This window comes from Dendropsophus ebraccatus, chromosome 1, assembly GCF_027789765.1.
Source record: "Dendropsophus ebraccatus isolate aDenEbr1 chromosome 1, aDenEbr1.pat, whole genome shotgun sequence".
NCBI classification, from domain to species: domain Eukaryota; kingdom Metazoa; phylum Chordata; class Amphibia; order Anura; family Hylidae; genus Dendropsophus; species Dendropsophus ebraccatus.
The window spans coordinates 189,735,463-189,879,641 of NC_091454.1; the positions used below are offsets into that span (position 1 = coordinate 189,735,463).

Below are 144,179 nucleotides of genomic sequence, written 5' to 3' on the forward strand. Positions count from 1 at the left end.
GTGGCATTTTTTCAATGTTATATACAGTATATTGCAGTGTTTCTATGTTAAAAATCAGCTGCCTTTTTGTCAAAGTTATCCTCTATCCTCTGATTGACATCTCTTGCTTTGTCCAGCTTCCTTTGGTGGAGGCTGCCGCCCATAACACAGGACACAATAGGGATAGAAGATTACCCAGTGGACAATTAATTATACATCAGTATACGGCATGAGAATAAAATGTATTTTTTCCCTCCTCAGGTATGCTTGGATTACCTATGGGGATGTTTGGACTTGTTTGCCTAGCACCTATTTAGTAGTATTAGCAATTTATTGGGATGGAATTTGCTGACAGGTTGATTATAATATGTACTGTAGAACATATAAGTTTTACCTTTATGCAAGCAGTGAAAACCTGTAAATGTAAACCCTTTAAGGCCTGGGCTCTCTCTGATGTGTACCCTAAGGGGGCACAGGTTACATCTCCAGGTCTTGGTGCCATGCTTTTGGTAGATGCAGCACAGCCTACAATCAGAGCCTTGATGGAACTTGATGTGAATTAAGAGAGAGACGATTTACCGATTTAAAGGCCACCTATCATTACTTTCATGCTTACTGGTCCATGAGTCATGGAGGTGATCGATACTGGAACCCAACTGATGGAAGAAATATATTACAGGGATAACAGATCATTCCCATCATTGCAAATATTTTTCAATGTATGTCCTGTGCCCATATGGGGAAAAACATCAGAGGACTGGCTGGATGGAGGGAAATATTTCTCTGAACACAAAGGGGGATTTATGAAGACTAGAGATGATCGAACAGCGCTGATGTTCAGGTTCGTACGAACTCGAACCATCGGTATTTGACTCTCGCAGTTTTCCCGTTCCGTGGGGCAGCCTGAGTCCCGCCTGGAAAACAGGAATACAACCTATGGCCCAGATTGTATTCCTGTTTTCCAGATGGGATAGGGGTTGTCTCCACCTTCCCCACGGAACAGGAAGACTGCAGGAGTCAAATACCAATGGTTCGAGTTCGTACGAACCTGATCATCTCTAATGAAAACCAGCATACTCGTACACTGGTCTTAAATTAGGCCCCACCCATCCCCACGTCCAGATTCACAAAGGGTCCTATTCCACGGGCCAAGGAGGGCCCGATCAACGATGTAAACGAGCACCGATCTGCTAGATCGCCGCTCGTTTACTGGGCCTAATCCACGGCCCGATGATCGTTGAGCGAGGGCTGCAGGGACATCGTTACCAATGTCCTTGCAGCCCTTGCAGCCCTTGCAGCATACATTACCTGTCAGGTCTTCTGCTCCGCTCTGTCTTCCTCCCCGGGTCCCGCGTGCTCTAGCTTCAGAATGGCCTGTCAGCTGACAGGCCACTCAGCCAATCACAGGCCACGGCCTGAGCGCTCCGTCAGCTGACAGGCCATTCTGAAGCTAGAGCGTGTGGGACCCGGGGAGGAAGACAGAGCGGAGGAGAAGCCCTGCAGGTAATGTATGCTGCGCTTCTCAAATCGTCGGTCGCCCGCCACGCACCGCTATTCCACCGCAGAGATGCGCGGTGGGGGAATGATGATTTTAGGTCTGACCCTTAATGAACGATCAGCCGATGACACGATCATCGGCTGATCGTTCTCTCTATTCCACCGAGCGATAATCGGGCCGAATGGGGCCGATTCGGCCAATTATCATTCCTGTGGAATAGGGCCCTAAGAGGCGCTCACCTCTTAGTGAATCCAGCTCGCCGGGCACCTGAACCAGCTTCCAGCAGGTGTAGATTTGGTTCATGATTTATGTGTGCAAGCAGGCATAAATCATGATAAGTGAGGCGCGGGAGGAGGCCATGCCCCCTCCCCGTCTTGCTGTGCTCCTTAGAGGCCTCCCTGCCCACCCATTGGGAGAACGGGGGATAAAGCAGGCGTACGCCAGAGAGAAGAAGAAAATCTGCGTCTTAACCCTGGAATACTCCTTGGGCACACCGTTCATAAATGTCCCGTAAAAAGAGTGTATATATATATATATATATATATATATATATTTATATATATATATATATATATATATATATCTACATACTATCTCATACTATCACAAAATAAAACACATTACAATCAAGAGGAGGAGGAAGGAGGCCAGAAAGGAGGACATGATTCCATACAGAGAAAAAGTGCTGTAAGTGATTGTAAATAATACAACATGACATATCGGCATCAACGCATGTATAAAGTGCAGTAATTCATGCTACAGTACACTGAGAGCATAGGTAAACCAAATGAAGGTACAACTATGCACAATGTATATACCACAAGTGCTGACCGCCCCAGCCTGTCGGCCTCCACCTCAGACTCCAACGCCATTTCGCTCCTGTTTCCTCAGGGGACATTCCCGTGTGTAGTTCAGTGATGTGGTTTCCAATTCATGGGCATGCTGACTGATGCAAAACTACAACTCCCAGCATTCCCACACAGCTTCACACTGTCTTATGTCGTGTAAAGATGACTGCTTGTTGTGTAAAGAAGACTTCCGTGTATAAAGGATTACCAGAAAGTCAAGGTCCGTCTGTCAGTCCTTGTAATAAACAGAATTCGCAGGGGATCACCTGAAGTCATCACTAGTCTTTATTGCTCTGTATCATGAGGACATGGATTTTAAATGCCAGTACTCTCTTGCTACACCTCAAGACTTTTGAGGTATGGTCTACCATATTGCTGTGTTGGGAGCAGATGTATATTTCTTGCATGTTCTAGAGCAGTGTGGTCCGACCTGTGACTCCCCATCTTCTCCTGCCAAGCTGGGAATTGTAAGTTTGTAACAGGGGAAGAACTAGAGGTCAGGAAACAGCGTTTTGGAAGAATCTACCTATAAAAAGGTGATGCCATTTATACACTGTAGCTGGGTTTCTCTACTGTGTTTATATACGGCTAGGTAGACACGTAACATCCTCACCTCTCACTGTAGGCTATATCGAAATATGGTCTCTGGGTTTGCAGTGCATGTTTGTATAGAGCAGCTGTGGTAACCTGTGGCTCTCCAGCTGGGGTAAAACAATGCTGCCCAGCACGCATGCCTATCCTTCGGCTGTCTGGGCACCCTAGGAGTTATAGTTTTGCAGCAAGTTGGGCAACAATGTGATAGATGCTGATTTTTCATGTTTCCCCATTTTAGTCTGCTAAATAATTTTTCTATTCATATATTACATCAGGTTCACATAGTGCCACAAAGGGCCTGGTGCTTTTTGTGACTTATATTACATTACTATTTGCATGGAACTGCTGGCAGTATTTGGGCACCTTATGCTGCGTTTGCGCAGAGTGATAATTCGCCCAATCAATCGTTTAACGATTTTGAAACAACGATTTTGTTTTTATAACGATCAGCGTTTAGATGAATAAATGGTTAGAAAAATCGTTAGAAAATTCATAAGAAAAATCGTTATTGTGATCGTTTTTAAGATCGCTTAAGCCCATCTTTCACATAGGGTGAATCTATGAAAGACTGTTTACACGAAGCGATCTGCGAATCTTTAGCAACGATGATTTGAGAACATGTTGAAAGATCAAAATGAACGATTTCTCGCTCGATCGTGCGCTGAGTTTACACGGAACGAATATCGCTCAAATGCGAAAATTTGAACGATAATCGTTCCGTGTAAACGCAGCATTATGGTAGTAGTTATTTGTAGTCATCTTTAAATGACCAATATAAAGAAGCCATCTGACATTAGAAAATGCATTGTATTTTTCTCCCCCCAGCGCCACTGCTGCCCTTGGGATGTTTGATTAGCCTCACTTACTTGCCTGGGAATTTGGGTCCAATTATATAGGGCAATTATCAGCCAAATAGGCCAATAGAACCCTATGTAATAGGACAAATGCTCGTTCATTGGCTGATTGGGCCATTCCTTGTAATAGGGGGTTTGCTGATGATGGTGAATTGCAGGAAGGGGCCAAGCAAATGATCCAGTGATTTTATTTTATTTTTTTCCCACCAAAATCAACACTGCGATTCAAGAGGTCATACAGCTTTTAGGCATGCCACATGACAACTGAAAACACGTCAGGGACACAACATGTTTGATGTCTATATGTCAGGGCTTGTGAACCTTGGCTCTCCAGCTGTTGTACAACTACAACTCCCATCATGCCTGGACAGCCAAAGCTTTAGCTTTACCTCCTTTTAAACTTGGATTTTAAAAGTCCTGTAAACAAAGCTGGAAGTTTGAATCAACTGTGGGATCTACCTGCTTGTTTATACTCGTAAATGAAATGTGACGCTGCCTGGTGTCTGGCCCAGATAAGCTTTTACACTGTGTTACCTAGCCAAGCGATGGGCGTCACCCAAATAATGGTTCGCAACGATAAACCCCAGGTCTCCCACGTGTTGTTTTTAAAGGGATAGAATGGACAAACTTTTTTTTCTTTTTTCCTTTAAACACTCATGCTTCCAAGGTGCTATACATACTATAAGAGGTTTACAATACATATCCTAACATAAAATCAACTACAATAGACTTGGACACAGTAAATAACACCGATACAGAGGGATTAGAATATACAACAGCCTTGATTGTCCTAGGAGATGCCAGGACGCTATTACCTGTCAGCAAAAATTCTGTTAACAATAAATATGAACTTTATACTTCATTTCTTTGCAAATTGTATAATTTTGCTATATGTATTTATACACATTATATGTATTCTCCAAGATGGACAAGGACTCCCAATATGTTGACCACCCATCTAAGAAAAGGTGAGCACAATAATGTGGACATTAATGGTCACTGCTAATGTAACCCACATCAATGCATTAGTGTCACATATTATATATCATATGTCATTTTTCTCATTGACACAATCCCTTGAAAGGTCACAAACTTTCCCAGCATGCATGAGGTCAAGAGGTGCCCTGTTCTACTACCCCTGACCATACCTCTGTGTCCCCTTGCCACCATGATCAGTGTATATACATCTAGATAGATATTACAGTAGGGATGTCTTCCTGTGCTGTCACCAATCTCTAGGTTTCCCTGTGTTGTGGTAGAAATCAGTTCTGTTTTCCCCCATTCTGTCCCTGTCTGTGTAGCCAGCACCTGCTCCCTCCCTCCCTCCCTGCCTGTGACCCCCCACCCTCCTCCTCCTCTTCTCCTCTCTCTGCTCCTGATCCTCTCCTGCTCCACTTCGTATCTTTGTGTTTCTCAGTCACTTCCCTTTTGTTTGCTCCACATCTGTGCCCCTGAGCTTCTCCCATCCCCCTCCTCTTCTCCTCCTCCTCCTCCTCCCGGCTTGCTGAAGGCTCAGAGAGAGGCACATACAAGGTGAGTGTGGGCTCCCAAGCACCGGCTTTGGATGTCATGTGTGGACTGGGATCTAGGACCTGATCAGTGTGTATGCCTCTGTTGTTACTCTTGTCTTCATGTCTTGCTACATAGTTGCAGAATCACAAGTGATCTGATGTGTGCAGCACTTGGTTCCATGGCAATAGTTGCATTGGTGCACACACATACTGCAATGCAATGATCAGCTGCTGCATGTGCATGCTGTGCTTAGTGCAAGGACCCTGGAGAATTTAGTGGAGACTTGTGCCCCTTTCATTAGTGTGCCCAGCACGTGGGTTTCCCACCTTGTCACTTGGGCAGTGCATCCTCCTGCGTTATTGGGGGGCACTCACCTTCCTGTATATAGGATGGGGTCCCCTAGTAGGCACTGCATCTAGGAAGAAGAGGGGGGAATCTAGGGGGTGTCCCTTTTCCCTGCACACAGTGGGAGGGGGTCTCTTTGTTGCAGGGGGTGGGGGAGGGCCGACCTGCCGGTACAGTCCCAGCTCCAGGCTCAGAACAAAGAATCGCAGGGAGCTGTGTCCTGTCACTGATAATGAGCCATTAGCACTCCCTGTGTGTGTCTGTGTGCTGGGGCCCTTGGTGTGTATTGCTGGATGTGGGTATGTTTATACACCAGAGAATGTATATGCTTTGTGTTTATATGTAGACAAAGTTTGTGTAGTGTGCCTGGAAACTTTGTTTATGCTAAATGTTTATTCCATCTATCATGTGTGCTTATAGTTATACACACTGACTACAATGAGGCAATGTTGTGGTGACAATGTAGTAGGGGCTGTTAAAGGTACAGTAACACAACTAGTCATGGCGTGCACTCTCGTACGTAACAAGTGCAAAATTACTTCACGTTGATAAAGTTGTGCCTTGTTTTTGGTATCTTTTTTTTTTTTTTTTTTTTTTGTGTTTCGGTTATATGACATATCGCTCTTTTTGTAGGAAAAGTTTCAGGAAGTCCTGGTACAACTTCTTCGTCCCGGCGGATCAGTAGAGCGTAGTGTTTCCAACTGCTTGAGTCACGATGAGCTGTCAGGGGGGAAAGGGGAATCACCAGAAGACACGCTTGCGCTTACATTTAATATGTCTGCTGGGCTGGGAAAAGAAGAATTTGGGATTTTAACAAGGTATTTTCCATGAAGATACCATCTAAACCGAGGTTCACATCCAAATGAAGGGACATAAACTGTGGATCACTTTTAGAAGTTGGTTAACTTTGGTTCACAGGACTAGATAACGTTTACCGCAGACCCTACACAATATTAGCCCCATGTTTTTAGCCAAGCTGGTGTCTTGAAAGTTCTGAGGCTTTTTTTGGGGGGTAACATTTGGCTGCGTGATGATGGAGACCGAGCATGCCCCATTGCCTCACATGGGGGCTCAAGATGTTTATGACTTCTGTGACGACGGGGAATCCCTCGGGAGGCTAAAGCCGGTGGAGTTGCCGGTGGAGACAGCGGTTGTTAGCGGCTCTGTCGTAAGTGGCGGCAGTAGTATGGAAGCTGCGGAACAGCCCCTCAAGAAGAGGAAGCGCTGCGGGGTCTGTGTGCCGTGCCTGAGAAAAGAACCTTGCGGAGCCTGCACCAACTGTGTAAACCGGAGTACCAGTCACCAGATATGTAAGATGAGAAAATGCGAACAACTCAAGAAGAAGCGAACGGTACCGCTAAAAGTGGTAGAGGTGAGCAGCTTTAACGTCTGTCTTATTGCTTGTTATGTAGTGGTGCGTTAGTATGGGTAATACAGTCCTTGATCCCGCGGAGTGTAAGACATCCGTAGAGCTGACCCAGATTTGCAGAAGGTTTCTTGACAATGATTCTTAAGCAGTAATATTAATAATAATAATTATAAAAGTCTTTTGTAAGATTGCCTGCAAAAACAGTTGTTCCCATACCGGGAGTCGAACCCGGGCCGCCTGGGTGAAAACCAGGAATCCTAACCGCTAGACCATATGGGAAAACCTTGGCTGTTCTGTGCTGCTTCAGCCTGAAATAGACATTGCTGTGTGCTATCCCCCGGAGCTTGTCCTGCGTTATATTCTGGTGCACCACTGGAGCGGGGTTAAGTGTCACTGTTACAGAAGAACGGGAGATATTCTGTCACGCTCGATACTGATACACGGTTTTCAGCTGATGGCGCTCGCTTCTCATTGGTCTATCGGGCTTAGTGGGAGGGGTTTACATCACTGGGGTTCATGTTAAAAGTTCAACGAAGTTCCTCTTGACACCTACCGTTTTCATTGATTCCGCCTGAGTTTTCTGTATACTCTGGGTGCTGTATAGAGGTTTGGCCTTCTGCATATGTGCAGTGCTGTGCATTTTCGAGACACTAGCATTGTTGTTGCGTTTTTTTATATGCTGACATCCGTATTTCCATGATGTATATTCATGTGCGGGGATACATTCCCATGGTTATGATGGAACTGATTGCGGACTTGGTTTACGCAGCGACCCCCACCCCAGTCAGACGGATGTGTGGATGATTAGTTATTGCAATGTCTGAGCTCTAAAATGTACGCAGGGATTTTTCTAGGATGGAAACAGGAAATATTTTCTATCCTGGCAAAATAAAGCCCCACTGGTTTTCCCGGCAGATTGATCCGTAATTTTGGGACTGTGATGGTGGCAGTAACATATTGAACATGTATCTATAGGTTTTGCCTATCCTAGTAGTATATAATGGTTGCTCATTGTGTACAGTGCTGTTGAATACGTTGGTGTTTTTGTACTAGATAATATACATTATCCAGGTTTTACGAAACTCTCACAATACATCTGAGGAGCCCAGTTCCTGTGTAATTGATAGTTTATATCACCCTGACATGGCCGTACTTGCTACTGATCTGCTTCCTCCTGTTATTTGCGCTTATCTCCCAGCAGGGTCATAAATTGTCTCACATGGGTGGTATATGGGTGTGTAAAATAGGCTTCCCCCCCCCCTCTCCTAGGGTGACACTCACTCAGCCGTTTTAATACGTTTATGGTACCTATTAGTACCTGTTCTTGCCCCTTCTGTGGCAACCTGAATACTGGCAAACACCCTTCCAAGGAATTACATGCCAGGCCTCCCTTTTGTGTTTGGGGTTGTAAGAGAGTGTGCGTCACCCTCCCCCGCTCCTTCCTCCTCCTTCACCATCTCCTCCTCCTTCTTCCCCCGCCTTGCAGGGAATGTTTCTTGACGTGTGGTATAGGCAAACGTATCCTATGGCTGCCAGCTGGGTTTTTAAACTCCCCACCCCCACTGCAAGCCACATACTGCTCCTATTGTGTAGCCTGTTTAGACTTCTTTTCTTCTGCAGCATTATGCTCAGGATCTGGCTGGATCACTAAATACACTGAAACCACCCCAGTCTGCACAAGGTTCTGGTTTTCTCTGATGGCTGACTGCAGCTGCTTGCCCTTTTGCCCCCAGACCGTGTAGATTGCTACTAATGTATACCTGTGCCAGCCAGCAAGGTGGTAGAATTTGGATCAACACATCGCTCCGATCTTCTTCATTAATAAATTCATAATAATTCCTATATAGCCTTGTTTCCAGGGCCGTACAGTCTCCGCCGTCTTTGTTCTTGTGGTGGTAAATGCTTACTTGAGCCTTCCACGTAAGGGGTATGACCGTGACCCCGATATCAAGGCTGTTTTCTTCTCTTTGTGCATCGATATGTTTCCTTATGTTCCATTACTGAATGCAAAAAAGAAAAAAGGTGCGATCATTATCCGTATTCCTGTTCCAGATCCATGGCAGAGTTCACGCCGCTGCCCTGCATGGTCTCGAAACCGTAGCTTCCTTGTATTTCGTTAGCGATCGTACTTCCACCTCTGCACAGATATCAGCGTCTTTGAGTCCTTTTCGATGTTTCCCATGAATGGAGTATGTTTTTTAACTGTGACGTTCAGCGCTTTCCCATCATCCGACCCTTCGCTGCTGCATAACTGAACCAGCAGCTATGACTCATAAGCCTTCTAGTAGCAATGTCCTCGAGTTACCTTCCAGGGCAGTTTTCTGCCTCGGCCCACTAGGTTACGCTGTGGGAAACACGCTACGTTGTGAATAAGGAAGTAGTTTTCTCTTCCGTCTGCATTGTGCCACCGATCTGCCCCTTCTGTTTCGTCGCGTCTTTTGAGACGGTTTACGGAACGTTTAAAACCCCAACAAAGCAATATCTCCCTTTCTACGGCTCCGTGGCAGCATATTTGGCGTTAATACAACTTTATCTTCCTCTTCCAGCTTAGCATGAGATGGGTCACTGTTATATTTCATGGCAGGGATACAATAGAACACAAGCTTGGGTTAGTGCGTCAGGGGCATAGCTATAGGGGATGCATAGGTAACTACTGCACTTAGGCCTTAGGGCCCATCTGCCCTATAAGACACTAGGGGGGAGGTTTATAAAACATGGTGTAAAGTGAAACTGGCTCAGTTGCCCCTAGCAACCAATCAGATTTCACCTTTCATTTTCCAAAGAGTCTATGAGGAATGAAAGGTGGAATCTGATTGGTTGCTAGGGGCAACTGAGCCAGTTTCACTTTACACCATGTTTTGATAGGTAGCTGCTTCAATTAAAAGGTTCCCATACACGCGAACCTCCATCTGTTGCGAAACTAGAATTCCCATCATGCCTGGACGTCCGAAGCTTTAACTGTCCGGGCATGATTGGATTTGTAGTTCAGTTGTAATTCAGTTTGACACTGTGCCATAAACCCTTTCCTATTTGTCAGCTGTACCCATGGTATAAGGTGTATGGGGCTTTCCCGACGGCCACCGACAGATGTTGGTGGTGATAGGGGTCAGGCGTGATGGAAAATCATTGCCCAAGCCCTTTGTTCTGCGAGAGATAAGCCGTAGCTAGAACACTTTGGCTGCGTCTTAACCCTCCTTATAAAGAACACAGGATCGCTTGGCCACACCTAACGTTCCTGTGTATGGGGAGGTCGGGAGAGAGATATCTGACAGCTGAGCGATGGTTATTAGAGGTGTATGGCCATCTTAAACCTCTGTTAAAAACTTGCAAACGTTATAGCATACTAAGTTGATCCAAATCTAGTTTTGGAGGAAAAAAGCCAGCGTCACAGTTGTCTTACCTCCCGTCATAGAAAACAAGTGACTGTTTGGCTGCTCTAAACATTCAAGTGAATGGGAAGGCTGAAGGGCGAATGTTTGGCCAACTATTATTGAAGGTGTATGGCAGCTCTCAGGAGACGTGTTGGCTGAACCTGCCAATTTTGGTGGGATCAGCCAACCATCTAATGTTTAACAGATGTCCCACCTGTCCTGCAGCAAATGATGATCAGGCATGCTGGATTTCAACTGCCCTATCATTTTGATGTCAGGGGGACATGTTGCCACCAGATGTGTCTGGTAGTGGTTTCTCATCTCTTTCCATGCAGAACCCATGCAATCCTAAGAATTGGGAGATGCTTATTTGAGAGAGTCCTTTCTGTCAACAGGTTATGTCTAAGTCCAGTTTTTAGACACTAGTGGCAGTTGTTAGAGGCAAACCTACCAGCAGTATTAGGGTATATGCATAATGAGTAATTCCCATGGATACCTTGCCATCAGTTCTGCCAATCCCGCTTGACTCACTGACCATGCCATAGACATGTCCATTCTTTGGATGGACAGCTGAATCTGCCCGAGCATACAATGGAGTCTATGAGATGGGCGGAGAGTGAAGCGGGAGCACACGGGGGCGAGTGACGGAATCTGTGGCAAGTTATCCACAAAAATTACTCAGTGTGCATATACCCTAAAAGGGTTTGTCCATTTGTTTTAACAGTAAACTTTATGGAGCAATGGCTGGAAAGTAATGTCCATTCCAGTCAATGGCGCACCAAATGTCAAGATAACAAATGTGGTATACTTTTTTTTTCCCCACTATGTACCTCTACATTGGAAAGTATGGTAGACTATGCTTTCATTTACAGTGTGGATAAAATGATATACCAGTGTATGCAAGAAGAATATTCTTTTGGCATGTGCTGAATTCATGGGGCTTATTGATATGCCAGAGCTATATGTGTGTGGGGGGAATAGTTCTAATGTATACTAAAAGGAGATGTGAACATAGCCTAACAGATGTCAATAGGTCAGAGAATCCCTATTTTCACTAGCTGCTTTGTATGTGCACTCCTTGGTTTCCCTCCGAAATGCTTAGTTAAAGAACGAATAGGCTCTTGTTTTTCACCTTTAATGATGGAAATGAAGTAAGTATTTGGTCTCCTTACAGACTCTAGGACACTACTTGTGCTGCATAGCGTTACCTACAGAGTACTTTAACAATCGGGACAATGGCCACATTGTGTGCTCTGCTGGTGGAGGGGCAAGCAGATGACTAGCTGTGTGATGCACGTGGTGGGCTTGAGAAGAAGACGCTGCAGAAGGGAAGGTTCCACTAATCTCCTTCTCTTTCTGTGAGCAATGTCATTGTCTGTTTACTCGGTATACAAAGAGAAAATTGAATACTATTAGCTGTGTAGTGCACATGCTGGGAGCACAGCTCATGTTATATCTCAGGGCTTACCTGGATTGAAATGTAACCAGTTGGCAAACAGACCTTAGCCAACCATACATCGGTACCATATTGCATACCCTATTGGTTTATTCCATCATGTTGATAAAAGTATTATCTGTATGGATACTTGAGTCAATGTGAAATATTTCCTCATACATTTGAATAGGATCTCCTGTCCATAGGATATGTAGACATTATGGAAAGGGTTTCCCCCTCACCGGACCTCTGTCAGTGAACCAAATCCAGCCTCTTGTACTACATGGATGGTTATTTATTTGAATGACTGCCATGTAGTGCTACACTTTCCGTGCACTTCCATGCACACTACGGAATATGCACAGAAATTTTAAGCAGTGTCTGCGCGTCGGAATCTGCTTGAAGTTCCGCCTGTCCCATTGACATTGGATATTCTGACGCTCAATCTGCCACCTGCCCAAAGAATTGGTGGTATAAGAAAGGCAATGCTTTTCCTTGGCACAAATGAAAGGCTTTGCCTAATTCATGGTGTGTGTTTTTCCCAGCTTAACTGGGCATAAAGATTTCCAGTTGCCCTTTTAGTGCCCCATTACTGGTTACATAACATTAGACATGTAAAAATGCAGCTAGGCAAGTTTGTTATTAAATCATGACCATAAAATTCATTTTATCCTCCATTGATAGGCTACATCAGATATGCTTGGAAAGGAAAACACTGATATACCAATAGTATTTCTTTTAAGGATTAAATCGTGTCCTTTCAACATAGTCACACTAAGGGCCCTATTACACGGAGCGATAATCGGGTGAATTGGCCTGATTCCGCCGATTATCACTCTGTTATAGAGACAACCTAAAATCATCAGGTGCCGACTGCGGATCGATACGTCTAAAACGATGCATTGCCGGCAGCTAAAAACAGTATACATTACCCATCCACTCTCCAGGGCTACTCCTACTCTCTGCTTCCTCCCCGGTCCAGTGCGCTGTTTTCTCAAAGTGGCCTGTCTGAACTGACAGGCCACTCAGCCAATCAATGGCCTTAGCGGTTCTGTCCAGTGATTGGCTGAGTGGCCTGTCCGTTCAGACAGACTGCTCTGAAGCTGCAGCGTGCAGGACCAGGGAGGAAGTAGGAGCCCTGGAGCGTGGATGAGCAATGTATACTGTTTACGCAAGGGCTGTAAGGACATCGGTAACAATGTCCATGCAGCCCTTACTAAACTAATATTGGGCTGTGTAATAGCCCCAGTAAACGGGTGCCAATCTAGAAGATCGGCGCTCATTTACAGTATTCATTGGGTCCCCATCGGCCTGTGTAATAAGACCCTAAAAGCCCTTTTATACTGATGGAAGGAAGCAAACGAGCACTGATCAGCAGGATCAACGCTCAGTTGCGATCCCTTTACAGGGCTCGATAAATCGTGTGGCTGGTCTACATGAATAACTGCTGGATTGTTTGTGCAGCCATGTCACAAAGGTATACTGATACTTCAAAATACCTTTGTGACAAGCTGCCAACATATACCTGTGATGTGAATGGGCCCCTAGATCTTAGTATTGCCTATTTTATATATGCTACTAATTTTTTTTTTTTTTTAACAATGGAAGATAGTGGTAAGTGTAAACCGATGCATGCCATACATAAATTGTGTATGAAGTCTTACTTAGGTCTGTTTGCAGCCTACATAGACTACTGTAAATGGTTGTTAATAGCCTACAGATGGGATCCCAAGCTAACCAAAGTGAATTTAAAGATCCTTGCTTTTTTTTAAATTTCTTTTTATTAAATTAATATGCCCATTGTTTAATGTGATGACAGATCGGTGGTTTCTGACATCTGGAACTGCCACTGATGCTGAGAATGAAAGGATCTCATTGCCGATGTAGCGCTGCACCCCTTCACTATTTTCCCACCGCACAGCCGTGTCCAAGTGAATGGGGCCGGCGGCAGTTCCCTGCACGGCCTGGTTGCTGGGAGCTCCACTGTGCGACTTAGAAGGGCAAGTGAGGCTAAACCAACGCTGCATCCCCTTATTCTTAAGCTCTGTTGGGATCGGAGAGCTCAGACCACCACTGATGATAAAATGTTGGCATATCCTAACAATATGCTCTAAGTTTAAAAGATAAGAATTTAATGCCAATTAGAAAACTACCCTTGAATCCTTTTCAAGCTTACTATATTTTCTGACTTTTACCTCCGAAGATCAGAAGGGATTGCGAACATCCCAAACATGAACATCTGTTTCCTTTTACGTAATATAAACTTTCTGCCACAGGCTCTGTGTTTTGGAAGTGGCTCAGTAATGTTTGGACTTGGGTGTAGTCGAGAGTGAAGGTACTGAATTATCTCCTATAGTTGAGAAGTGATATTTGGCAAACGTTCATCTAATTCCTTTGTTTGGCCTCTTAGTTATCCCCGTACGCACGTAGTAAGCATTTTAGAAATACAACACACAAATTATTTTGGACTTGGATTCCTGGTAATGGTGTAGAAGGTGATGTAAAAAATAATAAATTCAATAATATCATCTGTGAAAAAGATCTTATTCTTAGGCTGCACATTGCCTTGTGTTATCGGGGTGTATGGCCAACGAATGTTGGAAGTAAAGGGCTGCAGGAATGACCCAGTGAACATTGGTGCACCTCTGTCCTCACATTGACCTAACTCTGTAATAGGCGTGTTAAACGAGTGCCGATCTATCTGATCAGCCCATATCCCCTCATTACTGTTTTGTTGACTTGTTGACTATGGCGATTAATGAAAGTAGGGTTGAGGGGTGGAAAGAGTGGTAGTAGTTGAAGAGTAGTTGTAATAGAAGTAGTCGTTAAAAACCTAGAAGGAAAATGATCACGTCATGGTCATGTTCAGATGAAGTGAAGTGGAGCACCATTCTGTGTTTGCTATGAGGCTGTGTGGTTTGTGTATCTGCTACATCCCCCACACGTGCTGTTTAAAACTTTTGCATTCAGTGTATATTGAAAGAGTAGATTTGGATTGGGACTAATTCTCCGATGGGAAGATTCTAAACAACATAGCGTAGAGTATTCTTCAAAGTTAGAATTGATTTTTTGCTGTGTGATCTTCACCTTTGCAGTCTCCGTCAGTAATAACGTCACTATGCTGCTCCATGCTCGTGTCAGAGTGGCATGCAACGGGAAGTGTTCCAGTAGAGGATGGCCGACAAAGATTTTGAGCACATGGCTAATTAGCGTAGAGAATAAAGCAGCCGCTGCTCCTTGTGGATTCCACGGGGGAAAGTTTGTCCTCTGACATCGACACAAATGAAGCACGCAGCAGGCTTTTGGGAATGCAAGAGTTAATCAACCTCTCCAGTAGGCCGAGCGCATGGCTTGCGACATTTCTATCTAATCTCGAAGATATATTTTTAAGCAACTTTAGCTTTACTTTCGGTAGGTGACCAACACCGAGCTCATGTAAAAGGAGGGATAAGTGCTACAACGAGAGATAACTTTCACCTAGAGCCATTTTTCCAGTTCCTGACAGCTCTAAGAAAACAGCCATGTAACATAAAATTAGATATTTAGCTTCATTGTATAATGGAAGCTTATGCCCTTGGGGGTTCACTAACAATGAAACCATTTATCAATGTGTCATTGTCTCGTGTTACTTGGAAAGGAGGTAACGAGTCTTTTTAAGAAATGTTAACAATTGCGGCCAAGTTAAGCAGTGGAACCAACGAAGAACGTTTGCAAATGTCTTTGTAGGAAAACTATAGTAGACGCTCGTTGGGCTGACGTATGAAATGTTTGCCAAAATTGTGTTGCCTAAATTTGTATGAAGGAATAACTTTTCAATACTTGAGGAACACTACTGTGAATCCTATAGTAGACTATATGAAATAATACAGTGGGCATTTTCTCATGGCGAATGGACATCGAAGATCGATAATCTTGTTAAACTCTTTGTATAAGGCCAAGACCTATTGATCCTTGGCCATTTTTCTTTTTTGTCATTTTTCTTTGGAGACCTAGAAACTCTTTAACTTTCTGAGACTTTTTACGAGCATATGTGTATGGAAGAAGCATGACGTGGTTGACTTTATTATATCCAAAAATCATATAGTGTGGCCATTTGTGAAGTTAAAGTAATTCGAAATCGCCTATTTATTCTCTAGTGCAAAGGCCCTTTTACAGAGACCGATTATGGGACAATTGTTCTTTCCTAGGAATGCTTATTCCTGATGATCGCCCTGTTTAAATGGGACAGCAATTGGCCAACAAATTCTTGGCCTCTTCGGGCCATCTAAAAAGGCTCTTTAACCATGTGAAGACTTAGTGTCGCTGTCATTTCAGAAAACTTTTAACATGTCATAGAGACGTGTCAAAAGTTTTAAACAGTCTGTGCAGTCGGTAAGCACGGTCCTCTCCTGCCTCTGTGTCGCATGATCAGTCGGGATTATAATGGAGCCCGACTGATCACACAGACACAGAACGGGGAGAGGACACGCTGCAGCGCAGTCTTCTCCTGGTTCGTTCTCCCAATGAGTACGGATTTGAACACACACAGACCCGGACTGATCAAAACTTTTCACATGTCTCAATGACATGTCAAAAGTTTTCTGAAATGAGGCTGAATTTTTACCTGCCAGGTAACCATGCATGTTGCAATACACACCGACAGCCAATACAAGTGTATTCATCAAAGGAAAGGGGTTGACGTTACAGCCGATAGGCAGTGTGGGCCAACACACAGTTGGGATTTTCACCAGATTAAAAGCACACACTGTATTTAAAAAGAATACCATGTATCCTACTAGTGGTTTCAAATGTGACAAATTCACTTTAAGAACACTTAAAAGAGAGCCTGTCATCACTTTCATGCTGCCCGAACCACGAGTAACTGCTTTTTCCCACCCCGACAGCCTTGATTGGTAGATCTATCCCTACACCCAACCGGATTAGATGTATCAAGGCCATCAGGGACTTCCCTGATAAAAGGGGATTTCATGCTGCCTGAACCATGATCTAAGTTTCTGATCATCACTGTTTTATATGTCTTCTGGGGAACACAGCTAAACCTTTACAAGGTGTTATTGTATTTCGAGGTGTTTTTCAGGTTTTTATTTAGCTGCTTGTTGCTTTGATCTTTCGTCTCTTTCCAACGCTGTTATTATCATAAAATTCCAAAGGAATGTTTGTTTTTCTGGGTGGGGAAGGGCTATGTGCACAGCCAGCACTTTTGTGGTCACAGTCTGACTTTTTAGGATGTCATTTATCCGGCTTCTTCTGTATCCTCCAATAACTTCAGATCTTTTTATTTATCATAGGGAAGAATTTTTCTATAAAGGTTTGTGTAGTGTTGTGTTTTACAAGTGCCCATGGTGCACCGCTCCGTATTTGCTGCTTGTCAACAACAATTTATTGCACCTAAATTATAGTCTACCGGACTTTGAACTGAACTGGTTGCCTGTTTGTGTTGCTAGTCTGCTAGTCTTTTCTCTGTTCCCTGCTGTGTTATCGCCCATTAATTTTCACTGCTATGCAAAATTATTGTAGAATCAATGGGTTTTATGCTTGCTTGGCTATTAAAACCAATGTTTTAGACTTAAGACTTTTTTAAATACGGGATTAATAAGGAAAGGGTTAGATATTTATTACAGGTGTAATTCTCCTTTAAGGGAGAGGATGTGGAGGACGGGGATCCTCTGTTTCATGGGGGTTGGACAGTTCCATATTTTAGGTCTACAAGCTAGCAGTCATTATGCAAAAGTTGGATTGGCATAAATAAAATAGACATTAACATCAATGGGGTTTCCATGTGTCTTGCATTGGCTTGCCTCTGTCTCTCATCATTGAACCTGCATTGTATTGGACAGTTGGGAGGAATAGCTGTCGGCTGAATTGGCTTTCTCCCTATGGCTAGAAAGCGCAGAAGACGTTACCTTTCCTTGCAACTTTATGCGCCTCTTCCACCTCCCTGTCACTAGAGATGAGCGGAACTTTCGGACTTTCAGTCCGAAAGCCGCTCACTCCAGTGCGATGCCTGCGATCTGCCGGCAGAATCTTCCAGGGAATTCAAGATAATCCAGGGAATGTATCTTGAATTCCCTGGAAGATCCTGCCCGCAGATTCCCGGGAGCGCAACTATGCACCCGGGATCGCAGGCATTTGTAAATAAGCGAAGATACAGTCTGACCAAAAGTCCGACGGTTCGCTCATCTCTACCTGTCACCTGAGGAGTCTAACTTTTGAGACTGGTTGGGGACTGTAAAGTGATAATCTCAGGTGGGCAAAACCAGACTCATGACGCATCATGTTTTGGCCAGTGGCCACACAATGTTGCCACAACATCAAGCAGCCATTGGTTTGGATCAGTACCATCCCCCTGCCCACATACACACATTTCCTGCTCCTGGATTACACCTTTAAGAGGTCTTGTCAGCTGAATGAGCTGTCTTGTACATGGCTGGCTTTAGGCAAGTGCACACCTATTGAGGCTTTATCTGAAACTGCAAAGACCTATACGGGGCATGTGTTAACAAGTAATGTACAGGCCATGGATTGCTCATCTCTAGACAAAGGAAACTTTCTTAAAATTTTTGCACATCTGCTTTTGCAGTTTATGCTCCATACAGTCATAAGGGCGTATTACATGGCACGATATTGAGGAGGAAGCGAGCGACAACCCTCTCAGGTCAGACAGCGAGTGGGGAGCAGCGCGAAGGGAGGACGATCCTCATATCGACCGGGTGGCCCATTGAAGTCGGCAACAGTCTGCTGCTACAACTCCTAGTATACAGAACGACGAGCAGCGGACCATCACTGTCATGATCGGGCTGTTTCAACATGTTGAAAGACCACAACAATGTCGGGTGATCGTGGTCTTTTAACATGCGCTATTACATCGAACCATTATTGGCCGGAACTGCTGGTAATCGGCCTAGTATGGCCGATAATAGTTTAGGCAGTATAGGCCCTATTACACCAAAGTATCACTCTATTCCATCTTCACCATTACATTTGTTATAAGGGAATCTCAACCAGGTAGCTTACCATGGGCCAGTGTTCGGGGAAGTAGTCAAGAGGAGAACCCCACTTTATCAAGAGTGTTGCTTTAACTATTAGTAATATCTGGTTGGGAAGTCAATGAGCTCCCATAGGTTAACTGGGCGCTTGAGAGGGTAAAGACCACTGACCCCATGTCTGTTTAAAGACCCCTTTCTCAAGTTTATTATGTAGAGTTGTTCACGTGTTTGCCGCTACACACTACTTATTCATTGACTGAGGTCATACAAGGCGAAGGTTTTCCAAGGCAAATCCGTACGCCAAAAGGGAAAAAAAACGTCTTGCACTTCATTTTTTTTTTTTACAGTAGTAGCATTGTATTGAAATAATCCCATTGCTTCACCATGATCTCTTACTACCGAATAAAATCTTAAAGCAGTAGTTCTCTTACGTATATCGAGACGAGCAAGTGTGCCTGCCAAGATTTTGCATTGCTCCTTTAAGAAACCGGCGCGCACAGTTCAGACGCATGAAACGCTACGAGCAGTTTCCATTTTAGAGTTAGTTCATTTTAGGTCATACCGACTTATTCAGTTTCATAGCTGTTAAAGTCTTATGTATACATAGCCGATCTAAGGAATATTCATTTAGAACGCAGAAAGCCTGCCGGCGAACCCATCACCACAAGTCTATATGTTGGTTTCCTGGAGAAGATAGTGCTTCTTGTCTAACACACCCAGAACATCCTTTGCAGAAAGGTTTCCTGTTATTTTTTTTTTCTTCTCAATGTATGGCTTAACCCTGCCAATGCCATGCCGTCAGCATTGGTAGTTCACAGGTTACATACTTCCGTAGTTTAAAGAGCTCGCTCTGGCTGAGAGTTTAAGGTTTGGTCGCGCCACCCACTAGAAGTTAACCCTTCTAGTAGCGAATTGGCATCTCCTACTGCAGTGTAAAAGGATAACCTCAATTCTGCAATGTGATCCAATCTATTAACTCTATTTTTCTTTATTTCTAAGGAAAATTACCCTTTTTTTTTAAATCTAATTTCTTTGAATCTTATTGGGGCGTAAATGGTATTGTAGGAAACAGTACATGAGTAGAGCAGGAATCTTGTAAGATTACAGTCTGTTAGGTAGCAGAAGTAGTGGCCGCCTATGGCTAATATCGTCGCTTGCTCATTGTCGTATATAGCGTTTTATCTATGTCTGTGTACTGTCAGACTTTGCACAAACGCCATCATGAAATAGATTGCATGGAAATGATATAACCTTGTGTGGCAAATGCAAAACCACTAAACCGAAGCCCTCGCCGTTGAAGTCATTGCATGTCTTAGTTACACATACAGCACGTACACACAGAGTCATAATTGATTTCTGGAGCTAAAAACACCATTTGACAGCTCCGTCGTTCATTCCTCTTAGTCCAGTCCGCAGATTCCAGCAGCCTTGAATTGCTGGGAGAGAAACCACATGGTCTGCTCTCCCTGTTAAGATCTGAAAAAAAAAAAAAATCCGGCATTACAGCACCCAGCCCCCACCCCCTCCCCACCCTCTCTGTGCCTCGTCTCCTACTACTGCAAGTGAGAAGGGGAGGGGGCATGTCACATATCATGTGTTGGGGGTAGGAGAGGTACTAAGAACTCTGTCTTATGATAATGATCCCAGCGTCTGGCAGAAGAGAGCGAGAGGGAGGGAGTTCATAAAAAAAAAAAAAAAAAGGCAATGCACCAGTGTCTTTATAGGAGCAGACCTAAAATGGCTGCTGGTAATCAACTGTGTTTTCAATTTTGACGCCAGATCCTTTTACACAAAAGGTTATTGTTTTGTCCGTGTTCACGTTAGCCGGGGACACCTAGGGATTGTGGTCTGGGGGGGCAAGTTAAACATAGCATTTAGATTACAATGCGGTCGGAATCCGTCCAAGAATCCCTTCTGCCAGGCACAGTGTATGAAGGATAGGACATCTCACCTACAAGACCACCTTGACTTATATGGTTAATTATTTTTTTTTTATTTTCCTCCTCCAGGTTGTAAATAAGGACTGCTCCAAAATTCTGCCGAATGGGCAAGTGCCGACGGTGACGGTAAGTGTAAATTAACCCCTTGCATTCTTCGCTATGCTATAATGTGTCTAATAAAATTATCCAAATACTATATATTCTAAAATAATAGCTAAGTACAGTTACTTACCAGGGCAGGGGGAGGTGGGGGCATATTCTTTTCTCTTAGTATCTAATATGTTTACATATATGGGGTTTATTTAGTCTCTCGCTGAAGAAAAGGAAGTGTGTGTTGTGTTTGTGCCAAGTAGAATGGAATGCGTCCCTTTAACTGTGACGTGAAGTTTAGTGCCGATCGAGAACACGTGTTGGGAGTGTGGTCCGTATCCGCTTATGCGAAATTTTAAATAAAAAGTGGCGGCTCTAGGGGATTTCCTGTTGGAGGATCCGCCTTTTATATGTCATTTGACACGTGGGTGGGTATAGGGGGGTCCTCTATATCTTCTGCAATAGAATATCACCTGTTTTACGTAATAAAATATATGATGATGATTCAGCATTGTGCTTATTGTCGCTGATCCTGCCAGTATGGTGTTTGCAGAACTCTTAATTTCTGCTTCTGTGTTGGCATGAAATTTGGAGCTCCGCTCTGTAGAAATAGCGCAACGTAGAATTTTGGTCATCTCTATTACGCTAATGTTTACTCACACATGCAGTTTATTGCTTCATCACACGGTTGCATTGCGGGACCTTTCACGCAAACTACTTTCCTGCACTATTGTAACTCATTACCTGGTATATGACCAGTGGGTGCGGCAGTAACTCGGCACATGAAATGTATATGTTACAAAGCCGGGTCCTTTTACAGCACTATAAATCTATATGGTTTGTAACAGTGCATGTCGCTGACACAGGGGAGTCTGTTTTCTCCCACGACCGTGAATGTTTGTGGTTTATATATAGTATATATGTTCCAGGAAGAGCAAGGCGTAAAAAAAGTGTCGCAAGCATGAATCGTACACCGAGGCAGACCTTAGACTAGATCTTCAGTGAGATGTCGGGACTCGGGGACTATTTGCGTACATGGCTTGGTTTTTGGAACACATATTCAACTCATCGCTGCCGGGGGCCCGTGGATGAGATTAAATACGCAGCTTGCCGGTTAGGTTGTGTGTGTAAGGGGTTAATGTATTCAACAGGTTGCACCAGAAAAAGACTGAGCGTTTAAAAATAGCTTTTGCGCGTACCTGTTTGCTGCTTTTTCCGTTCCATGCGAAAACCACAGGGCCTCATCTTCTTTCTAGGAAACCTCTCCTCACCGCCCCTCTCCTGGCAGGCAGATCTTGCTTTCCTCGTCTCTGGCGGAGTCACAGATCCCTAAGTCACGTGTCTCTTTAGTTTACAAACATTGCATCCCTCACACGTCACATCAGAGGAGAACACGCAGTTCCCGCTTGCACACACTTACAGGAGAGGCAAAACTACGACAGCCTGTAGACTGGGTTCCATCGCTTACCGAAAGAGAATCAGCTGTGAAAAAGTTCTGTGCTGCCGCACATACACTCCGTGATGCAATGTGACGGAGTATAATCAATAGTACTCGCGGCAGCTCAGGGAAGCGACACGCCAACTTACCAGCTCCGTCCTTTGTACCGTACAGGATGGAAAATATTTAATGGTAACTAAATAGTAAAAATGTTAATACCAATTTTTTTTTTTCTTACGTGGCTCTAAACTTTGCCTTGGTTTCACTTATACGCATGCTCCCAACTTTAACCATTTAAGTTCAGAAATTGCAGGATGGTGCAAGTACCTCAGTTTATCCTAAGCACCAAATCTAAAGACTTGTTGTTTCATGTCTATAATATATGATGTCTCCTTTGCATAAAATAATGGTACACTCCTGCAGTGATTCCCGCATTCACCTTTCTAAATGAAATAATATGAACTGGTGCCGTCTTGTGTGGGCCCACCATTTATTTATACAGACCATGTGCACATGGACTCCTAATCGTATAGTAAATTTCCCCATGGCATACACAGGACACGTCACCTATAAGGTCCAATTCAGTTTTGTAAATCAATCCATAAGAAAACGATTCTAGCTCGTCTCCAAACTGCTCCACGTGGGGTTGTCTTCTGTTTTTCCTAAATGACTTCCTCCTCACACCCTCCACTAGCAAGGTGCAGCATTTGTTGTGTCTCTAGGGCTGGGAAAACATGGCAACATTCACGCTGTGTGTAACACAGGACTAGTCTGAACAGCACTGGGGTGTCTACAACTTTATGCAGATGGTCCTAATAGCAAATAGATCAGCCATTTGACCCCACCTTTTTGAGCCTTAGCGATATACGCAACATTAGACAAGTCATCTAATTGTTCTCAGTCTTCTGCCACGGAGTACTGATCTGCGAAGGTGAGTGCTATAGTATATACGTGTATATATAGAATTCACTAAATGATATACAAACATTTATGTTTCTTAGTATACTGATGGGAGATTCTTTTCCCCCTGGGGTGTTGTGTTTTGCAGCTGAGATGCAGTATACAAGCTATTTTTGTGCCCTCATCTTCCACACAGAACATCTGTCCAGATGGCGCATGGGCTTACTCGCATATCTTTTAACTCATCCTTCGGCCCAACCCACCTTAGAGTCATTGTCGTATTTGTTTTTTTTTATTTTTTTTTTTTTTTTTTTGCAGAAATCAATAGTCCAGGCGGTTTTAAGAAACTTTGTAATTTGGTTTATTAGCCAAATATGCCATTATCTGCATTCAAAAAGCCTTTTCCACTCCCTCCTCTTTTTCCATTCACTGCAAAAAATCAGGAAATTGTGACCTGTTGCATCAGACGTACCAGTCTGGTCTATAGAGAGGGGAGTGGGGAGGAGGGAGTTAGCCGACAGCAGAAAGCAGATAACAGAGGATTACACAACATGGAGGTTGGTGACAGCTGTAATCAGAGCTCAGAGAGGTCAGTGCTGACTGTCAGAGGAGATAAAGGGTGAGGTATTTGTAGATTTAACTCTTTGTTGTCCTGTTTTGGTCTTTTATTTAGCTCTCCCCATAGGAGAACAATGAAGACGGGGGAGAGCTTTAAACTGCTTTTTCATAATAAAAATGCATTTTTCGGCTAATAAACACAATTACAATGTTTCTTAAAATCACCTGGACTATTGATTTCTGCAAAAAAAAGTTTCACGACAGTGACACTTTAAAAATTGGGCCAGCTTTTGCCATCTCCATTGGGAGTGTTCCCTCTGTTGCACTACCTGGAACATTTTTCTTTTGCTACTTTCTCCAAGAATTGGATTGCCATATATTTAGGTGCCATGGTCAATGACCTGAAGTGGTGGCACTTAATAAGATCATTAGCTGTAGGTCTTTAAAGGGAACCTGTCACATTAAAATGCAGTTCAAGCTGTGAAGATGCCACAAGCTCATTTGGCTACCAAGGTTTTAGGAAAGCAGGTCTACTTTTTTTTTTTTTTCTTCAAAAAACTGTGCCTCGTGTGACCACAGGTTGTTTGTGGTATTGCAGCTCAGCCCTATAAACTTGAATTGATTTGATTTTCAATATAGCACATAACTTGTGTACAGGTGTGGCATGGTCTTTGGAAGAAAGCAGCTATGCTGCACAAATCCACTATAAGCCCTTTAAATATTCTTCTAAATCAGCTGGCTTTTAAAGGGAAGACACAGAGCAGATCGTGCAGGTGCTTGCAGGACGGGTAGACCTGCCCAACCGGTCTATATGAACAGGTGTGGTCCTGGAGGAGGAGAGCAAGTTCATTTAAAGAGACAAAGAGGATTTATAGGCTCACACACCTTCAGCTTCAGTGTTCTCTGAGGCAAAATAAAGCATGAGCAAAGCTGTGTCAAGATGACATGGACTAGCAGTACAACCAGGTATGGGGTTTTCTGCGAAGGTGAAGGACTCTTTGCAGGGCTGAAGGCTGACATATGAACTATATACAGGAGCTGCACCCTCAAAGGCATTGGCTGACTAGCCATATCTCTAGTAGAGCAAAGGTTGCTGGTTTCTGTTCTCGTGTTCTAACCTTCATTGTTGTTGACTGGTGGCTTTGTGCATGTGTCCATGGATTTTTGTGTTTCTCCAGTTTTATTTTGTCTTGGTGTAATTTTCACAGCTACAGTAAATGACAGTAATCTATCACTGTCATTTTACAGCATTTATGAAGAATGAGGCCTTTACATCTTGGTGTACTGAGATGAGCGATAAATCTATATATACACCGCTCAACTGTAACATTATAATCACCTAATCATGTAGGTTCTCCTTATGCTGCAAAACAGCTCTGATCCATCTGTACTTGCACTCCACAAGACCTCCGAAGGTGACCTCTCTTCCTTATATCTAGTGCCAGTTACCACAGGGGAAGACCTTTTCATATTCAACCATTGCGAAACAGTGTTTGCACGTTGCATTATCCCATTGCCATGAAGGAAGGCACTTGGTCTGCAACATTGTTAATGGGGGTGGTATATGTCAAAGCAATATCCACCCAAGGTGTCCCATCTAGTCATTGCCAAAGCATCACACTGCCTCTGCCGTGTTTATTCCTATAGTGCATCCAGGTGTCATCTGTTCCCCTGATAAATGATGCCCGTTCATCCACATGATGTAAAAAGAAGCCGTTTCTTCTGTTGCTTCATGCTTAAGTTCTGATGCTCACATGCCCATTAGAGATGAGTGCAACTCAAGTGTGCTCGAGTCCGATTATTCAGTGTTTCTATACCGGTGGTTTAAGAAGTTGGATGCGGCCCTAGGGCATCCTGGCTGAATTGTTTTCCTGGACTCCCTAGGGCTGCAGCCAATTTCTTCAGCCACCGGTATTCAAATATCGAATGATCAGACCCAAGCGTGCTCAACTTACACTCATCTGTAGTGCCATTGGTAGGTGCTTTTGGCAGAGGTAAGCATAACTCGTGCTGTAGTATATCGTCAGTGGCAAGCTGGTCGTTCCCTGGGAGGCCTCCAAAGAGCAGATCCCTAGGAAATGCCTAGATTTAACATTGACACCTTAAAGGGAACCTGTCACCCCCTGTGCCGGGATGACAGGCTCCCGACCCCCCGTTAGAGCCCCATATACTCACCTAATCCCGCCGTGTCCCGCTTCTGGAGATGGTCGGGTGACTGAGATAACAGCCGCTGCAGCCCGGCGCGCGCGCGCTGAGAGATGAGTCCAACGCTCATAGAGAATGACGGAGCGCTGGACTCTCCTGTCATTCTCTATGGGTGTTGGACTCATCTCTCAGCGCGCGCGCCGGGCTGCAGCGGCTGAGATCTCCGTCACCCGACCACCTCCAGAAGCGGGACCCGGCGGGATTAGGTGAGTATATGGGGCTCTAACGGGGGGTCGGGAGCCTGTCACCCCGGCACGGGGGGTGACAGGTTCCCTTCAAATACCCTACACCACCAGGGAACATAAAATGAACTCCTTTACTGTCATAAGGTCCTATTAAATCAACCATTATTGACCATACTTGGCTGATTACCAGCCGTTCCGGACGATAATCCTTTGGTGTAATAGCTCCTGTTAAAAGGCATCGATCAGCCGACATGCACAATGTCAGCTGATCGTTGTCATTTAACATGTTGAATCAAAATGATCACAACAGCGATGGTCTGCTGCCCACTGCCCCATGCAACAGGAGCTGCGTCCCCAGAGCGCCACTCTCTTCAATGTGCAGCCCAGATGATCTAAGAATCATTCAGGCACCTGGTCCCTGATAGCTGTCAGTGTTTAATAGGACAGACACCGAGCGGGGGACGAGAAGGAAGTGAGCGCAGATCTGACGGGTCAGTGCTCGCTTCCTCCTCCAATATCAGGCCGTGTAATAGGGGCTTTATACTGCTGGGGAATTCTAAGATGGCTCCTTTCACTATTATTGGACACAAGGACTTTTAACATGTCTATAAATGTAAAGTGGGGTCTCTACTGGATGCTCGTGGTCCTATTTTTTATTTATTTTTTGGTCAGTGACTGTCACTCAGTCATCTAGCCATCACAATTTGGCCCTTGTCAGTTCACTGTTCGTTTGCTCCTTAGTAACTCCCACCCCTGATGGGTGTCATTGGGACAAGATAATCCACCTTATACACCTCACTTTCGTGGTTTTTATATTCTGGCCGATGAATATTTGTGTGCACAAAGGAACGTCAGCCCATTTTGGTGTCCAGAGCTTTGCCTCAGCATTTAGCTTTCCTCCAGTACTGTCGCTGTGTCACCAGTTTCCGCACCACTGAGCCTGTCTTGACTACTATTATGTTCCAAATAATTGGGATAACGGCCGCTAAGACAGCAGCTAGACTGATAGACTTGTACTGTTCACGTGCTTATATGAACAATGATTTAGTGTTTAGGAGTCCCCGCTGTGTATGGTAGAACAAATATTCATAAAATGTAGCGCATAGTGCTTCAGTTAGTGACCCGTGATAACACAGAAGAATATGCAGCAGATATGCACTTTATAGTCATGGAAAGTTTTGGTTGCCATGGGATACAGTTGACACCTAGTTGTCAAACACATGATGAGTTCCCATGATGTAGTTGGACTTGCCTGGCATAAAGATGATACCTCCGAGATGGCAAATCACCAGAGCGAGCAGTATGCAGATGTTGAGCCAGCCATGAAAGCTTCAGTATTTCAGCTCTGCAGCTAGAAGAATTGTGAATACAGCTCTGGGCTTATACAGGCTGAAACTCAATAATACAAAGCATTTAAAGAGTTAAGCAAACATTATGTATGCATTTGGCTTGCTCCTGTTCTGCAAAAAGCAGAAGTCTGGGTTCTGCAGTGGAGCCACTAGTTGCCTTGATACTGAGGTCTAAAGCCTCTTACATGGGGTGATCAGCGAGAGCAAGCGAGCACCAACCTGCTAGGTCAGTGCTCTCTTGCTCTTCATTCCCTGCTCGCTGCTGATGCTATTACATGTGACGGCAGATAGCGGGTAAATGCGGAGGGGCCACGGAGAGCTGCAGGGGGGCCCATAAGAGATAGCGGTGGTCTGCTGTCGCTGCTCCTATTACACGGGGCGATGCAGGAGATTGTTGCTATCAAGGTCGTTTGTCTTTCAACATGTTGAAAGACAACGATCAGCCGACGTTGTGCATGTTGGATGATCGTTGCCTTTTATTACCCAAATCGTTTCATTGGCCGATAATTGCTTTGTGTAAAAGGCCTTGAGGCCTCATTCACATGTGCCAACCCAGATACACAATAGACATGTGTCCGCTGTCAAGGTGATAAGTTACCACCAAGAGATGTCTGGCAGTGGCCTTCTTCCAATCAGAACATGCACTTTACGCCACGCTTGCATGTGTATAGGGGAATTTGTTAGAGATGGCTGCTGTCCGAATAAGCGGTCTGCTGACAGGCCATTGTTGCCCCGTGTATCATGCCCAGCATACACTGGCGGATTCTTGTTCATCAGCTGCACATCTCCGTGTATAATTATGGATGTACAACAAAAAAAATTATGGAAGTAAAGGGGCCCACAATTTAACAGTTGTTGGCAAGTAATTGGCTCCTTAAATGAGCACTGATCTACTTGATCGGTTCTTACATCAGGCAGCAGTTTTACCTCATGATAGGCTAGGCTTGTACAAAGTCAATAAAGTCCATATCATGAAGCATTTTGAAATATAAGGCATCCAGAAACACATGGACCCATGGGCCCATAACAGTCTATTAGTACTATGTTACAATCGTGTACTCAGTGTCGGACTGGGGTATCTGGGACCCACCAGAAGAAATGATCCTGGGGGCCCACCAAAGAAGGACCAGTGAAAAACAACATGTCATTCAGTGTTTGTGCAGGTTCTAAAGCTGCGGGCCCACCGGAGGATCCTCTGGTGCTCTGGTGGGCCAGTCCGACACTGTGTGTACTCTTTAAATTTAACAAGGGAACAGATATAGTTTTTCTTCCCACGATTATCATGAAGACATTGCTATGTGTCTGTTTTATCAGATACAGATTTCTATCAACCTATTGGACCAATAAAACTTTACCAGTTGACCTCATTATTTCCACATTGTTTTTGAACTTCAGACCTAGAGATGGAGAATGTGATGGTTACCACACGTGACATCCTGCTAGAAAATAAATTTCTTCAAGTCTAAGCAACTTTCTACTTTCAGTCTGACGCAATGTAAGAACACATGAGTGTAGGGCTTCAAGCTTTAGTCTATCTATACACCGGTTAAAGATTTTCCAATCATTACCTATTACGTTACTTGAAACCTGCACATAATGAAAGGGTGCGGGTCGTGGAGAAGAAGGGTAAATGATTGACCAGGCGTGTATTACCATCTAAAGGTTGCTGCAGGGGAGCTGATACAAAATAAACTTTGGAGGTTACTGTTTGACTCTTGGAATGCTGAGGCTGTTAAAATGTAACCCATAGAAATCACAATCCAGGCCGTCAATGTTGATTTAAATTAGGACTGAAATTTTCTTAAAGGGAAAAAAAAAAATTCTGAACCTGAATCTGTTACAAGGAACTAATATCCCATACACTTGCTTGTTCCTAGTAGTATCTTTATTATCTGATACAGCTTAAAGTCTTAATCTACACCGACATGCCTTGTGTGTTTTTTTTTTTCGTTTTCACTTCCATTTCAATGCTGAAGTGTCTCCTCTATAGACATTGGTTGAATCTAGTAGTCTTCCTTTTATTCAGGGCCGATGTGTAGTACCGGAGCACGTGTAGTTGTATGACAACACATTTGTCCCCGCCCCCATCGGAACCTCCCCACCATCCGAAGTGCATAGACCTAACGGTGTGACTGGCGTCAGGTCACGTTTCTAGCATGTGGGAAGCCTCTGGTCTTAGAAGCAGGACACTTAAAAGTCTCCGCCTAAATTGGTTAACTCTTCTATGGTTTTATACTCTTAATGTTAAATATATTTCACTGTTGTGGGCAGAGCATGATTCATATGAATTATATCAAACAGAAATGGGATGAGATCATTTGTCTTGGATAGGACCAAATATTTCACCCACTGTGATTGATTTCATATTGGTGTCATCAGCCAAGGGTAAGATTTTTCCGAAGGGATACAAAAATCCCCATTGACACGTGCACGTTGTATAAATAACATTTAATAAGTCTGTTGCATGAAATTAGTCTGGAGATAAATGGCTACGCAATCCTAGCTATACACTGGTTATACCGTGAGAAGAGAGGGTCTAAAGGCTAGGGAGTATTTTCTGCTCGATGCTATGGAGCACTGGAATGTCACATTTCTAGCACATGTTGACGTTATTCCGAGCTGTTCTGTTAAAAAAAACAGGAAAGACTCGTCCAGCCAATCTTCCATTTAAAGATACAGTGAGTTAATTTGACGAGTGAAAATGTTCATAAGTTTTTAAAGATTTTTTATATTTATGCCGAAAACTGATACAACTAAGAAATTGAGCCTTACCTCCCCCTTACTTTCATGTATAGGAAATGTAGCATTACATTATGACCATTTGTGGTAACCCAGGGGCTGCAGGTGATGATACAGGAGCTACAGATGTTATGCATCACTTGTCACGGGGCTTGGACTGGTAGTTCGCTCTCCCTAGGACCCAACACATGCTTGTTTAAGTGTTCCTATTACCGCTCGTGCGGGGCGATAGTACAGAACTTAAACGAGTAGAGTCCAAGGTAGTTGCAGAACAGTTAACTTTTACTAAACAGTCTCTTAAAGGCACAGTACAATCAACACAAGGACCTTCTTCACAAGGTGCATTTTTCAGCTTCAAGGCAAGTAGGATCACTGCGGTAGCAGTTAGACTGAGATTTAGAAAGTCTCTATGGAGGATACTTTTGATTCCATCCTGGGTGACAGGATGGACTACCTATAGGGGACCGGTTCAATTAGCACAGCACTCCGCTTAACTAGCAACTTGGGAATTGGTTTCGTATACTCGACAATAACCTGTACACACAGGGAAGTCCATCAATGCTGGGTGAGTACATGGACTAGCATGTCCAATAGCACAGGCCTTAGGAGGAGCATTCAGAAAGCTAGCCATCAGTGTAATCCTTAGGTCCTGGTGAATTGTAGTGGGGCACATCGTTGAAAAGCTCTTCTCCAACCGCTGTCTGGTGACTAAAGCTTTCTGCGGATTGCAGGGCTCTGAAGACTTGAAAGACCCCCATCAGCATGGACAGGCCTTGGTCCCTCATCAGTGGTATTTGCACCCAGGTGTTTTTAGCCAGCCATAGTTGGGTAGAAAGAAACACCAGAATCTAGGAAAGTTGGCATACACTCCGGCTTGCTAGGCCTCATGTAGAACACACTCTTTGGGAATAGCTGGATACACTAGCAGGAACCTGGAACATACTGAAGACTCTTCATTCTCTGAGCAAAACCCCACTCTATACTGTTCTGAGCACATGGCCCTCTCCGTCCTAGGCTGGGTAATTAGGAACGTAACTTTGCTGGGTAACCTCTACAGGGAGTTGGCATTTCTTAGCGGGTGGCAGAAAGAAAATGCTTAGTCACATACACAGTGAACCCTTACAATACTCTTTCAGCATGTGCTTGCTGTCACTGAATAGAGAATAGTAAAAAATGCAATTTCTATACGTCATCGACAGATTAAACCATGTAATAAAGACAACAGTGGTGCCACCCTACATACACAGCAGCCGTGGACACAAGGGTTCTGGGAATCTGCACGGTCACATATATGGATAGGCAAGGTTTTCTAGTGTGGGAGCCCTTTTTACAGAAATGGGGGGTCGCAAATGGGTTTCACCCGTTTGTCACTTTGCCCTAGTAACTAATCTGTATGAGGGTTGCCTTCATGTGACTAACTCTTTAATTTTACACTTCTTATTATGGACTGACTTCTTTGAAGCACATGTAGAATGCTGCTTCAGTATAACCTTTCTTCTGTTTTGACTTGCAATGGTATGTTCATCAGTTGTAGGTTGGCTCTACTCCTAAGGTCTTCCAAGTACTGGTTTTGTGTTTTGAGTCTTCAACAGCAAAAGACAACAATACTTTACTGTAGAGGTCTGCACATGTATAATTTTTACTAGGCCTCAGGTTTTATGGTTGAACCTTATGGGCATAGGTGTTGCATGTTAGGATACTTTATTTTACTGTTTACTGTACTTTTTGCATTTTCAGATTTGGGCATAATCTGTCCTCTGTGCACACAACCCATTGGTGCACCATGAACCCAACTTTCTAAGACTTAAATAAGATTCTGTTGATTTCCAGCCCCTGGCAGCATTATAGAATTGGCACTATATTTTTGGTTGAGGTTGGCTTTTTTTAACCCTGATGAAGAACATGAGTTCTCACTAAAAGTTGTAGATGCATTTGGTTGGAACTTAAAGAAGCAGTCCAGATTTTTTTTTAAATTCTTTTCCACTGTAAGCTGGTACATGTACTTACCAACAATGATCCGATACTTCTGGCGCCACGTGACCCCTTCAGCTTTGCTGGTCAGGAGGCCGGAAGTCAGGGTCTCCCAATGCATCTCTATGAGAGTGCGCACATAGAGATGCATCGGAGACCCTGACTTTCGGTCTTCAATAGACCTGTAGAAAGAAAACGGTCAGAAGAGCCGTGATGTCACCGCCAGATGTGTTCTGCGGTGCTGTAGGACTTGAATGAAGCCGTGCCACAGAACAACGATCATCGTTGGTAAGTATATTCACCAGCCTGCAGCAGGAGGAAGAATAAAAAAAAACCTGGACTGCTACTTTAAATTCTGAAATGGTTATAGGTTTCATATTGTCTATACAAAATAGACCGATATATGTAGGGTAGTCAGTTGTGTTACATCCACAGCACAGACATTGGTTGTGCCCCCCAAACTAATTTTTCACTAAGTGTGTGTTTATGTACTCTCTTGGATCTGTTTATAAAGTGTTGAACTCTCCGTTCCGAGCAGGTATGCTTACTTCGTAGTAGTTAGTATTTCTAAACAGGCAGCCCATGAAAAGAGCGCGGCATAAGAGTGCGACATTCTACCGCTGTAGAGAAGCCATCTAATTATGGCAGTATTATTGTAGTAAGTATGGCACTTTGCGCTACATAAGCTGTGCCCAGCTTCTGATTGGCAGACAGTCTTACGCAGCCGTGGAAAGGGTGGACTCCGCTTTATCTGTCAGTGCTTTCCAGATGACATCATACGGGGAGATTGGGACTAAGAGCAAGAAAAGAATGGAAGCTCTCTCTGCCTTTCCGCGTGCCCTATGCCAGGGAGAAGTGAAACTCAATACCAAAAGCCAACAGTTTTCGAAGAGCGGAGAAAGACAGCTTTTCTTTTCCCGCTAGCAAGCATAGTCTTAAAGGGGAAAAAAAAGAGACAGCTAAAGTAATAGCAGCCTTACTCTGTTCCTATAAATGAGCAGAATCAGGCGACAAGGCCACCGGGGCGACACAGAATGCGGCATTTGATTCTGTTGCCATATAGCTGTTGTCCATGGAGAGAAGAACCGCCTGTCTCTCTTTTAGCGACCATTCTCTCTGTAGTTTGCAGCAGAGCGAGCCTGTGTGCTGTATGCAGAATGTACGTGTGCTGTTTGACAGGGCTAATGGCCCCTACAGCTGTTAGGAGGGGGGAGGGTGAGGTGTGTGTAGGCTGAATCTCTAAGCCGCTTCCTGCTCACCACTTCTACTCTCACGTCCTTTAAAGCCCCAGGACTTCTCTTCCTCCTTTATGCTTCCTCATTTTTAGCGATTCTGTTTTTCTTTTTCTTTTTTCTACGGGATCCTTCCAACGTAAGTGTCTCTCATTGTTCTTTCTTTTATAGTTCTCATTAGAATGGCATTCTTCAGGCCTTGTATCGATTTTTTTATTTTTTTTTGCTTATATTTTCTCTGTTCGGATTAGCACGTTGAGGTTATTCTGCGAAAGGGTTAAAAGGTTTGATGACGCCAGCGATCATGTGCTTTGAAAATGTGAGATTATGGTAAATTTAATTGCAGTGGATCATGAGGATCGTCGGCTCCTTTTGTCAAGGTTTTAAATGGCCGGTCATAGCACAGGCTTCTAATGTTATAGATAGTGTTGTGTTTGAAACAAGTCTGTAATCTCATATGCTATGAAAAATGTCATCTACATATCCCCATGGGTTACGGCTCAGTGCTTATGGTGTTACAGTGTGATTGCATTTCATTTTCTCTTTACACCCCCCCCCCTTTTTTTTCCCTCCCTTTGCACGGGAGGTTTTCTGCAAATATTATTTTATACCTATGTTTTATGTCTAAGGTACTTATATGCGGTGCCTTTAAGAAAGGGTACATTAAAGGATAGGATGTTTAAAGGATATGTAGTATGCACACTGTATTGTGATGAGCTATATTTCTGATAAGCTATATTTGTATAGTAAGAGACTGATTGTTGGGACACAATGCAAGATGGTGTGTGTGTGTGTGTATGTGCTGTATCAGAGAAGGTTGCTTGGAGGATGTTTAAGGAGATTCTGCGTTAGTACAAGCCTGGATTTCAGTGTGTCCCTCTGCAGCAGACAAAGAGGCAGCAAATGATGGAGTGTGATGGCTGGTGTGGGATTTTATTGGTTCACAAAGCCAGGCTCTCTAGCTGGAAAAAAAAGACGTCCTACTTAACCCTGTGCAGTTTCAGAAATGGACAACCCTCTAATTCTGTTACCGTGTTTAATGTGGTTCCAGTAATAGGTATAAGAATATTTTAGTAATCTTTGTGTAGCAAGGTCATGTAGCATGCTGTGTATAAAATGCCTTTCAAAAATGTAATCGAATAAAAAAAAAATTGTGTAACTCCTCGATTTCTTGCTTGTAGCACAGTTTTGGGGTAGAGTTGTTTTTTTTGTTTTTTTTTAGTGTTTCCCAATTAATTGTATACCTTCAGTAAGAAAGAGATGCATCTCAGCATCTTTCCAGTGTCCCATCAGCAAGGTCACAGTGGAACATGCATTAAGAGGGTAATAACATCTATGGGATACTTGGCCTAGACATTGACCTACCTTGGCCTAGACATTGACCTACCATGTATGTGTATGGCCAAAGTTGACAGACCTTCACCTTGGCTTTAGTGACCTAAACATGGAGGTCATGGGGACAGGATTTGGGTCCTTATTTTTAAACAAGTATAAACAAAAAAAATTCTGTACCTACACTAGAGATGAGCGCATCTCAACCATGCTCGAGTCTGATCATTCTGATTCAGCATTTGAAAAAGTTGGATGCAGCTCTAGAGATTCCTGGAAAACATGGATACAGCTATAGGCTATATCCATGCTTTCCAGGACTCCCTAGGGCTGCATCCAACTTCAGCCACCGATATTCAAGTGCTGAACAATCGAACTCAAGCATGCTAGTGTTACGTTTATCTCTAACCTATGTATATATACAGTAGTAGACACTTTTCAATACAATAGGGGAGATTTATCAAATATGGTGTAAAGTGAAACTGGCTCAGTTGCCCCTAGCAACCAATCAGATTCCACCTTTAATTTTCCAAAGAGTCTGTGAGGAATGAAAGGTGAAATCTGATTGGTTGCTAGGGGCAACTGAGCCAATCAGATTCCACCCTTCATTCCTCACAGACTCTTTGGAAAATTAAAGGTGGAATCTGATTGGTTGCTAGGGGCAACTGAGCCAGTTTCACTTTACACCATGTGTATATATAGTGTATACTTGCTGTACTGCTACATAAGTCTAGGGTGTAGATTTGTTGGGCGGTCTGTGACTGTGACACTGAATGTAACATATGATCACAGTTTATATATAACCCAAGATAAGGATGTCAGATTTTCAATGGCCCACCAGCAAGCTTACATCTGTCATTTACAGACAATCCTGTGCTTGTCGCGATCACAATGGATTGATACAGATATCTTATATCCATATAGGCAGCTGTCCGTAGGCCTAAAATCCCCCAGAGATTTGGCCATAAGGTCTAGTTATGAAAGAGGGTTGTGCTTTGACTATAGACACACCACACATTGAATTACATGTCTATATGATCTATTAATACATTGGACTGCCTTGCTGTTTAACCGATATGTTTTAGGGTCTGTTCAGTTGTGCTGTGGTTCTAAAGTTTACCACCACCAAATCGGTGAATATGTACTGACCCTGGTTATAAAAGGAATCTGAAGTGCATGTGTCATTCTAACCATTAAGCCATATGTGTACCTGTGGTAGGTACGGCCTTTTGGCCCAAGGAGTAGAGTCTGTGTGGTTGGCACAGAGCTGCACAGCGTCCAAGTGCTCCACTAGATAATATGCATATGAGGATCTTCTCTCCATGAAGGCAATCCCACACACTTCTCTATTACAGCTTCATGCAAATTAAGCCATAAAGGGGTATCCCAGCCCCTGTGTATAAAAAAAAATAAATAAATTATAAATTGCTTACCTAGCCTTGGTCACCCACCGGTGTGCTGCCCATCATAGGCCGAGACAGCACAATACCCTGGCCAGTGATTGACTGACTGGCAGCAGGTCCTGTTCCCAAGCACTTGCAGGAAGAAGAGAGATGATCAGGGGGCTAGATGCTCCCGGTCAGGGGCTAGGAAAGTAAACGTGTAATATAAATAAATAATTATCGGTTCCTAAATGCAGTCAGGTGACTTTGTACAACCCTGAAAGGCTAATTCTGACCAATGTAATATGGACAAAAGTATTACACTCGGTGCAAGCTCAACTGTGGGTATAGAGACCCATAATAATAGGGTCATACGTCTTTGATGTTACGGTGAAAACATATCAGCTGTTAGCCACGTGCAGCCAATCACAGCATTAGTTTGCTGTCAAACGATTGGCTGACGCATTTCAGCTGAAAGCTTTAAACCCTTAGGTTATGTTCACACTGAGTAAATAAGGCGGAATTCCACAGCAGAACTTTCCACCGCGGAATCCCGCCTGCCTCAGTGTGCCATAGCCTGTCTATATGAGAGCGCGCGCTCCTCCGCTACCGCCGCTCTCCACTCAAAGAAGTGACATATCGCTTCTTTGAGCGGAGGAGCACGCGCTCTCCCATAGAGAAGCTGTGGCACACCGAGGCAGGCGGGATTCCGCGGCGGAAAGTTCCGCTGTGGAATTCTGCCTGATTTACTTAGTGTGAACATACCCTTAGTATGGGTCCATAGACCTGAAAGCAGGCCAGAACTTATGCCTATAATATGGAGGCTAAATTATGGCCACGTTATGGTTGTTCAGATTAGGGCTTGGACATATATAGTGTGGATTTACGTAATGTGCATGAAAAAGGTACTTAAATAAAATACAGACCTTGTGTGACTAATATTCGTTGGTAACTATAAATTTACATTTTGGAATCGCCCACCTGTGTGTAGGTGTAAGGCTGACGCTAATTTGTAGTCATTGCCAGACTACAAACTCATAGATATTAGCTGATGCCCTTGTGTTATTAACCAGCATCTGTTATAGACATCTCTAATAGTAGTAGTTTTTTTTCCCCATCACTTTGTACAGTGTAGATTTTGCGTCTATGCGTAGGCTGTGGGAACAGATGAGCTGAATAAAGAGTAGCATTACCGAAAGGCCCACAAGCTGAATAGTTTGATGGTTTTCACATCAACATTTTCCTTCGAGATCATGAATTCTATGACTGAGCAACTTCTGCCCTGTGACTAATAACCTAACTGAATATTTGCATCATCCAACTGTAACGCATCAGCCTCCCAATTACTTTCATTGTGTCACATGAAACGTAGTCTTTATATTTAAAGGGAATGTGAGATCAGAAAATGTATTTTCCTTTTAACAGTTTTCCGTTTAACAATTTGGTTAAAGTGTACCTGTCATGCCGGCCTGCGGCCATATTAATGGCGAGTTCCTCTGTTAAACCGGAAGATCCAATGGGGGTTGTGCTCATTGTGATCTCATTGCGTGTTGGTATTCAAAGAGAACTGAACTTCTGGTTTAAGGGTATTTTCACACTGAGTAAATCAGGCGAAATTCCACAGTGGATCTTTTTGATGCAGAATCCCGCCTGTCTCAGTGTGGCACGCGCAGAGTGGCAGCAGCGGAAGAGCATGCGCTCTCCCATAGACAGGCTATGGCACACTGAGGCAGACGGAACTTTCCGCTGCAGAATTCCGCCTGATGTACGCAGTGTGAACATACAGTACCCTAAGGGTAAGTTTACACTACGGAATCCGCGCGGATAAGTTCCGGCGGATTCAGTCGCCCCTTCCTGTTCATGGCGGCACGCATATCCGCCAGCTCCATAGACACCTTTCTATGGCCGGGCGGATTCCGCATTTTGCCGAAAGAACTGACATGTCTATTCTTTTGGCGCACAGCGGAGTCTATGGAGCCGGCGGATATGCGTGCCGCCTTGAACGGGTACGAGCGACAGAAGTTCTCTGCGCGGATTCCGTAGTGTGAACTTACCCTCAAAGAGAAACTTTTATCTGTATTGAAAACGTCCTGAAATGTATTTATTTTTTTACCCTGGAAGAGGAGAGTCTGATTTACGCGAGTAAAATTTTACTATAAAGGGGCCAACCCCTTTAAAACAGCCCAGGTAAGGTGGCTGTGCCCATGATCATGTACAGAAAAGAGAATTGATAAAAAGTCTACAATCAGGAAATACACCAAATATGTCTTAAGTAATTTGATTTGAATAAATAAAAAAGGTTATAGGTTAGGCGAAAGAGATGGTAACGTACATAGTAGGCTATACATTTTGTGTTTTGCTAGTATTAAAATATAAATGATTGATTTTGTCTTTTTCACTTCTGTCTTTCCCCAGAATTGTTCAGAAGGTATTTTAGTTGATGGACCCAAAACAGACCAAATGGAAACGGGGCCAGTCAATCCTGTTGAAGAAGGAAGGGTGACGCAGGCATGTGACCAAGTCCTGCTGAATAAGGGAAGTGAAGATTTGGGAAACAGGTTATTAATGGAAGCGAACACTTGGTTAAGCAATACCCCTATTCCACAGGATCCTGGCGAAAAAATCAATTGGGATAATGCTCACATGCGCAATCATGCTGCTGCTAACAATTCACATTTAGAAGATGCCAAAAACCTAGTAGCATTCTCTGCTGTGGCTGAGGCTATGTCCTATGGGTTACCAGCATCAGGGACTCCTTCTATGGTGTCAATGCAGCTATATGAAAAGTTCCATTATGAGATGAATAGAGAAGGCTCTAACCTTCCAGAAAATAAACCTCCATCTTGCCCAGAAGATCTTAATACTCTAAAAACAGCTCTGGAACTTGCAAAACATGGCATGAAACCTCCTAACTGTAACTGTGATGGACCAGAATGTCCAGATTACTTGGAATGGCTTGAGAACAAAATAAAATCTGCTGTTAAGGACCATCAAGGTGGCTCACACAACCCCCTGAGTCAGGTCAGCAGGGAGCTAGTGGAAAAGAACTACTCTAAAGAACAGGTGCTAGCACTAGAAAATAAGATGGCAAAATGCCCTTCAGGCCCCCTTCCTTTTTCTCAGGATGCATGGAGCATTGCAAAAGAGAAAAATATAAGTCTGCAAACTGCAATTGCCATTGAAGCGCTTACACAATTATCTTCTGCACTTCCACAAACAAACAAGGATTGCCCCAATGGCCCTCCACAAACTCCTTTACCTTCCCATGAACGGCTGACGCATTTTCCACCTGCAAAGGGTGACCAGGGTCAGTTATTACCAATGTCATGCAATGAAATGTTCCAGAATCAGCAATCCCAAATATACACTGGTAATAATGCACTTCCTATGTCTCAACCCTCCAGACAAACGTCTTGGGATCAAAGCAAAGCATCTAGTTATCAAAAAGGACAATACATTCCAGAAAAACTATCTCATGGCACTCCTATGCTGCAAAATGACGTATCCACTCCACAAAAATCTGAGTTTATGCAGCACTGGGCTCAAGGTCAAGAGCAACCAAAAACACCCTCCGACCCCATGTCTGGGTTGAAGCAGTTGCTTGGGAATGCAGATGATTACATTAAGTCTGTGTTCAAGGGACCCGAGTCCATAACCCCCAAAGTAAAAAAGCCAAAGCAAGGCTCTGTGAAGAAAGAAACCCCAACATCCGATTTTTACAAAATGTCACCAGATCAGCAGTTGTCTCAGCTGCTACAAGAATCTGATTTCCATCGGAGTGCACAGGCTGCATTACAACAACATCTCCACCATAAACGCAACCTCTTCTTAGACTCGCAGGCTGCGCAGCAAGGGTCACAAGAACAACAAAGCTGGTGGGTGCCAAACTCACAAAAGGTCCCAAAGACCACAGATAAGCCAGTAAAGGAAAGGAAAAAGAGAGGGCAGTCCCCATCACAGAAACAAACTGAGCCGAAGATAAAAGTCCCTCGTAAACAAGTACAGATTAAAAAGCCTAAGCAAAAAGATGGCCAGGCTCTCTTCTTGCCAGTGAGCCAAATTAAAATAGAAGAATTTCACCCATCTCTGCATGAAGCTAGCCATCCCAATGAAAAGGTTGACCAGTCTCTTCCCAATGACAAATCAATGGTGCTTACATCACAGCCTGCGCTACAGGCTAATCTTGACAACAGATTTACATTAAACACTCAGGAAATGTGCTCTGTAAATCAGCCAAATAATGGGCAGGGCAATAGCTTATCTCTCGGTAATCCTCAAACCAACAGTTTTGGTCCAAAAAGTACCAATACCACCTCGTCTATTGATGACACCAGCTCTAGCTCTGGACAAAGCGACTCTGCCAGTCAGCAGGCCAATGCGGGTCAAGTTTCTGTTCAAAATGATCTAATTGATGACAAATTTGAAGATTTGATCAGGCAGTTTGAGGCAGAGTTTGGTGACGACTTCCCACTCCCAAATACAGAGATGGCCTCTCAAAATGGTGCAAGTCCTGCAAAACCAGCAATGTCTTTAGAGCCACAGGCCAGACCTCCATTCCCTCCCCAACCACCGCCAGCTCAAAACCCTACCGCGCCCGTAGGGCAAGAAATGTCTCAGAATTTTGATAGTCTGTTCTCATCCAAATCTCCAAAACAGGTCAAAATTGAGTCTTCTGGTGCTATTACAGTGGTGTCTACCACATGCTTCTACTCAGAGGAAAATCAGCAACTTGATGGAACTCCTACAAAAAGCGAACTGCCTTTTAATCCTACTCTAAGTGGGTTTTTGGAATCACCATTAAACTATTTAACTTCTCCAACCAAGAGTTTACTGGACACTCCAGCTAAAAGGGCTCAAGCTGAATTCCCAACATGTGACTGTGTGGGTAAGTACAAAAATGTATTTATGTATAAAACTGTCTATTGGGCAAGATATTGACTTTTCCACACAGCCGATGTGTCCAGTGAATTCTCCAGAACATCCAAAAAGTAACCTTACAAGGTGGGGCATATAGCGTAACCATCAACACAAACTGAAATTACTGGTAGTCGGAGTAATAGGGATTGCAGATGTTGGCAAGGAATATAATAATAATAATTTTATTTATATAGCGCCAACAGATTGCGCAGTGCAGTTATTTTGGTAAAGCTTCTTGACACTGTTGACATAGGTGAGCTCAGATCGAGCCAAAACAGTTGCTCTGGCAGCAACACCACCTGCAATGCCATACGACTTGCCAGCAATTGCATCACTCTGTAATCTTACTGCGCTGGCTCAGTGTCTCCACAGGGCTGCTTGTAGACATCTGAATTTTCAGATGAGTTCTCATTACACAAGGCACTGTAAGAAACACTAACACTGGTGCTACTTGGAGACTTCTTGTAGTTTTAATTATCAAGTTATATTTACCACACTGAGTTACCTTGAGTTGCATGCACCAAAATGGGTTGTTCAGTGTGATCTCTTATTTAAGAAGAGAAAAATTCTTTGCCTCCATGACCCACCAACATTATTCCAAGGCTAACCAGGTGCACACTGGTCATAACTTCCTGGACCAATCTCGACACTAAAGAAATGCCCATGCCCTATTATTGGCTGCAGTAGTGACCCATCTCAGTCAGTGATTGGCTCAACAGGCATTTCCTTGGAGTCAAGATGGCACCAAAAAGTGGAGAGCAGTGACAACAAGGTAAGTGCCCAAAAAGCCAGTCTGACAACCTCTTTAAATACTACAATGTTTTGTGTAGCTCAAGCCTTTCAGGTAGCCATACACCTTAAATAATAGTAGGTTGATGGCTGTACAAACCTCTTACTAATGATTCTTATTCAGATATAGCCATACACATTTTAGTACGTATTGGCCACTAATTATGATTTAACTGGCCATACATGATCAGTGACTGTGGGAATGTTCCGAAGGTGTCTTTAGCATATGATCATTTGGTGAGTTATCTCTGGTCTCCCCATATACATAAACTGGACGGCTGGACATTCGAGTGTTCTCTATGGGAGGGGTGAGCCACAACCAGACAGCTCTGTTGTCTGCTTATCCTCCAAGGTTGCCCAGTGACAATCCATCACACGTGACTGGTGGAGATTGGGGTGGTCTCCATAGACCTTACACCAGCTTGGCTTGACTTTAATGTAAAGTTTATGGGCACCTTTATTATCCATAACCAAGTCATCCATGCTCAACCAAGCCAATTATGCATGTGTTTAGGTAGTAAAGGAGGAATATTTGTTGGCAAATATGACCACTTTTAGAGGTCTTTTATAACAAGACTACAAACCCTTTCTATATTCACCCAGAATGGCCCCATACTAGTTAGATTGGCTGCTGTATCCACAACGAGCATCAAAAAATGAAGGTCCTCATAAACCTTAAAGCGAATGAACCATCAGATACATTCGCTTTAATTTTTGCCCATGGATAGAGTGTTGGTGCTGTGGTCTTTTTTTTTATTTTTTTTTATCGTGGCACGCTTCTTGTGTACAGTGGTGTTCTATTCACAGGCAGTGGCGCAGGGGGAACAGCACTGGAGGCTGGCCAGCCCGTCCCCAGTGGAAAGAAACCACCGCCCCTCTATGACGCGGCTCCATCAGAATCAATGGAGCCGCATCATAGAGGGGCGGGTTTTTCCTCCCACTGGGGGTGGGCCAGCCCGCCTCCAATGCTTCACCCCCGGCTGGTGCCCGTGAATAGAACGGCGCCGTACACGGGAACCGTGATGCTGTTTAAAAAAGAGACCGCGGCATCGGCTTCCCCACGCTGGCTCCGTTCTATCCATGGGCAATGTGTACACTTCACTGGGGAAACCTACAGTTACATAACATTTTCTAAAACTAATTTATGTACATCTGTTAGTAGTGTGACCGCCATTCCAAGCAAGATCCATTTGATAATAGGATATTAAAATACAATGAGTAGCGCAAAAAATAAGAAACATTGCAGAAACCAAAGAAAAAGAGCAACTACAATACACAGGTTATTCTTCTGTCCTATTTAAGGAACACTTAAGGGATTTTGTAGCGTCTGATATCCCCCTCTCGAATTGTCTTAAAGCAGAGGAAATCCCCACCCATACTTTTCTGCACAATATTTCACAACAATACGGATATTCTGGAATGTCAGCCATGACCATAACTGTGGGAGAAAATCTACAGCTGTGGGGTTATTTTGCTGTGATAACTTAATATGTAGATGGGAAGGGTGTGGAGTGATCCAGTAAAAGTATAGTCTTCACAAAGGGTTAAAATACCACATTCCTGAATTGTAAGATAAACCATTCCTGCCGTCCCCGTGTGTAACCGTAGCCAGGAAACCATCCAAGGGGTTAATCACTCGCTAGCTACTTTAACGTATCAGTAGTGGCGTCCTGGTTGCTTAGTAACGTCCACCGCCTCTTTACCACATGTATTTGTCAACCATTCTCCAAGGTTGAACAGCTGGGCGGCAACTCGGCACCACAAGCCGCCTGTAATACTCGGAATATTTTCCCCGCTTACTTTACTCCGCACAAATTAGACATCAAGGTCCCTTCAGAATTATCGGCATGTTCCTCGAAATCATCAGGAATGAAGCGGTGGTGTTCGTGGCAGGGTTTTCGAGCTGCCCGAAATGAATCTCCTCAGTTTTAGGTCGAATCGACCATTTACTGCTTCCGATTAGTAGTATTTCCAAAGTGCAACCATCTCTCTTCTTCCGATTGTTAATGAGATTACTGAAGCCTACTGCATTTCAAGACTTTTTTGTTTTTTCAGATTGACGATAAATGCATTCTTTACATTGCTTACATTCCAAGAGTTCCACTTATAACTTACATAGAGCTTTGCCTGGTTGATGGGTCCTTTTGATATCTCTTCTATCACGAATCCTCAAAACAAGGGGCTGCTCACTGATTTTATGCTACAGGGTGGGGCAATGCAAGTCAGTATCTTAAATCTCTCTTGCGTCTATGAAATCTCTAGAATCACTGGCGTAGCAAGATATAAAGTCATGACCTGCAAACTTCAGAGATGTTCAGCCTTTCTGTTTTAGACTGGATTCAAATAGTATATTACTCAGTATTTGGTCCTTATTTCAGTTAATATTTTAGTCAAAACCAGGGGTGGAACAGACAGAAAAACTATAATGGAAGAATTATTCCTTTTGCCTAACAATACAGACAAAATACTGACCAAAATGCTACGTGTGAACCCAGTTTAAGACTAAATTTGCATGTGGGAAACACAAAGTGCCTGGGCGTTTGAAGAAGGAAGTCATTAAGTCCTCCCCTGAAGAGCTGTGAAACGTCACCTACTTCAAACCACCATTCTCACCATCTTTACAAAACAAGGGGTTTATTTCTCTTGTTAGATGATTATGGAGACAACAACCACTTGATATTCCTACAAGGTTGTAGGTTTCCATTTGAAACCACCACTTCCCTTACTGATAATTGGCCAATTGATGTAACCAGTAAGTAGTTGGCTGTGCTCTTTGTAGTCTGCTCCCGCCATTCAGGAAACTGGCCGAATGCACACGTGCATAGGCAATCGGGCTGAATTATTGTAGGGCCAGCTTTCCATCTCAGTAAAGGTCCATTTACACAGAAAGATTACCTGGCAGATTATATGCCAAAGATTTGAAGCCGAAGCCAGAAACAGACTATAAACAAGGAACAGGTCATAAAGGAAAGCCTGAGATTTCTCCTCTTTACAAATCCATTCCTGGCTTTGGCTTCAAATCTTTGGCAGATAATCTTGCTGTGTAAATGGGCCCTAAATTATAACAAGCAAATTGGTTCAGTCCTGACCACTGAAGACTTCAGCAGATCTTGAACATAATTGTCTGTGGAACAAAGGGTAAGAACTGCTCTTGCACAGCCACTGCTCCATTTGTTGTGTATGGTGCCGCCAAACGTTTGCGAGCACTAAACATGGCAGCATTTGACATCTTAATAGGCAGTGAATGTGGATAGGGGATACCTTACTGAGATGGGAATGCCTCTGTAAAGTGAATGTCATTTGCAATTAATGCTCCAAACACTGACACTGACCAAACAGCTATCCAACTAGATCAGCAGTTTGAAACCTGATTTGCGGCTTCCAAATTCACTCTGAGCCTATGCTCCCACATAGCCTTACGGGTGGTGTCACAATTGTCGGGTGCCAACAGCGCATTGTTACGTGTAATAGTGATGCGTGGCCGGCGGCTGGCGATTTGCAAAGTGTATACATTACCCATCCATGGTCCAGGGCTTCCCTTGCAGTCCGCTTCTCCCCGGATCCCACGCGCTGCAGCTTCAGAGCGGCCTGTCTGAGCTGACAGGCTGCTCAGCCAATCACTGTCCGAGACCGGCGCAGACAGTGATTGGCTGAGCGGCCTGTCAGCTGACACAGGCCGCCCTGAAGATGCACCGAGCGGGGAGAAGCAGACCACAAGGGGAGTCCTGGACCATGGACAGGTAATGTATGCAGTTTAAGCAAGGGCTGCAGGGACATCGGTAACGATGTCCATGCAGCCCTTGTTAAACGATTATCGTGCCGTGTAATAGGCCCAGTAAACGAGCGCCAATCTAGCAGGCGCTCGTTTACAGTTATTATCGGGCTGTGTACCCTTACTTTCTTTTCAGTTCTCTTGCTTAAAAAGGATTCTTAACGCCCATGCCTTGTTTGACTTTTTTTTTAAAAAAGATATTTCCTTCAAAAAACAAAGGTATTGTTACTTTTCTTATCTAGATATCTGTAGCGGTATCCGTACTGGTGTGCGGTGCCTCATAGTAGCCGGCCGGAGGTCGGGATACAAATAATGAGCAATAAGGAAGTTGTCACTCCTGGAGGAGTTTAGAGTTTTATTACCAGCCAGGACAAGGGCCATGCTATCCGTCAAGGACTGATAAGGATTTGTCAGCAGGACTGAAATGGGGTGAATGCACCAACACACTCCAGGTGGCAATTACTCCTAGGTCAGATGGTTCAGGGAGGAGCCTTCTATGTGCCAGCATTAAATCTCACAGGTCTGCCTTCTGGTCTAGTAGTAGGTTGAGAGGTCAGGTTAGTCCAAGGTGGCCGCCAGATGACATTTTCACGACAAGTATTGGTTGGGCCACAAGCACTGTTATATTTCCATACTTTTAAGAACATTAGCGGACATCTGTTCATCTATATTCGGTGATCTGGAAAATGTTATAAATAAAGGTTCTCCCACAAGCAAACAAAAATGTGCGATGATGCGTCATATGAATATTTAATCTATATCTGTCGTGTAGTGGTACATGTGGGCAAGTCACCCTAGTTTTATGTCTCCACGTTATGCCCACACATTACCAGTGACTGCGTAGATGACAGTGCCTTCATTTCTATACATGTAAGGCAGGGATGGGGAACCTTCGGCCCTCCAGCTGTTGCAAAACCACAATTCCCATCATGCCTGGGTGATGAGAGCTAAAGCTTTGGCTGTCCAGGCATGATGGAAATTGTAGTTTTGCAACAGCTGGAGGGCCGAAGGTTCCCCATCCCTGATGTAAGGAGTGACTGAGTGTTAGTGACCAGGTGGACATTTGTGTTTACTGTTTTAGTGAACTTATAGAAATTACAGTAGCCTGAATTGGTTCTAACAAGGGTCCTATTACATGGAGCGATAAACGACCAAATCAGGTTGATTTGGTCAATTTAGGGCTCCGTGTAATAGAGGCAACGATCAGCTGATCAAATGATCGACTGATGGTTTCTTTGGGTCCAGACCTAAAATTGTCAGGTGCACATTGCTATGTGTAATAGTGATGCACGGCTAACAGCTGATAATTGTAGCCTAAAATAATAAAGCATTAACTTACCTTACCATGTTCCCTGGTCTCCTCGGGGGCCTTTCCTGTTTTCTGCTGATCTGCCTACTGCTCTCTTCTGTTCCAGCTTCTGCACTGACAGGCCGCGGGTGTTCAGCCAACCATTGGCCGAGACAGGCCATGGCCAGTGATTGGCTGAGGGACTGTCAATGTAGAGACTGGAACAGAAGGCAGAGCTGCAAAGACCAGGGAAGGCCCCGAGAACACCAGAGAATGTGGTAAGGTAAGTTAATACAGTGATGCCTTGGATTACGTGCACAATTTGTTCCGGAACTGTGCTTTTAATCCAAATCCACTCTTAAACCAAAGCAAATTTTCCCATTAGAAATCATAGAAATGCAGACAATTGATTACACACCCTAAAAATAATGATTTTTTTTATTTTGAATAACATGTAAAACAGAAGAAACATTCAGAAACAGCTGAATATGTGATATTATAAGTTACTGTATAGGAATGGAGAGGATGGGAAACACAAGGGCTGACAGAGACTGCAGGGAGCATGAAGAAATGAGCAGGGCAGATGTGGGCACATACATGCAGCACTGTCTGTCCAGGGAGAGAGGAGTTACAGCTATGGAGAGATTACCCCCCACAGTCCTGTCCTCTGATGTAAGCCCCAGCCTGAAGTGGATCTGCTATGATTTGGAAGGTGAGGGAGACTTACTGGGTCAGAGTACAGTGCTGTAGACCCCGCTATGCAGACCATGCCCCTCCCCCACTTCCCCTCCCACCCAGTACAGGGAGCTCTTAAACCAAAGCAATGCTCTTAAACCAAGTCACAATTTTTAAAAACTGTGAGCTCTTAAACGAAAACGCTCTTAAACCAAGGTACCACTGTCCTTTATTATTTTACACTAAAGGCAAGGGCTGCACTGACGACGCTAACAATGTCCGTGCAGCCATTGCTGCCCGATAGTTGACCCGTGTAATTGCTCAGTAAATGAGTGTCCATCTAACAGATCGGCACTCATTTACAGTTTGTAATCGGGCCATGTAAAAGCACCCTAAGGGCTCGTTCACATCATGTGTGTCTTTAAGGGCACGGATATGTTGTTGAAATGGAATGGTGATTTATTTGTGCACAGTTCTCTTTTAATTGGCTAAAAATGCCCTACTACCATGCTCGGGTCATTTTCTAAACATACACAGGTTTTCCTCAGATTCAAAAGCACCGACTGCAGCAATTTTGAGTCCAAGTAAAAACATGACTACCTTCTGGCCATAGAAATCTATGGTGCCCATGTACGTATATATTGGGTTCCCAGTTTAACGTTTTGCTGATGTATCAATGTCTTGGAAGGCACATATGTGATGTAAAATCTGCCTAAGAAAAAACTTGAACAGGGTAGTCAGCAGTCTCCAGCAAGACATTTATCAGTTTTCATGTGTTTCATGCTCACAGTTTATACACATGTGACTCCAGATGTCTTTGCTAGCCAAGCACTTAAAGGCGAACTATGAGCAGGTTAGACAAAGTTAACTCACCTGGGGCCCGTTCCTGGCCTCCGCGCGTCTCCTGGCCCGTTCCCGGCGCAGGCAGTGTGAGGTACACTGCCTGCGCCGGGGATCCCCCAAAGCTCTCGCGAGCAGCAGAGCGTCTCATTGGAGACGCTCAGCTGTTGGGAGAACTGTGGGAGAATTATGGAGGCTCCGGAAGTACCGCAAGCCTCTGTCATTCTCCCAAAGCTCTCCTGGCACCCGAGCGTCTCCATTGAGACGCTCGGCTGCTCGGGAGAGCTTCTGAGGATCTCCGGCGCAGGCAGTGTACATCACGCTGCCTGCTCCGGGAACGGGCCAGGAGACGCGCGGAGGCCAGGAACGGGCCCCAGGTGTGAACTGTGTTTTTTTATTTTTTATTTATTTATTTTTATTTAGCTGCAGTTAACACCTGCCTGACTGCAGCAGGGCTTAACTTTTTCCAGCGTATACGCCGGAAAATACGGTAGTCCTCTGTCCAGTAAGGCCATTTGGAGCACAGCTATTTCCCCAGAGTGACGCCCTGCTTCTTCTAATGATTATTAGTTGAGCGGGCCTGACAGGAGTGGACCAGATTGAGGACTGCACAGGAATAGCATAGGGGATGAAGGTAAGGGCATACCTTCATTCTCAGCGCCCCATGCACAATAGAGCTATCAGCAGGTTAGATTTGTTTTTTAAGATGTCTTATGCAGCTTGTCCTAAAGGGACTCGCACCTTGTTTGGGTGAGGGTTGGGGAATTCCACATGAGCCATGGATGCAACACAACAAAAGTTTCGACAATCTTGAATAGTGCAGAGGAGGATGTGTATGATGGGTACATGGCAACATCCCATTGGTGGCAGCAGGTTATTTTTGGATTGTCACAGACACAACATAGCAGTGGACACTACCTGACTGACCCTTGGTCTGCCATTCTGTTCTGTCCAGGCTTGGGTTCCATAAGGCCTCTGAAGGTGCCTTGTAGGATCATTGGTGGAGATAACATTACATTATCTCCACCCGCTGCTATGTCTACACCATGTACATGATTCAGACATACACAACTGTCCACATGATTTCAAAAACATTTTTTTTTCCTATCACCCCATTACGGCTTTATATAAAGATATATTAAGAAATTATGTTTAGAATAAAAACTTAAAATGGTTTGCAAAAAAAGTAGACATTCACTTTAAGGCCGGGTTCACATTATGTGAGACACTGGCCGTTCTGTAACTCGGCCATGTGACAGAACGGCCGGTGTTAGTGAAGATCATCCTGACCAGTACTGCAGTGTCAGTTGGATAAACTTTTATTGAATTAGGATGCTGGCGCATGCGTGTGCGCCCACATCCCAATTCACTATAGCACACAATGAAGCGTGCGGCCAGAGCTCCACTTTCCATTGTGTGAACTGACAGTTCTGTGCAGCCGCTATTCAATGTTTACACTCCGTCCGGGATTCCTTCTGACTATAGTGCAACGTGAAGTTTCTATTAATCACGGCTATTGTAACAACGTTGTAATAGAAATTTTACGTTGTGTGAACATAGCCTTAAGGTGGTCATAACCCTTCAATAGCTTTCCGTTCTGTTCCTCCATACACTTAAAGCATGCCAAGGTTTAAGCTCCCACATGCAGATAAAGCTGATGCCGGAAGTTTGGGTTGCCATGGAAGCCTCCCAGAACTCGGCGAATTCTGAGCACGAGCAATATTCTTACTTAATAGTAGAGATGAGTGCAACTTGAGCATGCTTGAGTCTCATCGTCTGGCATTTGAATAGCGGTGGCTGGAGAAGTTGGATGCAGCCTTAGAGAGTCCATGTCTACTTAATAGAGCTCACGCTTGAAACTTAAACCAAAAGTTCAAGTGTTTACAACGGAGAGAAGGGGTGAGCTGCTGTATTATTCCTCTTTTCTCTTGGAGAACAGTAGAATTTTCCAGTTAAAATCCAACATGCCTGATCCCTTTCTCCCCTGACATTATCTGTTGGGATAGCGCCCGGAGGCCGTTCCCACCGATGTCTGCAGGTTCAGTCCACTTCTAACTCATGTGTATGGGCATCTTAAACGGCATAAAGTAAAGCTACATACATATGAAGCAGTGCAACAAACCTAGTGATTCCTCATACAACAGAGATCAGTAAACAGTCCAGGATACTAGCTCCCCTACTGTTCTGCCCCCATATATTTTAACCTTGAACTTGAGCCTATCTTGCTATAAATGTCTGCATGAAGGGTGTGACTGTGAGTGTAAAACCATCCGTGACCAGATTTCTTCCCAGGAATTCTGCAGCAAAGACATCTGCTGGATGTGTAAGACATTCTTCCAGCAGCCGAGGGGGGCCAGCACGTAATATATCTGCATTGCTGCTTTCTGCTCTACAGTACCATTTATCACTGTTATTAGCCCTGTCAAGGGAAAACACAGAATCCCTTCTAGCTGATGTGATGATGTGCTGCATGGTATCCCAGCCTTATTTATCTCTTGCACCTTATATAACACGGCTACATAGAGGTTTTGGTTTTTTTTACTTTTTTTTTTTACATTTGAATTATTGTACGTTTTTAGTTGTGCAAATACGCATAGAAAATATTACGCACCATATAATCATCCATAAAAGAAGGTCTATAATAAGTGGCAATAGACTCTCACTATTGTAAATGAATGTACATTCCAATATAGGTGCTGTTCACAACCCCTTCACATTGTGTACTGGACATGTTAAGTAGCAAAAGATTGTAAAGTGGTATGGGGCAAATGTTGGTAGGTAGGCTTTTCAGATCACCCTGACGGAATGAAACTCAATAGAGAGGAGTGCGAGTCCCTTTCATCTCTTATTACTCAAGAGTAGCATGACTGAAAATCATCATTTTGCACTATATTGACCATTAGAGGTAAGGTTGGTGAATGGGGTCACGTTGCTGACGTGTCACAAGAAATCTACGTGTCCACAGTCAATTTTGGGCCGCAGTGTGACTAAATGTACCTACCTTAGCTTATCCATGCAGTGAAACTTGGTCGTGTGACCATTCTAGCCCTAGGTTTAAAGGGTTATCCAGGATTAGGAAATATAACTGCTTTGATCAGGGAACATCACCGTACCTGTCCTCGGGGCGTATTGGTATTACAACTCGCCTCAATGAAAACTAACTGCAATACCATACCCAACCTGACAACAGGAGTGGCACTGTTTCTAAAGTAAGCTATTATTTTCTAATCCAGGATAACCCACTTTAAGACACTAATTTGAATGATCTTAGTTAACCTGTGTGTATAAAGCTGCCCTACATGCCTATGAGGCTAATGGCTGTATCACCCTAAGCATATTCAACCTGTAGGCTGTATTTATATTTTTCAGGACTCCCTAGGGCTGCATCCAACTTCTTCAGCCACCGGTATTCAAATGCTGCACAATCAGACTTGAGCATGCTCTAGTTGCACTCATCTCTATCGGTTTCCTCTTGGGTTGTTTGTATAGAAAGTCATACAGCATATACAGATGGAAATAAGGAGAATTTATTACTCTTGAGAGGGCAGAAGAACAAATGGCTAGATTTGTATGCAGAGTTGGATGGATCAACACTAGACATAAGCAAATTTACAGTAGGAACGAAGTGAAGCGATTCGTTTCTATCTGTATTCCGCTCATTGGGCTGCGGGGCTTTGAAGTCTGCTCCACTCCTCCCCAGGTGCTGGAAAAAAGATGGATCCAGTCCTGGGGAACTGAGAAAAGTTTCCTTAGCAGGGATCCATCTTTTCCCAGCACTTGGGGAGGAGCGGCATGGAGCGGAGCACACTTCAAAGCCCCGACCACCTGCTATACCCAATACATGTCGGCTGATCGTTGTCTTTCAACGTGTTGAAACAACAACGATCCCAATAGCAGCGATATGCTGCCATTGCTCTGTGTAACAGGAATGGCGGCAGCAGACCGCCACTATCTTCTATGGGCTGCCCCCCACTTTGCGCCAAACGAGGAGCAAGCGATCGCTGGCCTGATGGGTCAGTGTTTGTTTGCCCCTCGGAATCGCCGTGTGTAATAGGGGCTCAAGTATTTCACAGGTATATTATACTCACCAGGTGTTCTTTGTATGGGATATCCTCGAAACATCATCTGTTGGTGGCCATGAAGACTGGAATTAAGAAGCACTGATTTATCTGATGGTCAGACAAGATTGCTGCAGACAGTCCCCCTGGTTGCCCCTCTATATTGTATAAACTGGCATTGCTAGGCAGAGCTATTTGACTAACACCACCAATATATATAAAAGAGGTTTGGTTTGTGCAGTGGCCCAATGGCCAACGTTGCGGTAGCTCATATCAATTTATTTGTGCATTGAAAAACATAGTAAACTGTGTTGGTAAAGTAAGCGGAGATCAGTTCGTGTAACTAATCCCAGGTACTTCTGTAAGACATCAGTGCTGCAGTGAAGCGGCCACCTTGGAAGATAAGGTAAAGTGTAATGTGATCTAAAGAGTCCATCTGACTACACCAAGGAGATCCAACGCCTGCAGTGTTTGCCATAGGATTATTACAAGGACAACATGCTCGGTAAACCTGCGATCAATAACTCATTAAGAAAGTTCAGCAGATTCCGCAGAAAGTAATCGATTCTGCATGTGAGCATCCATGACCTTGGGAGCAGCCAACATACCAGGACAGCAGCTTTATATGTAATAGACAGTCCAGGCCTAATATACTGTATACTATAAGGAGGACAGAAGGTTCAGAAAGTGAATTTAAAGGGGTGGTCTATCATCTAAGGCTTTCGGGTAACTTGCTGAATGGAGACAATTAGGTTGTTCTAGACTATATCCTGAAACATTACATACTGTATGTACCTGCATAGGAGGAATACAGTACTGCATAGGTAAACCCTTCCTTATTACTACATAGTCCTCATGAGGGGATGTGTGTAACTGTATACTACAATGGGCCACCAAGTAGTGCATCTTGGTAGTAGAAGTTGTTAAATGTGTGTCATGTATAGTGCTCTTCTCATCCGTTTCTATATATGTACTGATACAGTAACAGCGCAATTGACCCTCTTAAAGGACTTCATCATGATCAGTGTACTATTTTTTTTTTTGCAGAACAAATTAACGAGAAGGACGAAGGACCATATTACACTCATCTTGGATCTGGACCAACTGTAGCGTCGATTAGAGAATTAATGGAGGAAAGGTGAGTAGGATGGACATGTGTCTGTTAAATATGATATTCAATGTATGTATCTCTGAAATAACAACCATTGCCATTTACACAGTGTAAAGAATTATAAAAAGTTAGGACATTTACTTAGTATGGTGCCACCTGGTGTCCAGAGTGTATAGTAATGTGCACGTCCTTAGTACTAGAGGACGCACATGCTCAGTCACTGTCCCTATAGCCTGTTCTCTGCATTGAAAGACTCCTTTTTTTTTTACCCTGCTTGTCAAATAAGGAGCAGGTCCTCTTCAGTAGCATAGCATGGAAGAATAAATTATATGGACAGCTGCCAGAGTAGGAAGGAGACTGACTCCATACCTTACTTCAAGCAGTTCAAATGAACAACAGCAGGACTAAGGGGGAACATGGAAACCTAAAATAATCAATGTTAAGGTGTTAATAATAATAATAATATGTTTATTTGTATAGCGCCAACAGATTCCGCAGCGCTTTTATTTTTCTATGCATACAGTACAGAGGTACATAATACACAGTTAAATAATTAGAATAAATAAAAATAACAAAAATACAAAGTATAAACAAGAAATACAGGATGAGCCAGTAAAAATATCTGATTGCAAGTAAACATAAAGTGCAGGAACCGTCAGAGATATAGAGCGAGGGAAACAACAGATGGGGGAACAAGTTTAGGGAGTGTTATAAGCGAGCCTGAAGAGTCTTCAGGGCACGCTTGAAACTGTGAGTGTTTGGTATGAGTCTGAGCTCTTTGGGTAGTGCGTTCCAGAGAACTGGTGCAGCACAAGAGAAGTCTTGGAGGCGGGAATGAGAGGTTCATTATGGAAGATGTTAGGGTTAGATCATTAGCAGAACGCAAAGCAAATGAGAAGTAAAGGAGAAGTATGGAGGGGCAGAGTTGTGGAGAGCTTTATGGGTGAAGGTTAGGGGCTTGAAGTTAAGGCTGTTATTAACAGCCTTTCAATATTTTACATATGAAAATGATAACCCAATTAACAATATGTACCTGTTGACTTGCATAGCAAGGGCCATAGTACAGACAAGAGCAAGATCTACATAGTGTTCCATATTTTTACTAATGTTTCCTCGAGTTTCCTTTCACACTTGCATGACTTGATTGGCTCAACGATAATAATTTATATCCATTTTTTGTTTATTGATCCAGTAATTGTTATTTGCAGGTATGGAGAGAAAGGGAATGCAATCCGTATTGAGAAAGTCATTTACACGGGAAAAGAAGGGAAGAGCTCCAGGGGCTGCCCCATTGCTAAATGGGTAGGTGATAGCAAAAATCCATATTTATACTTTTCTAAAAGTCTGTCATTTATTTAAAAAAAAAGTTTGACATGTCAAATGTTTTAATCGGTCCGGGACTAAGTGTTGAGACCCATATCTGTTGTAAAAATGAGCCAGGAGACTAAGCTAAGCGCAGCCCTCTCCTGGCTCTGTGTCACGTGATGAGGCGGGCTCCTAATGTAAGTCTATGGAGCCCGACTCTTTCTTTCTGACACAGATCGGGGAGCGGACGTACTGCAGCGTGGTCCTCTCCCTGCTTATTCTCACAATCGGTCCGGGTCTTAGTGTTCAGACCTGTACCGATTGTGAGAACAAGCAGGGAGAACACTAAGACCCGGACCAATCAAAATTTTTGACATGTCTCCATTACATGACAAAAGTTTTTTTTTTTTATAATGATAGTGACACTTTAGTTAAGTGACAGTCAAGGTTCAGGTTTTGATATATTTGGTAGGAACCTGGTTAATAAACTAAGAAGGTAGTAACAACCATATCGTTTTTTAGGCTTTTTATTGCAGTATTTTTGTTCTCGTTTTGGACTTTCTGTGCTCTATCTGTATTGGCAATAAAACAGAGTTTAGTAAGATAGTCAGATATTGGATACCAATGATAGACTTATAGAGGTCCTCCTATCTGAGATATGTATGGCTTATCCAGAGGATAGATACAGGTGGCCAGGCAGCGGAGAACAGCTGAGCACGCTTTTGTATGCAGTTTGTGTAATTTCAATTGACGGTAAGTTGCGGGAGTTGCGTAAACAGTACAGCACCATGAGTTGTTTGCAGGACTTCCATGTTACAGAAACAATGTAGTGTGGTGTTACATTGTTTACGCAGATCCCAATAACCTCTACGAGAGTACGACACTTGTAAAAGAGCCAATTCAGCTGTTTTCAGTTTCGGTGGTTGGAATCAGGGGAAGCACCCGAGAAGTCCCTCAACCCTGAGATGCAGGTCCCCTCTGGGACCCATTATTTATATATATATATATATATATATATATATATATATATATATATATATATATATATATATATATATATATATATATATTATATATTATATATTTTATATATATATATATATATATATATATATATATATATTACACACACACCATAGCCATAACTAGCCATTTCTTCACCTACGGCAAAGCTTCAGTTCATAGCCTCTTACTCTTCTTTCTGACATCAACCATGTAGATATAAATTTTCTTTCTTTAAAGTGTCACTGTTGTATTTGTCGTACTTTTTAATTGGGTTTATTAGGCAAATATGCCATTATCTGTATTCAAAAATACTTTCCCCAGGTCCCCCTTCCCTCCTCTCTCTCATCCACTGCTCATTATCAGGAAATCTCGACTAGTTTACATCAGTTGGGCCCTGTGTAACCTATGGTTAGGAGAGGGGGGAAGGAGGAGAAGGGAGATTAGTCAGCAGCAGAGAGCAGACAACAAAGGATTACACAGTGGGAGCTGTGAGAGAGCCTGTATTCAGAGGTCAGTGCTGACTTTAGAGGAGATAGCCGGTGATGTAGCTGTAAATTAACTCTTTGTTGTCCTGTTTTGGTGCCTCATCTTCCTCAACCCCTCCCCTCTCCATAGAGAACAATGAAGACAGGGAAGAGAGCTTCAAACAACCTTTTCATGATAAAAATGCATTTTTCAGCTAATACACCTGTTTCTTACAATCGTCCTTACTATTGATTTCTGCTAAAAAAAAAAAATGTAAACGACAGTGACACTTTAAAGTGTCGTGAATTTTTTTTTTGCATAAATCAATAGTCCAGGCAATTTTAACCCCTTCACGTCAGCCATCTGTATATATACGTTCCTATTGCACATGCCCCGTGCAGTAAGAATGTACATATACGTTCCTGCTTTGACGGGGGTTTGTGATGAGAACGGGATCGCTGCAGGGACAGCGATCCCGATCTCATCTGAGTGAGGCACCGGAGATAATGAGAATCAGCTGCGATCCCGCAGCTGACCCCCCATTAACCCCTTAGTGACCGCCGAAACGGCGGTCACTAATGGGCCGGTGCCGCCGCTATATATTAGTTAAAATCAGACCCCAGACCAGCCCCCCTAGTGGCCAAGATGGCCGCCGCGATCACTGTGATCACTGTTCACAGTGATCTCTTTGTAAAAATGAATGAAAACCCCATGCTCTTCGCCACCGGAGGTAGCGGAGAGCATGGGGCAGTCATCGGGGACCCCCCCTGTGGGGTCCCGGTACAAGCGATCAGCGGTATATACTAAATATCGCTGATCGCTTGTGCCATGTGCCGCCGAACATTTTATCCCCTGTCACCATGAATGATTGGTGACAGGGGATAAAAAGTGATGTCCCCCCACCCCCCCCAGTCGCCCCCCACCCCCCAGTCACCCCCATCCCCGAGTCACCCTCCCCTTCCCCATATACTCACCTGATCCTGGAGCTCCGTCCTCCTCGACGTCCTGGCTGGTTATGAAGTGCGCATGCGCTCCACAACCAGCCAGCTCTGAAAATTTTAAGTGACAGAGACCAATTTGGTCTCTGTCACTAAACTATGATTACTGTGATAGAAAATATCACAGTAATCATAGTAATACAGTGAAAAAGAATGTGAAAAGTACAAAAAGTGACAAACATACAAAAAAATAAAACACACACTTTCTATTATAGTAATAATTGCAGTTTACTCCCAAATTACCCCTAACCCCCCCAGATTACCCGTAACTACCGCAGCTAGCCCGTAACCACCCCAGGTTGTCCGTAATCACGTCAGATTGCATGTAACCCCCCAGATTGACCGCAACCACCGCACGTTGCCCGTAACCACCGCACGTTGCCCGTAACCACCGCACGTTGCCCGTAACCACCGCACGTTGCCCGTAACCACCGCACGTTGCCCGTAACCACCGCACGTTGCCAGTGACCCCCTCCAGATTGTCCGTAATCACCCCAGATTGCCTGTAACCACCCCAAATTACATGTACCCACCCCATATTACCTATAAGCACTTCAGTCTATCCGTAACAATTCTAGATTGTCTGTAACCCCTCCAGGTTGCCTGTAACCACCGCAGGTTGCACATAACCACCCCAGGTTGCCCGTAATCATGCCAGATTACATGTAACCCCCCAGATTGCACGCAACCACCGCAGGTCGCGTCTGACCACAGCACGTCGCATCTGACCACCGCACCTTGCCTCTGACCACCGCACCTTGCCTCTGACCACCGCACCTTGCCTCTGACCACCGCACGTCGCCTCTGACCACCGCACGTCGCCTCTGACCACCGCACGTCGCCTCTGACCACCGCACGTCGCCTCTGACCACCGCACGTCGCCACTGACCACCGCACGTCGCCACTGACCACCGCACGTCGCCACTGACCACCGCACGTCGCCACTGACCACCGCACGTCGCCACTGACCACCGCACCTTGCCTCTGACCACCGCACCCCGCCTCTGACCACCGCACCTTGCCTCTAACCACCCCAAATTGCCAGTGACCGCCTTCAGATTGCCCGCAACCACGCCAGATTACAGGTACCCACCTCAGATTACCTATTAGCACTTCAGTTTATCCGTAACCACAGCAGGTTGCCTGTAACCACCCCAGATTGTCTGTAACCACCCCAGATTGTCTGTAACCACCCCAGATTGTCTGTAACCACCCCAGATTGTCTGTAACCACCCCAGATTGTCTGTAACCACCCCAGATTGTCTGTAACCACCCCAGATTGTCTGTAACCACCCCAGACTGTCTGTAACCACCCCACGTTGCCCGTAACCACAGCAGGTTGCCTGTAACCACCCCAGATTGTCTGTAACCACCCCAGATTGTCTGTAACCACCCCAGATTGTCTGTAACCACCCCAGATTGTCTGTAACCACCCCAGATTGTCTGTAACCACCCCAGATTGTCTGTAACCACCCCAGATTGTCTGTAACCACCCCAGATTGTCTGTAACCACCCCAGATTGTCTGTAACCACCCCAGATTGTCTGTAACCACCCCAGATTGTCTGTAACCACCCCAGATTGTCTGTAACCACCCCAGATTGTCTGTAACCACCCCAGATTGTCTGTAACCACCCCAGACTGTCTGTAACCACCCCACATTGCCCGTAACCACAGCAGGTTGCCTGTAACCACCCTAGATTGTCTGTAACCACAGCAGGTTGTCCGTATTCACCCCAGGTTGCCTGTAACCACCCCAGGTTGCCCGTAACCACCCCAGATTACCCGTAACCACCTCAGACTGCCCGTAACCACCCCAAACTGCCCGTAACCACCTCCAAATTACCCGGAACCACCCCACATTACCTGTAATCTAATTTTTTTTATTTTATTTTAGTAACTGCGCTATTCTAATAACTATTACTAGCTACTGTTTTGCTCCAGCAAATTGGCACTCCTTCCCTTCTGAGCCCTGCTGTGTGCCCATACAGTGGTTTATGCCCACATATGGGGTACCGTTGTACTCGGGAGAACCTGCGTTACAGATTTTGGGGTACGTTTTCTCTCATGTTCCTTGTGAAATTTAGAAATTTCACAACTAAACCAACATATTATTGGAAAAATTCAAGTTTTTCATTTTTACTGGCCAATTTTGAATACTTTCCTCTAATACCTGTGGGGCCAAAATGCTCATCCTACCCCAAGATGAATTCTTTGAGGGGTGTACTTTCCAAAATGGGGTGACTTTTGGGGGGCGGGTCTATTCTGTAGACATTACAGGGGCGCTGCAAATGCACCTGGTGCTCAGAAACTTCTTCAGAAAAATCTGCACGGAAAATGCTAATTGGCGCTCCTTCCCTTCTGAGCCCGGCTGTGTGCCCATACAGTGGTTTATACCCACATATGCGGTACCTTTCTACTCAGGAGAACCTGCGTTACAGATTTTGGGGTGAATTTTCTCTCCTGTTCCTTGTGAAATTGAGAAATTTCAAACTAAAGGAACAAATTATTGGAAAAAGTTTTTCATTTTTACTGTCTACTTTTGAATACTTTCCTCTTATACCGGTGGGGTCAAAATGCTCACCACACCCCAAAATGAATTCTTTGAGGGGTGCACTTTCCAAAATGGGGTGACTTATGGCGAGATTTTACTCCGCTGGCACTACAGGGGCTCTGCAAACGCACCTGGCACTCAGAAACTTCTGCAGCAAAATCTGCATTGAAAAAGCTAATTGGCGCTCCTTCCCTTCTGAGCCCGGCTGTGTGCCCATACAGTGGTTTATACCGACATATGAGGTACCTTTTTACTCGGGAGAACCTGTGTTACAAATTTTGGGGTACTTTTTTTCTCTTGTTCCTCGTGAAATTGAGAAATTTTAAACTAAAGGAACATATTATTGGATAAATTCGAGTTTTTCATTTTTACTGTCTACTTTTGAATACTTTCATCTAATACCTGTGGGGTCAAAATGCTCTCCACACCCCAAAATGAATTATTTGAGGGGTGTACTTTCCAAAAATGGGGTGACTATGGGCGAGATTTTACTCCGCTGGCACTACAGGGGCACTGCAAACGCACCTGGCGCTCAGAAACTTCTTCAGCAAAATCTGCATTGAAAAAGCTAATTGGCACTCCTTCCGTTGTGAGCCCGGCTATGTGCCCATACAGTGGTTTATGAGAAACCCACATATGAGAAACCTTTTTACTCAGGAGAACCTGCGTTACAGATTTTGGGGTGAATTTTCTCTCCTGTTCCTCGTGAAATGGAGAAAATTCAAACTAAAGGAACATATTATTGGAAAAATTAGAGTTTTTCATTTTTACTGTCTAATTTTGAATACTTTCCTCTAACACCTGTGGGGTCAAAATGCTCATCCTACCCCAAGATGAATTCTTTGAGGGTTGTACTTTCCAAAATGGGGTGACTTATGGGGGGGTTTCTCTCTGCTGACACTACAGGGGCACTGCAAATGCACCTGGCGCTCGGAAACTTCTTCAGCAAAATCTGCAATGGAAAAGCTAGATGGCGCTCCCTTCCTTCTGAGCCCCGCTGTGTGCCCATACAGTGGTTTACGCCCACATATGGGGTACCGTAGTACTCAAGAGAACCTGCGTTACAAATTTTGGGGTGCGTTTTCTCTCATGTTCCTTTTGAAAATGAGAAACTTTAATCTAAACGTATATATTATTGGAAAATTGTAATTTTTTCATTTTTTTTACGGCCTAATGGTGAATACTTTCCTCCAGCCCCTGTAGGGTTAAAATGCTCATTATACCCCTAGATTAATTCTTTAAGGTGTCTAGTTTCCAAAATGGGGTCACTTATGGGGGTTTCCAGTATACAAGCCTCCTAAATCAACTTAAGAAAAGAACTGGTCCCTAAAAAAATCAGTTTTGGAAACTTTTACGAAAATGTGGTAATTTGCTGATAAATTTCTAAGCCCCGTAACACCCTAAAAAAGTAAAATATGTTTATGAAATGAAGCCAGAATAAAGAGGACATATCGGTAATGTGACTTAGTAACTAATTTATGTGATACGACTTTCTTTTTTAGAAGCAGAGAATTTCAAAGTTCATAAAATGCTAATTTTTTCCATTTTTCATGATATTTTGATGTTTTTCACAAAAAACACACAAAGTAGTGACCAAATTTTGCCACTAATATAAAGTGCCATATGTGACGAAAAAACAATCTCAGAATCGCTAGCATACGTTAAAGCATCACTGAGCTATAAGAGCATAAAGTGAGACAGGTCAGATTTTGAAAAATGAGCCTGGTCTTTTAGGTGCAAATAGGCTTGGTCTTGAAGGGGTTAAGAAACTTTGTAATTGGGTTTATTAGCCGAAAAATGAATTTTTATCATGAAAAAGCAGTTTGAAGCTCTCCCCCCTGTCTTCATTGTTCTCCTATGGAGAGAGCTAAATAAAAGACCAAAACAGGACAACAAAGAGTTAATCTACAAATACCTCACCCTTTATCTCGTCTGACAGTCAGCACTGACATCTCTGAGCTCTGATTACAGCTGTCCCCCACCTCTGTGCCTGTAATCCTCTGTTATCTGCTTTCTGCTGTCGGCTAACTCCCTCCTCCCCCCTCCCCTCTCCCTAGAACAGACTGGGTACGTCTGATGCAACAAGTCACAATTTACTGATTTTTTGCAGTGGATGGAAAAGAGGAGGGAGGGGGGGACCTGGGAAAAGGCTTTTTTAATGCAGATAATGGCAGATTTGGCTAATAAACCCAATTACAAAGTTTCTTAAAATCCCCTGGACTATTGATTTCTGCAAAAAAAAATAATAATAATACGACAGTGACTCTTTAAGCATATGTTGTGACAGTACGTGTAAAAAGAGGCCATAAGTCTAGTCAGCGGTTATTGCTGTGGGTACAGGATACGTTCCTTTGTATGTGTGTGTATATATACCATCTTCCTCCCTTGTGTATGGAATGACATTGAGCGCCACCTTCATCCTTGTGTTTCTGCTCTCGGAGCCTCCTGATAGAGGATGCTGTTCCTCATTGGCAGGAAGCAGGCGATTGTATGTAGGATAGAGGTGAGCCGAGGACAAGCTTGTTTATAACATTATTTATAGAACAGGGCACCGGGTGGCCGGCGTCAGCGTATATACTGATATGTAACTCTGCTCAGTGTTGCAGATAACCATGCCGTCCATAGTTTACGCTTATGAGCTATATCAATGAATGCTTAGTGCTTTAGATAAAAATGTGTTTGAGACATTTACTAATTCTTTAGGTTGGGTTCACACTAGTGTAATTATACTAGACTGGTTGGTCCAGGAATAATGGCCATGATATGGATGCAAAATGCTAGTGTATATTTAGGGAAAATATCTGTATACTTGGATGAACTTGATTATCTCGATTAAAAAGGGATTTTTTTTTTCTGTCAGTTCAGCTGTTGTGAGAAAGTTATATAGATTTGTAATTTATTTCTAGTTAACATTCTCAGTCTTCCAGTACAATGCTTTCTGCTGCCACTTGTGTCCATGACAGGAACTGTCCATAGCAGGAGAGGTTTTCTATGGGGATTTTCTACTGCTCTCGACAGTTCCTGTTACAGACGGAGGTGGCAGCAGAGAGCACTGTGTCAGACTGTATATAATACACCACTTCCTGCAGCACATACAGCAGCTAATAAGGGCTGGAAGACATGAGATTTTTAAATAGAAGTAAATTACACATCTATATAACATTCTGACACCAGTTCATTTGAAAAAGAAAAAATCATTTGAGTACCCCTTTTAAAGGGTTTGTCTCATCACAGACCACTCTCTATAATATAAAAGGTACCCCTGGAGTAAATGACTGACTCCATTTTCATAACCCCTTGATCTATGACCCATTAACAGGGCATATTGATTGTGGTTGAAATGGAGCCTGGAAACCCAGTGTCCATGTACTGGTTCCAGTAGGTTTCCACCATAGTTTTGTTTGCAGATGTGGGTTATCAAACTGACATTTAAAAACTCATTAGTCTTTTTAATTTTGGTCTCTAGGTCATCCGCCGTCAGAGTGAGGAAGAGAAGCTGCTGTGTTTGGTCCGCCACCGAGCTGGCCACCATTGCGACAATGCTGTCATCATCATATTGATCATGGCTTGGGAGGGAATCCCCCGTGCCATGGGTGATAAGTTGTATGACACCATCACAGAAACCATCACCAAATTTGGAAACCCAACATCAAGACGATGCGGCCTGAACGATGAGTGAGTTTCTGAATCTATAAATGATCCTATAGCGTTTTATACATGGAAGATCTGGCATTAACCTGTAATGGTATATTATAAATTATGGAAAGCAAAAGGTTTCATATGAATGACCATATATTGTCTTTTCAGTCGGACTTGTGCATGCCAAGGTAAAGATCCCAACACCTGCGGTGCTTCGTTCTCTTTTGGGTGTTCATGGAGCATGTACTTCAATGGTTGCAAGTATGCTCGAAGCAAAACTCCAAGGAAGTTTCGACTTATTGGCGAGCATCCCAAGGAGGTGGGTAGTCCCATTTTTATTAAAGTATTGTATTGCCCCCCAAAAGTTATACAAGTCCCCAATATACACTTATTTTGGGAAATGCTTATAAAGTGCTTTTTTCCCTGCACTTACTACTGCATCAAGGCTTCACTTTCTAGATAAAATGGTGATGTCACGACCCAACTCCCAGAGCTGTGCGGGCTGTGGCTGCTGGAGAGGATGATGGCAGGGGGACACTGAGGGACACAGGGCACTGGAGGGACACTGAGCATCCCTCTGCCATCATCCTCTCCAGCAGCCACAGCCCGCACAGCTCTGGGAGTCGGGTCGTGACATCACCATTTTATCCAGAAAGTGAAGCCTTGATGCAGTAGTAAATGCAGGGAAAAAGCACTTTATAAGCATTTGTCGTAATAAGTGTATATTGGTGATATGTATAACTTTTGAGGGCAAAGTTTCGCTGGAATATGTATGTATTATGGCTGAGTGTGTGAGCTCTATATTCAGCACCAAAAACAGTATTAGATCATGTCATGGGAATGAAGCCAAACCACCCCCACCCCCAAAAATTGGACATTATTTTCCTTCATTGTTAACTCCCACTCCCACATACAGACCTAGCTCTGAGGCAAGAATTCTCTTTAGGGTGCCATACACCTCCATTAAAGGGGTTATCCAGCGCTAAAACATGGCCACTTTCCCCCTACTGTTGTCTCCAGTTTGGGTGGGGTTTTGAAACTCAGTTCCATTGAAGTAAATGGAGCCTAATTGCAAACCACACCTAAACTGGAGACAACAGTAGGGGAAAAAGTGGCCATGTTTTTGTAGCGCTGGATAACCGCTGTAATGGACGGCTATACAATCGTCTGCCTGTCGGTTATGTCTCCCGTCCTCCCCACTGACGGGAACTTTCGGCGCAGCTAAGCATTCCTGTGTTCTTCCAGTGTACTCGGCTCTTTCTGTCGTTCCATTGGAATGAATAGAGCTGCAACTGGCGTGCCGACCCAGGGCTCTATTCATAACAAAGCTGGCGGGGTCAGATACGAAAGGGGGGGGGTGTTTAAGGGGTCGGGTTAAGTATTGTCTTAAGAAGACCTCTGTTCTCATACGTTTTTGACAATACAGGTGTTTGTGTATGAATGGCTGGAGTATAGGAGATTACAGCAGGTTAAAAAAACAGCATAATAAAAGTATTGAACTGATGTTTTTTTTCTCATTTTGCAGGAGGACTGTCTTAAGGATAACTTTCAAGATCTTGCTACTAGGGTTGCTCCAGTTTACAAGAAGCTTGCTCCACAGGCTTACCATAATCAGGTATGTCTGGTGGGATGAAGTCCCATTCAAGTACTAATCAGGCCCGACCCTGCTTAACGTCTGAGATCAGACGAGATCGGGTATGTTCAGGGTGGGATGAATTCATAGTCCGCCATCACTTAACCAGTTGAGTGCACCCATAACAGAGCCAACCATAGTGCCTTGTGACAGTGACTATCTTAGCACCCAATAAAACTGTTCATAAGTGACCCCTATTACTATAGCATCCAAGTAGAATATGCATCCCTCTCCAAACACTAATCTTACATTTTTCAATATATATAGTGGGCTTCCTGCAAAAATGGCAATGTCTCAGATGATGGTACTGTTCCAAAACTGGCCATACACTTCATATAGCTTTGGTCAAACACCTGTTCATGCGGCAGCTCTCTCCGCAAACTCCTATTGATATGCACACATAGTACAGCCGAGCCTGCATTTATTTTCTTAAAGTGTACCTGTCATTAGAAAAAACTTATGACATGTTAAAAGTTTTGATCAGTCAGGATCTGAGTGTTCAGACCGCGACCTATCAGGAGAACGAGCCAGGAGATGTGCATGCAGAGCGCGTTCCTTCCAGGATCTGGGTTATGTGACCTGGACGGCCACGTAATGCAATCTATGGAGCCGTCCAGATCAGACGGACACAGAGGCGGGAGAGAGTATATATGATAATATATATATACAATATATGATTGTTGAAACGCTGAGCGTCCTCCATTATAATCACATATCAGCATAAGCTAATGTCTTGTACAGGTTATAGTTAGGAGATACCATTTTGGTCCATATAGTTGTATATGATTTGAAATAATTTTTAAAAAGAAATTACTTCCATCATTTTCATCTTTCTTATTTCCTTAGGTTAACAATGAGGAAATAGCAATAGATTGTAGGCTTGGGTTGGAAGAAGGGCGTCCATTCTCCGGTGTTACAGCTTGCATGGATTTCTGTGCCCACGCACACAAAGACCAGCACAATCTCTACAATGGCTGCACTGTGGTAAGTTCATCGGGACATTTACAATCAACATTTTGTATAGGGACCTTTATACTTTTTGATATTTCTAAATATGTCGTAAAAATTTGTCATTGATTGACTACATAGGGGTTAAATGTTAGTTTTTCCAATAGAAAGTTAAATAGAATAATAATAGAATTATTACAGAATTTAAATAGAATAAATACAATGGTATCAATTTAGCTCCCCCTAGTGGTGGCTTTACGCTTTCATTGTTGTTGCAGAGGATTTGGAACTCTGTATCAGAAAAAAAGTATATAATAAAAACCTTAATCGGTACAGAATGTTGGACTGGACAACTACATACGTTTGTTTTTTTTTGTTGTATTTTTAGGTCTGCACCCTGACAAAGGAGGACAACAGGATGGTGGGTAAGATCGCTGAGGATGAGCAACTCCATGTGCTGCCGCTTTACAAGGTTGACGAGACAGATGAGTTTGGAAGTGAGGAAGGCCAACAAGAAAAGATTGTGAAAGGGGGAATACAGGTGCTGTCATCTTTCCCCCGTGAAGTCCGCAAGCTTTCTGAACCTGCCAAATCATGTAGGCAGAGGCAGCTAGAAGCCAAGAAGTTAGCGGCTGAGAAGAAAAAGCTTCTAAAGGAGAAGCTTACCACCCCGGATAAAACCAAGCCGGAGCCAGCAGATACGCCAACACCGACAGACCAGCAAAATACAGGTTTGTTTTGGCTTTGGTTAAGGGACAGGTGTTAAACACATCATGGAAGTATTTCTTTTTCTTAGCCTGTACTTAAAGGGAAATTCTGGCTGATAAAAAAAAATATTTTATTTATGTTTTGTTAATAAAGTTATAAACCTTTTGTAATATAACTTTATTATAGAACATGTAAATGTGTGTGTATGTGAGGATAAAAATGTTTGGTTTTCTAAAAAAAATTAATTTTAAGGAAGATAAATAAAGATATATATTTTTTAAATGAACTATCCAGCATTTCAGTGATTATTTATAATTTATATATTTAATTTATACATTGAGTTGCAGCAAGGGATAACATGGCTCTATTGTTGCCACTAGTGGCTGTGTTGGGAACTGCAGAGCTGCTCAATCCCTGGTCTAGCCACTATTAAACTGAAGGTTTTCCCCGCTTACTTTGCCACAGAATGCTGCAGCTGCTTCTACAAGTGTAATATCTATTGTAAAGCTATCATGCATTAGAATAAACATTTGGGGGGGGATCAGTATCACTATTTCCGGGACCAGGGCATGAGCAGACCTGCAGTACCTGAAACAGCCATTGTTGGCATTAGAGGGGGGCTGTGTCGCACCTTTCTGCTGCCATTCAATGTAAAAATATAAATATAATTCTGCAATTTTACAATGGCAATGGAGACATGACCAACCCATATACCCAGTACTTTGTGTTAACTATCAGCATTTATATGCACTTGATTTATTAATGCCCATGAGCTGGAAAAACACAGTCCATCTTATCTGTAGCCTGCCATCCCTTCCTCTTTTGAGTATGTTGTGGTTTCATGGGTTGGGTCAAGGCTGTTTACCCCTTCTTATATTCACGCTGATTCAGCAGAGGGGCCTGTACACAAGTAGTGTAAGGAATGGCCCATAACAGAGAACACACTCTATACATCAGAAGAATGCTGTGTCCAAAGACACGCTACTGAGCTGTAATACTGCTGTGTGCATGATTCCTTAGACTACAGACAACAGTGGGTAAACCATATTGTATAGGCATAGTCATTGATGGATTGTACCCAATTTGTCTATCTTGAACCTGCTAACTCCAGTATTTTCCCTTATCCACAGGTGCACCACCAACATCACAACAACAACAACAACAGGTAAAGCCTTGTATAAAAGTGGAGCCTACAAATCACTACAGTACCTACAAGTATAATGCAAATGGAGTTGTTGAGAGTTACTCTGTGTTGGGCAGCTGCAGACCTTCCGATCCCTACAGCATGAATAGTGTTTACTCCTACCATTCTTTCTATGCACAACCACCTAACCTGCCTTCTTTAAATGGCTACCACTCAAAATTTGCTCTTCCTCCCTTTGGATATTATGGCTTATCCAACAATCCTGTAGTCCCTTCCCAGTTTATGAATTATGGTTCCAATGACACAAGGACTGGTGGATGGATGAGCAACGCGTTTGAGAAAAAGTCTGAAATGCAACCCGCAGCTGAAAGTGTGAACCATGGATATGGCAATGAGTCCTCTGAGCAAAATTATGGGCGTCCTGGAGACATGACACAACAGTACAACCTTCATGATGCAAACAGACAAAAATCGGCAGGTACCCCCCACCGGACTACACCGGGTCCAATGGATAACACTCCTTATTCATCCTGTTTTAACAAAGTAATCAAGAAGGAACCTATGAATGACTTCTTGCATGATGCATTCCAGAGATCTCCAAGTGTCCATTCTCTTTCTCAAAGTCCTGCTTTGAATCTTTCATTACCGAAAAATGATCAGGCCATTCCCTATAAAGCAAACGGGGCATTGCCTCCTTCCGAAAGGCCAAATTCAGCAGGTCCTCAGAATATGTTTATGAACAGTGAGAAAACCGGTTTAGCTAATGGTCTGGATAAGAGAGATTATTATGGTGCCCAGTCAAATGGCATGGGTTTGAAGAACATACATGGACCAAATAAGCAATGGGGTGTATACGGTATGGATAACCAGACTGGTCAGCGTGATTCTGACACTCCAGGAAAAGTCTGGAGCTCGTGCAAGCTCAGCGAAAATTCTGCAAACACTCATGAGAAGAACTGGAATGGTGGGCGTTCGATGAAGGAGACCCAAATGTTTCAAGAAAAGCTCTGGAATTCGGTGGCTGGTAATGATAGGTGCAGTGTGACACCTAGTGCTGGCATGCAGGAAAGGTCATGGAATATGTTTGCTTCTCCAGCCACTCCATCAACCCCCTTGAAAACAGATACATGGGATCCATATAGTCTAGATGATAATGTAAACGAGACGCCGGTAAAGAAAGAGGAGGATGATGAAGAGGTCTGGTCTGACAGTGAGCACAATTTCCTTGACGAAAATATTGGAGGAGTTGCTGTAGCCCCGGCCCATGGCTCCATCCTAATAGAGTGTGCTCGGAGAGAGCTTCATGCTACTACACCTCTAAAGAAGCCTAATCGCTGTCATCCAACCCGAATTTCCTTGGTCTTCTACCAACACAAGAACTTAAATCAGCCTAACCATGGACTGGCACTTTGGGAAGCCAAAATGAAGCAATTGGCAGAAAGAGCGCGATTGAGGCAGGAGGAAGCTGCTAGATTGGGGATCAAACAGGAAGTTAAAGGCTTTGGCAAAAAGAGAAAGTGGGGTGGTGCTGCTACTACAGAGACCCCACCTGTCGAAAAGAAGGACAGTATTCCAACTCGACAAGCAGCTCCTATTTTGACAAACTCTTTTACCACTTCATCTTCCTATGCCTATACCAAGGTTACGGGACCATACAGTCGCTGGATATGAGATTAAAACAGCTACCGTTGTGGCCATTGTACCTCAGCTATTTGACAGCACTGTAAAACATGGTGCTATTTTGGTGCTTTTTATTTTCTCCTGTGTACCACAGGGGGGATCCTGTATCTTATCTGTACACATCTCCCAGGACATGATCCACAAGAGAACTATTACTGTATTTTTTTTTTTTCAATTAATCTTAAAAGAAGATTTATATCTGCATTTTTTAAACCTACTGTTGTACAACAAATGACAGGAATATCTTGGCGTCCTTTTACAACACACACACGAAAAGAAGAAGAAGAAAACGAAGATTTTTAATCACATTCAAACATATATTTATTGGATTTTATAGAACAATAATGGTGCAAAATTTATAGCTGAATCACATCTGCAAAGGTTTTCTAAGTCACTCGAAAACATAGCTGACTTGCCACCAAAAAGTATGCTTGCAAGTAATTCTTTGTGGGTCTAGTACTCTCGTAGATGATGGTAATGATGGATCTATGGCAGCGGGCTACATCACAGATACAGTAGCCCTTTTATATTCAAATTGGGTTTTAAAAATTATTGACATCTAGATGTAACTTCTGCTGGGCCATCAGAACTTTTTGTTCACACTAATATTAATGGAGGTCCATCTGACTTTCCAGTATTTTTGAACATAGCGAACATGAATCCATCATGAATGGAACGCATAAGTGTGAACAGGGCCTAGGACAGATGTGTTTGAGAATATGACTGCTTAAAATCTACAGATGTAATCAATATATTATTTAAAGCGGCATTTTTTATTTTTTACATTTTAAATATATTTATAAAAAATGTAATCATTTTATTCATCACTTCAAAATCCAGGCTCCACCCTCAAGTTGTGATGTATGTAAAACTGTATTTAAATATAAAAAAAATAATAATTTAATAAAATTATTTTTTACCATGTGGGAGAGGAAGCCTGTTTGTAAAATATCGTGATCACTCTTTTTAACAATCTTTTTGCTGCTACTTTTTGCACCTAAGTGAAATTATATCATTGGAATTTGTTGAGTCATTTCAATGCACATCTGTTAGTTGTTTTTTTTTTTTTAGACCTATTCAATTCTTTAAAAATATTTTTTCAAACTACTGCAGTAGTGGGAAAATTTTAATTTTTAAAAAATGTAATTTTAATTTAAAATTTTAATTTTTAAATTGTTGACAAAAGGGCTGCTGTATCTTGCATTCAATGAAAACTGTGAATATTATGCCATTGTTGTGTTTGATGGATAGCATACATGGTGCTGGTAGGCACTGGGGCATTCTCTGTTTCATTTATATCATTAACACTGCCGTGCAGACCACAATATCCTGGAATTACTTATGTTTTTGAAAATTCTTACCAATTTTTATTTTATATTTCTTTCTTTCTTTTTTTTATTATTGTAAATGCATTGAACCATTTTTTGTAATTTAATTTTTATGGTTTTGTTTATTTGATATCTATATTTTTTTTTTTTCTGGCGGGAGGGGGCGGGTAATAAGGAGTTTGGTGCTTTATCTCCTTACAAACCAGACAATTATTGCAACATAGAATATCTATGACAGCAACACCTATTTTTTTGGGCCTGAAGATTGCAGGTGCTACAAAGAAGAATTAAATAAAAAGTATTTTTATGAAAGTAGTGGAATTAAGACTATTTAGATTTTTTTAGGTGGTAAATGTATTAGTCTCTAGATTGGATGAAGGTTGCAAGGTTGCGTCAGAGAGAATTAATAAAACAAACATTGCACCTATATTATTGACTGCCCCAAATGCTGGGCAGTTTGTTGTTCCATACAGAATGTAAATCCAATTGTAACTCAATTTTTTTATATTATTATTATAATTATTTTATTTGTTTTGGGTTAGGTTTAGAACGCATGGGGGTATATACTCCATGAAGCTAAATTTTTGGAACCATCAGTCTGTAAATAGCTTTTTTTTTTTTTGCCTGTCTTATAATTTTGATTTCAGAGCACTTTTTATCCTGCTGCAAATACATAGATAATGGGAGAACTGTATATAGAGGTAGAATATTTAACACAATGTGGCCGTCCTACCAATAACTATATCTGCTTTTATATATATATAAAAATATATATATAATTTTTTTTAGTTGTAATTTGTAAGCTACAGAATTGTTGCTATTGTACAGTCTAGAACAACCATTAGGAAAAAAAAAAAAGATAATGCCACTCCACCCCCACAATATACTTCTGCGGCTCTGTATAAATGTTATTGAGTAATTGTACATTTCACACAGGCTGGGAACATAGGTCAAGTCTATCAACACTAGATGACATTACAAGACTATAGTGTGACATATTTTGTTGAGGAAGACCCCCTCCAAAAAAAAAAATTTGCATTTTTACCTTGTATAAATTTACCTTTGACAACTGCAGTATAAAATAAACTCTTTACCCTTCATCTGGATAGAGAAGTCATTCATTCATGTTTTCCCCCAAAATTAAATTTAACATTGCTATTTTGGACAATGAAACAAACATATTGAGTTTTCCGGGTATTAGGAAAAAAGGGTTCATATTTTTTCACCTGCAATAGTGCCACTTTTCTATGACTGGTTGTGTCTGGTATTGCAGTTTAGTCCTATTCACATGAAGGGAGATAAGCTGCAACATAAGACTCAACACATCAGATTACAATCTGCCAATAATAGGTGACCATAACTATCTCCTCTCTTGACTTTGAGGCCACTTAAGTCTTGACTAAAAACATATTAGCAGTCACTTTTTTTGTATATGAAATTGTATTGTGATTTTTGCGTAGGTGTGCTAATATGTCAATGAGGCAATGACCGTTTGGAGACAAAGTGGGATATAGGTAACCATATACTTAGTTTTAAAATGGAAGGATCCAGGTCTACAACCACAGTGTAGAAACACATATTAAAGGGGTTATCCAAAGAGCAGAGCAGGTCCTACCTCTTCTGCTCTTCAGTGCTCCCCCCCCCCCTACCATCTCAGCCAATACCTTCCACAGACGAGAGGGGGGCGGAAGCATGTTGCGGGCATAGTTTCGCCCAATAGCTGCCCAATGTCGCCACAACAACAGCAACATGGGCAACTATTGATCATTGACTGCAACTTATCCTGCCCCCCTCTTGTCTTTAAAAGTTATCAGCAGACACGGTCAGGGGGAGGAAGTGGAGCACCAGAGAGCAGAGGAGGTAGAATCTTTTCTGCTCTTCAGGTAACCCCTTTAAATGAAGTCCTAAATATTTTATACCAAATGTGTCCGCATTAAATGTGGACCTAGAAATGTGGCTGTGAGATACAGCACCTACCTGTGCACTAGTTTTACCAACAGTCATGAGAGCTACTATTAGTTAAAATTTGCTCCATAAGGTTTCCTTCAAAGGGGATCAGGTCACTTATCTAAAGGCGGTATATGATAAACGGGGAGGCACTGAGCTCGGTGATATATCTTTTTTTATATAAATTTAATCGTGGCATGTGCTAGCAGAAATCGTAGATAAAGCCTGTGAGTCTTGATTTCTCCGCCCACTTGATGGACAGGGAGATTAGTCACAGTGTGTGGGTGGGGTCAGCAGGACTCACAGGCTTTCATTTTATTTTTAATCTAAAAATACATAATTAAATTCTAGAAAACTAAATATTCCCAAACTCAGCATGTCCCTCTCTATCCAGTGCCGGTCTCAAGATAAGAGACCTACCAAATCCACTTTAAAGGGGTACTTAAGTGAATATTTTTTTCTTTCAAATGAACTGGTGTCAGAAAGTTATAAGATTTGTAATTTACTTTTCAAAAATATCAAGCCTTCCAGTACTTATCAGCCACTGTATGTCCTACAGGAAGTGGTGTATTCTCTCCAGTCTGACACAGTGCTCTCTGATGCCACCTCTGTCCATGTCAGGAACTGTCCAGAGCAGGAAAAGTTTTCTATGCGGATTTGCTACTGCTCTGGAGAGTATTTGTCACAGACCAAACTGGCAGCAGAGAGCACTGTGTCAGACTGGAAAGAATACACCACTTCCTGTAGGAGATACAGCAGCTGATAAGTACAGGAAGACTTGAGATTTTTAAATAGAAGTAAATTACAAATCTATATAGCTTTTTAAAACCAGTTGATTTAAAAGAAAAAAAAAAATTCTGGAGTACCCTTAAGGCCACTATTAAACAGTATTTAGGTCAGTATGAGCCAAAACACAGAAGCGTTGCAAATATTTCCATCATATTTATATACAGTACTTTCAACCAAGTTTTGACTTTCAACAACTGCTGCAAAACACTGACTACAATACTTTGAATAAAAGTGGCCCAGATATTTTAGGTGCTCTTTTAACTACTGGGCTATTCATCTGGAATGTAAACGTATTTATCCATGAAATGGACATTTGTATAAAATAATAAAATGATGTATTTTATAAGCCACAGAATTATTATTTGGTACGGCTGTGCAATGACCAATGCGTTTTGGAATGCAGTCTATCTTAGAGGAGACAATAAACTGTATATAGGTTAACTGTATCTTAAATATATAACAGCAAAACATTACACCAAAGCTCATTTTTGTTTTCCAAGCATATATATTCCCCCCGATGAAATTGGTAAAATAGGAGAAACTCCCATGTTTCTAGGATTACTTAGTACTATTGTAGGATGACAAAAAAATGCACGACCACCAAATGTAAGGATTGGTAACTTATATACGTGCCCAACTGTACTACTGTACACCTCATCTATGTGATCAGCCTTAAGTATATGTATATGACTTGATCATAACGGGTCGATGAAGTGGCTAGCTATGGGTCTTGGCAGATGTAGGCTTCTACCTTCCGTGGTGGAAGATGCTGGATTAGTGCTGTAATGCACTTGTATATGTCTATGATGTATTTTCTCCCTATTTTACTAAATATAGCTCTGTATTTTTCCCTCTCAATTTCCAGTGGTGCTTAAGTCAGTCGATACCTGATAAAAAAAATAAATATCATAGGACTTAAATTTGTGATTTTTTTTTTCTTACTAGCAAACATTAATGATTTTAATGCATAGAGACTTGAACAAAACGGAGATTGTGCATATTTTTGGATCAAAAATATAAAGATATTGTGGCTGTGTTTTTACACTACATCTGTCCTACCTCAGACTCCTTGCTTTGACCCTCTCCTTCCAGAGAAGGACCATAGTTCTGGATGCGATTGGGGTTAATTCTTGCCTGCATCATACTCTGTGCTATGCATAACTTGGCAGCTCAACTTTTTTAAAAATATTCTTTTTAATAATAAGCATTTTTCCCTATTTTTCAAAAACTATTGATGGACTTCTATAGTGTTATCACTTCTAAGTATAATGTATGTGACCCTCTACCCCCTCCAACCCCTTCCCAATTCAAAGCACTGGCAAACTACTGTTTGCATGCAACAATGTATATGATATATACATTAATGAACCCATATTGTGTTGAATATAGATATCAATTTTGTATAAGTGTAATGATTTAAGGTTGGATTCTGTAACTGTAATAATATGTCTGGAGAGAAACTGCTGGAAGTTTTGCTTTCACTGGTGTCATGGTATTAAATCTTACCTATTTGGACATGGTTTCTGTCTGTATTCTTTCTTAAGCTGTGTGTTCATTGGTGGTTGCACTGATCTGGGTACTAGGATTTCTTAGTCGACCCTCTAGTTGCGTCTTGTCTAGAGATGAGCGAACCTCGAGCATGCTCGAGTCCATCTGAACCCGAACTTTCGGCATTTGATTAGTGGTGGCTGCTGAAGTTGGATAAAGCCCTACGGCTATGTGGAAAACATGGATATAGTCATTGGCTGCATCCATGTTTTCCAGACAACCTTAAAGCTTTATCCAAGTTCAGCAGCCCCCGCTAATCAAATGCCGAAAGTTCGGGTTCTCGAACCCAAACCCGGTTGGCTCATCTCTAGTCTTGTCCTCTGCATAGAAATGTTTGATACCCTCAAATGAATAGAATTTTTTTTTTAAAAAAAGTAAGTATATATCCAGCAATGTAAGTTAATATGGAAAACTGGGAAGTATAATTGTCTGTATCCAGTAATATATACTGAATTAGGACTTGGCATCAATCTGTGCTCTCCATTAATGTAGGGTGCAAAAGTTGCCATCGCAGCCAGGCCTTGGTTGATCCATATTGAGCTAACCGATACTATATATAATGTATTGGTAGTTAGGAGCCCTTTACAGGTTTTGCACGAAAGATAACCTGCAATAACTTTCATGCAGCCCGAACCATGCATCATTGGGGAGTTTCCTGTGGCTTCTCCCTGCCCCGGCAGCTTTAATCAACAGATCTTTCCCTATAATTTAAACCGGGAAAGATCTGTCAATCAAGGCCGGTAGGGCGGGGTATATGTAGAGTCCACTATAACTCAAAACTAGATAGCCCCTTTGATGCTAGAAACATATGTATTCTCAAGGATCTAAATCAGGGATGGGAAACCTTCGACCCTCTAGCTGTTGCAAAACTACAATTCCCATCATGCCTGGACAACAAACCTTTGACTTTTCCAGGCATGATGGGAATTGTAGTTTTGTAACAAATGAAGGGCAGCAGGTTCCCCATCTCAGATCTAAAGCAACCAACCACTAAAGAGAACCTGGCAACTTCCAGATTGAAGTTCTATTTTTAATTTTTTTTCAAATAACAATCAGTATATATGAATACCACAGTAATATACCACTCTTAAAGGGGGTATTCCCTCCCCATACAGTGATATGCTAATACACTCTGATCAGTGGGGATCCACCTTATCTTGAGAATGACAGGGACAAAGTGCATTATTGCATCCTCTTTACAGTTCTTGCCCTGAACAGTATTCCCTGACCTCAGTGTCGTGCAGGGAACTGCAGCATAGTCAAATCCATATGGGACTGGCTGCAATTCACAGCAAAGTGACGAGAAGCACCAGTGTGCCGGAAAGATTTAAAAAAAAGTATACACCCCGCCACACCAAGGCTGCAACGTCTTCATTCTCATGATCGTGGGTGGTCTCGGAGGTCAGATACTTGCAAAATGCCATCACTTTATCAGATGAAAAAAACCCCTATAAGCCAACAATATTAAGAACTTTAGGCCTTGTTCTTGCAATGCAAGATGGAGCTGGATCCAGTAGAAGTCTTATGACTTTTACTATGTTTTAGCACCATGTGAACAATACCTTAAGATTTATTGGGATTCCTTAAGAACTTTTACATCTATCGCTCACCCTACAAATAAATTCCCAAGATGGCGGCAGAAGTTTGCCTTAGGATTAGAGATGAGCGAACCTTAAGCATGCTCTAGTCCATCCAAACCCGAACTTTCTGCATTTGATTAGCGGTGGCTGCTGAAGTTGGATAAAGCCCTAAGGCTATGTGGAAAACATGGATATAGTCATTGGCTGTATCCATGTTTTCCAGACAACCTTAGAGCTTTATCCAAGTTCAGCAGCCACTGCTAATCAAATGCCGAAAGTTCGGGTTCGGATCGACTCGAACCCGGTTCGCTCATCTCTACTTACGATCTCTAAATAAGAAAAAAAAATATTAAATCCTCAAATTTTAAGGTGCTTTTATTTAGTTCTAGGGCTAATCTGGCAATTTTTGTTACAGGATAGTTGGCCGTATATGAGATTGCAACCTCCTGGTGTGCCTTGGCTGTAGGGAGAAGGAAATAAGCCAAAGCCAGAGACTTCTGGCAGCAGCTTACCTGTTGTTGGAACAAAGGATCGGACATGTTGAAATACAATGTGCCCAATGTGCTGCACAAGTTAGATCATCAGCCAATCCCTATAAATTTACAGATTCGGACGGCTTTGATCTAACGCGTATGGCCAGCTCCGGCCCGTGAAAGTGTAGACGACAACAACGCCAAGTTGACAGTATAGTGACTATAGATGTGGCTGTTGCATGCATAGATTTGCAGTATTGGTGAATAAGCTAAATAAATAATTTCAGGTACAATACATTGTTCTTTTTTGTTACTATTGTATCATACATCCTCTGTTTTTGTCTTTTTTTTTTTTTTCTATATACTGGTCTTCTTTGTAATGTGTTTCTTTAGTTCTAAACAAAACCAATATGTAAGCTTTGTAACTCTTGTGTGTTAAACTTTTTTTTTTTTTTTTTTTTTTAATATATGGTGCTATATTTTTATTTTCTATTCTATTTTATTTGGGGAGGAAAAAAACGGTGCACATAATTTATTTGTAATAACCATTTTTTCCCACATCTTTTCACTTACTGTAACACTTTTTTTTTGTTTTCCGAAAAATATACCTCAAGAATACATCACTGCAATTTGTTCATGAGCAGATCTGAGTAGTCCTACGAGAAGTAACAATGTCAGTTTCCACACCATAGTTGCCTACGAGCTACAAACTTATAATTGGAGAAAGTTTCTGGGGTTTGTCGTCCCACGTCTTACCTTAATGCCCTACAACAGGGATGGGGAACCTTCGGCCTTACAGCTGTTGCAAAACTACAATTCTCATTATGCCTGGACAGCTTAGCTTTGGCTGTCCAAGCCCAATGGGAATTGTAGATTCTCAACAGCCGGAGGGCTGAAGGTTCCCCATCCCTGCCCTACAAGAATTATACTTTGAAACTGTAAAACTCTCTTGTCTGTAAGTTGCCTCTGGTATTGCAGTGTAAGTGAGCTGCAATACCAGTCATTGCCGTAGACTTGAGTGGTGCTGTTTCTAGGGAGGGAAATGCTCCTTTTCTGTAATTCAGTCTTTTTGGTGCTTTTAAAACAAAATGTGGAAAGTCTACATGTCTTAGCTGGTGGGATGCAAAACCTTACATTTTGCTTTTTCAATAACCTTATCAGGGATAATTTGAGCAGAGATTTTGCCACCATTACGATGTAAATTGTTCAGGGATCCATCTCCAGATACCATCCTTACAGATACAGGCATTCAGCTTTTGATAACCTATTGTCCTTTTTTTATTATGCATAATGTCAATTGGGAAAACTTGTACATTTTAGGTATGACTTTGTCAACATTTTATCTTTATGTATTTGACTTAACCCTTTCCAGCGCCGAATCGGTTCAGCCTTGGAAACTGTTAAAATGGAATACAAAAAAAAAAAAAAATAATGAATAAAAAAAAATGGTTTTGTGGCATAAATTAATGCAGTATAGTTAGCTAGAAAATAGATGTTGATGTATTTGATTTCATGTCTTTTAAATTCTCTGGCTACAACGTTCTCCAATGGAGCTAGGCTTGTAGGCCACACTTGAATATATCTCAACTTGTGACTGTGGTTACTTGAAAATTCAGTTTTATTTTGGGGTTGATCTGATGAATGGTAGATTTTACGATTTCTGAAGGCGCTAGGATTGTGTATTAAACTGCAGATATGACTAGTACAGTAAATTGATGCTGATAATTTTATTTTGTATAATTTTCCATGTTTTTGTATTTTTTTTTCTCCTGATTTTTGCTCCCATTATTGTGTTCTGTAATTTTGTTTTTGTTTTTAGGATGCCTAAAAAATTCCAAGTATGAATCATTTATTTTATTTTTTTTGTATTTTATTATAATTTTCACAAGCAACCTGTTTGTGAGTTGTATTATTCCTGATAACTAAAATATTGTGGGTGTTTCAATAAATTTTATATTTATTTTTTGCACTCAAACTCTGTGTTTTGATTTCATACTTGTATTTGCTGTTTTTAATTGACCTTTAAAAAAAAATCTGCATGGTTAATAAAAAGGTTATCCAGGATGAAAAGAAGCACAACTCTTTTGTTGCAAAAACAGCGCCACCCCTCAGGTTGTGTGTAGTATTACAATTCCGCTTTTTTTTTTTTTAAAGAAAAAGCTGCCATGTTTTTCTAAGCCTGCATAACCCCTTTTAACCCTTCAAAGTGGTGACACCTTACTGTTACTGAGCTCCCATGAGTTCCCTCCATAGGGGACAGGACAAGTTCTGGACAATTTGCCAGCAATACTCATACCTGGACTTCCTTACTCCAGTGCCCGGGTGCAGTGGACTTAACAGGCTGGCACTATGCTAGGGTATGAGTTACACAGTACAGTACTATAGATAGTATGTTGGGGGTGTGGAGGTTATTGATGCACTGCGTTTGCAATTTTACTATGAAAATAAAAACCGCAATAGCATCACTGCTGTGTAGGAGTCATATAAGCATCTCTGGTCTAAGTAGTGTACTGCTGCTGTTGATCAGCTACACAAAGGACAGCTAATTGGATCTTTTTGGGAAGTCTGATAAGAGGGAAGCCATAATATTTCATAGGAAAGCTTTTCACTAACAATCAGCCCATATAGAAGGGCCAGCGATCAGCTGACAAACCAGAAAACGCCTATTCTTCGGCTTTTTTCATCTTTGTGTCACTACTGTTTCACAAAAGATGTGAGAGATATGTCAAAAGTTTTGATCGGTCCAGGGCTGAGTCAGATCTGGAACCAATCCGTACCAATCATTAAACGTGGTCCTCTCCTGGCTCTGTGTCACGCGGTAAGTCTGACTGATCATGTGACACAGAGTCGGGAGAGGACCGTGCTTAGCGCATTTTTTTTTTCAGACTCTATCTACCAATTGGTATGGGTCTGAACACTCACAATGAACAAACAGATGCTAATTGCTGGTCTTTTTATTTGGGCTGATTGTTGGCTATGCTTGTTCATTGATTGGCCAGTGTGTCTAATGAGTGCTGATCATAGTGATTTTTATTGGGTGCTCTTTGGCCTTTGTTAAAGGGAACTTACAAGGAACATTGGTCACCTTCTCTAACTAGTTCCATCTTGCAAATTGATGGGTCAGAATCAAGAAAAAAAAAAAACTACAAGATCTTGTGGACAAATCAATCACAGCTGGAGGACCACAGTTTCCCCACCAATGGTCTAAACCAGTGCTTCCACGTTCTAGTCCTCATGACCACCAACAGGTCATGTTTTGAAGATATCCCATACAAAGAACATCTGTGATAATAATACCTGATAAGTATAATTATATAACCTGTGAAATACTAAGGAAATCCTCACAACATGACCTGTTGGTGACCATGAAGACTGGAACTGAGAAGCACTGTATTAGACAACAAGATTAGAGTTGAGAAAACTTTGTGCACGCTTCGGATGAACCTGAGTGTGCGGCATTTGATTAGCAGTGTCTTCTGAAGTTGAATGCAGCCCTAGGGAGTCCTGGAAAGCACGGATAGGCCATAGGCTGTAAGCATGTTTTCCAGGACTCCCTAGAGCTGCAACCATCACAAGTAGCGGTATGGCATTGGTCTCCTTTGCATACTGCAACAGGTTTGAATACTAAGAAAAATGTCTGTAGGGACTTAAGGCCATTCATAACCGAAAGAAAAACCTCAGACACTGACCTGGACTGGGAATCATCATTCTACCTCAACGATTATGATGGAGTTAAAGCGGCAAGTTCTGCCATATAAACCTGCTGATATGCCGCAGTAGATCATTACTTGAGAAGTGCAGGGCTGCTACTAAATCTTCTCTTCTTCCCGCATTCCTTGGATAGCTCCTAATTGCCCCAATGCTAATGAGGAGTTTAGGAGCATTTGGGGCGTCACCCTAAGGGCCGAGCACCAGCTTGACACGCCCAGTCTGCCTCCCCCCGTGCCGCCCCCTCCATTGCTCACTATGCACACATGAATATGCATAATGGGCAGCACAGAGCAACCCCTCTGCCCTCCCGTGCTGCCTAGTCCGCCCATCTCCAATGCCACTATGCGAAGCAACCCCCTCCCGTGCTGCCTAGTCCTCCCCCCTCCCACGCCGCTATGCGAAGCAACCCCCTCCCGTGCTGCCTAGTCCGCCCCCCTCCCACCCGCTATGCGAAGCAACCCCCTCCCGTCCTGCCTAGTCCGCCCCCGTCCCGGGCCGTAATGCGAAGCAACCCCCTCCCGTGCTGCCTAGTCCTCCCCCCTCCAATGCCGCCTAGTCCGCCCCCTTCCCGTGCCGCTATGCAAAGCAACCCCCTCCCGTGCTGCCTAGCCCGCTGACAGCCCGCTAGTCAGCTGACAGCTGACAAGGAGCCCAGGAAAGTATGCTGCTCATTGCCACAGTAAAGCAGCATACTTTCCTGAGCTCCTGATCAGCTGTCAGCTTAACGGCATGGGAGGGGGGCGGGCCAGGCAGCACGGGAGGGGGTTTCTCTGTGCCACCCACTATGCATATTCATGTGTGCATAGCAAGCGGCAATGGAGGGGGCAGGACGGGGCGAGGCAGACTAAGCGTGCCAAGCTAGTGCTCGGCACTTAGGATGACGCCCCAAATGCTCCTAAACCCCTCGTTAGCATAGGGGCAATTAGGAGCTATCATAGGAATGCGGGGGAGAAGAGAAGATTTAGTAGCAGCCCTGCACTTCTCAGGTAATGATCTACTGCGGCATATCAGCAGGTTCATACGGCTGAACCTGCTGATAGTGCCACTTTAAAGGCAGGACTGGCCATTCTGCATAAAAAAAGCTGGGGATAGTAAAAATGTGAATATATAATAGGGACATGCTGTCACAATGATAGTCATAGTTTTCCCCACCACAGAAGCATGGCCACTCACACCGGAAGCCAAATATCTTACCAGTATATATATACTGAGCGGAAACCGCATCGCTCTCAGGAAACCACATGGGCACATGGAGAATATAGTGTCCTGCTTACTAGTCAGGCTCCAGATGCACAGCTGAAAATACAGTATCCGCCGTGAACTGGAAACATGAAAAGTGTGAAAGTGCTACTTACGGTTTGTTATATAAGTGGATGGTGAGATGGACCAAACCAAGGACTAAAGGGGTACTCAGTTTGAAAATTTTCAAATATTGCTGCTTCTGCATAGAACATAATAATGACCACTTAGGAAATGGACTCTTTGCAGCAGTGACAGCCCATTCAGCCAATCACTGGTCACAGCACTGTCCCACTTCAGTCAGGCACTGTATAAGTGCTTCTACTGAAGAAAAACAGAACTTCTATGTAATGTCCTACTTCTTAGTGAATAAGGCAAAAATATAAAGCAAATTTTCCCCTTTCTGTGTGTGCAGTGGATGCAGCCAGTCTCCAGTCAACATGTCCTGAAGAACTCATTTGCCCTACACCTGAAGACGCCCGGTTCAGGGGTGAAACTAGTTGTGGTGGCGGTGTGTTAAGTTTTTTATCTGCTACTTCCACAGTTCCTTTACCCCAGTAGTCTGCAGCTATCTGGGCAGATTCGAGTACTACTGATTGTGGACTAAAGTATATATATTAGTGTACTGTGGGAGAGTGATTTTAACTTTTTCACGGTGCTTATTGACTTTATAATACGATTTAATAATATTTATTAAAAGTTAAGTTTTAGATATAGTTTCCAAGGGGTGATCCGGGGTGTTTTGGGCTAACGGCCCTTTGCGCCAGTGTGATATTTGTTTAAATTTACCCTGGACCCCTTTGTTTGTTCTAGGCACTTTAGTTGTTTGTTTTATTCTGTAGTAGGGCACTTCTGAAATGTGCCACTGCTCCCCCCCCCAATAAACTGTCACTGCCCCCCTAGTTGAATTGTACCATTGTCCCCCTAAATCATTATTTCCCAACCAGTGGCTCTTCAGCTGTTGCCAAACTACAACTCTAATCATGTCCTGCCAGTAGTGCATGATGGAAGTTGTAGTTTTGCAGGAACTGGAGGGGGACACTTGTTGGGGAACACTACACTAAACAGTCATCCTAAATCTTTGTTTCCCAATCAGTGGCTTTTTAGTTGTTGCCAAAATACAACTCCAGTTATGTCCTGCCAGTAGCGCATGGTGGGAGTTGTAGTTTTTCAGCAACTGGAATGTCAAATGTTAGAGAACACTGGACTAATAAACTGTCCCCCAAATCCCTGTTTCCCAACAAGTGACTCTTCACTTGTTATCAAACTACAACTCCCATCCTGTCCTGCTAGCAGTGCGTGATTGGAGTTGTAGTTTTTCTGAAACTGGAAAGTTATATATTACAGAACACTAAATAAACTGTCCCACAAATCACCATTTCCCAACAAGTGACTCTTATGCTGTTGCCAAAATACAACTCCCATCATGTCCTGCTAGCAGTTCATGATAGGAGTTGTAGTTTTGCAGCAAATTACATGGCCACTAAACACTGCACAAAACACTGCCTTTCTTCCCCTTTGTACACTCACTAGTCTCCTGGCACCTGAGCTAAGCTTCTCTGGCCTCCTCTGATCAGGTCTGGCCAGAGCAGAAAGATACAGGGAGTGCTGATCACACTGATCTGCAGCAGGGAGGAGACGCTGGCTGGCCGGGCGGGAGGTGAATGCTCCCTTCCTTGTGCCAGTCTGAGTGAATAATGAAAACAGCCCTGGTGGGACTGGGCCCCGGCACTTGCCCAAGTAAGTCGGGTGCTGACACCAGCCCTGAACTGAATACTAACTAAATATCCATCAAACACAAAGGAAAACCGCTAACAATGCCAGATACAGGTGATATAGAGGTCAGACATGGTGCTTTTTCCTCCACACTGTACTGCTTAATGCAAAGTTAGTTGAAAGGTTAAAGGAAGCTGGGGGATTTTCCTCTGTATTACAGGGAGAGTGAGTTCACATTACCTTCAGAGTGATCAAAATATGCTGAGATTCTCCTCCTCTGGGAGATACCGAGTGTGAAGGGGGGGGGGGGAAGAGTTGTAAAGATTTGAGCTGGCCACACACCTTCAATAACTGATGACTGAACGATCACTCATCCGTCAGAAATCTCTCCCATTTGTTGCCTGTTCTTTTCATACACAGAAATGTTCAGCAAGGCCAAGCGTTCCTGTGTTCTCTACGGCAAGTGGAGGGATAAGTTGCAGCAAGAGATCACTTACTGCAGTTTATCTCTTCCCCCCAAAAAAGGACTTGGCAATGATTTTGCATCACGGCTAAACCCTATCTTCATTGACATCATCTGATGGTCGGGAGAGCCCCATACACCTAAGGATCAATTTACACAGAAAGATTATCTGACAGATTATCTGCCAAAGATTTGAAGCAAAAGCCAGGAATCGATTTGAAAAGAGGACAAATCTCAGTCTTTCCTTTATGACCTGATCTCTGTTTATAGTCTGTTTCTGGCTTTGGCTTCAATTCTTTGGCTGTCAGATAATCTTGCTGTGTGAATGGACCCTAAGGCTCTATTCACATACGTCTGTCCGTGTGTATAAGGCTGTGATCTGTGCCACAAAAAAGGACAGGTCCTAGTGCGGAGCCCCAATTGCGGCTCGGATCACTGTCTTTTAATGCATTGGTCTGTGTATTGTGGAGCACTACTGATGCACATCCGTAGTTGCGGGTCTGCAATTACCGGCTGCCCTATGGACATCTGAATCAGGCATACAGTGTATGGGGGAGCTTTAGCCGTAAATGTTTATTCTGTTAAATAAGGGCATCTGCTGCTTGCAAGGGTTAACTCCTGGCTGTTACACACATACACACACGTAGCCTGCTGCAGCCATAGCACACTGAAAAAAACACCCCCATTTCTTCCCAGAGAGAAAACAATACATTGAGGATAGTTTCTACCTATTTAGTACCTCTATACTTATGACTTCTCCTTCTTGTTCTCTATATTACACAGGATATTTTCATATTACACCGCTGCTCATATACAGTCATCCAGGAAGAGGACAGCACAGATCTCCCCCCACACAATGGACTCTTCCAGCTCAGAAACTAACTGACATACAATGACTTTCCCCTCCATCCCTATATAATAGGGCCATAGCTTTATTACTGGTTTAGGGTATGTGCACACTAAAAAATTCTCGCACATAACATCCCGCGGATTCCCCTCCGCATGCTCCCACTTGACTCTCCGCCTGTCTCATAGACATGTCAATCTGCCTGAGCATACAATGGAGTCTATGAGACAGGTGGGGAGTCAAGCGGGGCGAGTGGCGGAATCTGCAGGATGTTATCCGCCAGAGTTATGTAGTGTGCACATACATATGGAGGAAATGTCTCAGCCTTTCTAACTAAATGTATATGAGAAAGTCTTTATATTTCTATTTTTTTTATTATTATGAATAAGGGCATTAGACTAATAAAACATAAAATATATTAAAAGGAAACTGACAGCACAGATTTGCAAATATTCATGCTGCCAGTTTCCCATTTCCCAGTGTATATGTACATTCCGCGCTGCTTTCTGATTCGGCGTGTTGAAGAAAAACTATGTTTATCCGAGCTGACCGTGTGACAGAATTGTCAGTACTCGCCCCACATGGCCTCTGCCCACCCCGCTCTCTGGCTGATTCTGTATCTTCAGGCCGGCCCCTGCAGTCAATCATTCTGGAGGAGGTGGGTGGGCGGCATCCTGAAGACACAGCAGCTGCCAGGGAGTGGGGTGAGCACTGACAGTATTACAGACACACCTCTTTGACACTGTCAGCCCGGAATAAAGACAGTTTTTCATGAACAAGCCGGATCACAGAGCAGCGCAAAAGGTAAGTTTGCATAGCAACTGTGATCCGCAACAGAAAAATTGTCAGCACGGAGTCAGTTTCCCTTTAATGATAAACATTTATAAAATTCATATACAAGTTCAAAAATGGAATTTAGATTTTTTTTTAAATGCTGGAGTACTTTTTTTACATTTTACAAAAATTAGCTCTGACTCCACTGCCCTGGGTCCACTGAGAATTTTTCTCCCAGATTCATAACATAAAAACCTCTGTATACCTTCATATAAAATTGCAGCCATATGGTGGAACAGCAGGTCCTGTACAAGTCTATAGGGGCTGTAGTAGCAGGTTGTATGGCTTCTAATTAGGGATGAGCGGATTTACAGTAATAGGGAAGCGAAACGCTTCCCTAGTCTCGGTGGTCGGCTTGTGATCTCTGTGCCGCTACGGTTGTCAGGAAAAGCTGGTCCAATTTTGAGAAACCAGGACTGAATCCAGCTTTTGCAGGCACCTGGAGTGAAGCGGCATAGAGTTTAAAGTGACTGTACCACCAGGCCAAGGCTGAAGCACTGGAGGTGGGCCGACCCACCTTTAGTGGGGAGGAAACCCTAGCCCCTCTATGATAGGGTTCCATTGATTCTAATGGAGTCACGTCATGGAGGGGCTGGGGTTTCTTCCCACTGGGGGTGGGTCGGCCCGCCTCCAGTGCTTCAGCCTTGGCCTGGTGGTACAGTCACTTTAAAGGCAGATGGCTGATAAGCAGAAACTCTTCGCTTCCCTTTTACTGTAAATCCACACATCTCTACTCTCAATGGTACTGATGTTTATGAGCCAAGTTTCCTTATGACCGTATTAATGGAAGCAACTATACAGTATATTTATGTGTAATACATACAGCCCCTAATTCTATACTATATGCCAGGGGTACTCAACAACTTTTAGTGAAGGTCCACTTATTGTGGTCTATTGTCAGGTGAAGGTCCGAGCTGAACATCAGAAGTATATAGCCCCCCTGTGCGCTCCCCCAATAGTATATAGCCCCCTGTGCGCTCCTCCAGTAGTATATAGCCCCCTGTGCACTCCCCCAGTGGTATATAGCCCCCCTGTGCACCCCCCCCAGTGCTATATAGCCCCCCTGTGCACTCGCCAGTAGTATATAGCCCCCCTCCTGTGCACTCCACAGTAGTATATAACCCCCCCGTGCACTCCCCAGTAGTATATAGCCCCCCTGTGCACTCCCCAGTAGTATATAGCCCCCCTGTGCACTCCCCAGTAGTATATAGCCCCCCCATGTGCACTCCCCAGTAGTATATAGCCTTCCTGTGCACTCCCCAGTAGTATATAGCCCCCCCTGTGCACTCTCCAGTAGTATATAGCCCCCCGTGCACTCCCCAGTAATATATAGCCTTTGTGTGCACTCCCCAGTAGTATATAGCCTTCCTGTGCACTCCCCAGTAGTATATAGCCCCCCATGTGCACTCCCAGTAGTATATAGCCTTCCTGTGCACTCCCCAGTAGTATATAGCCCCCCCATGTGCACTCCCCAGTAGTATATAGCCCTCCCTGTGCACTCTCCAGTAGTATATAGCCCCCCGTGCACTCCCCAGTAATATATAGCCTTCCTGTGCACTCCCCAGTAGTATATAGCCCCCCCTGTGCACTCCCCAGTAGTATATAGCCTTCCTGTGCAATCCCCAGTAGTATATAGCCCCCCGTGCACTCCACAGTAGTATATAGCCTTCCTGTGCACCCACAGTAGTATATAGCCCCCCCTGTGCACTCCCCAGTAGAATATAAAACCCCCCCGTGCACTCCTTAGTAGTATATAGCCTTCCTGTGCACTCCCAAGTAGTATATAGCCCCCCCTGTGCACTCCCCAGTAGTATATAGCCTTCCTGTGCACTACCCAGTAGTATATAGCCCCCCGTGCACTCCCCAGTAGTATATAGCCTTCCTGTGCACCCCCCAGTAGTATATAGCCCCCCCCTGTGCACTCCCCAGTAGTATATAGCCTTCCTGTGCACTCCCCAGTAGTATATAGCCCCCCTGTGCACTCTCCAGTAGTATATAGCCCCCCCGTGCACTCCCCAGTAATATATAGCCTTCCTGTGCACTCCCCAGTAGTATATAGCCCCCCGTGCACTCCCCAGTAGTATATAGCCTTCCTGTGTACTCCCCAGTAGTATATAGCCCCCCGTGCACTCCACAGTAGTATATAGCCTTCCTGTGCACCCCCCAGTAGTATATAGCCCCCCCTGTGCACTCCCCAGTAGTATATAACCCCCCCTGTGCACTCCCCAGTAGTATATAGCCCCCCCTGTGCACTCCCCAGTAGTATATAGCCCCCCGTGCACTCCTTAGTAGTATATAGCCTTCCTGTGCACTCCCAAGTAGTATATAGCCCCCCCTGTGCACTCCCCAGTAGTATATAGCCTTCCTGTGCGCTACCCAGTAGTATATAGCCCCCCGTGCACTCCCCAGTAGTATATAGCCTTCCTGTGCACCCCCCAGTAGTATATAGCCCCCCCTGTGCACTCCCCAGTAGTATATAGCCTTCCTGTGCACTCCCCAGTAGTATATAGCCCCCCTGTGCACTCTCCAGTAGTATATAGCCCCCCCGTGCACTCCCCAGTAATATATAGCCTTCCTGTGCGCTCCCCAGTAGTATATAGCCCCCCCGTGCACTCCCCAGTAGTATATAGCCTTCCTGTGTACTCCCCAGTAGTATATAGCCCCCCGTGCACTCCACTGTAGTATATAGCCTTCCTGTGCACCCTCCAGTAGTATATAGCCCCCCCTGTGCACTCCCCAGTAGTATATAACCCCCCCTGTGCACTCCCCAGTAGTATATTGCCTTCCTGTGCACTACCCAGTAGTATATAGCCTTCCTGTGCACCCCCCAGTAGTATATAGCCCCCCTGTGCACTCCCCAGTAGTATATAGCCTTCCTGTGCACTCCCCAGTAGTATATAGCCCCCCGTGCACTCCCCAGTATTATATAGCCTTCCTGTGCACTCCCCAGTAGTATATAGCCCCTCTATGCACTCCCTAGTAGTATATAGCCCCCCCTGTACACTCCCCAGTAGTAAACAGCCTTTCTGTGCACCCCCCCAGTAGTATATAGCCTTTCTGTGTACCCCCCAGTAGTATATAGCCCCCCTGTGCACTCCCCAGTAGTATATAGCCCCCCCCCCGTGCACTCCTCAGTAGTATATAGCCCCCCTATGCACTCCCTAGTAGTATGTAGCCCCCCTGTGCTCCCCATCCCATATAGCATCTACAGCGTGATACACTGGATGTTAGTTAGCTGAATTCTATGGTCTGAAACATTTATTTAGAAACAGTGGATAAGGGTTAAGCAATATTACCAAGCTGTCTTATAATAAGCTTATCTGATATAGACAACACCGAGAACCTTCTTATGAGGCAGTCTGATAGTTCCCCCTCCTCTCCTGTGCGCCTCCATTACATAACACTATAGCAGTCACACAGAGCTCCCCCTGCCGGACATCATACACACTGCGCCTGCATCTGAAGGCAGCGGACGCCTATTGATGAGGTAATTCCTCCCCGCCTACTGGTTTATCACACAGTGACATGAGACCTGATAGCTGTGAGGAGAGCACGGCCATAGCTTTGGTTTGTGGCTTCTCCTCCTGCAGTGAGATTATACTGCTGGCGGAAATCAGAAGGTGAAACTTGATAGCGCCAGTAACAATCATGGCTGCCGTGGAAACAGATGACGTCATTAGAGCGCGCCGTATATAAACTGTATATCCTATGGCTGTACAGGATTGACATTGACGATCTGCAGGCTGGGATCATGTGGGCGGCCGGGCACCTGGTCTCCAGGACGAGGGTGAGTATGACGGGGACGGCTGGGTGTAGTCACTGCATTACACCCGCAGACAGGACTGTGGACAGGAGAGCCCTGCTCACAGCTGAGGGGCTGTTACACTGGTTTCCAGTCTGCTACAATGTTCCAGTCTCTCAGCATATAATATGCTTCAGACTGGATACAATTGTAACAAACCCTCAGCTGTTGACTGGAATTCCCTGTGTATAGCAGTGATCTGAAACCTATGTCCCTGGATATTTGGGAAACTACAACTCCCATCATGCCTTCACAGCAACTGACCATAAGGGGAGTTGTAGTTTTCCGAAACCTGAAGAGACATAAAGTTTGGGAACACTGCTATATACTGTCAGATTTTATGAGAAAGAATTGAATAACTGTTATATATGACATGTTATTGGCTGCTGTGGACTATGCGGGAGCAGACGTGGCCAGGACACGCTTATCCGTATACGTTATTACTGTAATATGTCCAGACCTCAGCGTCACTCCGGGTAATATCTGTGATAATTTGTAATGTATCCTTGGGGAGAATTCACATGCAGAGATCTGTCACTGTCCTATTCATCTGTATGGGGTAATCCATGTATGTACTGCACAGAGAACAGATCTGCTGTATGGGAATTGGCCCTCAGCTGTAGAACGTAAACTGTAATCTAGGGTTCACATGGCTTGGCCTAGATCAGGGACGGGGAACCTTCAGTCTTCCGGCCGTTGCAAAACTACAATTTCTATCATGATGGGAATTGTAATATTGCAACAGCTGGAGCGCTGAAGGTTCCCTGTCCCTGGGCTACATACGGGTGACTAGAATGAAAACTGGTCTCCCCTTGCTGTTATTCATGATGGAGTCCTTCACGGATGTACTATGACTTGTGCATGCTGAATGGATGGAGCATTGGACTGATAATCGGCCTGTGTAATTCCTTAAAGGAGAAGTCCGGCAAATTTTTAAATTAAATTATTGTATTGTCCCCTAAAAATTATAAAAATCCCCAATATACATTTATTATGGGAAATGCTTATAAAGTGTTTTTTTTCCTGCACTTACTACTGCATCAAGGCTTCACTTCCTGGATAACATGGTGATGTCACTTCCTGGATAACATGGGGATGTCACGACCCGACTCCCAGAGCTGTGCGGGCTGTGACTGCTGGAGAGGATGATGGCAGGGGGACACTGAGGGACACAGGGCACTGGAGGGACACTGAGCATCCCCCTGCCATCATCCTCTCCAGCAGCCACAGCCCGCACAGCTCTGGGAGTCGGGGCGTGACATCACCATGTTATCCAGGAAGTGACATCACCATGTTATCCAGGAAGTGACATCACCATGTTATCCAGGAAGTGAAGCCTTGATGCAGTAGTAAGTGCAGTGCTGTTTCCAGGTGATAAAAATAAGAATTTATTTTATTTTCTCTCCCGGCAGACGTGTGTCCTTTGCAATCTTAGAAGATCATTTGCTTCAAAGACTGTAGGAGAAGACCGGATCACCGAGGTGCTGAAGACAAAGTTTCCTCTGGCCTCCTGTGTGAGGGTGGTGGATATCTCAGGTAATAGAGAGTCATTTCCACTGACCGTGATCAGAGACAATTACTTGAGATCTCCTGATTGTACACGGCCAGCAGCAGGATCCCAGGCAAACAAATGGCCTATTGTTCAATCACAATGGGGAGTAAACTAGGCCAACACCTAATAGAAGTCCTTGTGGTGTATTCAGTGTTTACAGAGGGCTGGCTACACAACTTCCCTTCATTACATACAATAGGACCAGGTCAGATGTGTGGATTTCTATTGTTTACTATCATTTCCTTATCTGACATGATTGTAAAGTGAGCAGATATGGCATCAAGGTAGATACATATACAGGAAATTGTACAGGAAAACATTAAAAATCTGCCTCTTTGCTTCAGCTTTTCATGATCTATGGTTGCTGTCAATGAATGGAGAATAGTACAAACCGGTATGATTGGCATTTGACTCCCGGTGGCCGGAGAAGTTGGATGCAGCACTAGGGTAGCCAGGAAGACATGGATACAGCCATAGGTCTATGGCTGTATCCATTGTTTCCATGACTACCTAGGGCTCCATCCAACTTCTTCAGCCTCCGGAGTCAAATGCCCATCATTCCGGTTCGTACGAACCTGAGCTCTTGGTAGGTTCAATCATCTCTAATAAGAGTAAAAATAATGTATGCATATTGATCTATATATAATGTAGGTTTGTTATATTACAGGAGGATGCGGGGCAATGTATGAGGTCCATGTAGAGTCTGAAGAATTCAAAAACAAGCGCACAGTGCAGCAGCATCAGATGATCAATGAAGTGAGTATTGTCATTCTGTGTTACATGAAGGGTATTGTACAGTTCTCATGGCCTCTCAGTGATGTGTCCCCAGCCTGACTCCTAACCTCTTTTATTCTGCATCTTGATGTAATTTTATGTCAGGGATCCCAAATAATAAAGGCATATTAATATACTATTACATCAAGGGTACTCTCACACAGTCATTGGTACTGTGGTCAGTCAGAGGCAAGAGGACAGCTATAATAGTCACATTTACACCACAACTGCAAACAAAACTGATCCTGGTCTTACACTGTACAGGTATAAGGGTACTGACAGCTTACTTAAACTTACATTGTTTTTTTGGCTCAAAAATACAGCCAAATGTCAGCTTATAGTCAATAAGGAACTATGAAACCCCATACTAACATGATAATTTTGCGCTTTTTTTTTTTTTTTTTTTTGCAGTATGCCAAGCATTTTTTTCTTCTTATACACTTCTATAAGGCTGTATACCATTTTTTTGCATTTGCATTTTTTTCCTCAATTGTTTGAAGGGGTTGGACATTTTATAGTAAAATAGTTCAGTGTACAGTATTAGTAAGTGTACTCAATGTATATACTGACAGCAGCTCCCTGTGTACCTCATAGAGCTTATATCAGACTCTCCTCCACCAGGCTGGGCTGTTTTGCTCTGTGGTGAGTCTGTCCATAAGATGGCCGACATGGAGAAGCATGTGACCATGTCCTGCCCCCCAGTGTCCACCACTGAGTCTGTATATGCCTGTGGAGGACACTGGGGGGCGGGGCATGGTCCCATGCTCATCCATGTCGGCCATCTTATGGACAGGATCACCACAGAGCAGGGCAGCACAGTCTGGAGGAGGGAAGTTTGATGTTAGCTCTATGCGAGTGCACTTACTAATACTGTACACTAAACTATTTTACTATAAAGTTGCCAACCCCTTTAAAAGAAATCCTGGAATTTCATGATGAAAGAATCACATGATTTTAGTGGGGGGGGGGGGGGGGAAATGCCCAACTATCCTAATGAGATGAGTGCGAAAATGCCAGGAAAACTGTCTTGTTTCTTTCGTGGCCAAAAAAAAAAAAAAAAAAGACATGCAAGGTTTGTGTCTTACAGTCATAAATGGAAGCCTGAGAGGGGGGAGGTGTACATACTTTATGAACGGATATAGAAATATAAGGCCCGATTTACACATCTGTAGTGCCAGACCACGGATGTGAACCTGTAACCGTCCGCACTTGCACTGACCCCTTTAATCACTACGCTGCATAATGGCTTGCCCATCCATACCACGTAAAGATGTATCGGGCCATAGAAATGAATGGGTCCGCATAAGTAGCTGATGTGTGAAAGGGCCCTAAGCCTCTGCATATTTATCCTGAGAACCATAACATGCATAGTTCTTGTAGGGGCAGTGAAGTATAATATAATAACAACAATAAAGCAGAATAGCTTTGCCTTTTGGTTACCGCCCCATAAATTAATACAGCTTGTCCAGCAAAAAACGAGACCCCATCTGGTTATTTTAATGCAAAAAATAAAAGATGGAAAAAGCAACATTATCTGTGCTCCGCAAGGCTGGAAATGCTCCAGACCATGAGGAGTTAAATTGTCCAGTACTGTGCATTTTACATCTAATCCATGTTTCTTTGGCTGTCTCTCGTTTCCCTCCATGTAGGCTCTTCAGGAGGAGATTAAATCGATGCACGGCCTGAGAATATTCACATCTGTGCCTAAACACTGAGGACGCCTCATGCAGGAGGGAACGTCTGCTGCTGTATACACCTCAGGGGGTTCATGCAATATCCCCCCCCCCTTACTACAGAGAGAATGTGGACGTATATTTATATGAAGCTACAGACATTGCACGTTATAGTTTTGCTACCTAGAACATAAAATGATTACTCCAATAAAGTGAAGTAACAGCGCCTGTAGTTGTGGAGATTATTTAGTTGCTCCAATCTATGGTAGTAAAAACTGCCGTTTTGTGTATACAGCTCCAACGCAAATACTGCAGACATCCCATTGCATCTGATTCTTATTAACCCTACACACTGTAAAGAGGCAAAAGGTAACAACTACATGATCAGATTCCACAGAGGGGTTTAGAGTCTGTAGCTGTAGAGACACATCAGTGTAAGGAGGAGATGTACACAGTTTTGTTAAATTTTAAAGGGGAATTCTCTTTCAAATTATCTGGTATCAGAAAGTTATACAGATCTGTAAATTACTTCTATTTAAAAAAAATAACCAGTCTGCCAGTAGTTATTGGCTGCTTTATGTCCTGAAGAAAGTGGTGGATTCTTTGCAGTCTGACTCAGTGCTCTCTGCTGCCTCCGTCCATGACCAGTAACAAATCCCCATAGAAAACCACTTCTGCTCTCGACAATACCTGTCACTGACAGAGGTGGCGGTAGAGAACACTGTATCAGACTGAAAAGATACCACTTTCTGCAGAACATACAGCAGCTGATAAGTTCAGACTTTAAAATCGAGGTAATTTACAAAGCTGTATAACTTTCTGACACTAGTTTGTTTGTTTTTTCAAGGTATCTGGAATACTCTAACACAGGGGTCTCAAACTCGCGGCCCTCCAGCTGTTGCAAAACTACAATTCCCATCATGCCTGGGACAGCCAAAGCTTGCTTTGGCTGTCCCAGGCATGATGGGAATTGTAGTTTTGCAACAGCTGGAGGGCCGCGAGTTTGAGACCCATGCTCTAACACATTACCATTGACTATTCTGCAAAGTAGCTACGGCATTCTCTAGGGAATAATCTCCAAAGTATTAAAAAAAAAAATTATAATACTTCATCTGTATTGGGGCCTCTTTCAGTCCACTGCAACATAGATTTTACAGAGCCCTTCACTTTGATACACATTTTTCTGATTGTTGCTGGTATACAGATAGGGATGAGCAAATTTATAGTACTATCAAAGTTCTTCGCTGTCTCAGCAGGTGGCTTGTCAGACGGCTGCCTTTGAACTCCGGGTGCTGGGAAAAGCTGGATCCAGTCCAGCATTTGTCATTATTGTTTTTTTGGGTTTTTTTTTAAACCAAAAGGAATCAGTGGTAGATATAAGGCAAATTAAGGCTAATTCCATAAGATGACATTCAGAGAGATTTTTTTTTTTTTTTTATGTATACGTTACAACATGGTGACCAAAGCCTATAACTGTCATGCTCTAGCTTGTCCAGCAGATGGAGCCACTCTGTTTGCATTACATCAGGGATGGGGAACCTGCAGCCCACATTTCTTCTAATCTTCCTCTGTCCAATGTGGCTACTAGTCTGCAGGGATGTTTCACAATATACTTAAAATGACACATCCACATGAAGTTGTGTGTCTATAGAGATAGGGATGTGGTGAACCATGGTTGTAGAAGGATTGTAACATTAAAGAGAGCCAATCACATAAAACGGATGGAACGCTATGGGAATGTGCTGTAGCAGCACCCAGCACACTTCCCAAACATGCTTTTATACCCCCCGTCCCTGCAATGTACAAGCTGAAAACTTACTTTATAAGCTTGGCGCCCTGTATGTAAATTACCCCGAAGTAGTGCTCTGGGCGGAGAGCTGTGGGCAAGTAGTCACTGTCCCCTGGGCGTTCTGCAGCGCTAATCACGCCCCTCTGGGTATGATTAGCCTGCATAATTGTGGCGACGTCACCAGAGGCACACTGTCCTAACATCAGCACGCCTACGTTCTTGCTGTGCCGCACTTGCGCAGTACAGTGGGTCCACTCTGCACCGTACTGCGCAGGTGCAGAAAGCCTCAAACTCATTGCTGGAAATCCGGCAATGAGTTCAAGGCTATTTTGCACCTGCGCAGTACGGCACAGACTGGACCCGCTGTACTGCGCATGAGCGGCACAGGAAGAACGTAGGCGTGCTGACGTTAGAGACAGCGTGCCTCCGGTGATGTCGCATGTTTGGAAAGGGTGCTGGGTGCTGCTACAGCACATTCCCATAGCGTTACATGCGGTTTATGTGATTGGTCCCCTTTAAGAATACATAAACAATGGGGGAGATTTATCAAACATGGTGTAAAGTGAAACTGGCTCAGTTGCCCCTAGCAACCAATCAGATTCCACCTTTCATTTTCCAAAGAGTGTGAGGAATAAAAGGTGGACTGATTAGCTGCTAGGGGCAACTGAGCCAGTTTATGTTTGATAAATCTCCCCCTATGTGTCTGACTTTTGCCTTGAACAGAAAACAAGAAACCATAGCGCAATGTGAGTAATGAAAGCTGGACGGTGATTGGCTGCCGTCTGTCCAAGACAAAAGTCAGACATATTTTTGCTTCAGACACATTGCCAATGTGTCTAGAAAGGTTTTCAGGAAGAATTACAGAGGAACAGCAGGGTTTTACGGAGACTGCAAGTATTCACTAAGGCAGCCATCACCAGGGAGGCGACCGGTGCCCCTGTCCACTTTGATTGCGCCCCCTATATTACCACTAGTCTTGTCGATGCCCACATGTCTTTCCACTAGACCAGATGTAAATGTTGCTACTTGAAGTGAACTGTGAGTTGCATATATCTACTAATTAAAAGGATTTCTCTAGGATTAGAAAAAAAGCACAGCTTTCTTGCAAAAACAGCACCACCATTGTCCTCAGGTTTTGTGTGGTGTTACAATTCAGCTCTATTCACTTCAGTGGAACAGAGCTGCCTAACCACACCCAAACTGAGGAAGAGAGTGGTGCTGTTTTTGTAGCCATGTCTTTCTAAGCCTGATTAATCTTTTAATCCCACCAGGGATGTAACTGTACATCCATGTTTGCAATGCGTTCTCGCTGATGTTACATCTAGGTATAAAACCCTCCACATTGGAGCCCAGCTGTCATTGTCAGGGCCCAAGTAGTGCACGGGTCATGGCAGTTAACCCTAAAGACGCTGCAATCAGTGTGATTGCAGCATTTATAGTGCAAAACAGAGGGAGAACTCTCCATCTGTTCACCATCACACCATAGTAGCTATGACAACCGGTTGGTCTCTCTTGAGGCCTCCAGAATCGTGGCTACGTCAGCCCAAAAGGCACAGCCTGATCAGCACTACCTATGACAGGCATAATACAATACAATCAGCACTGCAATGTATTATGCCTGTCATCAGGCAAATCAGATAGAGAAGTCCCCATGATGGGACAACAATCATCATTAGGATAAGCTCACATCACAAAGCTAGAACCACAAAGGGAGACAGATGAGATTTCCAAAATCAGGTCTGGTCCTTAAAGTGTCACTGTCGTGAAATGTTTTAATTTTTTTTGCAGAAATCAATAGTCCAGGCAATTTTAAGAAACTTTGTAATTGGGTTTATTAGCCGAAAAATGCATTTTTATCATGAAAAAGCTGTTTGAAGCTCTCTCCCCTGTCTTCATTGTTCTCCTATGGAGAGAGCTAAATAAAAGACCAAAACAGGACAACTAATAGTTAATCTACAAATACCTCACCCGTTATCTCCTCTGACAGTCACCACTGACCTGTCTGAGCTCTGATTACAGCTGTCACCCAGCTCCGTGCCTGTAATCCTCTGTTATCTGCTGTCGGCTAACTCCCTCCTCCCCACTCCCCTCTCTATAGACCAGACTGGGTACGTCTGATGCAACAAGTCACAATTTCCTGATTTTTTGCAGTGAATGGAAAAGAGGAGGGAGGGGGGACCTGGGAAAAGGCTTTTTTAATGCAGATAATGGCAGATTTGGCTAATAAACCCAATTACAAAGTTTCTTAAAATCCCCTGGACTATTGATTTCTGCAAAAAAAAAAAAAAAAAATACAACAGTAACTCTAAGGCCAAAATTAGAATGGTCCTGAAGGGGTTAAACAAGTTATACAAGCTTAGAAAAACATGGCTGCTTTCTTCTAGAAACAGCACCACTCATGTCCTCTAGGGGTGGGTTTTGCAACTCAGTTCCACTAAAGCGAATGTAATACCACACACAGCCTGAGAACAGGGGTGGTGCTGTTTTTCTAACTCCTTTAAGAGACCGATAACTTTAGTACCTGCTTAGAGTGAATAATTCACAGATCAAACATTCAGAGTCAAAAATGTATTTTTATTACAATGCTCAAAAAACAGGAACATTGCTAACAAGATGTAGAAAAAGATAATCTGTAACAAAAGGATTAACTTGCATCTGCTGGCACCAAGAACATCTGATATGTAAGTCACTGAAGGCTGCGGCTTAGGAGGCACAAAACAGCGGCCAAGTCCAGTACCACCAATCCATTGTTCACAGTGGGGATGTCAACAAGGAGCAGGCACCGAATGTGGGATATATATGTATATTGCTTATCTCCAGCTAGGGCTCGGTTGCGGTGCCTCTCCAGCTATCAAGCAGTGTCCTGAAATAGTGTCTGACCCAGCAGCTATTTAAGCAAAGCAGAGAGGATGAGGAAAGTCTGGTCTATGCCAACTCTGATCATGTGATGTCTAACGGGAGCGGACTGACTTAGGCGTCACAAGATGATGTGTATTCTGGAACATTTTACTCATCTTTATAGATTACAACAGTCAGTACAGAACGGTTGGTCATATGGTGTAGTAATACCAAATATCACTATGAGGCACAATATGGCGGCCATGATGTTATTTCAATTGTATCAAGTTTCCTTTAGATGGTAATCATTATGGAAAATCAGTAGAGATGAGCATGACTCCAGCATGCGGAAGTCTGATCATTCGGCATTTAAATACTGGTGGCTGAAGAATTTGGATGCAGCCCTAGGGAGTCCTGAAAATCATGGATACAGTCTGTTTTCCAAGACTCCCTAGGGCTGTATACAGCTTCCGCCACCAGTAATCAAATGCCAAATGATCGGACTCAAGCACGCTGGAGTCATGCTCATCTCTAGAAATCGGCCATATATCAGGACACTGGCACCCAGGGGCTGGCTGGCAAATTTTAGCCCGGGGGGCAAGTACACAACACTGGCCCATGAGTAGCAGGCTGGCAGCCCATCCTTAAAGGACCACTCTGGCCTCTTACCTCTTACCTATAACATCTTCGGTCCTTCCAGTCATTGGTGACCAAATATCCTACTGTGCCCTGTGAAAGGGTCAGAACTCACTTTCCTGTATAAGTCTATGGGGCGGCTCAGTGATGACACAGAACGGTCCCATAGACAGATGCTAGGAAAGCTGGGTGACCTCTATCATACTGAGTACAAGATGCTGGAAAGCTGGGTGACCTCCATCATACTGAGTATAAGATGCTGTGAAAGCTGGGTGACCTCCATTATACTGAGTATAGGATGGTGGGAAAGCTGGGTGACCTCCATTATACTGAGTATAGGATGGTGGGAAAGCTGGGTGACCTCTATCATACTGAGTATAAGATGCTGTGAAAGCTGGGTGACCTCCATTATACTGAGTATAGGATGGTGGGAAAGCTGGGTGACCTCTATCATACTGAGTATAAGATGCTGGAAAGCTGGGTGACCTCCATCATACTGATTATAAGATGCTGGGAAAGCTGGGTGACCTCCATGATACTAAGTATAAGATGCTGTGAAAGCTGGGTGACCTCCATTATACTGAGTATAGGATGGTGGGAAAGCTGGGTAACCTCCATCATACTGACTACAAGATACTGGGAAAGCTGTGTGACCTCCATCATATTTAGTATAAGATGCTGGGAAAGCTGGGTGACCTCCATCCTACTGAGTATAAGATGGTGGAAAAGCTGGTGACCCCCATAATACTGTGTACAAGATGCTGGAAAGCTGGGTGACCTCCATCATACTAAGTATAAGATGGTGGAAAAGCTGGTGACCCCCATAAAACTGTGTACAAGATGCTGGAAGGCTGGGTGACCTCCATCATACTGAGTATAAGATGGTGGGAAAGCTGGGTGACCTCCATCATACTGAGTATAAGATGGTGGGAAAGCTGGGTGACCTCCATCATTCTGAGTATAAGATGGTGGGAAAGCTGGGTGACCTCCATCATACTGAGTATAAGATGGTGGGAAAGCTGGGTGGCCTCCATCATACTGAGTATAAGATGGTGGGAAAGCTGGGTGACCTCCATCATACTGAGTATAAGATGGTGGGAAAGCTGGGTGACCTCCATTATACTGAGGATAAGATGGTGGGAAAGCTGGGTGACCTCCATTATACTGACTACAAATACAAGATGCTGGGAAAGCTGCCTGACCCTCATTATACTGACTACTACGCAAGATGCTGGGAAAGCTGGGGTTACTGTATTTTTACAATAGTTTATATCACTCGATGTACTTCTGTATATATGTCTCCTCTATGTACTCCTGTGTAGGTCTCCTCTTGTATATATGTATCATCTATATACTTCTGTATATACGTCTCCTCTATGTACTGCTGTATATATGTATCCTCTATGTCCTCCTGTATATATGCCTCCTCTATGTACTCCTGTATATATATATGTATACTCTATGTACTCTTGTATATATATATGTATCCTCTATGTACTACTGTATATATGCCTCCCCCTGTATATATGTATCCTCTATGTACTGCTGTATATATGCCTCCCCCTGTATATATGTATCCTCTATGTACTGCTGTATACATGTATCCTCTATTTACTGCTGTATATATGTATCCACTATGTACTCCTGTATATATGTATCCTCTATGCCCTCCTGTATATATGTATCCTCTATGTAGCAGGGACACATGCAGGCAGGGGCATTTCCGGGATAAGCGAGGGGGGGGGGGGTAGCGGGACACATGGTGCCTCCATCTAGGTAGAGTGTAGTAGTGGAGGTATAGTGGATAATGGGTGTAGTAGTACAGGTAAAGATGAGGGGTGAGGTAGTACAGGTATAGATATGGGGGGTATTAGTAATACTGATGAGGGGGATTAGTAGTACAGGTATAGATGTGGGCTGTAGTAGTACAGGTAAAGATGAGGGGTGTAGTAGGAATAAAGGTATAGATGAGAGGTGACAGGGGCATACTGGGGGAAACTGGGGCAGCTGGGGATGACTGGGAGAGCTGGGGGTGTACGGGGCAAACTGGGGGGTGAGTGGGGCAGCTGGGGGTGACTGAGGGGGACTGGGGCAAACTGGGGTTGACTTAAGCGGGACTGGGGCAGTTGGAGTTGACTGAATGAGGACTAGGGCAGACTGGGGGTGACTGAAGGGGGACTGGGGCAGACTTGGGCGACTGAGGGGGGACTGGGCAGACTGTGGATGACTGAGAGGGACTGGGGCAGACTGGGGTGACTGGGCAGACTGTGGATGACTGAGGGGGACTGGGGGTGACTCTAGGGGGACTGGGGCAGCTGGGGGTGACAGAGGGGGACTGAGGCAGACTGGGGGTGACTCTAGAGGGATTGGGCAGCTGGGGGTGATTGGGGCAGGAGTGCACATATCCCTCCTCCTCTCACCCCGGCAAACAGGTTCCCCTCCCGGCCACACGTGCAGGTCCCCGGTCTCTGAAGCAGGCCACAGGGACTGTAGAGGTGATAGCGTCACTGCCATTACTGGAGCTGTACAGCGGGATCGGGGGATGCAGATCCCGCTGTTCAGCTCCAGGACCCGAAGCAACGTTATCACCACTACAGTCCCTGCAGCCTCCTCCAGAGACTGGGGACCTGCACGTGTGGCCGGGAGGGGAGCAGGACATGATATGTATAGCTGGGGTAGGTCAGTCGCGGCTCTGTTAGGCGAACTGCCGACCGCCCTGCACCTCACCTCCGGCCCGACACTCCACGCACCGCCGCCCGCCATGCACCTCACCTCCGCGCCGCCTGCTTGACCTGCACCTCTTGCCCGGCCGCCAACCCGTCACTCTACGCTGCTCCACCTGCAATGATTTTTTGTGAAAATTGAATTTACGGTTTTAATCGAAATTGATTCTAACCTTCTGGGCAAATTAATTTGATTAATCGCCCAGCCCTAACTCCTCTGTATGTATGTATCCTCTATGCACCCCTGTATATATGTCTCCTCCTGTATATATGTATCCTCTGTATGTCTCCTCCTGTATATATGTCTCCTCCTGTATGTATGTATCCTCTATGTACCCCTGTATATATGTCTCCTCCTGTATATATGTATCCTCTGTATGTCTCCTCCTGTATATAAGTCTCCTCCTGTATATATGTATCCTCTATGTACCCCTGTATATATGTCTCCTCCTGTATATATGTATCCTCTGTATGTCTCCTCCTGTATATAAGTCTCCTCCTGTATATATGTATCCTCTATGTACCCCTGTATATATGTCTCCTCCTGTATATATGTATCCTCTGTATGTCTCCTCCTGTATATATGTCTCCTCCTGTATATATGTATCCTCTATGTACCCCTCTGTATGTCTCCTCCTGTATATATGTATCCTCTATGTACCCCTCTGTATGTCTCCTCCTGTATATACATATCCTATATGTACCCCTGTATATATGTCTCCTCCTGTATATATGTATCCTCTGTATGTCTCCTCCTGTATATATGTCTCCTCCTGTATATATGTATCCTCTATGTACCCCTGGTAAAGTCCAAGGTTGGAACAGCGGAACCTCCCAGGGATGCACAGTCTCCGTCAGGTGGGCCCACACCTGATACTCAATAGCGAAAAAGAAATGGTGTGGAGACAGCATCCATCCAGTGAAAAAATATTTTTACTTTATTTTAAGCCATTGCATATAAAAAGATTACCGACGTTTCGGCTCTAACACTCCTGAGCCTTTCTCAAGTGTTAGAGCCGAAACGTCGGTAATCTTTTTATATGCAATGGCTTAAAATAAAGTAAAAATATTTTTTCACTGGATGGATGCTGTCTCCACACCATTTCTTTTTCTCTATGTACCCCTGTATATGTCTCCTCCTGTATATATGTATCCTATATGTACCCCTGTATAGATGTATCCTCCTGTATATATGTATCCTCTATGTACCCCTGTATATATGTCTCCTCCTGTATATATGTATCCTCTATGTACCCCTCTGTATGTCTCCTCCTGTATATATGTATCCTATATGTACCCCTGTATAGATGTATCCTCCTGTATATATGTATCCTCTATGTACCCCTGTATATATGTCTCCTCCTGTATATATGTATCCTCTATGTACCCCTCTGTATGTCTCCTCCTGTATATATGTATCCTCTATATACTCCTCAGTATGTCTCCTCTTGTATATATGTATCCTCTATGTACCCCTGTATATATGCCTCCTCCTGTATATATGTATCCTCTATGTACCCCTGTATATATGCTTCCTCCTGTATACATGTATGCTCTATATACTCCTCTGTATGTCTCCTCCTGTATATATGTATCCTCCTGTGTAGGTCTCCTGTATATATGTATCCTCCTGTGTAGGTCTCCTGTATATATGTATCCTCCTGTGTAGGTCTCCTGTGTATATGTATCCTCTATGTCAGGGAGGGGGAACCTTGGCTCTTCAGCTGTTGCAAAACTACAACTCCCATCATCCATGGACAGCCTATCGCTCTCCAGCTATGATGGGAGTTGTAGTTTTGCAGCAGCTGGAGAGCCTTGGTCCCCTCCCCCTGCCCTATGGCCTGCTATGTAGATGTCCTCCTGTGTAGGTACCTGGCTTCCTGCAGACACCATCTTCTCTGTCTTCAGGCTCTTCTAGCCCAGTTGCAGAAGAACCAGCTGGGAGGAGAGAGCGGCCTCTGGTGGCCGGAGGAAGATACTGCCTACAGCAGTTTGCTTTTTACCATAAGCCTCTTAGGCTTATAGAAAGCATAGTGGCCATACAGGGGGCGGGGCTTACCGGCATGGGGGCGGGGCTTCGGCGGCCGCTTCCATCACAGTCCGGATCCACCACAGCCACAGGTAAATATGACTGAAGAGGGCGGGGCTGTAAGCAGGGGAGGCACTGAGGACTCCAGCCAGCTGTCAGCCGCCATGCGGCCCTGACAACTGGGGGAAGACCGGCCCAGGGGGCATATGCCCCCCTGCCCCCCGGCCCAGCCCGCCCCTGCTGGCACCATATGTGTCTCATGCAAGTAAAGCAGCATGAATGCAGAAAGTGCACACACACTATAATACTAAACACTAGCATCTGGCCAATTAGTACAGGCCACTGCTCAATTCATCTGCATTGGTTTTGTTGAAACAATTATATTTAGGCCAGAACCACATGTAGCAGTAGGTTGCCTTGTGGCCGAACCAGTAAGGCCTAAATGTTCCATATAAGTTCAGCCCCATACATGTGAAGGGGATATACTACAGTACTAGACAGTCTAGGTAAAAAAAGAGGCACAGGGAGGGAAGCATTCCTTAATCTCATACAATTCTTTAAATGCACTTGTTCCATGCAGTTAATAGATCAACTTGTACAGACATGACAATTTAAAGGGCATGTACACTAGTGCGGGTCAGCGGACGATCTGTTGTAGATTAGCTATGGATTTAATGCTGACTTCATCAATAGGAAAGTCCGAATCCACAACAAATCTGTAAGTATGGACGTAAGAGTATATTCATACCGGACTGTCATGCTGCAGATTCTTGAGGAGTTCCAACAGGATAGTCAACATGGCCACAGAGCTGCAGCATTTCCATCCCATGTGAACATACCCTAAAGGCGTTCTAAATGTATAAGGAAAGAATACAGAACACACCTGAAGAAGAGCATGGCCTCCCTGCTCTCAGACATCACACTGGAACTAGTCAGGAAAGCATTGCGTTTTACTCAGATGATATCAGAATGAACAATGGGCCATTTGTAAGGCATAAAAGTCAATTATTACACTCATGGAACCAGGACAAGCAGGTAAAATTAAGCCAAACCAGGTAACAGTGTTGACGGGGATTTTACATATTAAATGAATGTTGATCCTGTAATCATGATGCTGCTAATCCTAATCTGTAATTTATTGGGTGGTTGTTGATCTGGGATTAATACTTATGCTCCATATTGTTATACTGAAATGGTATTACAGGAGATCACTTCTCTTCTATGGCCAGGCAGAAGTGAGGCAGTTCTTCTGGGCACTCCCTGATCACTATTATCAGAAAAAAACATGGCTCCATCCAAAAACAGGACCTCTCTCATCCACAGGCTTGTCTACTGTTGCAGTGCAGCCTAAATTCATGTGAATGCAATACCAGACACAGCCTATCAACAAAGGTGGCACTGTTGTCAGAAGAAAGCAGCCAGGATTTACTAGCCACATGCAAACTTTAAGTAAGGTCCTGGGGGATAGTATAGTGCTCCCCAATACAACAAATAAATGGCAACCCTCACTTCTGACATGTTAGAAGCTTTGACCGGTGAGTGTCTGGGTGCTGAGGCCCCCAAATGATCACTAACAGAAAGGGCAGCTTCACTCAGATGAGAACCATGCATAGCGAACTAACAGTGAAGGCGGCAGAAAACACTGTAATTTCCCCTTTAAGATATTTCATGAGACAAACTCAAGCATGCTCAAATTGGTCCTCATTTAATTACCAGTGTCTGACAAAGTTGGATGCAGCTCTAGGGAATCCGGGAATACATGGATACAGCGATAGGCATGGATACAGCCATGTTTTCCTGGACTTCCTGGAGCTGCATCCAAATTTAGCAGCCACTGGAATTCAAATGTCAAAGAATCAACCTCTTGAGTCACACTCATCTCTAGTACATACCAATTCTGACATACACATCACTTGAAAAGTTAAAGAGACTCTGTACCCACAATCTGCCCCCCCCCCCAAAAAAAAACCCCAAAAAAACAAAAAAAAAAAACACTTGTACCTTCGGTTAGCTGCTTTTAATCCAAGCTCTGTCCCAGGGTCCGTTCGGCAGGTGATGCAGTTATTGTCCTAAAAAACAACTTGCAGCCCTGTGTCAAATTGGCGTGGCCTAGACTGCATGTGCCCTAACCTTGCACCGCCCCTCCGTCCCTACTCCCCACCCTCCTGATTATTAGGAATGCCCCTGGGAAGGATTTTTTCTATTCATCGCCTGGCTGAACACTGCACATGTGCTGGATCGTTAAGGCCCATGTGCAGTGTTCACACAAGTGATGAATAGGAAAAAAACTGCCCAAGGCATTCCTAATGATGAGTAGGGTGGGAGAGGCAGTGCAAGGCTTTGGCACACACACTCTAGGCCAAGCCAATTTAACACAGGGCTGCATGTTTAAAAGTAGTTTTTTAGTACAATAACTGCCTCAGCTGCCAAATGGACCCCAAGACAGATCTTGGATTAAAAGCAGCTATCTGACGGTACAAGTGGTTTGAAAGGATCAGATTGTGGGTACAGAGTCACTTTAAAAGGGGTATCCAGGGTTAAAAAAAAACATAGCTACTTTCTATTATAAACAGCACCACACAGCTCATTGTCTGAGATTGCAGCTCAGTTCCATTAGATAATGGAATAAGTGTAATACCACACACAACCTGAGGACAGGGGTGGCGCAGTTTTTGGAAAAATATAACGATTTCTTTTTCTAATCCTGGATAACACCTTTTAATGCACAATCTGATCAGAGGTGAAGCCTGACCTGCAGTCTGTCCTGGTAGTCATGACACTCCACCTAATAAAAATGTCACTTTATACTGTGTCATTGCATTGCTCGTACTTTTATTTTTCACTTAATAAAAATGAACACAAATAACCCCCAGAGAACCGGCGCTCTCATCTTTACCATAGCAAATTTAAAAAAATAGATAATTCATTGCAAGAAAACAAACTTGTTCCAAAATTCTGAATATTAGACTTGTATTCAATACAATGTCGGTTCATCACATCTAAAGCTTATAAAAATGTAAGTAAAATAAAAAGACTGAAGTGGCAGAGCAAAAAGAGTGGTCCCCCCAGGGTTCTATATAACCCCCAGGCCTCTAGTGCCCATGTCTGCTTTACCTGTTCCTCCCCATTTTATTGCAGAACAGGATGCAGTCACCTATCAGATCAGGAAGGGAAAAAAAATCATAAAAAAATAAAAGCTTGCTGAACGTGAAGCCTTCAAAAGGATATGGACTGTACATAGAGCAAGAGGAGAATAGTAATGCAAAGGTGTATACAGTGGTATGGAAAGGCCACGTCCATCGGCTGACTTGCAGCAGACTAAAAATTAATAATAAAGTGAAAATTAAGATTTTTATCGCCCCCCCCCAGCAGAAAACCAGCAGATGTGAAAAAGACGGAAGCGTCTAAATGCACATCTAGTGGAGTGTTCCTTTATAGCATCTCTATAAAAGTTCATACAAAAATAACGCAAGGCAATCTCTATGTAAAAGACGGCTTCCAGTGGCGACCTCCTCTGGTAATTCAGTGGTAATGGGTTTCCTTCAGGTAGCTAATGGTTATATGACAAAGGCTTGCAGGTGGTATGTGCTGTGAGAGGAGACCAGATCTCACAGGAAGAGCTCCCCCTCCTCTCCGCTTATCTGTCTTTGGATCCCAGTTTCTCGATCAGTTCTTGAAGGGGAGCCAGCTCTCGGCGGTCAATCAGGTTAAATTCCTGCAGAAATACAAGAAGCAGAAGCTCAACAGGCAAATAACATCCAGTAACAATCCACTAATTCAACAATGGCTAGCTGGATAACTATGCTCAGCCAATCATGGCTGAGCAGCAGATGATGCACTGGAGGGGGTCGGAGTGGTCCGGCCGGCCTCCTGAAGATGACGTGTTGGACCCAAGATGGCGGCTGGGGTTGACAGTGATTCAGTGAGCATACGGCATCACACTTCCGGGGTGGGGGGAACACGGGGAAGGGGGCCATTAACTTTGTAATGTGTGTTATTTAGTGAATAAATTTTGAACAGCGCACTACCCCTTTAAAGTGACTGTACCACCAGGCCCAGGCAAAAGCACTGGAGGCGGGCCGACACACTCTTAGTGGGAAGAAACCCCGGCCCCTCCATGACATGATTCCATTAGGCTGGGTCCACACTGAGCAAAACTAGCGGAATTCCACGGCGGAGTCTATGGGAGGTGCGCGCTCCTGCTCTGTCCGCGCTGAAGAATGAACATGTTCATTCTTCAGCGTGGAGAGACGCTATGAGAACAGCAGCGTGGGCCTCCCATAGACTCACATTAAGAGAGGGAGGCTAACGGCATTCCGCTAGTTTTGCTCAGTGTGAACCTGGCCTTAGGATCAATGAAACCCTATCATAGAGGGGCTACGTTTTCCTCCCACTAAGGGTGGGTCGGCGCGCCTAGAGTGCTTCTGTCTGGGCCTGGTGGTACAGTCACTTTAAAGGACAAGTGCCATGAAAAACTTTTTCCCAGTAATTGAAGCACATTACAAAGTTATATAACTCTGTAATATGCTTCAATCACCTATCTGCCTCCCTTCCCTGTCTTTTCCCCCCTCCACCCCCCACCAGGAAGTGTCCTGACTCACACAGACCTGATTACTGTTGTCACAGTCACCAAGCTCTTCTCTCAGCTCCTTCTCCTGTTACACTAGCCTCCCCCTCCCCTGCCTTGTCAGGTGACAGGCTTGCTCAGCTCCCATTGGCTGAACAACTGCAAGCCATCACTTGTCACATCTCACTTGCTTATCTTCCCTCAGACTGACTCCGGCACATAGGCAGCTCCCCCCACCCCTCATACCCTCTCTCCTGCTGCGGTGGACTCAGTGAAGGAGTCATGTCACTAGAGAAGATAAGCTGAGCAAGCAGAGTCACCTGACAAGGAGGGGGAGGGGGAGGCTGGTGTAACAGGACCTGGAGCAGCCCTCCTGCTGATGACTCACAAGAAGGAGCTGCCTGGTGATGGTGAGGACAGTAATCAGGTCTGTGTGAGTTAGGACACTTCCTGGTGGGGGGTGGAGGGGGGAAAAGACAGGGAAGGGAGGCAGATAGGTGATTGAAGCACATTACAGAGTTATATAACTTTGTAATGTGCTTCAATTACTGGGAAAAAGTTTTTCATGGCACTTGTCCTTTAAGGGTACATTCACACAAAGCATCTGCTGCACATTTCATGTGGTGTTCAACCCTTTAGTTACACTGACATCTGCAGCAGATCTTGTGCATGCGAATATACCCCAATTCATCCAATTTAACACTAATCCATGCCAGATAAAAAATGTCTGGTAATATGGCAACATCTAAAGGAGGTTAAGGCCATATTACAGAGTGCACACTGTAAGCCTGCACCAATCTCAATGTGCTAGAATGGTTACCAAGCTTATTTGATGACTAAACTATCATGCGGCCAGGGCTAGCGATGTGCGTGCAGGGCTAGCGATGTGCGTGCAGCCCTTACCTGTAATTAGCTGCACATACTTTATTATCCATGTGGGGCCAGTGGGCGATTTTTATTTTCTAACATGTTGAAAGACAGCGATTAGCCGACCAGTGAACATTTGCTTGCTCATCTGCTAATCACTGGCTCTACTACACAATGACATATTGGCCTGATTTGGTAGATAGTAACTCCATGTACAGTAACAAGGCTTTTACTCAGCCTTACAGATTCAATGGCCTATCTTTAGGTTTAGACCAACCACATCAGATTGGCGTAGGTCTGATTTCCAGCACTTTTCTGTGTTTACAAGTGCTCTGTACCTGCAGTTGAGAAATGGTGAGGAACCAGTAACAGTGTCAGTGCTCTCACCTGTACAAAGAAAATGAAATGTTTAAATGACGTGTTGAGATGTGCTTCTTCCTGTAGCTGCATAACAGAGTCAAAGTGCTGGTGGTAGATGTGGGCGTACACACGGAACAGCCGCTTCAATATGGTCTTTGCCACAGACATGAAGTTTTTGGGGAAAGGGACACCTAAGCACAGAGGAAACAAACAAACGTTAAAGTCATAAAACGCTATCATTTATATATCACTAACATTTTCTGCAGCATTGTCCCTATAGCGTATGGGGTGCTGAGGATGAAGGTAAGTTTCTTACCTTAATCCTCTGCGCCATTTCCGTGTTATTAGGAGTTTAATCTTTATGCTAATCAGGTGACTACTGCCCCCAGGGCACTAATCTGGCCCGCCCTGCTGGTATACATTAGAAAAGGTGGGCTGGCCAGGGTGGATTGGTGCACTGGGTATGGTAGTCCTGCCTACGATTAAACTCCTAATAACACGAAAACAGTGCAGAACATAAAGGTTATAAACCTACCTTCATCCTTAGCGCACTGTACACTGTAGGGACATATCAGCGGGTTCAACGCTTCTAGCCTGCTGATTGTTTCCCTTTAATAGCCTCCTCCCCCTTTCCCAATCATTAAATAAAAATATGCATAGTTGCTTAAACCATTAAATTATAACATTCCCAATATTGCACTGTAAACAGTTGAAGTGCAAGAAACCGGTCAAAGACCAAATGCGCAGATTTTTGGTCACATCACATCTCAGAAAAAAAAAATAAAAAAACTGATCAAAAAGTCACACACATACAAACGTGGTACCAATAAAGACTACATATCTAAAAAATGAAGACTGCAAAAAACAATCCCTCATATAGCAATACAGGCCGAAAAATAAAAAAGAGTGGCATAGGGCAATTTTAGGCATTTTTTTTTTTTAAAGGAGCAAAACAAAATATTCAGTATTTTCCTGCATATAAGACTACTTTTTAACCCAGGAAACATCTTCTCAAAAGTCAGGGGTCGTTTTATACGCCAGGTGTTGTCTTATAGGGTGGGGGTGTTGAGAAACTTTGGACTGGAGAATCTGTGTTCGTCGCATATGGGGTGGGTGGGTGGGGGCTAGAAGACGGCCACTTCCTTGCCGTATGCAGCCTGTATGAATGGCAGAGCAAGCTGTATCTTCCGGGATATGTAAAAAAGATACAGTAGAGTGGTGCTGTGCCCAGAAAAAAAGCACCTCTTTCATCTGTCTGGCCTGCCCTTGTATCCTACCGGTATTACTGTACCTCCTTCTCTGCCTTTCAGATCTCGCTGCTATCTGATGTTTTTTATTAAATTTTATTTGGTGTGTGTAGGAAGAGGGGTAGTCTTATACAGTGAGTATGTTCCAAACCCTATATTTTAACTGGAAAAGTTGGGGGTCATCTTATACACCGGAAAATATGGCACATAAATTGGTCTCATTATAACCTGAAGAACACAGATAACAGGTCAGTTTTATTACATTGTGAACAACATAAAAAAGTCTGGGGGCTGTAATATAAGAATGATTACACTGGCTGACTCAGCATCTAATGCTCCACTGGGTGAGGATAAATACCTCGCCCCACAAGAACCTAAAAATGTACAAAGGATTGGGAAAGGGAAAGAAAAAAAATAGTTTTACGTAAAAATTCAAAATCAAAACATTGGCGATGTGACACTGATTGTTGTGAAAATGGATGAACTTTGTACTTCTGTGGGGGTTTTTTATACTTGTTTTGGTATTGAGAATTCTGATACTAAGCTTGGTATCGTATCTAACTCAAATTTAGATACCAAAGTGCAGTGAGGATTGTATGTAACATGGATATATTGGTCAACATTGATGACAAGTACATGGCCAAAACCAGCAACGTAATATCTGACCTTGCGTAAAATGCAGCCATTGGTATACAAAGGTCCAATTAAAGTTTTCAATAGGTGCTGAATAAGGGTAGAAAAGGGTCTTCTCCACACAGGGCCAGCAATATTCCTGTATATGGCATATGTCTAGTATTACAGATCATTCAAGCAAATTGCTCTGAGCTGTAATAAAAGAATCAATGGACAAGAGTGGTGCTGTCTCTTCAGAGAAGGCGACAGCTTTATCTCATTGATAATACATACACAGCCATGCTTTCTTCTATATGTGTTAGTTGAGTCTCAGCACTCCACCTCCTGAACCTTGCAGAGACCATGTGGACACTATCAGCTGGTGAACACAAGGTTATCAGGAAGACGCAGCCCTCCTCACCATCACTTATGGCACATCACAAACACACCTTTTTGCCTAAAAGTCTCTTGAAGTGAATCCACACACAAAAAAAAATATATATATATATATATATATATATATATATATATATATATATATTATATATATACACACACACACACACACACACACACATATATATATGCATTTACACGGATTATCGTTCGAATTTTCGCAATAACGATCGCATTTGAGCGATAATCGTTCCGTGTAAACACAGCAAACAATCAAGTGACGAGCGAAAAATAGTTTATTTTGATCTTTCAACATGTTCTCAAATCATCGTTCGCAAAAAATTCGCAGATCGCTTCGTGTAAACAGTTTTTTAAAGATTCACCCTATGTAAAAGATGGGCTTAAGCGATCTAAAAAACAATTGCATTAACGATTTTTCTGATGTATCTTAAGATTTTTCTAACAATTTATTCGTCTAAACGCTGATTATAAAAACCAAATCGTTGCTCCAAAATCGTTAAACGATCGATTGGGTGAATTATCGCTTCGTGTAAACGCAGCATTATGGTACGTTTACACAGGCAGATTTATCTGACCAATTTTGGAAGCCAAAGTCAGGAATGGACTTGAAAAGAGCAGAGAATCTCAGTCTTTCCTTTATGACCTGCCCCCTGTTTATAGTCTGTTCCTGGCTTTGGCTTCAGAAATCTGTCAGATAAATCTCTGTGTAAACGCACCATAAGGCTGTGTGATCATGGCTGCCTGTCATTATCTCCGGCTCCTGGGACACTAACGTATGCGGGAGGGATCACACTGAATAAGCCCTGCACACTTTAAAACCCCTAATGTCAGGAACGTTTATACACGCTCCTGCTCCACGGGACATCTATAGACGTACAGTATGGCTGAAATCATGCACTGTAATCAAGAATAATTCACTCACATCCGCAAACATGAAAACATGAATCAAATCCATCCCCCTGACCGATTTAATAAATCAGAAAATGACAACCTGGAATCAGGAAAAAACTCAACATAGTTATCAAAATGAATCAAAAGTTACGCACTGGAATAAAGAAATCACACACTGGAATCAGGAATTAGATCACATTCAAAAACATGAATCATTCAATCCATCCACTAAAACGATTAAATCATAAAGTCGCAATCCCATCAAAGCCATTAAAATGAATCAAGAATTCTTAAATCACATTTGCAAACCTGAACCATCAAATCCATCTCCCACAGCTTGTTCTATCGACCCATGCGAAAAGTCTCCCGGAATGTAAAAAGGCTTGTGGTCTCCCCAAAAACTGGATGATGGTTTTAAAGCATCTGAAAAAACTCCATCCTGATGTGGCCATCCCGCCTGAGACACATTTGGTGACAAGTTATTTCGTCAGAATGAGGAAGTTACTGATGGGGAAAGTATTTGGTTCAGCAGCCCTGGACCAAAAAGAGGGGGTACTTAAAGCGTAACTGTCATTTCAGGGCCATTTTTTTAAAAACAATATCAACAGTTCAAGCGATTTTAAGAAACTCTATAATAGGTTTTAAAAACCAAAAGTTTCCTTCTGGACTGAAAAAGCAATCTCCCAGCCCCCCCCCCCCCCCCCCTCACTGCAGAAGAAGCAGGATTTCTCTGTCCATTATGTGGCTATGGAGAGGGGAGAGGCTGTTAGGAGTGACTGAGCACAGAGCAGTCCTGCAGAGCACAACACCCTGCAATCTTCTCTCATTAAGTTCATAGATAAGCACTGACCTTTCTGACCCCTGAATCCTGCATTTTAGGTGCCCAGAGAGTCTACAAACAGCTGACCTTCATGTCACCTCTTCCTGCTCCCTCATCTCCCTCGGCCCCTCCCCCCTTCATAGGCTTACAATGGAGAGAGCAGAGCCCGTCTTCACTGGCTTCTCTGTAATGAAGACGTGTTTGCCTGATAATGCACAGATAAGAAGTCAGGGGGGGAGGCTGGGAGATTGCTTCTTAAGTACAGAAGGAGGCATCAGTTCAGCGCTCGCTTCCTCATCATTCCAGCTGCCAGTGCTATTACACGTGCCAACAGCAAGCAAGAAGGAGCAGGTAAGAGCCAGAAATGGCCACAGGGAGCTGCCCGGACGATTGTCAGGGCTGCCCATAAGAGACAGTGGCGGTCTACTGCCACCGCTCCTTTTGAATGAGGTGATGACAGCAGATTGTTGTCAGGCTGATCGTTGGGGTTTTAGCCTGTTGAAAGACAACAATCTGTCGACATCATGCATGTTTGCTAATCGTTGCCATCTATTACACGAAATGATTATGGGCCGAATTAACTTTGGTCAGTAAGCATTTTTCCGGTGAAATGTCTCATGTATACCCAGATTTCCTGGGAAGACACTACTCTATAACAATCACTACTATGTCTGATCAGATAGAGGTACATAATGTATATGGCCCTAATAAGTCTAACAGATCATTTTTCTCGGGTAATGACAAGTCCTAGTTCCCTCAAATTGATGGCAGGAGACTTTAATTCAGTGCTTTCCTCTTAAGAGGACAGGCGCAAAGGTGGTATAGGAAAGGGGAAACCTGTCAGGCAATGCCACTGCCTATGGGGACTTTGTTGATTCCACTCACCTGACGGATACGTGGAGATATCTTCATCCTGATGGAAGAGAATACTTGCACCATTAACATACCCACATCCTTGTCGAGATGCCTTTATTATCTAGAGTGCTTCAACATGATATCTGTGATATTATATTTGATCATTCTCCTTTATGTGTGACCCTATTATATTCTGTTTGATTAATTTGCAAAAGTTAATCAAATCCCTTTACCACACCTATTCAATTTAACAGAAAAGTCACTCTGATATAAAGAAATAACCCATCAGTGTCTTGAAATTTCATCGTGCACTGGAATCCAGAATTCTAAATTATATTTGAAAACACAAATCAAATCTATCTACTTCACCTATTCAATCAGAAAGTAACACTCTGAAATCAAGAAATAACCATTCAATAAAAATTAAGAAATTACGCACTGTAATATAGAAATCATGCACTGTAATTCAGAAATCACATATTGGAATTCAGAAATCACAGAATGGAATAAAAATCACGCTAATTACATTTGCAAACTTAATCTACGACACTTATCAAAAAGTCACTGACAAAGAAATAATACATAAGAGTCTTGAAAATAATTCACTAGAATCTTGAAAACATAAATAATCATATCCAAATGAAAGCCAATCAGGGCTGAGCAAGCTGGAAGCCATGTGATGCGCTCCAGCCAAGGAAAAGGCTGCTGGTGCGCATGTGCACCAGCAGCCTTTTCTCTCCTATTCACTTTCAATGAAGACGGCGAGGAGGAAGAAGACCCGGACTGCCCCCCGGCTCTGACGTTGTCGTCACTAGATGCCGCCCGGGAGAAGAGGACCGTGACGACTGAATAGGTAATGTATACATTCTTTAACTTCCGGGGTGGGGGGAGGGGGGGGGGGGCTGGTCGGGGGTCGGAAAGTGGGGGAAGGTGGCCCAGACCGGGTATTTAACCACATTACAAAGTTATATAACTTGTAATGTGTGTTAAATAAGCCCCAAAAAATTCAGAATTCAGAAATCACGCACTGGAATCCAGAATTCTAAACTAACATTTCAAAACCATGAATCAAATCCATCTACCACACATTTATCACAAAGTCACTAAAATAAATAACCAAAGAGTCTTGAAATTGCATCAAGAAATAACACACTGAAACCCAGTAAACATGCACTGTAATCCAGAAAACACGCACTGTAATCAAGATTTCTATACACACTGGAATCCAGAATTCTATAATTATATTAGAGAGCATGAATAATCTAATACATCTACCACACCTATCAGAAAGTCACTGAAACAAATAACCCATTCGAGTTTTGAAATTTCATCAAGAAATAATGCACTGGAATCCAGAATTCTGTAATTACATTCAAAATGGTACTCTGGGCTGTTTTTTTTTTCCGGCTATGACCGAGGAGGAGGTGAATGAGGGCAACGATGTCCCCTTACCTTCCCGGTTCCAGGTCCCGGATCGTGTCGCTTCGCGCTGCCCGGCCGCTTCCTGGTCTTTGCAGGGGCTTGAGACGTGACGTTTCAAGTCCGCTCAGCCAGTCAGTGGGAGAGGCGGGATCCCGCTCCAGCTTGCTTCGGGGCTCTCGGTGTCTTCACGTCCCGCTGAGCTAATCAGTGCGCTGCGGCGGGGCAGCGCACTGATTGGCAGAGCGGGACTTGCCGGGAATCCCTGAAGCAAGCCGGAGTGGGGACCAGGTGATGGGGGGGCTGCTCACAAACTTGCAGCAGTATAGGGACTACCTGCAGGTGGGGTGTATAGAGTAAGGGGGCTACCTGCAAGTGGGGGGAGTGTATAGAGTAGGGGGGCTACCTGCAGGGATAGGGGGTGTATACAGTTTGGGGGCTACCTGCAGGGGTGTGCTGTATACAGTATAGGGACTACCTGGAAGAGCAAGGGGGGTGTAAAGAGTATGGGGGCTACCTGCAGGGAGGGAGTGTACACAGTATGGGGGCTACCTGCAGGGAGAAAGTGTACACAGTATGGGGGCTACCTGCAGAGAGGGAGTGTATACAGTATAGGAGTACCTGCAAAGGGGGCAGGGGGAGTGTATACAGTATTAGAAACCTCTTCTGTGTTGCCTTCACCAAGGATGAAAGGCAGTGCCTAAGAGGGCCAGATTATGATGATGCAGGATTGTGTATGCACTTATTATAAGCTGCAGGTTTTCTGCACACACACACTTATGGTCTGCAGCCAGCAGGGAAGGGGTGGGGGGCTACACAAACTTTACACTACAGGTATACAGGACCCCAGAACTATACAGGACCCCGACTAACACTGTCAATGTTGTATATAACCAGGCTCAGCATAACACCACCAATGTTATACATAACCAGGCTGTATATAACACTGCCAATGTTGTATATAACCAGGCTGTATATAACACTGCCAATGTTGTATATAACCAGGCTCAGTATAACACTGTTAATGTTGTATATAACCAGGCTGTATATAACACTGCCAATGTTGCATATAACCAGGCTGTATATAACACTGACAATGTTGTATATAACTAGGCTCTGTATACAGTCTGATCACATGACATCTCAGTTTGGCTATTAGATATTTAGGATGTTTAAAGTTTTTAGTTTATTTCTAATGTGCATAAGCTACACTTTAAATAGACAATGCAGTATTGTCGCAGTATTTAGGGCTATATAGGGCTCCTGGCGATTTCCTCATAAACAAAATACAATATTCAATTATGTATATATGCAATAAAACATTATATTCAATAAAAACGTGATTAAGAAATCACGCACTGGAATCAAGAAATCACACATTGAAATCAAGAAATCACGCACTGGAATTCAAAAATCACAGTGTAATTAAGAAATCCATATAAAACACCTTTCCAATTTATCATAAAATCACTCTGAAATAAATATCCCTTTATATTCAATAATAAGAAAATAAATAAATGAATCACACACTGGAATTAAAAAAAAAAATAATCACGCACTGGAATTAAAAAAAAAAAATCACGCACTGGAATTCCGAAATCACACACTGGAATTCCGAAATCACACACTGGAATTCCGAAATCACACACTGGAATTCAGAAATCACACACTGGAATTCAGAAATCACACAGTGTAATTAAGAAATCGATACACAACACCTTTACAATTTATCATAAAATGACTGAAATAAATATCCCATTAGATTCAATAATAAGAAAATAAATAACACACTGGAATTCAGAAATCACACACTGGAATTCAGAAATCACACACTGGAATTCAGAAATCACACACTGGAATTCAGAAATCACACTGGTTTTTTTAAAATTTACATTTGCAAATGAATCAAATCCATATACCACACATTCAATTTATCATAAAATTACTCTAAAATAAAGAAATAAACCATCACATTCATTAAAAAGGAATAAAGAAATAACGCAGTGGAATTCAGAAATCACGCACTGAAATCCAGAAATCACACACTGGAATTCAGAAATCACACTGGTTTTTTTTTAAATTTACATTTGCAAATGAATCAAATCCATATACCACACATTCAATTGATCATAAAATTACTCTAAAATAAAGAAATAAACCATCACATTCATTAAAAAGGAATAAAGAAATAACGCAGCGGAATTCAGAAATCACGCACTGAAATCCAGATATCACACACTGGAATTCAGAAATCACACACTAGTTTTTAAAATTTACATTTGCAAATGAATCAAATCCATATACCACACATTCAATGGATCATAAAATCACTCTAAAATAAAGAAATAAACCATCACATTCATTAAAAAGGAATAAAGAAATGACGCAGTGGAATTCAGAAATCACGCACTGAAATCCAGAAATCACACACTGGACTCAACAAATCATGCATTTTTTTAATTTACATTTGCAAACATGAATTAAATCAGTCAATCTACCACACCAACTCAATTTATCATAAAATCACTCATAAATAAACAACCCATCAGATTCAATAAAAATGGATAAAGAAATCACACACTGGAATTCAGAAATCACGCACTGGAATTCAGAAATGACGCACTGGAATTCAGAAAATCCCTTTTTTTTAACAGTTACAATTGCAAACATGAATCAAATCTACCACACCTATTTAATCATAAAATTAGTGAAATATAGAAATAACCCATCACATTCAACATTCAATCATGTTCAACAAAAAAAAACAGTGGAATTCAGAAATCACGCATTGGAATCAAGAAATTATGTAATTTTTTTACCAAATTTTTTTTAACAATTACAATTGCAAACATGAATTAAATTCATCTACCACACCTACAAAATTTATCAGTCAAAAAAAAAAAAAATAATTACATCACGCACTGGAATTAAGAAATCACGCGCTGGAAGTCAGAAATCACGCGCTGGAAGTCAGAAATCACGCGCTGGAAGTCAGAAATCACGCGCTGGAAGTCAGAAATCACGCACTGGAAGTCAGAAATCACGCACTGGAATTCAAAAAAATCACGCCCTGGAATTCAAAAAATCACGCCCTGGAATTCAAAAAAATCACGCACTGAAATTCCGAAATTATGCATTTATATTTGCAAACATGAATCAAATCAATTTACCACACCTATTTATCATAAAATCACTTTGAAATAAAGAAATAACCCCTCCCATTCAATAAAAATTAATTACGCACTGTAATTCAGAAATCATGCTTTAAAAAAAATTACATCTGCAAATATTAATCAAATCCATCTACAATACCTATTGAATTTATAAAAAAAGAAATCACTAAAACAAAGAAATAACCTATCGTATTCAATAAAATTAATAAAGAAATTACACACTGGAATCCAGAAATCATGTATTTTATTTATTTACATTTGAATCCATCTACCACACCTATTCAATTTATCATAAAACCACTCTGAAATAAAAAAACAAAAAAAAAACATGCACTGAAATTCATAAATCACACACTAGAATTCATAAATCACGCACTGGAATCAAGAAATCATGCTTTTTTTTATTATTTGCAAACATGATTCAAATCAATCTACCAAACTACTAAATCTACTACTCATTTTTATCATAAAAACACTTTGAAATAAAGAAATAATCCATCAAATTAAATTAAAAATTAAGAAATCATGCACTGGAATCCAGAAATCACATATTGGAATCAAGAAATCATGTATTTAACAATTACATTTGCAAACATGAATTAAAACCAACCACACCAATTCAATTTATCATAAATACACTCAGAAATAAAGAAACAACCCATCAGATTCAATAAAAATGGATAAAGAAATCACACACTGGAATCCAGAAATCACACACACTGGAATCCAGAAATCACACGCTGGAATCCAGAAATCACACGCTGGAATCCAGAAATCACACGCTGGAATCCAGAAATCACACGCTGGAATTCAGAAATCACACGCTGGAATTCAGAAATCACACACTGGAATCATGCATACATGAATCAAATCCATATACCGCACCTATTCAATTTATCATAAAATCACTCTGAAATAAAAAAAAACCCCATCACATTCATTAAAAATGAATAAAGAAATAACGCACTGGAATTCAGTAATCACGCAAAGCTGGAATCAATAAATCATGCATTAAAAAAAAAAAAAATTTACATTTGCAAACATGAATTAAATCAATCAACCACACCAATTCAATTAATCATAAACTCACTCAGAAATAAAGAAACAACCCATCAGATTCAATAAAAATGGATAAAGAAATCAGGCACAGGAATTCATAAATCACGCACTGTAATCAAGAAATCATGCTTTTTTAACAATTACATTTGCAAACATGAATCACATCTATCTACACCACCTATTTAATCATAAAATCACTCTGAAATACAGAAATAACCTATCACATTCAATAAAAATAAAAAAAAATCAATCACACTGGAATCAAGAAATTATGTAATTTTTGAACCATTACCATCTACCACACCTATTCAATTTGTTACAAAATCACTCTGAAATAAATAACCATAAATCATGTTCAACAAAAATTTTTTAAAAAAATCAAACACACTGGAATTCAGAAATCACAATAATTTCGAAATCACGCATTGGAATCAAGAATTCATGCATTTTACACCAATTTTTATAACAATTACAATCATGAAACAAATCCATACACACCTATTACATTTACCATAAAGTCACTAAAAAATAAACAACCCATCAGATTCAATAAAAATTAAGACAAAACGCACTGGAATCAAGACATCACGCACTGGAATCAAGACATCAGGCACTGGAATCAAGACATCACGCACTGGAATCAAGACATCACGCACTGGAATCAAGACATCACGCACTGGAATCAAGACATCACGCACTGGAATCAAGACATCACGCACTGGAATAAAGACATCACGCACTGGAATAAAGACATCACGCACTGGAATCAAGAAATCTTGTGGGGTTTTTTAACAATTAGATTTGATTCATGTTTGCAAATGTATCTACCACACCTTTTTAAAGGAGAAGTTCGGCCAAAATTAATTTTTGATATGTTGTTACTTATGAAGAGTTATACAAATTTTTTATGTACATTAATTATGGGAAAAGCACATATAGGGCTATTTCCCTTAATTTAGTAGATCAGGAAGTGTTAGAATTCTCTCAGATCCAGTGACGTCACGACAAAAGGTGTAGTTCCTATGGAGTGTCCAGCAGGGGGTGCTCTCTATATAGAAGTCTATGGGACTTTATTGTTTCTATGGATTTCTATGTAGTGTAGTGTACAGTGCTTTATTGAATGAATACATCTATGGAATACTTTGGGGAGCAAGTGTCCCTGCTCCCCAAAGTAATGCATAAATGTATTCATTCAATAAATTAGGATATCACAGTACGCCCGCCGATCCGCCGCATTCCCACCGATCCGCAGCATATACACTGAACTACAGCTTCCATCATCTGCTTATAGTATGAGCAGGTGATGGGAGCTGTAGCTGGGTTATGGATATCACTTGCCGCTGATGCCACTGCTAATGCCGCCGGGCGCAGAGGGGAGCCGCTCAGTACACAGGAGCGCTCCCCTTTCCTCCTTCCGGGATACCTTCTCCCTATACCACTGCTGACTCCCTGCCTGGCCGCCGCTCTCCGCTCTCATATACCAGATCCCGATGCTTCCTAGTGTCTGCACTGATGCATCGGGAGCCGGTATATGAGAGCGGAGGCCAGGCAGGGAGTCAGCAGTGCTATAGGGGGAAGGTTCCCGGAAGGAGGAGGAGGGGGGAGCGCTCCTGTGTACTGAGCGGCTCCCCCCTGCGCACGGCGGCATAAGCAGTGGCATCAGCGGCAAGTGATATCCATAACCCAGCTACAGCTCCCATCACCTGCTCATACTATTAGCAGATGATGGGAGCTGTAGTTTAGTGTATATGCTGCGGATCGGCGGGCTTACTGTGATATCCTAATGTATTGAATGAATACATTTATGCAATACTTTGGTGAGCAGGGACATTTGCTCCCCAAAGTATTCCATAGATGTATTCATTCAATAAAACACTGTACACTACACTACATAGAAATCCATAGAAACAATAAAGTCCCATAGACTTCTACATAGAGAGCGCCCCCTGCTGGACACTCCATAGGAATTTCACCTTTCGCCGTGACGTCACTGGATCTGAGAGAATTCTAACACTTCCTGATCTACTAAATTAAGGGAAATAGCCCTATATGTGCATTTCCCATAATTAATGTACATTAGAATTTTGTATAACTTTTCATAAGTAACAACCTATCAAAAATTAATTTTGGCCGGACTTCTCCTTTAATCATAAAATGAGTTTGAAATACAGAAATAACCCATCACATTCAATTAAAAATAATAAAGAAATCATACTGGAATCAAAAAATTATGCAATTTTTTGTAACCATGACATTTGCAAACATGAATAAAATCCATCTACCACATCTAATCAACTTGTTACAAAATCACTCTGAAATAAAGAAATAACCCATCATGTTCAACAAAAAATAAAGAAAATCACACAAATTCAGAAATCACACATTGGAATCAAGAATTCATTTTACACCAATTGTTTTTTTTTTAACAATTACAATTGCAAACATGAAACAAATCCATCTACCATACCTATTAAATCTATCATAAAGTCACTAAAAAAACAAAAAAAAAAAAAAAAAAAAAAAAACCCATCAGATGCAATAAAAATGAAGACATCACACTGGAATACAGACATCACGCACTGGAATTCAGAAATCACGCACTGGAATTCAGAAATCACGCACTGGAATTCAGAAATCACGCACTGGAATTCAGAAAACCGTGGAATTCAGAAATCTGTGGAATTCAGAAATCATACAGTGGAATCAAGAAATTATGTATTTTTTATTTGCAAACATGAATCAAATCCATCTACCACACCTATTAAATTTATCATAAAGTCACTAAAAAATAAAAACCCATCAGATTCAAAAAAAATGAAGACATCACGCACAAGAATTCAGAAATCACACACAGGAATTCAAAAATCACGCACAAGAATTCAGAAATCATGCATTGGAATCAAGAAATCACGCAGTGGAATCAAGAAATCACGCACTAGAAGCAAGAAATCACACACTGGAATCAAGAAATCACGCACTGGAATCAAGAAATCACGCACTGGAATCAAGAAATCACGCACTGGAATCAAGAAATCATGTCTTTTTTTTACCATTACATTTGCAAACTTGAATCAAATCCATCACCCCTAATCAATTTATCATAAAATCACTCTGAAACAACCCATCAGAAATCACAGACAGGTGGAATTAAAAAATCACGCACTGGAATCACAAAATTATGCATTTTTATTTGCAAGCATGAATCAAATCCATCTATCACACCTATTAAATTGATTATAAAATCACTCAGAAATAAAGAAACAACCCATCAGATTTAATGAAAATGAACAAAGACATCACGCACTGGAATTCAGAAATCACATACTGGAATTCAGAAATCACGCACTGGAATTTAGAAATCATGTAAAAAAAAATTATGTTTGCAAACATGAAACATCCATCTACCTCACCTAATTTATCATAAAAACACTCTGAAATAATAACAATAAAAAAAAACCATCATGTTCATAAAAAGAATAAAATAACTCATGCACTTCATAAATCATGCACTAGAATCAAGAAATCATGGGGGATTTTTTAAAATAACATTTGCAAACATGAATCAAATTACCTATTCAATCATAAAATACCTCTGAAATAAAAAAAAAATAACCCATCACATTCAATAAAAATTAAGAAATCACGCACTGGAATTCAAAAATCACGCACTGGAATTCAAAAATCACGCACTGGAATCAAGAAATCACGCACTGGAATCAAGAAATCACGCACTGGAATCAAGAAATCACGCACTGGAATTAAGAAATCATGTTTTTTTTTTTACAATTACATTTGCAAACTTGAATCAAACCCATCTATCACCCCTATTCAATTTATCATAAAATCACTGAAAGAAACAACCCATCAGATTCAATAGAAATTAAGAAATCACAGACAGGTGGAATTAAAAAATCACGCACTGGAATCACAAAATTATGCTTTTTTTTTAATTTGCAAACATGAATCAAATCCATCTATCACACCTATTAAATTAATTATAAAATCACTCAGAAATAAAGAAACAACCCATCAGATTTAATGAAAATGAACAGACATCACGCACTGGAATTCAGAAATCACGTACTGGAATTCAAAAATCACGCACTGGAACTCAGAAATCATGTAAAAAAAATTGTTTGCAAACATGAAACAAATCCATCTACCTCACCTATTCATCATAAAATCACTTTGAAATAAAGAAATAACCCATCACATTCAATAAAAAAATAAAGAAATCACGCACTGGAATCAATATATCAGGTACTGGAATCAAGAATTCATGCATTTTACACCACTAGTTTTTTAACAATTACAATTGCAAACATGAAACATCCATCTACCATACCTATTAAATTTATCATAGTCACTAAAAAAACCCACAAAAAAACCCCATCAGATTCAATAAAAATAATGACATCACGCACTGAAATTCAGAAATCACACTTTGAAATTCAGAAATCACACTTTGAAATTCAGAAATCACACTTTGAAATTCAGAAATCACACAGTGGAATTCAGAAAACAGTGGAATTCAGAAAACAGTGGAATTCAGAAAACAGTGGAATTCAGAATCAAGAAATTATGCATTTTTTATTTGCAAACATGTATCAAATCCATCTACCACACCTATTAAATTTATCATAAAGTCATTTAAAAATAAAGAAACAACCCATCAAATTCAATAAAAAAAGAAAAAAAAAGAAGAAATCACGCACTGGAATCAAGAAATCACACACTGGAATCAAGAAATCACACACTGGAATCAAGAAATCACATTGGAATAAAGAAATCACGCACTGGAAGCAAGAAATCACGCACTGGAAGCAAGAAATCACGCACTGGAAGCAAGAAATCACGCACTGGAAGCAAGAAATCACGCACTGGAAGCAAGAACTCTTGCTTTTTCAATTAGATTTTATTCATGTTTGCAAATGTATCTACCACACCTATTTAATCATAAAGTGAGTCTGAAAAACAGAAATAACCCATCACATTCAATAAAAAAAATAATTAAGAAATCATACTGGAATCAAAAAATTATGCAATTTTTTGTAACCATGACATTTGCAAACATGAATAACATCCATCTACCACACCTAATCAACTTGTTACAAAATCACTATGAAATAAAGAAATAACCAATCATGTTCAACAAAAATTAAAGAAAATCACACACGAATTCAGAAATCACGCATTGGAATAAAGAATTCATGGTTTTTACACCAATTTTTTTAACATTTACAATTGCAAACATGAAATAAATCCATCTACAACATCTATAAAATTTATCATAAAGTCCCTCAAAAATTAATAAAAAAACCCAAAAACATCAGATTCAATAAAAATGAAGACATCACGCACTGATATTCAGAAATCACGCACTGGAATTCAGAAATCACAGTGGAATTCAGAAATCACACAATGGAATTCAGAAATCACACAGTGGAATTCAGAAATCAAACAGTGGAATCAAGAAATTATGCATTTTTTTTTAAAACATGAATCAAATCCATCTACCACACCTATTAAATTTATCATAAAGTCACTAAAAAATAAAAACCCATCAGATTCAATAAAAATGAAGACATCACGCACAGGAATTTAGAAATAACACACAGGAATTCAGAAATCACCCACTGGAATCAAGAAATCACGCACTGGAATCAAGAAATCACACTGGAATCAAGAAATCACACACTGGAATCAAGAAATCACGCATTGGAATCAAGAAATCACGCACTGGAATCAAGAAATCACGCACTGGAATCAAGAATTCATGCATTTTACACCAATAGTTTTTTTTAAACAATTACAATTGCAAACATGAAACAAATCCATCTACCATACCTATTAAATTTATCATAAAGTCACTAAAAAAAACCACAAAAAAAACCCCATCAGATTCAATAAAAATGATGACATCACGCACTGGAATTCAGAAATCACACTTTGAAATTCAGAAATCACACTTTGAAATTCAGAAATCACACTTTGAAATTCAGAAATCACACTTTGAAATTCAGAAATCACCCTTTGAAATTCAGAAATCACCCTTTGAAATTCAGAAATCACCCTTTGAAATTCAGAAATCACACTTTGAAATTCAGAAATCACACTTGGAAATTCAGAAAACATAGTGGAATTCAGAAAACAGTGGAATTCAGAAAACACAGTGGAATTCAGAAAACACAGTGTTATTCAGAAAACACAGTGGAATTCAGAATTAAGAAATTATGCATTTTTTTATTTGCAAACATGAATCAAATCCATCTACCACACCTATTAAATTTATCATAAAGTCATTTAAAAATAAAGAAACAACCCATCAGATTCAATAAAAAAAAATCACGCACTGGAATCAAGAAATCACGCACTGGAATCAAGAAATCACGCACTGGAAGCAAGAAATCACGCACTGGAAGCAAGAAATCACGCACTGGAAGCAAGAAATCACGCACTGGAAGCAAGAAATCACGCACTGGAATCAAGAAATCACGCATTGGAATCAAGAAATCACGCACTGGAAGCAAGAACTCTTGCTTTTTTCAATTAGATTTTATTCATGTTTGCAAATGTATCTACCACACCTATTTAACAATCATAAAGTGAGTCTGAAAAACAGAAAACACCCATCACATTCAATAAAAAATAATTAAGAAATCATACTGGAATCAAAAAATTATGCAATTTTTTGTAACCATGACATTTGCAAACATGAATAACATCCATCTACCACACCTAATCAACTTGTTACAAAATCACTCTGAAATAAAGAAATAACCAATCATGTTCAACAAAAATTAAAGAAAATCACACACGAATTCAGAAATCACGCATTGGAATAAAGAATTCATAATTTTTACACCAATTTTTTTAACATTTACAATTGCAAACATGAAATAAATCCATCTACAACATCTATAAAATTTATCATAAAGTCACTCAAAAATAATAATAAAAAACCCCAAAAACATCAGATTCAATAAAAATGAAGACATCACGCACTGATATTCTGAAATCACGCACTGGAATTCAGAAATCACAGTGGGAATTCAGAAATCACACAGTGGGAATTCAGAAATCACACAGTAAAATTCAGAAATCACACAGTGGAATTCAGAAATCACACAATGGAATTCAGAAATCACACAGTGGAATTCAGAAATCACACAGTGGAATTCAGAAATCACACAGTGGAATTCAGAAATCACACAGTGGAATTCAGAAATCACACAGTGGAATTCAGAAATCACAGTGGAATCAAGAAATCACGCACTGGAAGCAAGAAATCACGCACTGGAAGCAAGAAATCACGCACTGGAAGCAAGAAATCACGCACTGGAAGCAAGAACTCTTGCTTTTTCAATTAGATTTTATTCATGTTTGCAAATGTATCTACCACACCTATTTAATCATAAAGTGAGTCTGAAAAACAGAAATAACCCATCACATTCAATAAAAAATAATTAAGAAACCATACTGGAATCAAAAAATATGCAATTTTTTGTAACCATGACATTTGCAAACATGAATAACATCCATCTACCACACCTAATCAACTTGTTACAAAATCACTATGAAATAAAGAAATAACCAATCATGTTCAACAAAAATTAAAGAAAATCACACACGAATTCAGAAATCACGCATTGGAATAAAGAATTCATGGTTTTTACACCAATTTTTTTAACATTTACAATTGCAAACATGAAATAAATCCATCTACAACATCTATAAAATTTATCATAAAGTCCCTCAAAAATAATAAAAAAACCCAAAAACATCAGATTCAATAAAAATGAAGACATCACGCACTGATATTCAGAAATCACGCAGTGGAATTCAGAAATCACGCAGTGGAATTCAGAAATCACGCAGTGGAATTCAGAAATCACGCAGTGGAATTCAGAAATCACGCAGTGGAATTCAGAAATCACGCAGTGGAATTCAGAAATCACGCAGTGGAATTCAGAAATCACGCAGTGGAATTCAGAAATCACACAGTGGAATTCAGAAATCACACAGTGGAATTCAGAAATCAAACAGTGGAATTCAGAAATCAAACAGTGGAATCAAGAAATTATGCATTTTTTTTAAAACACGAATCAAATCCATCTACCACACCTATTAAATTTATCATAAAGTCACTAAAAAATAAAAACCCATCAGATTCAATAAAAATGAAGACATCACGCACAGGAATTTAGAAATCACACACAAAAATTCAGAAATCACCCACTGGAATCAAGAAATCACGCACTGGAATCAAGAAATCACACTGGAATCAAGAAATCACACACTGGAATCAAGAAATCACGCACTGGAATCAAGAAATCATGCACTGGAATCAAGAATTCATGCATTTTACACCAATAGTTTTTTTTTTAACAATTACAATTGCAAACATGAAACAAATCCATCTACCATACCTATTAAATTTATCATAGTCACTAAAAAAACCACAAAAAAAACCCCATCAGATTCAATAAAAATGATGACATCACGCACTGGAATTCAGAAATCACACTTTGAAATTCAGAAATCACACTTTGAAATTCAGAAATCACACTTTGAAATTCAGAAATCACACTTTGAAATTCAGAAATCACACTTTGAAATTCAGAAATCACACTTTGAAATTCAGAAATCACACTTTGAAATTCAGAAATCACACTTTGAAATTCAGAAATCACACTTTGAAATTCAGAAATCACACTTTGAAATTCAGAAATCACACTTTGAAATTCAGAAATCACACTTTGAAATTCAGAAATCACACTTTGAAATTCAGAAAACACAGTGGAATTCAGAAAACACAGTGGAATTCAGAAAACACAGTGGAATTCAGAATTAAGAAATTATGCATTTTTTATTTGCAAACATGAATCAAATCCATCTACCACACCTATTAAATTTATCATAAAGTCATTTAAAAATAAAGAAACAACCCATCAGATTCAATAAAAAAAAATCACGCACTGGAAGCAAGAAATCACGCACTGGAAACAAGAAATCACGCACTGGAAGCAAGAAATCACGCACTGGAATCAAGAAATCACACACTGGAATCAAGAAATCACTCATTGGAATCAAGAAATCACGCAGTGGAAGCAAGAACTCTTGCTTTTTTCAATTAGATTTTATTCATGTTTGCAAATGTATCTACCACACCTATTTAACAATCATAAAGTGAGTCTGAAAAACAGAAAACACCCATCACATTCAATAAAAAATAATTAAGAAATCATACTGGAATCAAAAAATTATGCAATTTTTTGTAACCATGACATTTGCAAACATGAATAACATCCATCTACCACACCTAATCAACTTGTTACAAAATCACACTGAAATAAAGAAATAACCAATCATGTTCAACAAAAATTAAAGAAAATCACACACAAATTCAGAAATCACGCATTGGAATAAAGAATTCATAATTTTTACACCAATTTTTTTAACATTTACAATTGCAAACATGAAATAAATCCATCTACAACATCTATAAAATTTATCATAAAGTCACTCAAAAATAATAATAAAAAAACCTAAAAACATCAGATTCAATAAAAATGAAGACATCACGCACTGATATTCTGAAATCACGTACTGGAATTCAGAAATCACGCAGTGGAATTTAGAAATCACGCAGTGGAATTCAGAAATCACACAGTGGAATTCAGAAATCACAGTGGAATTCAGAAATCAAACAGTGGAATCAAGAAATTATGCATTTTTTTTAAAAACATGAATCAAATCCATCTACCACACCTATTAAATTTATCATAAAGTCACTAAAAAATAAAAACCCATCAGATTCAATAAAAATGAAGACATCACGCACAGGAATTTAGAAATAACACACAGGAATTCAGAAATCACACACAAAAATTCAGAAATCACGCACTGGAATCAAGAAATCACGCACTGGAATCAAGAAATCACGCACTGGAATCAAGAAATCACACACTGGAATCAAGAAATCACACACTGGAATCAAGAAATCACGCACTGGAATCAAGAAATCACGCACTGGAATCAAGAAATCTTGGGGTTTTTTTTACAATTACATTTGCAAACTTGAATCAAACCCATCTATCACCCCTATTCAATTTATCATAAAATCACTGAAAGAAACAACCCATCAGATTCAATAGAAATTAAGAAATCACAGACAGGTGGAATTAAAAAATCACGCACTGGAATCACAAAATTATGCTTTTTTTTAATTTGCAAACATGAATCAAATCCATCTATCACACCTATTAAATTAATTATAAAATCACTCAGAAATAAAGAAACAACCCATCAGATTTAATGAAAATGAACAGACATCACGCACTGGAATTCAGAAATCATGTACTGGAATTCAAAAATCACGCACTGGAACTCAGAAATCATGTAAAAAAAATTGTTTGCAAACATGAAACAAATCCATCTACCTCACCTAATTTATCATAAAATCACCCTGAAATAATAAAAAAAAATAACCCATCATGTTCATAAAAAGAATAAACTCACTGAAATTCATAAATCATGCACTAGAATCAAGAAATCATGGGGGGTTTTTTACAATAACATTTGCAGACATGAATCAAATCTACCTATTCAATCATAAAATACCTCTGAAATAAAGAAATAACCCATCACGTTCAATAAAAAAAAATAAAGAAATCACGCACTGGAATCCAGAAAAAACACACTGGAATCAATATATCACGCACTGGAATCAAGAATTCATGCATTTTACACCAATAGTTTTTTTAACAATTACAATTGCAAACATGAAACAAATCCATCTACCATACCTATTAAATTTATCATAAAGTCACTAAAAAAAAACCACAAAAAAACCCCCATCAGATTCAATAAAAATGATGACATCACGCACTGGAATTCAGAAATCACACTTTGAAATTCAGAAATCACACTTTGAAATTCAGAAATCACACTTTGAAATTCAGAAATCACACTTTGAAATTCAGAAATCACACTTTGAAATTCAGAAATCACACTTTGAAATTCAGAAATCACACTTTGAAATTCAGAAAACATAGTGGAATTCAGAAAACACAGTGGAATTCAAAAAACAGTGTTATTCAGAAAACACAGTGGAATTCAGAATTAAGAAATTATGCATTTTTTATTTGAATCAAATCCATCTACCACACCTATTAAATTTATCATAAAGTCATTTAAAAATAAAGAAACAACCCATCAGATTCAATAAAAAAAAATCACGCACTGGAATCAAGAAATCACGCACTGGAATCAAGAAATCACGCACTGGAATCAAGAAATCACGCATTGGAATCAAGAAATCACGCATTGGAATCAAGAAATCACGCACTGGAAGCAAGAACTCTTGCTTTTTTCAATTAGATTTTATTCATGTTTGCAAATGTATCTACCACACCTATTTAACAATCATAAAGTGAGTCTGAAAAACAGAAATAACCCATCACATTCAATAAAAAATAATTAAGAAATCATACTGGAATCAAAAAATTATGCAATTTTTTGTAACCATGACATTTGCAAACATGAATAACATCCATCTACCACACCTAATCAACTTGTTACAAAATCACTCTGAAATAAAGAAATAACCAATAATGTTCAGCAAAAATTAAAGAAAATCACACACGAATTCAGAAATCACGCATTGGAATAAAGAATTCATGCTTTTTACACCAATTTTTTTTAACAATTACAATTGCAAACATGAAATAAATCCATCTACCACATCTATAAAATTTATCATAAAGTCACTCAAAAATAATAATAAAAAAACCAAAACAATCAGATTCAATAAAAATGAAGACATCACGCACTGATATTCAGAAATAACGGACTGGAATTCAGAAATAACGGACTGGAATTCAGAAATCACACAGTGGAATTCAGAAATCCAAACAGTGGAATCAAGAAATTATGCATTTTTTTATTTAAAAACATGAATCAAATCCATCTACCACACCTATTAAATTTATCATAAAATCACTTTGAAAAAAAGAAATAACCAATCACATTCAATAAAAATTAAGACATTACGCACTGTAATTCAGAAATCACAGTGGAATCAAGAAATAAAGTTTTTTTTAATTACATTTTCAAACCGGAATCAAATCAATCACACCTTTTAAATTTATCAAAATCACTTTGAAATAAAGAAACAACCCATCAGAGTCAATAAAAATTAATAAAGACATCACACATTGGAATCAACAAATCATGATGATCATCATCATCAATAAATCAAATCAATCTATCAAAAACTTAATTTATCATAAAAACACTTTGAAATAAAGAAATAACCAATCACATTTAATTAAAAACTTAAAGAAATCACGCACTGGAATCCAGAAATCACGAAATCAATTTTTTTTTTTTAAATTTACATTTGCAAAGAATCAAATCAATCTACCACACTATTAAATTTATAAAATCACTAAAATAAATAATCCATCATATACAATAAAATCACGCACTGGAATTCAAAAATCACACACTGAAATCCGAAAATCATGCACTAGAATCAAGAAATCATGTTTTTTTTTTATTTGCAAACATGAATCCAATCTACCACACCTATTCAACTTATAAAAAGAAAAAAATCACTGAATTATAGAAACAACCCATCAAATTCAATAAAAATAAATAGAGAAATCACGCATTGAAATTCATAAATCACACACTGGAATCCAGAAATCATGCCTTTTTTTTCAATTACATTTGCAAACTTGAATCAAACCCATCTATCACCCCTATTCAATTTATCATAAAATCACTGAAAGAAACAACCCATCAGATTCAATAGAAATTAAGAAATCACAGACAGGTGGAATTAAAAAATCACGCACTGGAATCACAAAATTATGCTTTTTTTTATTTGCAAACATGATCAAATCCATCTATCACACCTATTAAATTGATTATAAAATCACTCAGAAATAAACAACCCATCAGATTTAATGAAAATGAACAAAGACATCACGCACTGAAATTCAGAAATCACGCACTGGAATTCAGAAATCACGCACTGGAATTCAGAAATCACGCACTGGAATTCAGAAATCACGCACTGGAATTCAGAAATCACGCACTGGAATTCAGAAATCACGTAGTGAAATTCAGAAATCACACACTGGAATCAAGAAATCATGCCCTTTTTTACAATTAATTTGCAAACATGAAACAAATCCATCCACCACACCTATTCAATGATAAAAATAACACTGAAAGAAATAACCCATCACATTCCTTAAAAATAAAGAAATCATGCTCTAACAATTACATTTGCAAACATGAATCAAATCTACCACATCTATTTTAATATAAAATAACTGAAATAAAGAATCCCCTTCACATTTAAGAAATCACGGGCTTGAATTCAGAAATCACGCACTGGAAACAACAAATCATGAATCAAATCAATCTACCAAAAAATTTATCATAAAAACACTTTGAAATAAATAACCAATCACATTTAATAAAAAAATTTATCAAGAAATCACGCACTGGAATCCAGAAACAACACACTGGAATCATGAAATCACATTTTTTTTTTTATTTACACTTGCAAACATGAATCAAATCAATCTACCACACCTAATCCATCATATACAATAAAAATGAGAAATCATGCACTGGAATTCAAAAATCACACACTGAAATCCGAAAATCAAGCACTAGAATCAAGAAATGCTTTTTTTTTATTTGCAAACATGAATTTAATCTACCACACCTATTCAACTTATAAAAAAAAAATCACTGAAATATAGAAACAACCCATCAAATTCAATAAAAATGAATAGAGAAATCACGCATTGGAATTCATAAATCACACACTGGAATCCAGAAATCACACTGCAATCAATCTTTTTTTTTTTTTTACAATTACATTTGCAAACTTGAATCAAATCCATCTATCACCCCTATTCAATTTATCATAAAATCACTTTGAAAGAAACAACCCAACAGATTCAATAGAAATTAAGAAATCACGGACTGGAATTCAAAAATCACGAACTGGAATCACAAAATTATGCATTTTTTTATTTGCAGACATGAATTAAATCAATCACACCTATTAAATTTATTATAATTCACTCACAAATAAACAACCCATCAGATTCAATGAAAATGAACAAAGACTTCACGCATTGGATTTCAGAAATCACGCCTTTTTTAACAATTACATTTGCAAACATGAATCAAATCTATCTACCACACCTATTTAATCATAAAATGAGTGAAATACAGAAATAACCCATCACATTCAACATTCAATCATGTGCAACAAAAATAAAAAAAACAGTGGAATTCAGAAATGACGCATTGCAATCAAGAAATCATGTATTTTTTTTAGCCAATTTTTTTTAACAATTACAAACATGAATCAAATCCATCTACCACACCTACTAAATTTATCATAAAGTCACTCAAACATAAAACAACCCATCAGATTATATAAAAATAAAGACATCACGCACTGGAATCAAGAAATCACGCACTGGAATCAAGAAATCACGCACTGGAATCAAGAAATCACGCACTGGAATCAAGAAATCACGCACTGGAATCAAGAAATCACGCACTGGAATCAAGAAATCACGCACTGGAATCAAGAAATCACGCACTGGAATCAAGAAATCACGCCCTTTTTTACAATTACATTTGCAAACATGAAACAAATCCATCCACCACACCGAAAGATAAAAATAACTAAAATAAAGAAATAACCCATCACATTCTTTAAAAATAAAGAAATCACACATCGGAATTTAAAATTCACACATTGAAATCAAGAAATTATGCATTATTTTAACAATTACAATTTGCAAACATGAATCAAAACAATCACACCTATTAAATTTATTATAAAATCACTCATAAAGAAACAACCCATCAGATTTAATAAAAATGAATAAAGACTTCACGCACTGGATTTCAGACATCACGTACTGGAATTCGGAAATAATGCACTGGAATTCAGAAATCATGTAAAAAAAAATTATGTTTGCAAACATGAAACAAATCCATCTACCTCACCTAATTTATCCTAAAATCACCCTGAAATAAAAAAAAAAAAAAACACCCATCATGTTCATAAAAATAAAATAACTCACTGGAATTCATAAATCACGCACTAGAATCAAGAAATCATGGGTTTTTTTTTACAATAACATTTGCAAACATGAATCAAATCTACCTATTCAATCATAAAATACCTCTGAAATAAAGAAATAACCCATCACATTCAGGGTATATTCACACGGGCGGGCTCGCAGCGAGATTCTCGCTGCGAGCCCGGCAGGTCCTGTCAGTTCCCATAAACTACATACTTGCTGCGGTCTAAACGACCGCAGCGAGTATGTAATTATACCGCGCTTAACCCCTTCTACTCCCGCCGGCTGTAAGCAGCATACATTACCTGTCCTTGCTGCACGGGTCCGGCGTCCTGCTCTCCCGTCCGGCCAATTAGTGCATTGCCCAGCCGCAGCCACTGATTGGCCGGGCGGGAGAGCAGGACGCCGGACCCGTGCAGCAAGGACAGGTAATGTATGCTGCTTACAGCGGGGGAGCCGGCGGGAGCAGAAGGGGTTAAGCGCGGTATAATTACATACTCGCTGCGGTCGTTTAGACCGCAGCAAGTATGTAGTTTATGGGAACTGACAGGACCTGCCGGGCTCGCAGCGAGAATCTCGCTGCGAGCCCGCCCGTGTGAATATACCCTTAATAAAAATTACGAAATCACGCACTGGAATTCAAAAATCACACATTGGAATCAAGAAATGACGCACTTAACAATTACATTTACAAACATGTATTAAATCCATCTACCACACCTATTCAATTTATCATAAAATCACTCTGAAATAAATAAACCAAGTCATTAAAAAAGAAAAAAGAAATCATGCACTGGAATTCAAAAAATCATAGTGGAATCAAGAAATCATGCATTGGAATCAAGAAATCATGCATTTTTTTTATTTGCAAACATGAATCAAATCCATCTACCACGCCAATGCAATCCCTTTGAAATAAAGAAATAATTCATATACAATAAAATAAAAATAAAACGCACTGGAATTAAAAAAAAAAAAAATCACACTGGAATCCAAAAATCACACACTGTAATTTTATTATTATTATTTGTGAACATGAATCAAATCAATCTACCACACCTATTCAATCAAAAAAATCACTGATAGAAATAACCCATTATATTCTATAAAATAAAAATAAATCACGCACTGGAATCCAAAAACACAATGGAATAAAAAAATCATGCATTTTTCTAACTACATTTGCAAACATGAATTAAACACATCTACACCTATTGAATTTATAATAAAATCACTTAAATCAAGAAATAACTCATATTTAATAAAAAATAAAGATATCACTGAAATCCAGAAATGATGCATTTTTTTTATTTACATTTGCATACACAAATTAACCTACCACACCTACTCAATTCATCATAAAATCACTTTTTAATTAAGAAATAACCCATCACGTTCAATAAAAAAAAAAAAAAAAATCACGCACTGGAATCCAGAAATCACATTGGAATCAAGAAATCAGGCTTTTTTATAATTGCATTTGCAAACATGAATCAAATCCATCTACCACACCTATTCAATTTATCATAAAATTACTCAAATGAAAGAAACAACCCATCAGATTCAATAGAAATGAAGATGTCACACACTGAAATTCAGAAATCACGCACTGGAATAAGCAAATTATACATTTTTTTTTATTTGCAAACATTGATCAAATCAATCTACCACACCTATTCAATTTATCATAAAATCACTTTGAAATAAAGAAACAAATCAGATTCAATAAAAATGAAGAAATCACGTATAGAATTCATAAATCACTCACTGTAATCCAGAAATCACACTGGAATCAAGAAATCATGCTTTATTTTACAATTACATTCGCAAATATGAATCAAATCCATCTACCACATCTAATCAATTTCTCATATAATCACTCTAAAAGAAATAACCCACTATATTCAATAAAAAAAAAATCACGCCCTGGAATCCAGAAATCATGCACTGGAATTCAAAAATCATGATTTTTTTATTTATTTATTTGAAAAACATGAATCAAATTAATCTACCACACCTATTCAATTTATCATAAAATCACTGAAATAAAGAAATAATAAGTTTTTTAAAAAATAAGGAAATCACCTACTGGAATTCAGAAATCACGTTCTGGAATCACAGAAATCACAAATTCAGAGATCATGCCTTTACAATTACATTTGCAAACATGAATCAAATCCATCTACCACACCTATTCAATATATCATAGAATTAGTCTAAAATAAATAACCCATCATATTAATAAAAAAAATTAAGAAATCTCAAATACTGGAATTCAGAAATCATGCATTGGAATCAAGAAATCATATTACAATTATGAATTAAATCCATCTACCACACCTATATAAATCAGGCACTGGAGTTCAGAAATCACGCACTGGAATTCAAAAATCACGGACTGAAATTGAAAAAATCATGCTTTTTTACAATTATATTTGCAAACATGAATCAAATCCATCTACCACACCTATTCAATTTATCATAAAATCACTTTGAAATAAAGAAATATACCATCATATTCAATAAAAATTTATAAAGAAATCACACTAGAATCAAGAAATCATGCACTGGAATTCAAAAATCACACACTGGAATCCAAAAAGCATGCCTTTTTAAAAAATAAAAAAAATACATTTGCAAACATGAATCGAATCAATCTACCACACCTATTTAATCATAAAATCACTGATATAAAGAAAACCCATCAGATTCAATAAAAAAAAAAATCACGTACTGGAATTCAAAAATCACAATAAAATCCAGAAATCAAGCATGGGTTAGTTTTTTTTTATTATATTTGAAAACATCAAATCCATCTACCACACCTACTCAATTTATCATAAAATCACTCTGAAATTTAAAAAAAACCCATCACATTCCATAAAAATTAAGAAATCACACACTGGAATCCAGAATATCCATCTATCACACCTATTCAACTTATAAAATCACTCTGAAAGAAATAACCCATCATATTCAATAAAAAAAAAAAAAATCACTCACGAATCCAGAAATCATGCATTTTTCTTCATTTACATTTGCAAACATGAATCAAATCCATCTACCACACCTTTTCATCATAAAATCACTCTGAAATAAAGAAAAAAAACCTCATATTCAATAAAAAAAATAATTAAGAAATCACGCACTGAAATCAAGCAATCGCACGCACTGAAATCAAGCAATCGCACACACTGGAACCCAGAATGCACACACTGGAACCCAGAATGCACACACTGGAACCCAGAATGCACACACTGGAACCCAGAATGCACACACTGGAACCCAGAATGCACACACTGGAACCCAGAATGCACACACTGGAACCCAGAATGCACACACTGGAACCCAGAATGCACACACTGGAACCCAGAATGCACATCCATCCATAATGGCCTGATGAAGAGGGGATTGCACCCTCGAAACGTGTTGCATCAAAGCCTGAATTTGACTTCACACAAGTCCCAGGAGTTCTCTTCATTCAGAGAAGGAACAAGGGAACTTGGCCGGGGTTCCAAAAAGAGTGTTTGCGCCAGACGAATCCCACCAACCTCATCATTTTACCACTATTATAATTCACACATTGGAATCCATAATTCACACACTGGAATCTAGAAGTAACAGAGCTTTTTTTTTTTTAAATTAAATTTGCAATCGAATCAATCTACACCATTTCCATTTTTTAGAAAGACAATAAAGTAAAGAAATAACCCATAAGAGTCTTGAAATTAAGAAATCACACTTATTCATAAAACGTGTATTGGAATCCAGTACACTGTGGAATCTAGAATTGTTATTATATTTGAAGCCATGAATCACCAATTCCATCTACCACACCTATTCAATTTATGTGAAAGTCATGCTGCGTTTACACGAAGAGATAATTCGCCCGATCGTACGATTAACGCTTTCGAAGTAACAAATTTTTTTATAACATCAGCGTTTAGATGGAATGATATATGGTACGGAAAAAGCGTTTTGCGATCGCTTAAGCCTATCTCGCACATAGGTTAAATTGGTGAACGACTGTTTACACGGAACGATCTGCAAATTTTTTTTGAACGACCAAGGACAATTTGAGAACATGTTCAAAGATCAAAACAAACGATTTCTCGCTCGTCACTTGATCGTTCGCTGCGTTTACACGTATAATTATCGTTCGAATTCTTAAACGCAGCATCACACTCTGAAATCAAGAAAAAAACCAATCATATTCAATAAAATTAACAAATCACGTGTTGAACGCACTAGAATCCAGAAATATATAATACATTTGAAAACATTAATAATCAAATCAATCTACCACACCTATTCAATTAGAAAATCACACTTTGAAATAAAAAAAAATAACTATATTCAATAAAAAAAAATTAACACATCAAGCACTGGAATCCAGAAAACACACTGGAATCTAGAATTGAATAGGTGTGGTAGATGGATTTTGATTAATAAAGTTTTCAAATGTAATTACAGACTTGTAGATTCCAGTGCCTTATATCTTGATGAAATATTAAGACTCATGTTTTGTTTTTTTTTAATTTTAGGGACTTTCTGATAAATAGGTGTGGTAGATGGATTTGATTCATGTTTGCAAACATAATAATATTAATAACAATAATAAAAGACAGGTGTGATTTCTTGATTCCAGTGTGATTTCTTTATTTTTATTGAATATGATGGGTTATTTCAATTTATCAGAACGTTACTCTGAAATCATGAAATAACCCTTCATATTCAATAAAAATTTATAAAGAAATCAAACACTGGAATCAAGAAATCACACCTGTATTATCATTATTATTATTACGTTTGCAAACATGAATCAAATCCATCTACCACACCTATTTATCAGAAAGTCCCTAAAATAATAAAATTAACCCATGAGTCTTACTATTTCATAAAGATATAACGCACTGAAATCTACAAGTCTGTAATTACATTTGAAAACATCAAAATCCATCTACCACACCTATTCAATTCTAGATTCCAGTGTGTTTTCTGGATTCCAGTGCTTGGTGCGTTAATTTTTATTTAATATGGTTATTTCTTGATTTCAAAGTGTGATTTTCTAATAAATTGAATAGGTGTGGTAGATGGATTTGATTATTCATGGTTTCAAATGTATTATATAATTCTGGATTCTAGTGCGTTCAACACGTGATTTGTTTATTAATTTTTATTGAATATGATGGGGTTTTTCTTGATTTCATTGTGTGATGCTGCGTTTACACGGAACGATTATCGTGCGAATTTGCACGATAACGATCAAATTCAAACGATAATTGTACGTGTAAACGTAGCGATCAAGGAGTGTAACTTTCTGATAAATTGAAATAACCCATCATATTAAATAAAAATGAAAAGAAATCACACCCTTTTATTATTATTACATTTGCAAACATGAATCAAATCCATCTAACACCTATTTATCGCTGAAATAAAGAAACAACACATAAGAGTCTTGAAATTTCATCAAGAAATCCAGAACTCGCACTGGGAACCAAAATTCTGTAACTGCCTTTGAAAACATGAATCATCAGATCCATCTACCACACACATTGAATTTATCTGAAATCATTTTGAAATCAAGAAATAACCCTTCATATTCAATAAAAAATACAGATATACACTGGAATCCAGAAAACATGCACTGGAATCCAGAATTCTATCATTACATTTGAAAAAATGAACAAATCCATCTACCACACCTATTTAATTTATGTGAAAGTTACACTTAAAAAAAATAAAAATAAAATAACCTGTCAGTCTTGAAATTTCGAGATCTCGCACTGTAGTTCAGAAAACACACTGGAATCTAGAATTCTGCGATTACATGATCGATCAAAATCCATTTCCCACACCGATTTATCAGTCACAATGAAATCATGAGATAACCCATCATATTCAATAAAACATTATAATTCAGAAATCATGCACTGTAATCAAGAAATCACACATTGGAATCGAGAACTTTTTTTTAAAATTACATTTGCAAACATGAATCAAATTCATCTACCACACCTATTTATCAGAAAATGAAATAAAGAAATAACCCATAAGGAGTCTTGAAGTTTCATCAAGAAATAACACACTGAAAGCTAAAATACATGCACTGAAATCCAGAACACACACACAATTGGAACCCAGAATTCTATAATTGCCTTTGACAACATAATTCATCAAATCCAACTACCACAAATATTCAACTGATCAATAAAAATAACCCAACAAATTTAATAAAAATTAAAGAAAGCACACTGGAATCCAGAAAAAAAAACCCACACTGGAATCTAGAATTCTGTAAATATGTTTGAAACCATGAATCATCAGATTCATCTACCAAATGTATTCAATCAATAAGTCACACTCTGAAATATAAAAAAATAACCCATGAGTCTTTCAGGAATGCTCTGGAATCTAGAAAACATGAGCTGGAATCCAGAAAGCATGCACTTGAATGCAGAATTCTATAACTGCATTTGAAAAGATGAATAATCAAAACTAGAGATGAGCGAACTGGGTTCAGGTTCGAGTCCATCCAAAGCCGAACGTTCGGCATTTGATTAGCAGGGGCTGCTGAACTTGGATAAAGCTCTAAGGTTATCTGGAAAACATGGATACAGCCAATGACTATATCCATGTTTTCCACATAGCCTTAGGGCTTTATCCAACGTCAACATCCACCGCTAATCAAATGCTGAAAGTTCGGGTTCGGATGGACTTGAGCATGTTCGAGGTTCGCTCATCTCTAATCAAAACCCATCTACCACACCTATTCAATTTATCAATAAGTCACTCTGAAATAAAAAAAAAAACAAAAAAACTGAGTCTTAAAATTTCATCAAGAAATCAGCACTAGAGCCCAGAATTCTATAATTACATTTGAAACCATGAATCATCAAATCCATCTACCACACGTATTAAATGTATCAGAAATAACACTCTGAATCAAGAAATAACCCATCATGTCAAACCCAAATGCCACACGCTCGAGTTCAGACGAACTTAAGTGTGCTTAAAGTTTGTGTAACTACTAGAAATCACACAATAGAATCAAGAACTTTCATTACCTTGGGAAACAATCTTTAATCTACCAAACCAATTAATCAGAAAATTCACACTCTATAGTTACCACTGTTTTCTTGCCACACTGGAGTCTTATGTTCAAATAACACAAAGGACAACAACATCTCCGTTTTCCTCTGGGCATTGGAAAATTTAGATTGTGAGCCCCAATGAGGACTGGGACCAATTTACATAATGACATGCTCTGTACAGCACTGCAGAATATGTTGGTGATATGTAAATTAATAAAGTATTATCACAATCATCCATTGCTACCATACAATAAATCAGGAAATCACACAGACCCCTGAATGTAAAAGTTGCTCACAGGAAGCAATGATCTAACAGATGTTAAGTTTTGTAAACTGTAGAACCTTACATGTTGTCCTTCAACCAGATGTCGACTAAAGTTACACAGTATGCTGCATGTCAACAGATAAAACTTTTGAACTTTAAGTATTGGGTGTTCTCCAACCTGTTGCTCAATAGCTGTAGCAAAACTATTGCTTGTTTTGTAAAAGAGCCCCAGATTGGTGACTGTTGCTTTGTATTATTGAACTACACCCTGTACATTTATAGGAGCACTCTGATAGAAGCCGACATGGCTATGGGGTACGTTATTGGAGTACTAGTGAAGGCACTATCAGAATACACAGGCCATGCGCAGCACAATTCATAACAGCGCACAGTAAAGCAGCTCATAACTCATCTGTCTGTATTTAGACATTGGGCAACATCTTTAGTTTCATGTGCACATTGGTTTGACTCAACTTCCTGTTTTTTGAACCACAAGCAAACTATGAAAATATACATCGCTATAAGAAAACACGAGCTTGGTCTACGCTGGAAATCTTCTACATCAAGTCCCTGTATGAAGCAACTTAAACAATAGGAAACTGCTTACAACACACTTAGCCCTAACTATCAGAATCACTTCCCCTACAATGAGAAAAACCGACTGTCCTTTTATACAAATGTGAATGATATTCTACACAAAGACACCTCTACAGAAATGGAACATGTTGATGGGAATGTATTACCAGTAAATGACTTGCGGAGAGGACTGGGAAGCCATGTTTTAGTGAGAATAGGAATATCCCTTTAATTACACAAGAGCTATTGTTGAGCTATCCAGCTTTAACTATAGCTTGAGACTAGCTTCATCTGGCGTGTTACTACTTGCACAAGGGATATGAACAGCTTTACCAGTCTCATCCGCATAGGCATAAACCTGATGAGTCAGCCATGATGAGTGATAAGATGCGCGGCAGAATCATTCACATAAGTTAAATGTATCTCAGTCTACTAAATCTAGGCACATGCAACTGACTGCAGGGAGGAGGAAGGGAGCTGGGATCACCACCTGCTATCAATGGGGGATCTGGGTAATCTAGTAGTGTTACCTTTCACTGCCTGTGATGATGATGACGACTCTTCTGACAATGCCCTCACACAGCACAAACTAACAAATAATCCCTAGAAAAGAGACCATAGTTCAGTTCCAGCAAAAACGCGAATCTATACATGCTAACGTTGATGGGTATAGTGTGCAGTCTGACACCTACTACTATGAAAGGAGAAGTCTAGAGGAAATAATAAAAAAAAAATCTCAAGCAGGCAGGGAAGAACATAATAAACAAGCCCTAATTACCTCTCCCCGTGCCTCCGTAGCGCTGTCTTAATGTCCCCAGGATCTCCTGCTCTATCGATGTCATGACTCAGACGGATTGCCTGCTCAGCCAATCAGTGACTGGGGTAGGACATGGCTT

At 41.5% G+C, this 144,179-nt stretch overlaps 3 protein-coding genes and 1 non-coding gene across 8 annotated transcripts in view; 2 read left to right on the forward strand and 2 right to left on the reverse strand.

Moving 5' to 3' along the window:
• The first annotated feature begins 6,268 nt into the window (after positions 1–6,268).
• On the forward strand, positions 6,269–72,112 carry TET3 (tet methylcytosine dioxygenase 3). 4 transcript variants are annotated; one of them, XM_069986867.1, is made up of 11 exons: positions 6,269–7,002; positions 20,801–20,857; positions 38,525–40,994; positions 53,496–53,586; positions 54,768–54,861; positions 63,351–63,559; positions 63,692–63,842; positions 65,049–65,138; positions 66,003–66,140; positions 66,493–66,835; positions 67,943–72,112. In XM_069986867.1, exons 1-11 carry the CDS (start codon positions 6,661–6,663, stop codon positions 69,625–69,627), a joined length of 5,670 nt encoding a protein of 1,889 aa, XP_069842968.1. In that variant the 5' UTR covers positions 6,269–6,660; the 3' UTR covers positions 69,628–72,112. The 4 variants fall into 4 exon arrangements, with proteins under 4 accessions (XP_069842968.1, XP_069842975.1, XP_069842989.1 ...); XM_069986874.1 differs by lacking the exon at positions 6,269–7,002 and adding an exon at positions 20,526–20,587; XM_069986888.1 differs by lacking the exons at positions 6,269–7,002; positions 20,801–20,857 and adding an exon at positions 23,147–23,190.
• Positions 7,207–7,278, reverse strand: TRNAE-UUC (transfer RNA glutamic acid (anticodon UUC)). Its single transcript has one exon. It is a non-coding gene; the product is annotated as a tRNA-Glu (tRNA).
• Positions 72,113–89,621: 17,509 nt separating the features above from the next.
• BOLA3 (bolA family member 3) lies at positions 89,622–94,138 on the forward strand. Its single transcript, XM_069956804.1, is given in 5 exon segments — positions 89,622–89,804; positions 89,806–89,898; positions 91,326–91,449; positions 92,133–92,221; positions 93,889–94,138. Coding segments are annotated over 5 exon segments (417 nt in total). The 5' UTR covers positions 89,622–89,759; the 3' UTR covers positions 93,955–94,138.
• Positions 94,139–106,739: 12,601 nt separating this feature from the next.
• Positions 106,740–144,179, reverse strand: part of MOB1A (MOB kinase activator 1A) — a 49,367-nt gene continuing 11,927 nt past the window's right edge. Inside the window, exons 5-6 of one of the 2 annotated variants that reach the window (XM_069942606.1) lie at positions 109,749–109,912; positions 106,740–107,642 (exon numbers count right to left, since the gene is read on the reverse strand). In XM_069942606.1, the coding sequence (XP_069798707.1) occupies positions 107,565–107,642; positions 109,749–109,912 (242 nt within the window). In that variant the 3' untranslated portion in view covers positions 106,740–107,564. Of the gene's footprint in view, positions 107,643–109,748; positions 109,913–143,857; positions 143,887–144,179 lie in introns of those variants that run through there. The other variant, XM_069942613.1, reaches the window with a different exon arrangement.

Coding starts and splice junctions, on each gene's coding strand:
- TET3 (XM_069986867.1), top strand. CDS start 6,661: ATGATGGAGACCGAGCATGCCCCATTGCCTCACATGGGGGCTCAAGAT. Junction 20,858..38,524: donor GGCAAGTGCCGACGGTGACG/GTAAGTGTAAAT, acceptor GTCTTTCCCCAG/AATTGTTCAGAAGGTATTTT. Junction 53,587..54,767: donor AGAGAATTAATGGAGGAAAG/GTGAGTAGGATG, acceptor TGTTATTTGCAG/GTATGGAGAGAAAGGGAATG.